The sequence below is a fragment of the Pithys albifrons genome, chromosome 12 (genome assembly GCF_047495875.1).
Source record: "Pithys albifrons albifrons isolate INPA30051 chromosome 12, PitAlb_v1, whole genome shotgun sequence".
Classification (NCBI taxonomy): Eukaryota; Metazoa; Chordata; class Aves; order Passeriformes; family Thamnophilidae; genus Pithys; species Pithys albifrons.
In genome coordinates, this window is record NC_092469.1 from 17,192,275 (window position 1) to 17,329,728 (window position 137,454).

At 42.6% G+C, this 137,454-nt stretch overlaps 4 protein-coding genes across 6 annotated transcripts; 2 read left to right on the top strand and 2 right to left on the bottom strand.

The window, feature by feature from the left end:
* Nucleotides 1-1,118: 1,118 nt before the first annotated feature.
* Nucleotides 1,119-7,982, bottom strand: GCSH (glycine cleavage system protein H). Its single transcript, XM_071567794.1, has 5 exons — nt 7,799-7,982; nt 4,615-4,694; nt 3,446-3,509; nt 1,825-1,956; nt 1,119-1,251 (listed from the first exon to the last, which is right to left on the bottom strand). The coding sequence occupies exons 1-5, from the start codon at nt 7,932-7,934 to the stop codon at nt 1,154-1,156; spliced, it is 510 nt and encodes a 169-aa protein (XP_071423895.1). The 5' UTR covers nt 7,935-7,982; the 3' UTR covers nt 1,119-1,153.
* Nucleotides 7,983-8,626: 644 nt separating this feature from the next.
* On the bottom strand, nt 8,627-47,335 carry LOC139677323 (polycystin-1-like protein 2). The gene is given in 43 exon segments (XM_071567175.1): nt 8,627-9,025; nt 9,796-9,927; nt 11,036-11,137; nt 12,473-12,683; nt 13,968-14,128; nt 14,467-14,594; nt 15,499-15,632; nt 15,712-16,039; nt 16,873-17,058; nt 17,748-17,888; nt 19,288-19,384; nt 19,812-20,043; nt 20,810-21,038; nt 21,997-22,210; nt 22,708-22,977; nt 22,979-23,291; nt 23,790-23,936; nt 24,264-24,442; nt 24,654-24,755; nt 24,970-25,200; nt 25,633-25,826; nt 26,110-26,335; nt 27,017-27,151; nt 28,064-28,187; nt 29,017-29,141; nt 30,065-30,247; nt 31,605-31,730; nt 32,547-32,741; nt 33,196-33,341; nt 33,512-33,712; nt 34,049-34,190; nt 34,451-34,571; nt 35,168-35,375; nt 35,981-36,098; nt 37,177-37,226; nt 37,947-38,045; nt 39,114-39,518; nt 40,134-40,363; nt 41,822-41,969; nt 42,368-42,478; nt 43,197-43,382; nt 46,581-46,745; nt 47,305-47,335. Coding segments are annotated over 42 exon segments (7,290 nt in total). The 5' UTR covers nt 46,741-46,745; nt 47,305-47,335; the 3' UTR covers nt 8,627-8,905.
* On the top strand, nt 11,673-73,014 carry BCO1 (beta-carotene oxygenase 1). Of its 3 annotated transcripts, none has more exons than XM_071567174.1 (11): nt 11,673-11,760; nt 60,766-60,894; nt 62,178-62,307; nt 63,611-63,758; nt 64,587-64,734; nt 65,706-65,926; nt 67,028-67,285; nt 68,399-68,501; nt 69,317-69,411; nt 71,032-71,143; nt 71,783-73,014. In XM_071567174.1, the coding sequence occupies exons 2-11, from the start codon at nt 60,816-60,818 to the stop codon at nt 71,953-71,955; spliced, it is 1,467 nt and encodes a 488-aa protein (XP_071423275.1). In that variant the 5' UTR covers nt 11,673-11,760; nt 60,766-60,815; the 3' UTR covers nt 71,956-73,014. The 3 variants fall into 3 exon arrangements, with proteins under 3 accessions (XP_071423275.1, XP_071423273.1, XP_071423274.1); XM_071567172.1 differs by lacking the exon at nt 11,673-11,760 and adding an exon at nt 57,283-57,447; XM_071567173.1 differs by lacking the exon at nt 11,673-11,760 and adding an exon at nt 57,364-57,440.
* A 4,216-nt stretch (nt 73,015-77,230) lies between these two features.
* Nucleotides 77,231-118,225, top strand: GAN (gigaxonin). Its single transcript, XM_071567850.1, has 11 exons — nt 77,231-77,519; nt 91,080-91,194; nt 92,040-92,390; nt 92,862-93,079; nt 93,955-94,076; nt 94,548-94,660; nt 95,733-95,882; nt 96,201-96,337; nt 96,814-96,942; nt 103,342-103,451; nt 104,368-118,225. The coding sequence occupies exons 1-11, from the start codon at nt 77,353-77,355 to the stop codon at nt 104,547-104,549; spliced, it is 1,794 nt and encodes a 597-aa protein (XP_071423951.1). The 5' UTR covers nt 77,231-77,352; the 3' UTR covers nt 104,550-118,225.
* The last annotated feature ends 19,229 nt before the right edge of the window (nt 118,226-137,454 follow it).

Genomic DNA, 137,454 nt, shown 5'->3' on the forward strand with positions numbered 1-137,454 from the left:
AGCCTTTTGTTAATCAACCACTGCAGAGTCAGAGTTCCCATGGAACAGCCAAACCCCCTTTCCCCTCAGTCACTTTGCAGTTTGGCTCCTGTGGAGAAGATGAAACTGCATTAAACACATGGTGGATTCTCTTGGCAAGGCTTTGATCTGTGACTTCTGTAGGGAAAATTTGCTCCTAGGATTTAAGCCAAAAAACCCACCAAACCAATTACTTTGACATGCCTTCAGATCATAAAAGAAAACCTCTTTTTATACACTAGGTGTCTGCATGACCAGCAGTGTAGTGCTGCCTTTTAAAAGGGCTGTAATTCATATCCTTTTAGAAAGAACTTCCAAAGGAAGATGGATTTTGCCTTAGTCATCTGATATGAACTAAGCATTCCCCTGTATCTGCTCTTCTGACATCACCACACTTGCCAACCCCAAGATGTAGAATTAATTCCTTAATTATTTGTGTCTTAGGTAGTGTTTGCTAGGCAAAATTACAACCTAAATAACCCACTTTAGAAGCTTGAAAAACTATCATTGCATGAGCTTTGCATAGTAAGAAAGCACAGAAATGGGAAGAGAGGGCCCAAAGCTGCTGCCTCACAGGGAGGATTGTTGGATTATGCAGTAAAAGTGAAAACAAAGGATTAAGAAATTCTGCAAAGAAGTAAAAATCATGCAGAGAGGTAGTTGATAGGGCTTCTCCTTTTTCTGGCATCATCTTTGTGACCATAAGTAGGAAGAACAGAGGGAGGTGAAGGAGACACTGCTTTTCAACACCTTGGGAACAATAAAAAAGTGTTTCAGGGAACGCTGTAGTCCAGGTTACAAGAAAAGTCATGTGCCTACAACAAAATTACCCTATTAAGGCTGTTGTTACCAAATTTGATGTCAAATGAATCTTGGGGAGTATATATTTTAGCAAATTTTGTCACCCCAAACATTATAGAGAACATTCTGACATTATATGAATCAGACAACAGAATAAAACCCCCTCCCAGGCACAGAGATGTGGAACATTTTTATCACTGCAGTTATTTATGGTCTTGTATATGTGATCATAGGTGGTATTATTCAGGTTGCCAAAACTGGATAGTCTGTATTTCCTTGACTGATCACAAACTACACTGAAAGGTTTTATATGAATTTATTTCATTATTCCAGCTCAGTCCTCAATGGATTTTATGTATTTCTCATAGGCATCTTCGGTCATCAGTTCATCAAGTTCAGCAGGGTTTGCCACAGTCATCTTGATAAGCCAACCTGGAGTTAGGAAGTTAAAAAGAAAGAGTTGCTGAGATCCTGCAAGGAGGATTCATCCATGTTACTGCTCAGGAAAGTGCTCCCAGCAGGAACATCAGCCCTGGCTCACTGGGGAATCAGGGGGATTTTTGTGCAGGCAAAACAACATTTCAGTACTTTTAAAAATGAGCAAACAGCCAACCTGTCATAAAAAATGGTGTTTTGAGTCAGAGCTGTTGTTTAGTTTAGTGCTGGCTCTGACAGTGGCACAAAGGAGATGCTGTTTAGAAAGAACAGCCTGACCTCTCAGCATCAGGAGATGCTACAAGATCCAAGAAACAGAAATGCAACCAAGGGAAATACATTTAAATTCGACTACAGTGTATGTCTGAAAACAACACATTGTAAAATAGCTGTCAAATACAAGACTGTGATAATGCTTTCATGTTAAATTTAATTGGGCTTGAACTATACTCAATATATTCCATTTAAGTCTCCATGCCATTAAACTGGAAGAACAGGAATTGCAGAGGCATTTGTGACAGCAATAATCTGGGCAGGATTTGTTATTGGAAGATAAAAATGACATCTTACCATCTTGATAACAAGATTTATTGACAAGCCCTGGATTATCTGCAAGGGCACCATTAGTCTCAGTTACTTCTCCTGAGAGAGGAGAGTAGAGTTCACTAGCAGCTTTCACACTTTCCAAAGCCCCAAACTCATCTGAAACAGAGAACGGGAGTGAATGATTTTAAGGGGAAAACAAAGTTCTTCAGTTCTTTTAGCCAGACATTGTGATGATGATCCAACCAGTGAAATGTCTTGATCTTGAGCAAGAAAATCTGTCTCACAGATTGAAGTTACCCACTTTATGACAACTATCAGCAGTACTAAATTTGATGGTTATGCCCCTGAATTATTCTGGGGAACTTGCCTATCACTGACTACCTGGCTGTTACAGAAGGGACAGAAATTCCTTACATTTGGTTAATCCTTTGGCTAAAGCCTCTCAGCACATGATATATCAGGTTAGAAGGAACAACAAGAGGCCTAAACATGCCTTTTATCTACAATTTAAGCCTTTTTGGTCAGAAAATAGACACAGCCACGATTTCAGGAATCCCACTTTTTCTTCAGAAACACCATCAAGTGGAAAACACACATTAGTATTCAGCAGCCCCACACTGGGAGCACCCAGCAGCTCTTCCCTGGTTTGTAGGAGTTATGGAAATGGGGCCTGGAGCAATGTCAGTGCAGAGCAGCTCTAAGCCACAAGCAAACAAGACAGAGGCTTTAGGAGCTGTCAAGAGTAGATAGGCAACAGCACAAGGGATTTGAGAACAACTTGTTCTGGGAAAGCTTGGAATCAGACTAAGGCCAGAATGAGGAGAAAAGAGAACTTAAAAGGAAATGAAATTCCCTCAGATAAAGCAAAACTTCAAGTTGGTTAATTAAAATCCGAAACAGAAGGAGTTTTTGTCTTACCAGTCACCATTCAATGTGGTGCAATGGATTTGGCCAAAGCAGTTTGATACAGACCTATCCCACAGGAGGGGCGGCAAAAGAAAGGCCTCCTACCTTAGCTCATAAATCTACATTCCTTTTTTGTCAGTATGAAGCTACTGACAATCCTCCCTTCGTGCACAGGCGAGAGCTCTCTGTGCTAACACAGGAAAGGGCTTTTCCTCTCTACCTGGTCATGTTGACCCTTCTTTAACATGGAAAATTATGTAACTCAATTATAAAGAATACAACAGTTTATACATTGCTAATGAGCAAACCCCTGTGGTTACATTTGACACCCCAAAATTACTGAGTCTGTTTATTTGTAGAAAAATCAGAGCTCGATATCAATTTCACATTGTGCAAACCACAGTGTGTGAACTGGAGAAATACAAATAAACACTTGCAAGTCCAAATCAAAGCATAACTATTTTAAAAATGAGTTATTGATAAAATTATTAAAAGAAATATTTCAAATATTTTATTGTTGAATAAATTTCTCCACAGTTTCAGCAGCACAAGCACAGTGTGATGGTGAGAATTTGAAATTAAAGCTGTATCTTGTAGAAATACCTGTATTTATGTTGCATCCAGAAGCTTTATAATGGTATTAATGACCATAAATATTACTTCAGAAAATTCAGCTTGGCAAAAGAAGAGTGGCATGACTAGAATAATCATTTCATTAGCAACTAGAGCTGAAACTTACCGTGTTTACTCAATTTTGTCCCAATTTCTGGAAGACTACAGTAAACAACATCTCCTAATGCTTCCTGAAAAGAAAAACACAAGCAAAAACAGTATTAAGGAAAGTAACTCTGAAATTTGTATACAAGTACTCTCTACATTTAGTTCTCACTCTTTAAGGACTACATGGTTTTCATTTTTTCTTTTTAAACAATTAACGTGAAAAAGCTGGATTCTTTATCCTGCCCCAAATGCCACATTGTTCTCTATTACAGTGCTAATAACCCTCAGGCTCAGTTTACATGTAGATTTCTTCCGGCAGAATAAGGAGTAACATCTGTTGATCCTCTCAGCATCAGCTACAGTAACAACAGTTTTGAAAGAGAGTTTCCAATGTTTTGAGGGCATTATCTTTTTGTTACAAAGCACAGAGGATTTACTTCCAGTGCAATCGGAGAGAAAATTCAGTGATTGCTTCCCAGAGACACGGACCACTGGAGAGCTGTTAGCACACGGTTTGTCCTTAATGGCTTAATTGTGGCCCTTATCACCATCAGAACTGGCTCAGCTCTTCCCTGACACGTGTAACCACTCTCACCAAAGGCAGGGATCTCACTTAGTGTCCCTGTTATCCACACAGAACTGACATCACACGAGATGCTGCTTGTCCTAACAAACATTCATTCTATTTACTGATAGCTTGTACATTAGTTTTTCCTAAGTTTCACATCCAGTGAATCTCTGTCCTGAATTTACCTGTGACTATTCCAAAAAACAAAACAAAAATTCCAAAGGAATTTGTATCCTGGAGATAAGAACCACATGCCAAGTTGTACATCTATTCCCAACTGTTCTTCAGCCAGAGGGATTTCACCGTATTTGTGCCCAAGGGAAGTCTGATGTTCTCTTCACCCAGCCCCAAACTGCCCAGGCCTAGAACTGAAGCAATAAACCCTCTCATCGAGTTCAGCTCTGCATAGGCTCAATCTCAAGCAATCAAGAACTTATCAGAACGCTGAGGCAGCACAATTAGCACAAATAACATGGCAGATCCAAGTCCAAAAATCATGCTCGGTGTGTCACATATGCAGTTAAAACAAGGAAAAAATCACAAGTGTCCAAAGAGCAAGGACAAGAGCAGGTGTGCATGAACAAACACTGCAGGTTGGGTGAGGGAGAAGGGATCAATACCTGTGCAAAGTTGCTGATTCCTACTGTTCCAATGCCGTTTTCCACAGATACCCACTCATGCTTGTCTGTGTATTTGCGGGCTGAAAGGAAACAAACTCGGTATTTCAGAAACAAGCAACATGTTGCTCACTTAAATACAGTAACACCTTTGCAGGCCCAGACTGGGGGGATTTTTACTACAGTTTTGTTCATTTCTCTTGGAAAATATTTTAAGCAGCACATCAATTTAACAGAAGCATCTTGTTCTGCTCAGGACACGCTCAGTGATGGGGCAGAAGCTCCCTGGGTGTTTCCTGAGAGTATTATCAGTTCTGTGCAACCATCTGGAGGCAGGGCAGGAGCAAAAGGAGCAGCTCTACTTCAAACAAAAGTGTAAATCTAAAGCACGTGTGTGTATTTTACTCATGCATTTCTACAATAGCATAGTGGCTTTTCAAAGGTATTTAGTGTTTCTTTCTGACAGTCACTTCTTTACTCCTGGAAAGGCCACTCGAGGAACAGTGTGAGTGTTTCATTCAGTGTCAGCATCTCACTCAAAGTTGTCACAGATCTGTGTAAAATTAAGCAAATTAATACTGGGCAAATTAATAAGGCAAGTCATGCAGACAACTGTTACTAAAGAGAATTTGTCTCTGTTAATCCTGGTACTGTGAGAGGAACACACTAGTTATTCTGTATCATTTTAAAATAAGCCATTTAAGACCTTGTTAAATCATTTCACAGGAATGTTACAACTCTCCATACATTTTAAACCTGCAAGATTCAAGAAAGCTTTATCAGAGGCAGTTTTTATAAAGTCATATGGAGAAACTATAAAAGAGGTTTAAAATCACGCAACATTTTTCTTGCTAACATTTTATCTAGAACTTCTTTTATTTGGCATTTTTAGTTGCCTTTCCGTTTCCTCACTTCCATATAGTTTCTCCATAAATTCCTCCTTACTTATTTCTAGTTTTACTAGAATTTATTTTTAATTGTCACTTGCAGAAATGATCCACCCAGGAAAAGGATGCTGCAGAAGTCAGATAAAATAACTCCTGAAACAGAGCTCCCTGTGTGACCAGTGCCAGGGCAGTACAGCTGGACATTCCTTTTGAGCTCAAAATTCTCTTCTCAGTCTCTTCCTCTGGGCCAGACTCTTTACAGCAATCACCAGAGAAACTGCACTTATGCAAATCCTAATTGCACTTTTGCAATCCTTTTTTATTTTCTAAAATTGTACATGAAGGAAAACAGAAGTTCTCACTGCAGACTTCTAAAATCCTTCCACTGTAAGTCTGTCATATTTTAAGCTGTTTCAATTGTAGGCATCCTTTTGCTGAACACAATCAAGCTCAGATAAAATGAACAGGGCCTAAATTTTAGAGCCCTCAGTAGAGCAATACATGTTTTTCCAAGTGGAGTACACAAAAAATTAAGTAAAGTGTGAATACGAAGTATTTTCCCATGAATTATCACTCAAAAAACCCAGAGAATTTCAGATAGTATTATTTATACCTACAAAAAAAATCTCATGACACACTCTAATGAGCAGAATGAATCAAATGTCTTAAATCATTTTAGGTCAAGATGTTAAAGCCACAGGAATTCCATTAGAAATGAGTAATGAACCTGAACCACAACAGTGGAGAATGACACAGTCTCAAACCCAAGCGGATCATTTGTGATGTTACAAATGTTACACAGAACCCAAGCAATACATTTTATTTAATAATATTATCTACTATCTGTTTAAAAAGCAAGGCTAATAAGAAACCAGAACACTTCCACATCAGTGGAATACTGCTGTAAAATGTTCTGTACAGTCAGAAGAGAATGTAAATTTTTTGAGAGACCAAAAAAAGTGAAAAAATTTCAAAGCATGCAACAAAATCCACTGCAAATAAAGTCAAGGTCAAATTAAAAACAGTTAATAAGTAACCTCAACATTTGAACTTTGAGCTTATGTGATCACCCAATTAAATAAATCAATTTTAATGAATATGAACTATCAGAGCCTACCAAATCTCTCTGTGCATTCTTTTTCAGAAGAGCAGCTGAGTTTACTCCAGCTTTATTCATTTCAACAGGACTTTGGTTGCAGCTTAACTAACACATTCTGAACTCAGCCCTGCATTTAGAGTAACTAAATGAACTCTGTCCTAATTTAACTCTGTTAAATATTTCATAAATATATACTTGAAGAGTGGACTCACACCTCCACAAAGAGGCATACAAAACTTTTCCTCTCTGCCTAAAACAAAAGCACGACTTATCTTATTCCTTCAAATGATATGTATAGAAAAACAACGGGTACATCAGAATAGTGGAAAAGCTTCGATTTGACTGAACTTGCAAATAATGAAGAGCAAACGTTATTTCTTTCACCTGCAGCAGAAGGTGGTAAACAGGTAGATTTAAGACTACCTGGAAGAAAATTGATGAGATTGTCTTAGTGGCTGTATTACTTTTATAGCATGTTCTCCTCCTCACCTGCTTCTGCAACATTCCTGTTTGCCAGAGCGCCACAGACTGTTTTTCAGACTCCCGTGGGTCACTTCCACTCAAAGGGAGCATCAGAGCAGATGCTCTCAGAATTAAGCACCAAATCCCACCAAGCGCTGATGTGTGAGTGCCCCTCCTGCCCTGCCACCTCTGCCCAGAGCCAAACTCCTCCATCCCAAACAGGCTCAGAGCCCCCCAAAACCCGGCAGGGGCTCCCTGGCCCTGCTCTCCCCTCCACGCACCCCCTGCTGCCCTTCCTGCGCTGATGCTGCTCCCTGGAGCTGTTGGGTACCACAGTCCCAGGAAAACACACACTTTTTGGGGCAGGTTGGTGCTCTCTGCGCTCGGCCCTGGCTGGGGGTCACCGAGCCGCTTAAAAACTCCAGCGTGGAGCGGAGGTGAAAAGTTTCTTGGCAACGACCGGGGGTGAACCTGCTCCTGGTGGAAGCGGGAGAGGGGCAGGGGCGGGACAAGGGGAAGACTCCGCCGTGTTGGGGGCTCTGGGCGACCCACGGGGGCTGCGGGGGGCCGGCAGGAGCGAGGGAATGAGGGAGAAAAACGGGGAGAGATGGAGGGAGGGATGGAGGGAGGCAAACGGGAAGAGATGGAGGGAGGCAGGGATGGAGGGAGCCGCGCTCCGGCTGCCCCGCGCACGCAGCACCGGGGGCGAGTCCCGCAGCCCCCCTGCCCCGCCACTCACCGGACAGCAGCCGCGGGCCGGAGCGCACCCCGCGGGCAGGGGCCGCCCGGGGCAGGGCCACTGCTGGGGCCGCTGTGGGGCACGGGCAGCGCGGCAGCAGCACCGGCCCGACCCGCCGCAGCGCTCGCCACGCCATCTTTGCCGCGGGCAGCAGCGGGGGCGGGAGGCGGCGATGGCGGCGGGGCGGGGACGGACCCGGGGCGGCCCTCGGCGGGGCGGGGCGGGGCGGGATCTGCCGGCCGGGAGGAGCCGACTGGGGGTCTGCGGGCCGAGGCGAGCAGCCTCGGCCTGGGTTTGAGCCCTGCCTGGGCAGTGGGGACTGGGCGGACCTGGACGGGGATCTACGGGCCGGGAGGAGCTGCCTGGGCCCGGCTCCGAGTCTCTGAGTCCCGGCTCTGAGCCCCGGCCTGGGCCCAGCTCCGAGTCTCCGCCTGAGCCCTTCCTGGGCCCAACTCCGAGTCCGGCTCCGAGCCCCCTCCTAAATCTCAGCCCTGAGTCCCCTCCTAAGCCCCGGCCCTTTACCCCCCGCCGAGCCGCCCTGAGGGCGCCTCCACGTTCCCGCGCACCGCCCCAAGGGAGACCCAGAGGTTTTTCAGCCAAACTGCAGCATTCGCTCTGTGTTTATTAAATAAAGGTGCCAAGGCTACAGCAAGTGCGAGCGGGACGTTTCGCCTCTAGGTTTAGCGTTGTTTAGTAGCTGTTAAATCCACATTAACGCGCCCGGAACGGCTTGGTGTGAGCGCCGCGCGGTGTTCACAGAACTGGAGCACTCTGAGTTGGGAAGGGCGCACATGGGTGGGCAAAGTGCAGCTCCGGGCCCTGCACATCCACCGGGATCCCACCGTGTGTGCCTCACAGCTCTGTCCAAACTGTGCCAGGCTCGGTGCTCTGCCCTGAGCATCCTGTTCAGTGCCCGACCTCCCTCTGGGGGCAGAGCTTTTCCCTGATGCCCAGCCTGGTCCTCCCTGACACAGCCTAAGCCCGTTTTAGTGAGAAGCTGCAATAACCTACACCTAAACCCTAATCTAACACTAACAACTGCAGCTTGACAGAGAACAGGTAAATGTTCTGCCCACAAGCAAAGTGACATTTCGGTGTGTTCATTGTTCACTTGCTGACAGGTTGTTCCAGTTGCCCATCTGGCTTCTCTTCCTTCTTGCACTTAATCCCAAAGAAACTGAAGAGTTTCATCAGCATTAGATCAACAATCTCTTCTTCTTCTGAAGCCTGAAATGACAGCAGAGTTACTGGGGAGCACAGACCACAAGTGGGTTCAGTCTCTGCTGAAGAACAAGTCACCACACAAAGTCTCTGCTTGAGATGGAATAAGCCAACTCCCCTCCTTGGCAAAGCACAGGGGGCTGCCAAAGCAAAACACTCTGCCAATATTTTTATCCAGACAAAAGCCCCAGATGGGCATGGGCACTATAGAAATTCTGGCTCTGTGAAAGCCCATGGAAATCTTTCTACAGGAGCCTGGAGTTCCCTTGCCAGCTCCCATAGAGCCAGTGGTATGAACAATGAGCCACCCACCAATGCTCGATGAAGTAAAGGAGAAAGACTGAATATATTTTGTCTTTATTCTCCCTTGACTTTATTTAAAACACAGAGGAATTCTGGGCAGTAGTGGAGTCCTAAGCTGGATTTCACAGCATGTTATCAATAGCTTGAATGGGTAAGGCACTCAGAGTGAGAATTTTAAAAGGAGCTGTAAAGCCCTCATGCACTTCAGTAGCAGTTTTGGCACTGATTTCAAAATATCCCAACACAAGCCTAAGACTTTTCTCTGGATTTAGTATGTGAACAGAAGGCTACAAATCAGATACTGTACTGAATCTGAACAGAGACTCATCTGAACAGGAAAAGGCAGTGTAAATCTGGGAAACCTGAAGTGTGGTTTCTGAGCAAATGTTGATTTCTTAAGAGTTGGACCGAATTAAATCATGAGTAAGCACTGAATAATAAATGTTAAAACAGGAGAATTTAGATGAACACACCTGGTAGTGCTTCTGCTCCTCAGTAAAAGCAACCAGAATCACCGAAATGAACAGATTGAGTACCACAAATGTCATAAAAATGATGCAGGATCCAATTAAGAAGGAGCCTAAAATTGGATTGTAGTCCAAGACCTGTATAATTCATAAGGTAAGACATCATGTTGTGATTGTAACAACAAACAGACAGACATTCATACAAGCAGTTAAGACCCAGTTAAAAGTTCGTCTCTCTGAAAATCTTGTCTAATCAATTATACCATATGAACTATACATATATATTAACTTTCACCTTTAGCCACTGTATTGTGTTGATGTGATATAGTACTAACATGACAGAATTTAATGTATATATGTGTATATATATACATGAGATGAGCAATCTTTGGGGTTTTTTTAAGTATTTGCATTTGATTCTGCTGGGATGAAAGTTTCACATGAATGTTGACAAGTCTGGACATCTGTTTATCCACAGAACAACTGAAGCTCCTCACACCTGAGCTCTCACAGTACATAAGAAAACCCTGTATGCATTCTATTGTGTGCTTCACAGAGAAGCTCAGTCAGACTGTCTCAGACACTGACAAACCAAGGGTTGTGAAAAACCCAAACTCTAATTTTCATGTAAGCTACAACATAGGAGTATATATTCATGGTTACATGTGGGGGATATAGAGATTAAAAACTTTGAGCCCAATTACTGATCAAAGCCACATATATCCTATTGGATCCATGGTCTAAAAACATCCACCAAGGAGGAATTCATAGTCAGAGATGTCCAAGAACTAGCTTACTCCACAAACAAGTGTTCAAAGGATATTGCAATATTTAAAAGAATTTCATGAAAAAGTCAAGACCAATAAAAACAAATGTAACATGAACTTCCCTTTGCCTTTCTCGGGAAGCTGGAGGGTATGTTCATAACAAACACAGGGCATCACTCACATTTCTGTCTTTAGTTTTCTAAGAAAATTGCTCAAAACTTCCTTTAATCAATTAGTAACATCTCTAGTTGAAATATGAGCAGGTTTCTCAATGAAAGGTTCATTGTGAGTCTCCTCATGGTCAAAATGGTGACTTTTTCTTGATGAGAAAAGGAAGCTTTAGGAAAGCTGTGGGGCTTGCAAAATTATGTTAATGTTTAACACTAATTGGAAGTATTTCTATTTGCTGGGTCAAAGTATATTTGGTAGCTGAGATGCAAATTAAATGGTGATAAACTTTGGAAAACTAGAAGTGGTACCTCCTCATAGTTGAAGATTCCCAGCTGAAGACTGACCATGGTCTCTGCTGAATCAAAGAGAGTTTTGTAGGAGTAGAGCTTCCAGCCAAATATCAGATTTGCCTGCAGAGGACAGAAGTCACATCTTGTGTCATGACCAAAGTTCTTGGTGGAAAATCAACTAATTACTGCTGTATTCAGAGAAAACCTTCCCAGCTCATTGTCAGAGCCATGAAGCTTTTAGTGGTTTGGGCAAACAGTGGAGACACTAGACAAGGTCACAGAAGAAGCCTAACCTAGTGCTAGAACTGGATTCACACTTTCTGAGAGTGTTTAGCTCTAAGTCCTTTTATCACAGATATAAGAATGTCTCATATCTGCTCAGCTTGCCCCTAGATATGTAAAAAAATCTGCAAATACATGACAAAATCATGAAAGTAATGTAGCCCATCTTCAAGGAGCAGATTTATCCTTGCATATTTGTCCAAATTATTCACAGACACAAACACTTCCCTTTCAGGGCACAGATCCTTCCAAGTAGGCAAGCTCTTTGTTTGGCCTCAGTAACCAAGATGCTGAGTTGTTAATTTATAACTTGTGGGCCTACTGTGTCTGATTTAAATGGGGGCTGCTGCAGTCTCACCTCTTTCTTCACCCCTCTGCCTCTTTGTTTCACAGCTCCATCCCTGGCAATGATGTGACAGCAGGCTGGGTCAGGGGACTGATCTGATCCCTTATTTCACCTGGTAAGTTTGTCCCACACCAGTGTCTGAATGTCAGTGCTGGAGGGAGGGATGAGGAGCATGAAATCAGTCAGGGTGAGACTGCAGCAGGTCCTGTTGGCCACAGGACTGTCCTTCCTTTATGGAACAGCTTGGATTTGGTTCAGATGGCTTCCACTTTTTCAGTGATTTTACAATTAAGATGTGCTGAATTTCCCACATCATTTGCACAAAACATTTCAGTCAAAAAGTAAATGTACATAAATAGTTGCAGTCCAAGAATTCTTTAACTTCATTAGAATGAAAATATAATTGTACTTGCATAATAAGTATCCTACAATAGGCAGAAAAATAATTATTTCCCACTTAAAAACTAGCTAAACAGAAAATGGCGCTTGCTGCACTCTCCATGATTTAAACTTTATCCAGAAAATTACTTGTAATGTACTTTGTTCTTTGTCATATCTATTACACATAGAGAATGCTTTTTTTATCTCAGTATTTGATTTTTTTACTAGATTTCAATGTACAAAGAGCAGACAAGTGGATATTTTAACTTCTCTTTCACTCATACAGTAGACTTGAGCTCTAAGCTGCTAACCTAAGATTTAGGCAGACAGCTTTATTCCATTTTACATGGCAAAGCTGTGTTGCTTTCAGCATTCAGAAACAATTCACTTAAGGTGACACCACCTGGGTGCAGACTGCAGGTAACAGAAAGCACAGGGGTACTCACTGCAATGGAATAGGCAAGGAACATGATTGCAATAACAGTGATGAATCCAGAGATGTCACCCCATGCCCTCCTTAGTGTTGAGGTGATCAGGTTTAGTTTAGGGTTGAGCCTGAGCAGATGCCACAGTTTCACTGTGGAGAGGAGCACCAGGAACGCCATCAGGTACCCAAGAACTGCATCAGCTCTCGCCGTTTCAGTGAAGCTCACAGAGCTGTGGGAGAAAAAGGAAATGTGTAACAGACCATGCACACAGAGTCCTCTGAAGTGCATAAATGGGTATGCTGGAAAAGCCAGTCACTCTGTCCTGGTTTCAGTGGAAACCTAATGAGTTCCTGCTGGAGTATTCCCACCTGTACTTCTTGCTGTGTGCACACAAAAAGCTCAGTTGTGCATAGCAGAGATGTTTTTAATGAGAAAAGGTCTAGGCTGTAGCCCAAATGCTGCTTATTTTTAGCAAGTCATAGTTTAAAGGCAGCTAATGCAGCTTTTATAAATTGTGTGCACAAATAGAGTACATGATATATTCTTGTGTGATATATGAGTGCTGTGTTAGCAGGAATGTCACTGTCAGGTTCAAGGAAGTTTTTATTCTTTCTGCTCAGTCAGCACATGTGAGGCTGCATTTGGAATTCCGAGTCCTGTTTTGGGCTCCCCTACAAGGAGTCATTGAGTCCAGTGAAGGGCCACTGAGAGAAGAGTGTGGGAGGTGGGTTTGTTCAGTTTGGAGAAAAGAAAGCTAAGGAGGCCTCTAACTGCTGTCTCCAGCTACATAGTCATTGGTTATAGAGAGGATGTGCACAATGAAATGACAAGAGACAACAGCCACAGCAAGAGGAATTCCAGCAGTAACAGGAAATGCAGCTGGACATGGAAAGGCAGTGGTTTTTTCCCCCACAATGAGAGTGGTTCAGCACTGGAACCCCTGTTTACTCCAGGGAGGTTTTCGAACCTGTCCTTGGAAATGCTCAAAATTCAACCAAGCAAAACCCTGAGCAACCTGCTCTAACACCAAGGAAGGGGTTGGAACAGGGGCCTCCAGAGGCCCTTTGCTTCCTAAATGATCCTGTGATTCTATCACCTCTTTTCTGTGTGACCATATGTTGACAGATGTTATAATTTTCAATTCTGTACTAAATAAGCCATTATTGTTCTCTAACCCATGGCTTTTTATAACAAAGAACAAGGCAGAGTATGTGTTTTCTGGGTGGGTGTCCTTAGCAGAAAGGCTTGTTGGTTCACAAGAGGGTGATGCAGACAGACAATTAGCAACTAGAAAGGGAACTTAGTGCTCAGGTCTGCTGGATTTCATTAGAGTAGGATCAGAAGAAATTCCTATTGCTGACACAAATCTAAACCCTGAAACACTTACAGGGTTCATGAATATACCCATATAGGATAGCAATATCTGGCACAGACAAGCTGCTGTGTGGGAAGGGGAAAAATAGATTTATTTCTGCATAATTAGCAACAACAAAGCAACAGCCTTAGTACATACTCCTCTTTGTGTTCCTGGTAGTAACTGATGTCTCGGGTTCCAAGGATTGTCCTTTTCACAAACACTGACAGAGCACTCCAGCTAATCAATATAATGGCCATCTCCAGGAGATTCCACTTGCTGTGGAAATATCTCCATCTCAGACTCTTCATCAGTTTTCCCTGTGAAAAGAAGAGTTTTACTGTCTCAGTCTCATGACTCCATATCATACAATACACCTCTAAAGATTAGGGCAATCCCCTCTGCAAAAAAGCAGACTACTGTGCATCAATAAAACTACAGCTGGCACTTATTTCTCACTATCTTTCTCAAAAGAAGCATTCCAGCCAAATAAAATGTTGCCTTCCTATTATTTTATATTGATACTGTATCTGATTCAATCTTCCATCGGTGTAGCAGCAGCACTGCAGGAATCAAGTACAGTCCTAAAGTTTTTGGAAGTGAAATCCACACCAGACACAAGGTGATGCTGTCAGCCAAACTTTCCACTGGGCCTCACCTGGACTATCATGTAGTACACAATAAAGAGGAAATAAATGACTTCTGCTGCAACCACGAAGATGTGGAGGCTGTTGGTGTATGGGTAAAGCCGGACACTTTGCAGCTCTGCACTTGTGAAGAAGGCCCCTGAAAAACAGAGTTCACCTCAGGGCTCTGATAGTCACAGCTTTCTGTTTTCATTCAAACAGCTCAGTTCACCACTAAGACTTCTCTACTTGCTTTCACATCAATGTGAGGCTGAATCCAACTATCAAACTAAGATTTAGACTTGATTATGTGAGTAACCTTGTAAGTATTCTTTGAAAATTTCCTCAAACAGGAATTTCAGAGGGCTTTCAGATTGCTGGTGCTGTCTTGTGTGATAGCCCAGCACTAATCCCAGCAGGGCTGAGTTTGGATTGGCCCACAAATGCAGAACTGTAGCAGAAGGACTTGGAGATGTAAAGCTGAATCACATTCTAAAGCAAAAATGAGCTCAGTTTTGCAGTCAGTTTGGGCATTTTCCAATACCAGGCCAGACTGGAGGGAGGCTGCTGATCAGACCAAATGTTTTGCTATGACCTTTCAACCAGAATCTGGTTTCACTGTTTTCTTTGTTGTATCCAAACTGTGTGTTATATGATTACACAGCTATATATTGGGAGTCACCTGGAATGAAAAAGACAGACTGTTATTTGTATTTCTGCCTTAATATTGCATTGATTAGCTAAAGAGATTAGGAAACATAATTTTTCTTGTTCTCATTGTGTAACTTCTGGCAATTAAGTTTCAGTGCCATGTTTTCTTCATCAGCAGATGACCACAGCATAAGCAAATGTAAGATATTCCATTTTTGTCAGTATTACTGCAATGCTGCATTCTTCCTAAATGATTTATAAAATGTGCATTAATTCTGTCATGATTAGATTTATTCAAACCCTTCTGTTTACTGAATAAAGAACTAGGAAAACATTGACAGCATGTAAATCTCCCTTCTGTAGGTGCATTGCTTGCTGTCTTCAGAAATGTGTAACTTAGGAGAGGTTCTCACCTAAAGCATTGCTCTCAAACATCAGGCTTATAATGCAGAACAGGTTCACATTGGCATTGTAGACTGTAAATTCAACAAACACTGCTCTTGTGAAGGTGTCCAGCCAGACATTGTTGAAAAGGTACTGGAGAATTCTGCCAAAAGAATGTACAGTCAGTGATCTAACTCCTACAGGCCAGAGATACACATAATTCACAGGCATACAGGTGGTACCTGGAGGCATTCTTAGGATCAGTTCCCAGGTGAATCACGTATCCCCCTCCACTGTAGATGGCAAGTTTGCCCCAGCTGGGGTGCCCTCTCAGTCTGGACTGACTCTGATACTGCCATGCTGAGCTCAAGTCAGAGGAGTTATCAAAGGCTGAAGTATTCCAGTGTTCTCCATAAACTGATGTATCCTCTGTTTGTAGGGAGTATGGAGCATGGCATTCATCAGCTACATGCTGGAGTTTGGGAGGAATAGGGCAGGTGTCTCCTTTCACTCTTACTTGGCGAATTCGAGCACTACCCACCAGCTTGGAATTGCCATCTGTAATGAATCCTAAACAGGAGATGAAAAAGAGCAGCACTGGCAATGCAACAGAAATAATAATATTTCTGCATTTCATTTATGAGTCATTGATGCATTAATATTTTGCTATATATTCTTTTCTTGGAAACACTGTAAGCAAAGTAGTCATGAAAATTAACCCCTCACATTGATTTGAACTGAGTTCTTAAGTAACACTCAAACCAACAGAATTCATTATCACTCCCCATCTGTGTTTTATACAGAAGGAAAGTGAGGCCTGAGGGAGAAAAGTGACTCACTTTGACTCCCACAGCAGAGTAGCTTTATGCAGTGTTCATGTGCCCTGTCATGCCCAAAGAACAACTCTGCTAATGTATTTCAATATTTGCCCTTAAATGCAAGCTGGAAAATGGGTCAGATTTTAGTGGATGTGGCTATATAGAAACCTGGTGATATTGCATAATTTGCCTTCACACTGACCCAAGTCCTGATGCAAACCACTCTCCTCAGAAAAGCTTTATGGTGCCACCTGTCTGCCATTCTCTTTTTCAGATTATGGAAAGAATCTTGGGTAAAACTGAGGCATGTATCTCAGTGTCTCGAGTACCTAATGTAAAATTTGAAAAGCGTAGCATTACATGCAGAACTTTTGGTTTATATTAAATAGAAGGAAAACATCAGAACACATTTGACTTTGGGTCAAACTGTGAGGGCTTTGTTATCCACTAGTATTGATATTATAAGAATCCATGTACACTCACAGTCTTTCCTCCATTCAAATATGCATGTTCAAGTTAGGGACATGTATAAAAGATTATGTTTCAGAATCTGGCAAGCTGAAGAGATACAATGTGACTCTGCACCTTTGTATGATCCATAAAGATTTTTGAGTAAGGTGGTGTTTGCCCATGTGAAAAAATCCTTGTAACTGCAGACATCGTGGAATCCGTCCGTAAAGCTGTCCTCAATATGTTTGTTTAAATAGTAGGAATTGGGATCTCTCTGCCCATAGGCAACCAGTAACAGCATCCATAAAAACCCAGTATAGGCTGGAAAAAAACAGGAAGAGACAGCACATGTGAGATCTGAATTAACAATGCTGTTCAAAATAGATTGCATGACTAATTACTGCTGTCAGCACCTATTAGGCCAAGGAGGTGCTTTGTAGACTCTGAGTGACCAGTGCTAATGAATGAGCACAAGCTGCTTCACTGGGCTGCAGTTTAAGTGGTTCACATGGGGAATATGAGTAGCAGTCAAGAAAATAAGTGGGAAGACTGAACAGCAGCAGTCATGGCAGCTCTAAACAAAATGAATAGTCTAACTTTGTTCCTAGTGAAGCTGTAATTTTTGCCATTGATCTTACAGGAAACAAAACAGAGGTGTAAGTAATTATCTATAGATACTATCTGTTTTTAGAAAGATGTCCTCCATCTGCTCTTTGACTTCACCTTCATTTAACTGCTAACCTCCTTATTCTATCCTTTCTAGTTTTTCTTTATCCTCTGATAAGTCTGTGATGTGTTTCTTTACCATGAAATCAAGACTCAGACACATCTCCAGCTGACATTCCCACCTCCTTGAAGCTCCAGCTGCCACAGAACAGACTGTCTCTACATCAGATGGCTGGCAGAAAGCTGAAGATATGCCAAAACTTTGTCACCCAAGAGAACAATATTATCACTGCTGTAAAAGTACAGATGAGTACTACTGAATAAAATCTACATATGGATAATACCCAGGATTTCTCGGATGAGGGCAAATGCTTTCTGCTCCTTCATGCAGCTGATTTTCATTTTTTCCACATCAGCTGCAGGAGGTGGCCGGTAAATGTTGCTTCTGCTGTCCCTCCGGGCTCCAAAGAGAGGGTGTGAATCACCTGTGAGGGAGACAAATAAACCCTGGGATCAGCGAACAGATCACCATGTCCTGCTTTGTGTTTCTTTGGACATTCAAAGGCAACGTTTCTATTTAATGCTTTCCCTTAGGAAGACAGAGGATGTGATTTAAACAATGAGTATAGTAAGGTGAACTGTGGGGAGGGAAGGAGCTCACAAACACTGTGTCGGGTCTAGCACCACGTGTAGTCCAGGTGTCTGTCTCTAGGCTGAGCATCTCAGAAGGTGAAGTATTCAGAACCTGAGGCTGATCAGGGAGGAACCTGTAGATCAGATAACTCTGCTGTGCCCTAGTTCTCCTGTCTGCTGGGGAAGGATTTTTTTTAGACGTGGTTATGATTGCAGAAACCACTGTTCAGTTTACAGGAATCAAACAAATAATTGTGGTTGTGGAAAAGTATGTAACCTGAGAACTTTCTTATAGGACTTAAAGAGGTGGGAAATTTCCTTGAGAGATTTTAGATGTGCTTGTCAGATAAAGATTTACCCATCTACATGAAGAGAGCATTTTGCAGTGGGTCACATATTTATTTTCACTAGGTTGTGGAATAGTTACAGGTTTTGTTGCAAGCCTTGCCATGAATACTGAGGTGTCTGCACAGAGCTGAAACAACTCTCCTTGCATATCTGATTTCCTTATGTGTGACCTGATAAAATATGCCTGATGTAGCTAAAGTATTTAAGCATGGTTATTGCATAATAATAGCACTGACTCATTAATTTTTATTATAATGGTTTCAGTGACTTTGCCACATGTTATTTTCTTTTCTAGATATTCCTTGAATGTTGACAGACAGAAAAGTAATTAACTCTCTATTTGTACAGTTCTTGATCTTGTACAAATCAACATAGTAGAATACTTCTTTTATCCTGACATGGGCAAGCTGGGGAATGAGGGAAGGAAGAAGTCACCATCAGCATCCTGGCAGTAAGCAGGTTCTCCAGTAACAGGGACAATTGCACATCAGAGCTAGGGGAGATGGTGCTTGTAAAAAGATAAATAAGGAGATATTATTCTTTTGACCTAGAACTTCTCTTATATCTTTTTGACTGTGTGGTCTCTTTCATTAACTATTCTGCAGGATTTATCCAACCTACACATACAATGGTCTTTATGTTTTTTCTGCAATTGACACAAAATCAGTTATTTAGGTTTGTTTTCACTTCCCCTTGATCTTGGAAATGCTCATGGGTAGGCATGTAGTCACAGGACCTGTGAATTTAGTGATTTCTGCTAACATTGTCAGCTAAGGTTTGGGTATATAAAGATAATTGATGAAATTCTCAGCTGAGGTGAGTCACACATTTACACATAAAGCACTCCAAAATCTTGAGAATACAGCACTTTCTTTAGTCATGTCTCACTTTACTGGCACTTACCTGGTGCAGATAAAGGCCCATCAATAGCTGTGTTTTCTACATCTTCATGTTCCACCTTCTTCAGAACCAGAGCAAAAAAAGCAGCAAATCCCAGCACCTGAAAGAATCAGCTATAGATTCACCATATTTCCATTTCAGATGAAGAAGTTCAGGCTTTGACTTGGATCCCTTTGGATTCAGGCAGTGCAGGAGAATGACTATTATTTGGCTTGGTTGAACCCATGCAGCTGAAGCCCTTGAACAAGAGAAGAGTGCACAGTGCTCTGCTAGTTTGCCATGTGACACATCTGCCCTGGTCAGGAACCTCATCACCTAATAAACCCTGACAAAGCAAGGGAGATTAAACTAATGGAGTTAAAGACAGCAGAACTCTGTAAACCACCTGATAGCTCTTGTGTTAAGGGCAAAGACTTCTCATTTTATATCTTAAGTCCTGTGGCTCTTTAGAACATGTTACATTGTCTTCCTGCAATGGTAGTAGATGAGTTTATCTTGCCCAGTGGCTGCATTTCTGAGGATCTCACCTTTAAGGGCTGTGTGATGAAGAGACTTTCCAGGAAGGAGATGACCATGGAGATCAGCCACTTGATGGAGTTGTCCTTGCCATAGTGCAGCCCGTAGAGCATAGTAAAGAACCCAGACACACCACTGGTGGCTGCCACCAGGAACCAACCAATGAACACAAACCACCAGGGCAGTCCTTTGGAAGATACTCTTTTCTTGTCATCACTGCACAAGTTTGGAGTAAGGGACCACCTTGAGAGTCAACCAGAAGAGAAAACATCAGGCTGTGGTGGAACAGGAACCAAAATCTCACAGCCATCAAGTTCACTGGGAGCAGGCAATATCTTATGATTTAAAATCTCTATCAAAACATTCTAAATTCTTTTAACTAATGCAGTTATATAGGATATATGGATAGCAAAATGTACAGTGAGCAAAAATATGATGAAATGCAGAGATCAGCTGAAATAAAAATAAATATGATGGGTTTATTTACTCCTCAGTTTGTACATAATTGAACCTCCAGTAGAATTACTGACAAAGAAAACCATGAGTGCATTTAAACTGCTGGATACATCTCTTGTGATCACTATAAAGGCCAGAGAGATAATTAGTGGAATTGTTTCCAATACTTCCAACTTAATTATCATATTTTACTGAACTATTTTTGTCTACTTATTATTTTTTCTTTATCCATACATTTTAAGAGACTTCTGTGACTTTGGAGCTTGGTGATTATCCCAGCCCTTTACTATCACGTGGCATTGTGTTGTAACTTTCCTTTTTGGAGGCAAAAATGACAGTGTTGGTAACTGTCATTATTGCCTTTGTGTGCAGTTCACAGTGCATGGAAATTTCTTTTCTACAATGGTATAATAATAAGACTTATTTTTACAGATATAATAATAGTCATCTAGCACATATTAAGCAGTAATTATTAGGGCTCTGTCATCCTGACCAATTTTGAATTCATGACCTGAATTTACTTATACTGAGTGTGAGATGAGAGCTGAGTTACCCCTCACTGGTGGATGCTGATGAGCGGATTCGGTTCTCCAGGAGGTTCTTCATGTGCTGAACCTGATGAACAGCTTGTGTGTAACTCTGAGGCACCTGGAATTTATGGGGCCCCAATAATTCCAGCTCCATCTCCACGTGCTGGAGTTGCGTGTACAAGCACCGATTGTAATCACTGTATTTCAGTCGCTCACAAATTCTCTTGTCTGGAGTTGGGCTTCTTGTTTTTTCTGCAGGCAATGAATTATTTATTTATTGAGAAAATAGACATTCCTGGATTAAAATACTGTTCAGTACAAAAGGTAGTAGAACTGGAGCTAAAGATTAGGAATGTGACAAAGTGAAGAGTAACATTTGAAGGGACATGTAAAACCAGCTTTAGTACTAAAGCTTAATACTTTTCTGCTGGAATGGGCTGGAATTGTTGTCTAAAGGCAAGTTCATTAAACAGTGGTCCTGAAACCTTAATGGAGAAGTCAGATCAGATCAACAGTTAATTTGTTCATAGTTTCCCTGTGCAATCAGTAGCTTGGTAGACTCATTGGAAAAACTAAATGTGAGTCTAAATGAAATCAGTGAGATTGTTTACTCATATATTCTTGTTTAATTGAAGATAAATGAATGCCTGAGTTGAGAGTCAAGCTGAAAAGAACAACAGCACAAGGCCAAGAAGGAAAAAAAAGACAGATAAAAAATCCTGAGAAACAACTGACATTTGTGAGTCTTTGTGCTTGTAGATACTGATCCTGCTCCCAAGGCAAATATTGAATTCTACAGTGTAAAAAATAGAGATTTCACAGTTGTCTTTACTCAATTGGGTGCTCAGTGGTGCACAGTGGAAGGACAAGAGGCAACAGACACAACGTAAAGCATGGGAAACTCTTCCTAAACATAAGAGTATTGTGAAGATTATTGGACATTGGAGTAGGTTGATAGGAGAACTTTTTGTATCTCCATCCTTGGAGACGTTCAAAATCTGTCTAGAATTGATCTTGGGCAATCCTGCTCCGGCTGACCCTGCTCTGAGCAGAGTGGTGGGATCCAGAGATCCCTTCTAACCTTGGCTATTTTGCAGTTCTGTAATTGCCCCTGAGTCAGAATGTAAGAAGGGCTTGGGCCATCACATCCAGAGCTATCATCATTTTCACTGCAAAGGCTTCAGAGGGCATTTCACAGTGTGTTGTTTACCTTGTATATCCGTAGAACCTAATGTGACAATTATAGGACCATCCTTCTTGCTCTCATCATAAAATCCTTGCCCAGCTCTGCTCTGCTGGCAGATGATGTCCTCAACCAATGACAAAAGTGTGTTGATGTTCGTTGCTTTTCCAGGATCTGATGCTGAGGTGAGAGATGGAGTCTTCAGGGCTTTAAAGAGTGAGTTGGCAATTCTTCTGATGTCCTAGGAAAGACAGCAGCAACACAGCAATGACTCTGGCTGCAGTGCCTTAAGCTGATGTGATCTGACAGCACCACTGGCTGGAGCTGCACCAATTGCTAAAATCTCCAGAATGGATAAGAATAGCACATCCTACAGTGCTGGATGTGACAAGGAGATTTCAGTGAGTTCAGTAAGACAGCTTTCAGGGTTCAAAAGGACAGCTTACCTGCCTGAGGCCCTAAGCTGAGAAAGACGGGGTCTATGATACCTTTTACCTTTCCTGTCTTGCTTAGTGTTTGCTTAAACCTCTAAACGCAGTGGTTTGGTCGCACACAATAATTGTGGAAGGGCTGACATGTAAAAAGGCAGCTCTTAACGAAGTTGGGGATTGCATTTAGATGGACACATGAGTGCTCTGCACCAGTGGCAACTGCCGTGTCACTTCAGCCGGGCTGAAGGGCATCTGGCAGGGAACACTTGTGGCACCAGAGGGCAGTGCAGGACTCGCAGGGACTTGCCTTTGTCACAGCCTCTGGAGTGAGAGAGGCAGCCGGGGTGGCCTGGGGGGTGGAAGATAGGCTTGGGGACCCTCGACCATTCTTCCCAGACTTCTTCTCTCTCCCCTGCTTGGCTGGCCGGGGTCGTGTATTCCTGAAGATCTGCACAATGAGCAGGTTGATGGGGAACATGAGGAGGGAGCTCTCAAATCCAATCATCACTTCCTGCCATGTGAACTCGATCTTACCTGTCAAGGTCAAACAGAGGGGAGGAGGAAAAATAACCCCAGGAAAAATAAACCATCAGGGCTCTCTCTTGTGAAAAAGCCCATTTGTTCTACTCTCCTGATTGCACATTCTGCTGTCTCTCTATTTCCCTGCCCAAGCAATGGTGAGGATTGTTACCCAGATCCATTTTCTGCTCAGCTGGATCCTTTGGCACGCCCCAGAACATGATGCTGGTCAGCATGGTGCACAGCAGCAGCGAGAAGCAGCAGGACACGCGCTGGGCACGTGTGAAGGAGCTCCGTGGGGAGCGGCTGAAAACCGAGTACCAGATGTGCCCATCCTGGAAACCCTTGGAGGTCTTCATGAAAAACAGGTTGCTGGGAGGGAGGAGAGGGAAATCAAATGGATACTTAAAAAGGAGAGGAAAGAATAAAGCTGTAGTTCAATGTCCTGACCTGGTCATGCTTCTAGGAACTGTCAAAAGAAATAATAACTATGAGAAATTACCAAATATTGTGGTTTGATTTGCATGGAATGGTCATAGCTAATTGTGTCCTTTCCTTTTGGCTGCACTGTGGAGGGAAAGTGAATCATGAGCAGTTTCTATTTAAATTGTTAAGGAAATTATATATAAGAGAAGAAGCTTGGGTTTCTGTAGGTCTTGTTAGGCTGTCCTTCTTTAACACCAGTATTTCCAATGTGGTGTTACCGTATCCTTCCTCTTTTCCTTGTTCAGAGCCCTTAGCACTGTTCAGTGCTCTCAGCACTGGAAAGACCTTCCTTGTTTTCATTTTTGCCAACGGGTTTCTTTTTCATGCTTGCTTTACTAAACTGATTGCTATCAAGACTAAAAAAGTCCATGAAATAGAAGGTACCTGAACTGCTTCATGTCCTGTTCTGTAGCTACTGGGAACACTTTATCTAGGATGCATTCTCCAATATCAACAGCTAGCCAGGAGTTACAGAGGAAGTACCATTTCTGATCCCATGCCAGATCGTGGACTAACACTCGATTCACGTACCTGTTGGAAGAACATACAGGGCACAATCACATGTAACTGAGTGATGTGAAATTCAGAACTGGACAGGACTATGGAGGACAAACTCTGGTCTTTGGCATCTTAGGGTGTGTCTAAACTGTGAGGCACAGAACACATCCCATGCTGTACTGGACATGGGATATGGGAAGCACTCCTGGTCCTGCAGTTTGGATTATCATTTTATCTATTCATCTGCAAAAATGAGAAACTAACACTTCTTTCTAGAACTTTAGGAAGGATAATTTTCAAGTGCTAGAAAACTGTTGTCATTATAAAGAAAAATTTATGGATCTTCAGATGTCTACTTACCAGGATGGACTGTCCCCTGAGTTATCATGCCACAATCTAATACTCTGCAGTTCCCCAAGAGGGAAGAAGGTACAGAGGAGGAAAACATCCACTCCTCCACGTTCAAAGACACGTGTATCAGGATCAGTTAGATGGTGGGGCTCACTCTCTCCTTCCATTCCATAGAGAGTTAGAGTCACCTGGAAAATAAGATGGCGAAATGAAGATTTCCACATCCCCATCCTGCGTACGATTATTCCTCTGGCATACTCTTCCAGCTTTCATCAAATCTAACGACCTTCTCACTTAGTGCATTTGAGCTGTCCTGTTCTATAGCCTCGGGCAGTCCATTATTCATCCAGTTCCCTAAACAGATGTACAAACTCTCTTCCCACACAGTGCCACGGATACCTTGGAGGTTGTGGCTGCGCCACGTCGGTGTCCTGTAAAAACTGTCACAAGATACCGATACTGAGCAAAGGGGTCATTGTCTTCCAGGACTGTGATTTTTACCTGCAGAGCAACACAACACAAACAGTGTGTTAGCTGTTCTGTAAGTGTGGATTCCTGAAAGCTGTGAGCAGGAAATTGTCATTTTGGGAACGTTTACTTTCCAGTAAACAGTTACAGGGAAGGGAGTAGGATGGCTGAAAGACTCCCTATTTAAACAGCTTAGGCATAGTGGGAATTGGCCTAAATACATTGTCTTTATTAGCTGAAGACTTACTTTGGCATCATCCTGGATGTCTTTCCTTCGAGCCCAAATAACTACAAGCACATATATCAGAAAGATGCATCCTACAGTTGTCACCACCACAGGATTGTCCACGAATGTACTGAACAGCTGTGTGGTTTTGCTGACATCTATGGCATTGGGGATGACAAAGAAGGAGCTCCCAAAGAAGGTCAGATGGTTGCATAGGCACTGTGTGCTTCTAGGATTTGTTTTTGGTCCCACCTGAAACCCACAAAAAAATCCTGATAAAATATTTGGCTTTGGAGTATTAGATTAATTGCCAAGCAAATGAAAAGACAGTGCTGAGATTGGTGAGTTAGTGCAGAGAACTGCTATACACACAAGAATAGTTCAGATTCCAATAAGGAATATTAACTCTAACATGTACCCAGGAACAGGCATTATTATATAATATGACCTTGTCAGAACTTTGCATTTCTTCTTACATAGAAGTTCATCCCAAGAACTAGAAATGGAAATGTCATTTGAAGCTTAGCTCAGTATTGGCTAAATTTCTTCAGTTTATTAAAAAATCTCAGAATGATCTTGTTTTATGGAATGAGTTCAGCGTTATCATTTTACTACAGGATGGTGGTCATACGGGCTGGCTTTGAAGTGTGTAACAGAAACATTGTTTTGTTTGGCTCTACTTACATGACATCCATAGCTGTTCCAGCTCCCCTGGAGCTCATCCCAAAATACACAGCGGGATGCAAAGCAAGTGACACCTACAGTTAGCCCGGCATAGACTGTGGAATCCACTGCCATATCTTGTGAAACCATGAAATAGTAGGTTCCTTCTCCCAAAATTAGTTCTTCTGGGCTAAGAACCCAGGTGTTTGTCTCACCTTGAAGATAAACATTTTCATTTCAATGCATAGAGAAATGTTAATTCACAAGTGTGCAGCTGTATTATATATAATAAGTAAACAAAACAAACAGGTGTGAAATAATTCTTAGCAACTCATTGTTCAAAGCATCCCACTCTTTGTGAACACTGTACATTAGAGATTGGAGCCCTGAAGCATGACAGACTGAAACTCCTGGGAGAGGTTTCTTTCCAGCTCCATGTTTGAACTCATGGTCAAGGCACATTCTGCAAGTCCATGGGTCACTAATCAGTTATCTTACCTCCAGCAGTTTTTCTGGAGAACAGATGACTTTTCATATCATAGTTGGTTTCATTTGGGTGATAACCATACCCCAGGTAGAGTACTAGTGGAATGTCATGTTCACATTCCAGGTGGATCACTAAAGATGTGTTTTCTGAGGTAATATTGACTTGGAAAGTGCTATAATTGCCCAGACTCAACAGAATCTTATCTTCCTGAGTTGCTGAAAGCCTTGGTAACATGATCTGGTTTTGAACAGAAAGACATAGGTTTAAATACAGCAAAGCACTTTGCTTTTCACATGCAGCCACATGCTAGAGTACCTTTTTTCATAATACCAGGAAAGCACAGCCAGCAAAAATATCAGCTTCAAAGGATTTTTTTTTGATAATGTCAGCTAACCTCTGAAAAATTTATTTGAAGCCTATGTAGACTTATCAAAAAGTCTGTGTGGTGAGTCTTTGGTGCATTTCTGAACTAAGAGCTGCCATTGGGACTGAGATACTGGCTACAAGAAGTGCATGTATGAATGACTTAGATGTCAGGTTACACATCAGCCAAGAAGCCAAAGGGTAGTACAATGAACATCCAGTTTCTGGATGATGGAATCAGATATTACATTGTGTTTTGGGATGACTGTAATCTGGAGTCTTTTTCCACAACCATTAGCATTGTCACATCCATTTAAATGAAGAGTAAGATACCTCTTTTTTAAGAAAAGACTTAGAAATATTTGTTATTTCATTCATCACATCACACAAATCCCCTCATCACAAATGCAGAAAGCATCATCCCATTATTAATGTAATCAACACTACCAGCATTTGTGTTCACCTCACGGAAGGTGATAACACAAGTGACAGTTTGTTACTGGAGAAAGGAAAAAATGGGAAAAGAGGGAGAGGGATAGAAAATAGTGGATTTACCTCAATATTCTCTTTGAGGTTGCTGACTGGTATGATCAAGCCATCCAGACTAGTAAGACTTAGACCTCCCACTGTTCCACTGATGTCAAAACTGGTGTCGCTGGAGAAAAAGGGATTCATGGCAAAGCTCACCATCTGTTAGCAGGACATTAACAATCAGACAACTGAGATATTGTTGATATTTCATTATATTTCTACTCTAAATTGCTGAATAGTGAAAGCTTGAGCTGAGATCCAAACAGGGCTCAACTTTCAAGAAGCCTGTATCCAGATTTAAAGAAGAATCTATCTTATCTCTAAGGTGGGTCAACACAAACCTTGAAAGTGATTTTGACTGTCAAATGTGACATGTGTACAACAACCTTTATTATGTCCATACACTACAATCCTTTTTTAGCAGTGCTGGAAAAGACTCAATTTAAACAAGAAATTTGCAGGTATTGTAGGGGTCTCCTGAGAGGGCCAAATCAACAAGAGAGGCCTTCAGAAAAATTATTATAATGATATTATGGCAATTATATTCAATCTGTTGTTCTGAGGGGAAAAATCGCCATGTCCTCATTCAGATGAGGGATGTGTTATTGTCAGGACATTCGTCTCCTGCAGGATCTGAGTGCCTCACACTCATGTGTTTCTAGCTGGGGTGAAGGAGGGCTGCTGCAGATTAGTTTGAACGTGACATGGACTCTGAGCTGTTGCATCCTCCTCAGAGCATAAAGTGTAACCAAATGGCAAACAGATTTATAGGTATTGATTAATTGATTCCATTGCCTCCTCCAGCCATGTAAGTAGGAATCAGTGTACGTGAGGGGATGATGGGATGGAGAATTTAAGCTTTCTGTGCTCCTTAGCTTGCTGAACCAACCTCGTGCAGTTAAGATAAATGAAGACTTCTTTGACCAAAAATATTTCAAATTATTGTCATGAGAGGAGGGATGACTTGTGTGCTTGTGTGTTCATTGTAATAGGGGAAAAGGTTCTAAAACCATTAGGTCAAAAGTATGAGCTGAATATCAGATTGAGTCAGATAAAAAACTGTTTACTTGCCCTTATATCCACTGTCTCATCAAGTCCTGAAACACTGAGAGAGGAAGCAGGTGGCAGAGTAAAGCTGGCAGAGCTGGAATTGGAGATGTTAATGGATGTGCCATCCATATTTTGTGTTTGTAATCTGTCCAGTTAAGGTTGGACACAAGCAAAGCAGAAGAAAGAAGAAATAGGAAAAAATAAATAGAAAACAAAGAGGGAAAAAAACAGCACCAGAAAAAGACAATCAATAACATGGACTTCACAACTAGAGAAAAAGCTTTCTCTCTTCACAAGTATAACTAAGTTGCAAAATTATTTCTAACTCTGCCAGTAAATATGTTGTACAATAATCTGTCCCTGACGTAGTACTCCACATAGCACTACCATGGAATCATGAAAAAAGGGTGGAATTGGCATACCTGGATAGGAAGTTGTACCCAAGGTGTACTTATGTGAAAGACATACCTGGTTTCTGTGTGAACATGCTCTTGATTTGAATGCCCAGTGTAATGTGGATGAAAACCAGGCTCTCAGGGAACAATTTAGGGATGATTATAGGGAATGGAGAATGCTTGTCAGGCTCCTCAGGACTATATTTGCTTCTGCCAAGCTGGTTACAGTTCTGTATAATATGTCATTATTGGCAACTTGGAAAAGAAAAGAAACCTTTAACTGGCATGACATGAGTTTTCTACATAATTTCAAAGGTAAGTGATTATTGGCTCTCCCAGGAAAGAGTAGTAAATTCTCCACTGGTTAAAGACAACACAGCATGAGAATTTCTAAGGCGATGTTACCAGAATCTGAGCTGTTCTTGCTATCAGGTAGTAATGAAGCCTCATTGCACTGTTGGAGTTGTCATTATGCTACAGTGTTTAGTTGGGTGGTTCTGTTTAAGCACAGTGGAATTAATAACTGGAGCAATTTGATGAAGTCTCAGGAGCCTCGGTGGGACACACTGTGATTGTTACCTGTGCATATACATTGTGGCAGAAGGAGTGGTCAGGACTGTAGGTTCATCATCTGGTGCTTTCCCAAACAGAAGAGCACTCTGGAGATTTTCTACTGTACTCAGGAGCTGCTGTGACACCGAAATCTGGAAGAGGGTTAGAGGAGGAAACTTGCAACAAAGGTACTCAGAATCATCAAGCTGCACATTATTTGTCTTTGCTTCCCTTTAATCTCAGTGTCTTCCAAAGCTGACAAACTTGGTGATGTGCTTCTTAATCTCAGAAAAAGTTATTCTATCAGCAATTCAATTTCTGTAATTCTCATTGAAACATTGCAATGTCTTACACATTTTACTTTTATATTCTATTATTTATAACTTCCATGCATTGAAGTTTGCAGCACTGATAAGTTGACATCAATCAATATATTTGTGCTCTTCTGTGCACTAATGCCCTTTAGCTGCACACTTTAGTGTTTAGTGCCTTGGAAAAGCAAGACCTAATTACATACAAATTGTGTGTTATTAGTGTGTTATCTTGGGGGAGCTTGACCAGTTCATAACCCTTTCTCTCAAGTTAAGTTTATTTCATGCCCTACTCCCTTGCAGCAATGAAATTAAAGTATATTTGGCCCAGGAAGCACTTTTTTTTCTGAAAAAGGGAAAGCAGCAACCAGAACTGATTCCAGTGGTGGCAATTATGAGTATTGAATACCTGTAGCTTCCTTGAGTTAAGGAGCAAAAGGAGGAAATGGAACCAAATCTAACAAAAATCTTCACATGCTTGTCATCCATTAGAGGTCACACACTGATATTCTGTTCTCCAGTGACCTGTCCTTCCTGCCTTAAATGTAACAAATCTTAAGAGGCTTCTATCATCTTCATTAGCAAACGTTCACTCTAACAGGTCTCACTGGGGAGAAGTTTCCTCCAATATTCGACTCCATGCTGGTGTCACAATGAACCCTTCCTGGTGCCAATTTAAAAATACAAAAAGCAGCAGAACTCCTCTCAAAAGTAAACAAATGTTTGTACACAGTCCAGTACAAACTGGGCCAGACTAAAATTACCTGTTCTGCCTCTGGCACTGAAGAGTTCACAGCTCTGATTTCTACAGAAGATTTAAAGACATTGCTCACTGCATTGAATAGATAGTTGGCTGCTTCCTTTAAGTGCTGATCATCTCTGCTGTCCTCTGTGTTTATAGCGAGCAAGGAAGCACTGACATCTTTCAGAGTGTTGCTGGCTTCCACCTGCAGGAGAAACACAGGGAGCAGTTCATGTGTGCTGGTACCACAGCTGAGAGGATTGACACTTGTGTCATTCACTGAATATTGCAACATCAGTAATCTCATGGGACTATTAGTGGCTAATTCTGTTTTACTATGATAATTTGTGCTGGGATAATACCTCAAAAGCTAATAAAGATGATATATTAGATGCTTTACTAAAATGGAATACAGACCTGAAAAATGCAGTGTGCTTCTACAGATTTCATCTATAAAAAAGATCTGAAGGAAGCTTGTCTGTCAAACACTGGGGATGGACGCTGTTTAGATGCACAGTAATGCAGTAAATTACATTTTTGTGTAGTCTGTCTAAAAAATGCCACCATATTGTCAGGCACAGGTATGTTTCAATCTGAGTTCTCACAAACCCTCTTGGGTTGCCAGCAAGTTATACCCTTGGCCTTGTGCTGAGTGCCAAAGGAGAAGGAGTTTAACAGCTTTTATTTTGTGCCCAAATGCAGCCAGTGGTTGCTTTGTGATTGTGAAAGCTCTGGCCAGCTTTTAGCCCAGGATGGTGAGGGAGCCAAGCACATTCACTGCAAGCTTGGACACATCCATTCCCACAGCCTGCAAACGCTGAGCAGCCTCACTGAGGGGGAGGGCTGAATGGGAGCTATGCTCTTGTCTTGCCAAAGTTAACCACACACTGCTGAAACGCTCCCAAGCCATAGTCTGGCTCCAACCACATTAGAAATCAGGAGAGCTCTTTTTATTGCCTGCATAGTTGGGAAGCTTCCCCAGTGACAGTTTGTTCTGTCCGCCCATGCGCTCACACCTTAAGCATAAATAGCATCATTACTAATAATGTCATGTTGCCAGATAAGATTCAAGAGATACTTTTGTGAGACCAATCTGCACATTTGTGCCCAGCTCCTCTGGGTGCTGCCGTGTTCCTGCCTCGCTGACAGCTTCCTATGTGCATTTTGTGCAGTCCTGGATCAGGGACAAATGAGTGGGGGAAATTCTAGAAAAACCCTCCTGGACAGTTTTCCTTCAGGGTTCTAAAAGTGCTTTACAAGATGAAGTGCACATCCTAACATATTTAGGACTAAAAGTTAAGGTTTCTATCTTAAAAATTTATGATAAATGCAATGACCATAGCCTGGATTGTTGAGCTTGCTGAGACAGTATCTGAGAGCTGAATTTACTTACTCTAACCAGAAAAATGTATTCCCTCCTGGTCAAAATACACATGCTGGCAAGAGTTGAAAAATGGGCAAGAACAGATAACTGTAAGGCACCGAAACTCCTCCAAGGTGAGCGGGATGCAGTAGAGTCTCCACTGTTAAGAGTGAGGAGACAAAAAAGAATTGGGTCTTACCTGTGCTGAGACAGACAGCTCTTCACTCCTGTAAGTGATTTCTTTCAATACCTCTGACATCTTGAGAGCAGCCTGCATTGATGTTACATTAACAGCAGAGAGAGTTGTCAGCATCAGCCCTCGGAGCTTGGGATGAAAAGGGATAATTAGGCAAAGCAACAAGATGCTAATTAGGACTGGACAAGTAGGGCTGTATATTGACAGCCAGGCTTGCTGTAAATTATGCAGTAGAGTAAGACTCCACAACAAGGATTATTTGCACTGATATTAGGCCTGGTGACAAGATGCCACTTGCCTTAGTAACTGTATAATCATGAGTTTTATGTTACCTCCCAGCACAGAGAATTTATACACTCCACATCCATTAAGAGCACGGAGAGTTACTTGTGAAAGTTTGTACTAATGCATGTGAATTACTGTGTAAATGCCACTTCCAGAGAAAGCAGAGCCATGTGTGATTGAAGTTATTCAAATAATGCATCATAATTGAAGGATACATTGCATTTCTCTAGATCTTTTCATCTAAGGCACTCAAAACACAGTACAAATATCAGCCAAAACATCAAATGGTAGATCAAATGGACAAGCAAAAATTACCTGTAATTTAGTGCTTTTGGGGAAAATTAGATAGGGTATTTATCCCACAAGAGAGGCCATTTGATTGATATTTAAATTGTTTGTGGAAAATTTGGTTTAAATTAATGAGTTTAAGTTAAGGCAATAACAGTTGAGAATTAATTGTTTTAGTGATGGGTGATAAGACAAATTATTTATGTAGGCAAACCGTGAAAAAAGCTGAAACTGTGCCAAACTCTGAGACAGATGCTAGAAACCTGAAACCTCCATTGATTTCTGGGGGTGATATGTGAGCTTTTTATTACTTAAGAGCTGCCAAAGAATATCTATAACATTGTACTGTAGGAAAACAAGTGTCTGGCTGACCTCTTTTCGTGTGTTTGTGAGTAAAGACATGTTAAAGCTTTCCTCTTGGGTCTGCTGGTTAAGGACAGATGTCACTGACTTGTACAGTTGGAAGAGACTCATGCTGTTGTTCCCATCTTTCAGGATGGTGTTTGCTTTCTCAGATACCATACCCTGCAGGGTCACGTTCCCATCCATCGTTTCTGCAGGTCCAACCTGAGAAGAAATCAGATATGCTCTCAACATTGTTATAATTACCTTTGAACAGCTTCCATGATCATCTTAATGACTGCCTAGGTAGAGTGGGACATAAAACCTCATGTTCCCAGTTTTAAATGTTTTATTTTTAATGGCCTGGTAAGGATCTCCTTACTGGGTCACTGAGGAAGAAGCAGGAGTTTTTTGGGGCCTAACTAACTCCAGACTCATCTTATGCTGCCCAATGTTCAAACAGATCATCTTTTAAACTTCTGTCCTAGAAAAAGGACAGTGGAAGATACTTTTGACTACCTTGAGCACACAGACAATAGTCTTTGTTAGATAGGAAAATGGTGATTATGGCACACTCAGAGGGATGTGATATATCTAAAATAGGAAGAAGCTCCAAAAATGAATCGTGGTTTAGGTATCAGCTCAAGAGTTCTTGAAATACAGTAATTCTACTGTGTACCTTCACTGAAGCATCTGTTTGAACTGTATCACCAAAGTTGTTGCTAACAGTAATTGTCACATGTAAAATAAAGTTATTTTCCTCTTCTCCAAGTGGAAGATAGACTGGGAAGAGTTCAGGATCTGGGCTACAGTCCAGGAGAGAATCTGCAATAGGAAAGAGAGAGTCACCTCCCAGACACCACACAGGCACCTCCTGCTCTCTGCAAACAGGGCACTTGCAGGCCTGGTTGACTTGTGGTCACTCTCCCTGCAGATAGAGCAGGGACTGCCTTTGCTGTGTTAGGAGAAGCCAAACCGTTCAGCTTGGGACTCACTTGGTTTCAGATAGAAGCAGTAGGTGAGCTGCCTGTCGGGACCGGGTTGGGATGACTCGGCCAAGCCCGGAGTGCTGCAGGAGACTCTGAAGGTGGTGAGCACCGATCCCTGCTCGGGAGACACGGCACAGCGGGGCACGGCGGGCGCGGGCACCGTGCTGAGCAGGTACATTCCCTGCCCGTAGCCACGCTGAGTCACTGCTGGGAGCGGTGGAGAGAGTGGAATGTCAGCAACAATCATGCCCCGGCAGCACCGACCTCAGGCACCCAGTGTGCCTACTGAGCATGAGCCTCAACAAAGTTATTAACAGCTTGGAGGAAGAGAACTGAGTTTGTCCTGCTGTGCAACAGCCCAGAACAAACTTATCTCTCCATTATTTTAAAGGGCCCACATATAAAGTAACAGCTTTCAACTTGTGGATTAATTTACCTTCATATTTGTCAGCAAGGCTATGCATGTGTAACGTCAGGGTGATGTCATGATGGCAGAGATTATCGTAAAGCAGTCTGAAAATCCTAAACCCTGCTTGCCCCTACCTGTTACTTTAATCTGGAAAGCTTCTCCCTGTGTCTGCAAGAAGGAGCTGTTCATTCTCAGCATGGATGTGTTGCTTTGAAGCAAATTCAAAGAGTTCTGCCGGAAACCAGTCAGGCCACAGGCTAGAGGGAGGGTTGTAGACTGGAAAATCAGACAGAAAAGAAAACATGGCAAAAAGAGGCTCCTTGCTGTCGTTTCTGTTGTGATTTATCAGGGGCAGAGTGGCAGTTTGGTTCCTGTCATTATAACCCCTCCCAAACCAAGCACCCCCGTGTCTCAGTCTTCACTAGTATTTTCAAAGTCCACTTGCCAAAGTATTCCTGTGATGCCACCTGGCTTTCCCTCAGAGGGGATGTTCACCTTTGTGTGTGCAACATTTCTGACAAGTCTGGTGCTCTCACCTTGGTTTGGAATGTGTTATCTAAATACCAATTATAATTTATGGCCTGGGAGTCCTTTGGTCCAGAGACACTCAAAACAACTTCATCACTGACATTCACTGGTTTGCAGTTTGCCTCACACCTGTAAGGAAGCAAGATGACAATTACATTAGTGACTGTATGGGATGTGTAGTAGCAACCTCAGACATATCTTATGGCATTTATTCCCACAGTTTCAATGAGGTTTGCATATGGAAATCTCCAACGCTGCTAGGATGTAGTTGGGTCTAAGTGTTTTGGGAAGAATATTACTCAGTTAATAAAAAGATTATGTTCAGATATGTGAACAGGAAAATGCAGTAAGACCCATTTGGTCAGCAGTTTTTATAATGATAAGGTGTAAGCGGATTTACAACAATAAGTTTTCTTTACTATGAGGGTGGGCAGGCCCTGGCACAGGTACCCAGAGAAGCTGTGGCTGCCCCATCCCTGGAAGTGTCCAAGGCCAGGTTGGACAGGGCTTGGAGCAACCTGCTGTAGTGGAAGGTGTCCCTGCCCATGGCAAAGGGGTGGAACAAGATGATCTTTAAAGTCCCTTCCAAACCCAACCATTCTGTGATTCTGTGATTCTGTAAGTACATTATCACCTTATTATCATTGTTATTGGTAACTGTGGCCTTGCACTATGTTTGTGCAGTAATAATATTACCCAGTGAATACTGGGATTTAAAACCAAACCTGATTTCCAGTTGCAGTTCCTGCTTTGCAGTCACATAGAGACACTGCTCGTCCTGCCTCTCTTCGTTGCCGTGGTTTCGGACTCTGATCCTCACAGTCACAGCCGATTTTGGAGGAGGAAGGCAGGAAGGTGGGATTTGCACCTCAGATTGGTTGGTGAGGATTATCTGTTGCAGCACACATTCATTCCATGCAGGCCAGCAAGCTCCTGCACAAACAATTCCTTTAGAATTAGAATGGTACCTTATAAAGGACTTTCCTGCCACAGGTTTTAAAGAGCTTTATAGACCAAATGGGTTTCCTGAAGCCAATTTAAAGAGTTGGTGACCTGGGTTCAGAGTACAGACTGACTTCTTCAAAGTAAGGTATGAGGTCAGGCATAATTATTGGGACAGAACACAGATATCCTGACTCTCAATCCAATTTTCAGCCAGAAATGTTTTTGCATCACATTTAATGGTAATTATTGCTGTTTTATTGAGACACTGCACCTTGCAAATGCCCAACTGTGTAAATCACTTGGGTCTAGTCCTTGACCACGAGGGTGAAAGCTTAGGACAGGCAGGTCTTGAAAAACTGAAACCCCTGGGAGAAGACAAAACTGAGCATTATGCCATATTATATACCATGATTAATTTGGTGTTAACACCAGGATGAGGTAGAAGGACTTTCTTCATGTACAGTGAGTGGCAAACATTAAAAGTCAGAAAATAGACCATCCTTTAGTCAGATTTCCACCATTTGACATGACAGTGAGTTTGTTACTCATCAAATAGAAGATCAGGTAGAAAAAAGTTCAGGGAATTCACATACCACAGGACCAGAGAAAGCTGGAATGGTTCTTGCTGTCTGGCCAGCCAAGTGTGACAGTTGTGAAAGGATCCACATGGCGACTTGGTTTAATATATATTTTTGTTTCTCTTTTGTGATTCTAAATAGTGATAAATGTATCAGTTAGGACAGGAGTGTGTACAGACACTTACATATCTTGCTTCTTTATAATGAAAAAGATCTGAAAGTTTAGACCCCAGATGGCTGGATGCAGATCTGTAGTTTAAATGGTCTTTGCCTGATCAGAGGAAGTGTGGAATTTGGAGCTGTGGGAATAGAAGCAGATGGCACAGACAAACTGTGGCTTAGGAGTGCAGTTCCTGTTTGCAAAACTAGTGCAGGTACTTAGGAAACTAATTCCTATTAATTCTTTGCATCTGAAGCAAGACTTCTAACCCTTGGACAAGCATTTGTCTTCTAGTGCACCTTCCAATACATCCCCCTTTCCTGAATTGGATACATTACAGCTATAGATAAAGATAAGAGATAGCTGAGTTTGTCTTTCTGTGCAACAAACTGTAATAAACTTGGTTATGAATTAGATGGATGTCCCTCTGATGCAATATATTCTGCCAGGCAATCTGTAAAGCATGAGGCCTCCTCATGAAGCAGCACATCTCCTGTAGCAGACATCTGCCTGCTACTGTTACAGTTAAAAACTAGACCTTTAAGATGATAAATTCTTCTATCTGGCATTTTTATTCTATAATTTGGACAGCTGCTAGCAATTGATGTATCCTTAACTTCTTAGTTTGCCATAAACTGGAATTTTTTTCATTGCAAAGTAATTTCTACATTCCAATACAGAACTAGAAAACACTTGGAAACAATATAAAAATATATTAAATTCTGCTTGAAGGATCACCCTTCAGAGAAGGCTTGCACAAGCCATGTAGATTAATTAAAAAGTCATCTAAACACATTTCAACTTCCAAAATTGAACTGCTGTGAAAAGTTCATTTTCTCTAATCTTTTTTAATGAAGTCCCCAAGACTTTTGGTGTAGATTTTGTGTTGAACCTTTTGGGGCACAGAACACCCAGTCCATAGTTTAGTCATGTCCCAGTCCTAGTCCAAGCCATGAATCCTTCTCTCTAATGTTTTACTCAGCACTTCCACTGGTAATAAAAAATTTCTATGCATTTCCATCTTAAAGAAAGAGCCTTAAATAATACTTACATTTGTCTTTTGGGTATTTGTTCTGTAGCTGTCTTCTTCCTTGGCAGAATCTGTTTAATGCAAACGAGAGCAGAATATTTTAGTGCTACCTGTAAAGCTTTCAGACATCCTCAGTGAATAGGACTTAAATCCACAGATTTGACTGCTGACAGTGTGAAAGACAGGGCTGTAAGAACCAGCCTCCAGAGCTGTGATAAACAGTCTAGTTAAACAGGCAAAATTGTAACAACAGGCTCTTCACAGACTGTAAAGAAGATGATCCTGTTTCTTCAAACATAATGGTGTAAATCAAAATATATTCACAGAAGGTGATGGAGTTTCATTGATGTACAAAGGAAAATCTGGCAAAAGCACTGGAAAAGTATCAATACAATTAGTACTGAGGTTACTTTATTTCTGGTATAATCTGCTTTTGTAAATGTAAGTATGAGCCATCTAGAAGCATTTACTGGCAGCAATTTATGAGACTGCTGTGATGCAAATATTTTCTGGTTTCAAAGCTATGTCCTGAGCCATAAACTTCACTAATTATTTCTAGGACAAATAGCAAATGTGCAATGTGTAACATACACAGAGTGATGCTAATTTATGGCTACTTCAAAGTCAGGGAATCCGCCTTCATCAGGAAGAAGCCTCCACAAAAGTTTGCAGTCCTGTTGCTGAAAGGAAAGCAATTACTGGATGCAAACCATAAACACTCCATGAAGTGCTCTGATTGCAAAAAGACACTTGTGTGGTCAAACCCAGCACTGTCAGAGTAATGCAATTACCTTTTTTATGGGGAGTGTTTGCCAACACAGTGATGAATCCAAGATCCAGACTCATGTTGGAGAAGGCATTCCTGGCCACCACTTTCACTAGGAAAATACCTAGAGAAGAAAAATGGCCAGTTAAGGGCAGCAGTGGGGCCAGTCCATCAGGTGTGGGGTACAACATCCAGTTTGTATAAAAAATCCTATTCTTTTCTGTCAAGATTTTTCAGGTGGGTTTCTGATGGATGTTCACTGCTGTTTCTCAAGAAATATTCTTCCCCTTTATCTCAACTTCTAATAACTCAGCTGCCTTTGTCCTACCCTTGCCATGCTGTTCCTTGCCAGCTGTTTGTGTTATCACAGAGTAAACTGGAGGTGTACAAACACTGGAGCCCAAATGAGTTTAGGCACCTTGAGAGAGCAACTGTCTTGTTTGAAAAGTTCTGCCTGAAAGAAAGGGATGTTCAAACGGGTATAGGAAGACCTAATAAAACTTTTAATACTGAATAATTTTAAAACATAAAATGAAATCATGATTAGCTTCTACTCTTCCAGCCTTGGCATGGGATTGGAATAGTTCATTAGAGGAGGAAATTTTTTTATCTTCTGCTACTGAATTAAATTCTGAGCACAACCTCCTTAACTGCACATTTTAAAGGCCATGATTACTTAAGAACAGCAAGAAAATATTACTTAAAAGCTTATTCATAATTAAGTCCAACAAAAATTATGTGTTGAAAGTGGACACACAGAAAAGCTCCCCTTCTCTACTGAGAACTCCTCAGATTAATAATTATTTCAGTTTAAAATGCAGAGGAGTCTAAACTTGAAATGTTAAGCATATGAAACAAACAGGAGGAAAACACTTTGTGATTCATGAAAATGTCTTCATTTGTACTTGAATCAGATTGTGTCATAAAAAAATAAACCCTCTGTCTTTTTCCTATGTCTTTTCCATTGCAAGAAGCAGGGCAGGCCTTGCTTTCAGTCTCCATGAGGAGACCCATTTGTCAGTTCAATTTGTCAGCTCACTCACAAGTCAGTCCAACTGTGCTGCTCTCACTGCTCTGCAGACCAAGTCTGAGCAGTCAGAGAAGCTCCCAAATTCAGCTGTACATTGCTGTCCCCCAGCCCAGGATGCTGTGACTCTCCTGGGAGCTCCCCTGAGCTGTGACAGTGCTGTACCTGCTGAGTGCATGGCCACGACGTACGTCCGAGGCTCCCCACCAGGGCCACCTTCTCTGTGGGAGTGTGTTTCGTTGGATCCAATCACCTCAAACATCACCTCCTCTGGGGCACCGTGAGACACTGACACATTCACCTTCAAATTCTCGCCCAGCTGCAGAGTGTGGGCAGCCAGTGCAGCCTGCAGACCAGAGACTGGCTCAACTAAGTGAACAGCAAAAGTCTCAGAGATCTCTGATGTCGTTGTGTTGCTGCAGGCTCGGATTTGCAGCTGGTGCATCCCTGGGCCAAGCAACTCTTGAGAGGCTCTGTCGAGTGTCAGGTTATGAGGGGCAATTCCTTCCTTTGCACTGGATTCAGTCAGTGTCATGTTGTCTGCTGACATAATGTAGGTCACTCCACTGCCTGCAAAGACACAGATCAAAATTTCTCACAGCTTGTGTAACAGACCAACCAATTCCAGCTGCTTTGTGCAGCATTCTGGTATTAATACAGGAGTCAGGAGAACTGCAGCAATTCAGTCTTTTCCAATAAAGTAATTTCAGGTGACTTTATGGAATTCTATCATGTGTTTCCTGCTGGTACTGTTTGGGCAGTCAAGAGAATTCACACACTATTGAATTTTATTTTTTCAGCATAATGTGGCTTCCAGGGACATGAAGTGAGAAGGAAATGGACACGAGCAAATATGGCCAGCTCAGTGTGGAATCCTCTTATTCCCAGTAAGAGAAGCATTTCTGTGAATTTCCAAACACAGAAACATTCTGACTGCCATCATGTGGATTTATATGACTAAAGTTAGAGTTCATGTGAATAGGAAAATAGTGCTTATATTTATGTTTTAGGTGGTCAGTTCTCTGAGAAAGAAACCCTCCAATGCAGTTGAGAGCATTCACCTGCAGGAATGCAACAATTAGAGGACAAGCATTCACTAAAAAGAAGGATTACTTTGCATAATGAAAGTCCTGCTTCTATAATATTTATCCTGCCCTTTAAATTATGCAGAGAACTTCCCCTCACCTCCATTGAGTTCAACCTGAATCCACAACACCTCCCCATAGAGTGTTCGGCAGCGAGAGCTGTTCCCAGTTTCATACTGGCTGTAGCACCCAGTTATGCTGAGCTGATCCATCTTATCTTGAACAGTCACCTGTCTTTGTGCCAACACGTGCCATTCGCTGGTGGTGCATTCCACAAAAACAGTGAACTCTCCAGGAGAGGAGTATCTGTACGTGATGTTGCTGACCAGTCTAGAATGGAAAGAGACCAGCTGCTTGTTGTGGAAGACTGTCCTGGGAAGTCCTTAACCCTACACGGTAACATTGGTCACATCCCCAAATTTCTGACCTGACTTAGCACTCCGGCAATCACTGTAATCCCTTGTTTGTTCACATGGAATTTTTAGGGTTGTCCCTGTCTTCCATCTATGGTGTTACTGAAGTTGTAGATCAGGGTGCTCATTCTCAAAGCATATCTAAGAGGGGGGACACATTCTGCTGCCAAGTGAGTAGATTACAGGGTTTAGGTTCTCCTGCTTCTATCCTTGCCTGGACCAGCAAGAATGTCTCTTCACTCCGGGCTCTGGTGTAGCTCCAATCACAAATGCAATGGGAGGTAAATGGATATAGAGAAGTTCATGGAAGTTGCTATTATCATAACACACACAGGGAGATGGTGCAAAGAACCTAAGGATAATCCTTCCTGAATTACAAACACCATGGAAGACAAATAAGGAATATTCCTGACACTCTTCTCTCAGATTCTTATCATGGCATCACCCAGCAAATGCAATGATCAGGACACATCATCCTTGATAATATGTATTTTTCATTAGCTGTTTTAATGAAGAAACAGCCTTCACTCTCACTGGACTTCCAAAACACGCCAAAGACAAGATCAGACCAGAAACAGCAATTCCTGTAAGAGTGGGTATCAAACTGGACACAAAAAACAGGTGAGCAAGGCTGTGAGATGTTCAGTAGTTGAAGTAAAACGTTTCCCATAAAACCAGCAAACCTCTGCTTACAGCTAGAAAATACAGTTTATATAAAGGCTCACTATTAAATAATTTTTTTCACATTCTTTACAGCTACAGACCTGTGTCTGTAGCTCTGAAAGCAAGTTTACTCTTTCTAGAACATCATTACTTTTTGGGTTTAATTCTCACACTCTTGGTTTTCTAGTTGACTCAAGTAGGATTCCATCTGTAGATAAATAAATTTCTGGAGTCCTTCTCTGTCATTCCCAGCACGAGGAAAAGGTCAAATTTTTAAATTCAACAGAAAAATGTTTGATCTTTTAGAGACAGAATTGTTATGCAATGAAAATACAAGAAAAAGTCCAGAATGTTCTTGTTGTATTTAAAATGTTATCAAAAGTACTCTTTAAAGTTAAGAAAATAATGTTTGCCTGTTCCTTGGCAATTACTGGCATATTTTCAGTAATTTTGAGTCTTAGAATCTGGAATAAATTCTCTTAGAAATGGGAAACACTTGTTATAATAAACAGAAGAAAGATTGTGCTTGGCAGATTGACATAAAATTTTGTAGTAATTTCAAAAGAGGTTTTTACAGATCCAAGTGTCTTGTATTTATGGTTTACTGTTAATCTACTTAATTTTTAACACATCAGTTATGAGCCTTGGAACCTTCAACAAAGTGCAAGCAAAGAAATTTGCTGTTTGATGACACATGAAGGATGTCTCTTACGTTGGAGGGTAGTAAGGGTCAATGGTGTGACCATCTCCAGTGCTGATGGAACAGGAGAGGTTGCCAGAGTAGGGTGAGAGCAGCCACCTCAAACTGACCGTGATGTTTTCAAAGACAAAACATTCATCTGTCACAACCAGCTGCAGACCTGTAAAACACAATGACAGAATTCAATGCCAGTGTTTGCCAACATTTCTCACATAATTCAATTGATTTTAATTCACTGAGAGCCAGCCTGCTCCAAGCAGAGCTGATACTGCTGCTGATTTGTGTGCATTAGTGGTGTGACAGGGAGCTGATTCTTTTCCATACCTACTGGTCAAGGTTCTTGTTAGACATAATTTTATTCAAGTGTGTTTTATGTGTCTGGACTTTCAGGCTTTGTATTCTATCCAAACCCACCAGTTAGCACAGGGAATCTACATTTTTGTGCCTATTTTTAGTGGTCACTGCTTTTCCAGTTTCTTCCCTGAGGATGGGTGCAGTGATTTTTAGGATAAATATCAATGGTCACAGGACAGGTGTTGACAGTCCCCTCCCTCTCACCTTCCTTGCAGTGGTATTGAATAGACAAGTAGCTTCCCAAAGCTGGACAAGGATTTCCAAAGAAAGTGCCATCTGCTGTCACCTGGCAGGCCTGGAGACCATGACATTGGTCTGGAAAGAAGGAGAGCTTTATATTAATTAGTGGGTTCGTGCAGCTGCCATGACAGCTCAGATGAGAGGTGACTGAGAAACAAAAAGCAGAGGAGAAACAGTACCATGCCACTGATCTCTAGACAAACTTCCACATCACTTCAGCTTTAATGTGTTTCTTATTGCCTGGTATTTCTCAGCACCATTTCATTTTACTGGAATAAAGCCGAGTAAGAGTGGGTAAGAAAGCCCAAAGAATCTCCACAGGGACAGTCATAGGCACTGTATAGTCTGGGAAGCAGCAGAGCCCTTGACACACGACAGGCAGCAGCAGGTCCCTCCTGCCCTCGTGTCCCCATGGGTGTCATGGTTTGGAGTCAGGTTTGTCTGGATGTGTTCTCCTCCATCTCTGTCAAACCTGACATCTCCCACTGAGTCCGTCAGGGAGTCAGTGTGCCCACATATTTTCTTCACACAGCAAGAGGAGCCAGGTACACCCTTGTTCTCCATTTGCTCCTCCTCTCCTCCTCTGAATCTTCACTCCTCACAAAGTCCCTCCTTTCCATCCAGCCTTCCATAGGAACCTCCTCCCTGTCAGAAGTTCTCTGTGATTCCCTTCATTTTAGGAATAATCCACTTTCCCATCCACTCACTCTACTGAAATGCAAGATAAGGTGTTTTAGGGACCAGGAACTTTGGTATATACTCTGTGTTTCTGACAAGCAATGCCATCAGTTACCTGCTACTTCATCTTGGACACTGATCCAGCTGCATTCTTCGTCTGTACCATCCTGGAGAGCAGCCTCAGACACACAGTAATGAGGGGTCTTCCGTCCATAGAAGCTCTCTCCAATTTGAATAACTTCTCCTGATCCACACTGTGCAGTGGCATTGTGATTATCACAAGCAATGCTCTGGCCAGATTCTAGTAGGAGGGAAGAAAAAAAAATATTTTTTTTTGCATTTCTGACAAATCCTGCTGCAATTCTGCCCCATGTCCCTTTTTTGTTTCTCTTTCTTCCCTTTTCCCCTTTTGTGCTAAACATTAAGAAAATTTAAAAAATAACAAAATACTTTTAAAAGTCAAAATTAACAGATTTATGTTTTTTAGCAAAACATTGAGGCCATTTTCAATAAACAAAAATATTCCAGTCGAAAAAGTAAACCTTTTTTTGTGGAAAAGTCAACATTTGTTTGACGTGCACTACTGGAAAGTCTAAAGTTACTCTTTACTTCCGAAAGAGCCTCGTGGCAGTGTGTGATTTGCATAATATTCAGATAATTTCTTTGGAGAATAGTTTGCATATTAAGTTTGGGAGCTGATCCCATTTCTGCTACAGAGACACCTTTGTTCCTGGGTGATATTTGACTGATTTCATTCAGCAGGACCGCTCAGATGAGTAAGGTCATATCTCTAAAAGCACACACCTCATTCTTTGATTAATCTGGGACAGTTAATTATCTTTCAGAATTCTTAATATCCTGTAGTAATCAGGATACTTAATACCCTGAAGAGGAGGATGGGAAGGACTGCTCTCATATGGGAGTGTTGCAAAAGAATGTTTTTGTTTCAACATCCCAAGTTTAAATACATCGTCCTCCAGTTGCTGTTTGGATCATTCCCCTCAGGTCCTTGATTAACTGTGCCAGTGTGTGCACACTGCAATAATTGTGTGCTATTGTTATTTAAAGGCTAAGGCTAAGCCTGGCTGTAACTATAGCAACATGATCAGTTTACAGATTAGAGCTCTCCAAATAAGCTTGAAAAGTATCTTGCTGTTAAATTCTAGTACAGACTATTATCTTGTGTACTTCTTGTTTGTTCTTTATGTAAAGATTTCCCATAGTATTTGCTGTCTCAGCAACTTTTACATATAAAATGTACAAAACCTGGCTTGCATTCTGTGTAAAAACCCTGGCTCAATACATATATTTTTACAATAAATTGCTAACCTACAAAGCATCGGATGGTAGAATTGAAATAATAAGAAATAATAATAAGGAAATTTTGAACTTTTGTTGAGGAACACGAGTAATGCTCAGGTGGATGCCCAAAGAAAGGGTGAAGACAGAACACTTTCTGGTTGGTTGTTTGTACACATATTCCTGGCTCAGATGATCAAGTAGACAAGTTACTAGGAATCAGAGATATTAAATGCAAATATTGGTACTGTTTGGAGCTACCTATACTTTCAGGTGAAGTATCAAACTCAGTGTTCATGAGCACCAAGCTCACAGTATAGAATCACAGAATAGAATTATAGAATCGATTGGGTTGGAAAAGACCTCCGAGATCATCGAGTCCAACCCTTGGTCCAACTCTAGTCCATTTACTAGATCATGGCACTCAGCGCCACGTGTGAAGGTGTTAGGTACCACTACACCTGTTTTACAGACAAAATGAGGCACTGACAAGTGTGGGAATTTCCAAACATTTACCACCCTGAGAAGCCAATGAAAATATTTCCCATTACTTTGGGATATTGGATCTAATCCCTTGCATGCAAAGCTGGTAAAAGAGGAGTCTACTGTTGCTGTACTATGTATGTGTGTGAAGGCACATGGGCTGTAGATGCTGCAAACAGGACTATAATTGCCTCAGCAATCTGGTTTCCTGGGGAGTGGAATGATGGATGTAGTGTAGGATATTGTTGCTCAATAATGCAAACGCTCTTTGAATTTAATGGGCTCCAAGTCAGATCCTATGGTAACAGATGATAATTTCCTTACAAACAGACAGTTGTCTACTGTGGTTGTAATGGAAAAATAATTTTAGTCTGTTTTTGTGAGGAAAATAAGTTTAAGGGATTGTGCTGTCTGCCAATTTCCTCTCCCCCACTCCTTTTTAATGTCATCTTCAGTCAAATTCAATGTATGGATATAAACCTCAAAACAATCTCAAAAATTCACAAAAATCAATAGGTAGGGAGAAGAGAAAGAGCTGCATCAATGGCTCTCTTAGGAGCAGGGATTATAACCCTCTTCATCTGTTCCACGGTGCGGATTCACCTGGCCAGCACACCCAGCTGGAGCTCTGGAGCAGCTGCAGAGCTGCAGGGGAGGGATCTGACGGAGGAAAAGTGTTTGCAGAGGTGGGACTTGCTGGGTATGTGGGAGTGAACTGGAAGTGTCAAGGAGGAGGGTAGGGAGAGGATGTGGAACAGAGAACCAGGACAGGAAATAAAACATTATTAGCTTGCTTATTGCAGAACAACTTGTTATTTATGTCAGAAATAGAGTGCTGGACCAGGCAAGTGGCAGTTCTAGGGCTTGTGGAAATCTGTACTTGCATACTTGATTCAGTCTTTTAATATTATAGTGAGCCCACAGCCAGACTGTCCTTCCAGTGCTCATGACCTCAGTCCTAGGTACAGTTTGAAGTACTTAACTTATGTGCAAAGTGCAAGGAACACGAATTCCCCTCATATCTATTTGTTGCTGGCATTCCTTTCCAGGACTGTCTGTTCCAAGTCACAATTTAAGGGACACAATATCTGTAGATTTTCTGCCTGAGCACTAAAATTCCACCAGGATGTGCAGGTTCCTGCCTGCTCCCTTAACCCGGGAAAGCCCTTGAACTTCACCTGATGGAAGGATCTAGGAAGAAACAGGAAAAACTTGCTCTGGTTTTTGCTCACTCCAGGCTGCTAGGAGTGGTTTCTCTGGAAGCTTGGCTGTATTTTTGCTTCAGTTACAAATGGAAATTATTTTGGCACACATTTATGTTTTTACAGGGCTATCATACAGGTCCCACCTAGCTCAGGTGTTGTGGTGTTGTGGGGGTTTATTCTTGCAGAAAGGCTTTAAAATAGCCAGTTTATGTCCACTGTAGACATGAATTCACTCTCAGATCCATTTCTGCTTCACTAGCCCCCTGCCAGGACCCTGGACCTTAGTGCTGGGTTGCTGAGGACCCACATCTCCCAGGGATTCCTGGGTTCTTCCTCTTTGGATCAGGTCTTACATCAGCATGCTAGAAAAAGAGCAGCTGCTGGGGTTATATTTTGCTTGTTTGCATTTAATAATATTGATTAAGTTATTGCCCAGCTACTCTGAAAGCAACTTATGCCCCGTTGTGATCATGGCACACTCATTTTGCCATTCCAGCTCCTGTGTATCTTACCAAACTCGCAAATGAAGTTGAATTCCTGGCTGCAATCTTCAGTCACACCCCACTGATACTTGGCATTCTTCAGGATGTACCCACATGTGGATGAGATGGGAGATGGTGGGTCCTTGTACCAATTACTGTAGCTTATATTTGAAGTGTCCAGCCAAATCATGGACCCTGTGAACAAAGAAATTGTGTCCTGTTTATTTTCCACAGTAACACAATTAGAGTCAGAGCCTGCAGAGCAGGATCGTAGCCCTGCTCCTACTGAAGCAGAGGTGGTTTAGTCTGGGTAAGGACTAAATTACATTTTATATTGAACCTGATACAATCATTAAAAGAGACACTGCCACTTCCTCCTGTGCTGCCAGCCCCAAGATTCCACCATTTCCCCTGTATCAGATCTGGAAGCACTTCCTAGTGGGATGAATTGGCTCAGCCTGCTCTTCCACTGGAGACCTAACCCAGCAGATTTGTTTCACTGGGTCAGCAAGCTGATCTAATTCACCAGGTGTTCACACAACCACGAGGCCCCATGGAAAGGGGGATAATATGCAACTTGGAGGCACAGCAGGCAATTAAAAACATCTCATTATTAATCTGAAGACATAGCAACAAAAGACAGAGGCTTTTCAGCAGATATCTACAGTGGGACTAAATTGCATTTTCTACCATGTTAAGAAAGCATCATAGGCTGATACAGTTTTAAAGAAGAAATGACTCTAAAACCACCTACCGTCAGTAGTTTCATTCAGCAAGGAGTTTGAGATCAGTCCTATCCACCATTCTTGATCTTCAGCAACATGTTTTTGTAGAAACTCTTGAGTTTCCTCATTTTGAATGAAGACAAGGTGTCCTCCTCCTCTCTCACACCAGCTCTGGGCACTTGTGAAGGTTTGCTGGAGTCTAACAAACTCATAGCATGAATGGTTGAAAACTTGCTGGTACTTTGGGCAGGGGATCCCTTCATCACTGGTTGCTTCCTCCCCAGCCAAGCATCCAGCAAGAGAAATCAGAACTGCCACCCCCAGCCACATTCTCAGCTCAGTGCCTGGGTGGCACTTGCCTCGCTTACCACACCACCACTCTTTTAGCTGCCTTCTTCCAAAGCTGGAGATGTCATCCTTGTCATGTCATCAGCATTCTCCTCTTTGCTGCTTCTCACAACAGCAGCAACAGAGCTTGGAACAGGCTGTTTCCAATATATAATGGTGATTGTGTCTGAGGAGACACACAACAAGTCCTGATGCTACTCCACTGCAATGGCCCTTGTGAGGCCTATTGTGCAAATGTCACATCCCATGTGGGATCACTTTGAAGAGAAGACATTAAATTATTGCTTCCCTCATGAGCAGAGAAGATAAAGTTGATGTATGCTGCTGTTGGACACATGGGAAAGTGAGATAAAGCTCCTACATCAAAGGCATCATTGTGTAAACATTAGTGGGAATGAGAGGAGAATGAGGGAAGTGAGAAATGCAAGGAGTTATGAGATGAGAACATACACACTGCTCCTCTAGATACAATTTAAAAATTTAAAAACAATGTAATTGTTTTGGATTGCTTTATTTTTAACAGTTATTGTTTGAGGTGCTTCTTTTGGATGCTAATGCAAGGACTATAATAAGTGTATCATATTCATCCTGCCCACCTGTTTACACATATGCAGGTTAATCTCAGCTGTCCCAAGAAAGTTTCACTTTGAACTGCTGTGTCTGCTTAGAATTCCACATGCTGAGTGCAATGCTCCCATCAGCCCTTAAAAGCCAAGCTGCTCCGCTCTACAGAGCTACAGTACCTATACCTGCTGTGAGGGAGAGGGCCTGAAGATAAAATAGTGATTTAGAAAAGATGAAAATATTGCCTTAATCATCAGAACTACTTGGAAGCCCTATGGGCACATTCCAAAGGCTGCTGATGGACTTTGGGAAGCAAGCCCAGCAACATTTAGGAGCCGAAATCCCTAAGTGCATCTCAACTTCCTTATGAAAGATACCCATCAGGTTTGCAAAGCCACCAGCTCAGTAGAAACAGTACAAATAAGGATCTGCAGCTACTGTGATCCTTCTGTCCTTGGCATGAACTCCACTGAATTTGATGCCATTATTATTAATTTATACCACCATAACCTGAAAATGAAAGAACATGCGCTTATATTTAGCCATGGATCAGTGAGCCAGTGGCTGCATCACAGAGGTGCAGGGATCAGCGATGTGTGATGGATTCCTGCATTGCAGAAATGCCTCCTGCATTCTTGCACTGTGGAGCTGGAGGCAATGCCCACACCTGCAGTGCCAGCACAGCTCCAGCTGTCAGGCTTCCTGCCAAAGGCAAGTGTGTGCTCTGCATCCAGTCAACACTTAAGAGCAATCCTTAATCCCAAGAGTTTTCTGGACCTCCAGTTCAGAGCTGTCTTGCTCAGGGGGATAAAGCAGGACTATGACCAGGGTTTTCAGGGTTCCTAGGAAAGTGTTTAATGGATAGGACAACTGTGGGGGGTGAGAGGAAGGGGAAAAAGTGTGCACTGTGATGGAGGCAGAGACACTGTGCCGGACATTTTCTTTCTCACCACACCTGCAAATCAGGATGAGCTGTGGAACCCTTGGAGCAGATCCCACATGACCTTCTGACTGATTAATAGGGAGAGCTTATGGAGCAGCTGAGATGTGAATATTCGGACTGGGTTTTCCAGCTCAGGAGAAGGCCAATCCATATTCTCTAATTAGCTGATGGATCTGGTCCAAATACCCATCCCTTCCTGGAAGAGACCATGTAACTATGATGATGAGCTGGCTCTGTTGGGGATGTCTACAAACCAGGAGTCTCTCTTGGGCCTCATACAAAACCTCCCAGGCTTCAGTTTGGGAACCCTCCACCCAACTGCTTTATATTCAAGCTGCCGCAGCAGTCAGAGCTGAGGGGAGCTGCTCTTCAGGTAGTTGGCCACTGTGTGTTTGCATGACATTTTCTTCAGAGTCTTTGCTTCTTCTGGGGCCCTTTGCTGGAGCTGGCAGCCAGCCCCTCACTCTGTCCTTCCAGACATGAAAATGCAGCCTGTTTCTGCAAGCACAGGGGGCACAGAGGAGACTGTACTTAACTGTATCTGGCTCAGTGATACAGACTGTGAGTTTCCAGTAGGTGCCTTCAGCTCACTTTGCGATGAATGTGTTCTGTAGCATCATCCAGCTCTCTCTGCAACTGGAAATTTGACTCCATGAACATAGTGCTAAAAATGACAGAGCTGGGGGTGCCACAGGCTGTCCTCTGGGAATCTGCTCCACAGCCATGGAAATTAATGGAAGTCTTGTCTCTGGCTTTGAGGGATTTTGAAACAGGCCCTGAAAAAGAACAAACAATGTTGGAAATGTCTACAAATAAAGCCAAACTCTCCAAGTGAGTCTACTGTTGGCATTTTCTACAGCAATGTGCATTTTTTTCCTAAACTCTGGTTGCTATAAGTAACTCTTCAGCTGCCTGCAGCAGATGGAGAGTGGAAGAAAGGCAATTTCCCTCTTTTGCACTTTGTTGACTTCATATATTTTAGTGCCAGTAAAGCAGTCTGTCAGTTTATTCTGTTTAGCACAAGAAAAAGAAAAGCATTTACATGAAAAGAAAATACCACTTTTAAAGCAGCAAAATTAGGGTCTTCAGGAATAGAGAAAATTCTGAAAGCCTTAACTGGATGTCAAGTAAACAGTGCTCCTTCAACTTACCTTCTTGTGGGAAACCTGCCTTTTGCATTCTTCCCCAACAGAAAGATCTTTTTAAACAGTTTTCTTATGCCAAAAATGCACATGAAAGCTTCACAGTGCAATGGGATTTTGGGTTTGCTTGTGGGTTGCTGGGGGTTTTGTCTATTTGCCTTTTATAGCTTGCTGAATTTAAATAAATTAAATAGTTTAAGAATTTACTTAGTCTCATACACTGGGGTGCAAGTCATCTGGCTGTGCAATCTCATCCTGCAGTGATGGAAATGCTGAGTTAAAGCTCTCATTGTCTCAGGGGTGGCTGCCCAGGACAGCGAGTTGTCCCCTCCTGGCTGCCCATGGGGTGGAACTGACCCCTCACAGGTTTTGTAAAGCCACTGAAGGAAGCTCGGGGGAGTGTCCAGCACAATGTCAGCCACAGAGATTTCAGATACACCCAAACCATTCCTTACTGGATTTTTTGTTTGCCTTCTGCACAGTTCTGAAGAACTGGGGCAGACTCACAGCAGATGAGGCTGCACAAAGTGTTGTTTCTAAGGAGCTGCCAGCCCTTTGCATACCCAAGACTTGTTAATCCTTGCTCAGTTATAGCCTGAAAGGCTGATGTAGCAACCACCCTTCCGTCACGTGTTTTGTACAGTGACTTAAACTAAAACATACTCACTCACCAGCTAAAGTAAGACTCACAAAGCAAGGGTGTTTTGCAAGCTTTGACTTAGAAATTAATGACAAAGCTTTCTCAATATCTTCACACCCTCACTCCAAGCTGCGATAAAGCAATGAATGACTCCTTTGTTTGTGAGTCTGTTGGAATAAGATTTTCACTTTTCCTCAGAAGTGTTTTAGGGGACCCTGCAGGTCTCTTACAGAGTCCTAACTTGCCCTTAGAAGCTACACCAGATGGTGGCCATTGAGGGAAAGTTAATTCAGAAAATCATTGTGCTATATAAAACATCACAATAGACAATGATGAATGATTGTTCCTGCTTTTCAGGTGGATCATTCCAGGTTTATGAACTTTTTGCTGTTGTTTTAAGTAGAAGCTGTTGAGGTGAAAGAAATCTGAAGCATATTTTGTTGGCAATGCTGAAAAAGTTATTAGATGTTAAAAAAATAATGGTGGCCTGCACCGAGATCCTCTAAGGGAGCCTTCTAAGTGCTGTTCAACACTCCTGAAAGTGAACCCCTTCAAACCAGCTCAGTTTTGGTAGCCCAATCTCAAAGTATTCATAATCCCTAATTATTTTTTTACACCTAAGTTTATATATATAAATTATATGCCATTTGGAAAGCTTAGCTTTGTAAGCCAAAATTCTCACATCCCAGGAGATGAGCACACACAAGGCTTATCTAATATGTAGCTGCAGTAGACTTACCTTGACACCTCAAATCAGGTTTTCATGCCCCAAATTAGGCACCAAGTACTGAATGGCAATTTTTGAAAAGTACAAGACTGAATTGTTCAACAGAATCAACAGCTCCAGAGCTCAGGGCACCCTGAATCCAGCTGCAAATTTCTCCATGACCAATTGGTGCTGTTGGGACAACACGTCTTCTCCCTATGACTTTTCTGTTTCTGGACTTTGGTGTCCCAGACCTGAGAAAAATCAGTTCCAGAGTTGCACTGGGCTGTCAGAGAGCTGAGTGTGCAGACAAGGACAGGTGTGGTGCCCCCACTGGCTTTGGGATGGTCCTGTTTCATACCCCAGGGCAGATCACAGCCTGAGAACTTCCTGGGACTCCAAAGGGCACTGCAGCACTGCAGAAGAGCTTGATAACCCATAACAGAGGCCAGAAAGTACTAGATTTAAAAATTAAGGAAGTGATGAGCTGCCAATGGAAAGGAATAAATCACACCCCCATTCACTTTGGCTGTTGTTCATTTGCCTTGAGGATGAGCAAGTAAATTTACTCTCTATAGGTGGATATTACCATCTTTACATTCCTGAATATTACTGAATGTAATGTATAGATTTTATCAGGAATAGAAATATATCTCTGTTCTATTAAGTGAATAAACATAAGAATGGAAAACTGATTTATACTGTTTTGGCTTTAAGGCAGAAAAAGGACTGTTTTCAGGTGTCATTAAGCTGAGACAAGATCATGGGTAGCCCATTTCACTGTGTCCTGTAAAATTCTTCAGTGTGAAGACTGTTACTGCCTGCCCAGGTAGGAAGCATTGAGTCCTGAGCAAATTGTCCAGAAAGGGATGGAGAAAAGCCCCTGGGTGCACCTCCACCTTCTGTCTCTCAGCGGTCTTTAAAAATGCCCATCTGCCAATTAGTTTAAGAATTATCACACTTCCTTCCTTGCTGCTCTCCTGTGCTCCTTGTCCTGATGGTGAGACCCAGTTATTTGCTGACTGAAAAGGGTTTGGTCTTGTTGTTGCTTCTGCTGTTTAATTTTCCATGAGGCAACACACTGAACTCACCAGTGAGCCCTGCCAAGCTGCAATTTTGATGGTATCTTGTTTATAAAAACAGGGAAAACATTTCTTATCTTATACTGGCTGAAATAATTAAATTAGACACTCACGCCTGGCATGATGGGTTCAGGATAAAGATAAGCAGGACTACCTTCAGGAGCTGTTGGGTTGGACATAATTTCTGTTTATAGGATGTGTATGGTTACCTTCTGGCACAAATGTCACCTGGGTAAGTCCCTGTGGATCTTTTCCTAGGAACTGTCCCTTCGGAAGCAGTTAGTATGGCCTTTGGTCTGTAGCTGGACTTTCCTTACCTGCCATACAGTTGATGCCTCCATCCCAGCCATCTCCTATTTGTTAGTGCTTTCCACAGCAGAACTCTGCTAGAAGAGGGGGTTAATGTGCCCCATGAGAACATGGACTGAGCTGGAGTTACTGATGGCCAAGGTGAGCCTTGAGTTCAGCAGAAAGGAGCAGAACTATGCGAAGAACCTGATGGCACCTCATGTGTCCTTGTGACCATGTTTGACTAATTGGTGTAATTTAGATGTGCCAGTGCTGTAATATCTTAATTAGAGAATTGTTCAAACTATTAAAGGTGCCCTCTTTGGGTAAAACATTAACTGGTAGATACAAATGCACTGAACTTTGCCTACCACACACAGAGAGGCAAAAAGAACTCTGCTTGCATCTGAATCTACAGCCATCACAACTTTCACTGGTGTTTCTGCAGACTCTCCATATTTCCATAAAATTGGCCAGATTTTTAAGCCAATCCAGCTTCCCCCTCCTTGTTTTATTTAATTTTGTTACACATTTTTCTTCTGCTTGTTATGAGCTATTTCTGTTTCCTGAGGACATGAAAACAGGAAGAAAAAAACTGTATTTCAAGTAATCATTAATAATCATTAATAATTATCACTAGATATCCAACACCTTACAAAGGAGACAAGCTTCACAATCCCCATGATGAGAAGACTGGAGGCCCAGCAGTTTCTCCATTCAGGAGCACCATTTTTGTGCTAAGCCCTCAACACTCAGCTGCCACCTGACTAAAAGCAGAAAGCAGCTCTTCTCAGTTCCTCTCTGTGCTCCCCCAGAGCTGTGCAGGAGGCTGCAAGGTAGGACAGTGTAGCAACATCAACTTCTGTCACTGTGCACATCTGTGACTCCATTTCCACACCCTCAGTCATGGAGGTGAATGCCAGCCCTTATGTTGTCATTCTGCCCGCTTGGAAACACATGACTGAACTGTATAACATTGCATATTAAATCATGTAAATAGTCTTGGGATGTTGAAAGGTGCAGATAAGGTTATGGAAGTTTATGTGGGTACTGTGGCTGTTTATTTGGTTTACTGTCCAGTGTTTAAGTCTTTGGGCATTGTGATCACTGGGCAGGTTGAATACTGATATGAGCAGTACTGTGCCTGAGCACTTGAAGAGTTTTACATTATATTTTTATTTGAATGAACAAATCAGTATTTCTGGTGATATGTATTAAAACTATGACTGTATAAATGAAAATATTTTTATCAAAGAAATTGTGAAATCTCACAAAAATCTCCCCCCTCAAAAATTAAAAATCTCATCAAGGCAATGAAAAACTCAGAAAAACAGTTATTTTGGCCCAAACAATACTGATCAAGATGGTATATGATGAAAATTATTTTGATACAAATGAAATGTGGTCAGAATAATATATGAAAACTATTGTTATTTAAATTTGAACAAACTATATTAGTCATCTGTGTTTGCAATTATACTTGGACAGTGTCAGAGACATATTCCTAAACAGTCTGGTGGTAGTTCTGTGAAATGAGATCATGGCAATAAAACAGTATTTAACAAAGATAAGAGCTCGTTTCTCTAGCAGATGAGATGGCAATCAGTGTGATTTCAGCAAGAACAACTCCTCAGTTCATATCAGTTTTGCAGTTGGAATTTTGTTTGGTAGTTGTAGATAACAGTTGGTAGTTGAAAGTTCTCAGCGCCTCTTAAACTCACATTCGTCAAGTCAACCTGACCTTTGTTAATGAGCTTTAATTAGAACTTTATAAGCAAAAGATTGAGACTAAAATAAATTAGGTACTATAGAGATAAGGAATTATATTGGTCTGTGACTGATTTATATGGCAGTGATTTGCTTCTTGTTAAGTGAACCAGAAGTGCAAAGGTGGGTGCACAGCAATGACCTTATTGTTTTACTAGAAATGTGGTTAACCAGCTCTGCTGCCAGGGGAGGTACCACCACACTGATGCTGGGCAGGGTAATTCTGTGCTCCAAAATGTCTTTCTGGCCCTGCTAAAATTTGGGAGAGAAGCTCAAGGCACGCAGAGACTGGAGGGAAGTGAGAGTGAGAAAACACCCAAGAGGAACCAGATTGTAACCTTCACCACAGTTGTTTAGAGCAGAAAGAAGTGAGTGAGGCAAACATGCCCATGGTGGGGTGCTGGTAACTTCAAAAATGTCATAATGAGGGTGAATAGAGGGAGGAAACTGTGGAGAGAAAGGCTAGATTTGGTTGGGGGAAGATCTATAGTCAACAGGTTCTTCAACAAGAAGAGATATTGTAAAATAATAAAATTAGAAAATCATGCAATCCACATCTTCTACTGCTGATAATCACACATTATAGTGTAAATTAGTGCTTTGATATTTCTCCATTTCAGTGTAAAAAGGGCAAAATTACAGAGCTGGCAAGAAAATTCATCTCTTCATACCGTACTAAACTGTTTATTTGTCATTACTGTGATGAAAACAACAATAACAACAAAGAGTGGTAAATGAAGTACCTTTTACCAACAAGCAAGAAAGAGGAACTTTGCAAAGCTTCCTTATTTAAGTTGTATAAAACATGAGACAAAACTGTCAGGTACAGACATCTGAAATTAGCTACCAAACACATTTAGATTGATTTCAGAAGCTGTTGAATATCTACTGCTCCTTGTTCTTCCATTCAAACAACATTTAACAGGTTTCCAATTATCTCATCTTGGCTGAACCTTAAACTACATGAACAGTCATGGCAGGGAAGGCAAAAGAGGTTTGAATTAATCTTTTTATTGCTTGCTTGATCTGTGGAAATCTTAATACCACGACAGATTAGACAACTCACAGGTCAGATAATTCAGCCTGTGCACCATTAGGAGCTGCACAGGTAAAGGGAGGAGGATATGCTGAAAGGAACATATTAAAGCAGAGCAGAACATCATACACAGAGGAAATGTCCTCACAGATCAGTTGGGCAGATCCTTTTCAATCTCTAACATTGCTGAAAAGTCTCTTATTGGGCTTTGTGGATAAAGGAATTCAACATCTCAGTGGACACACACACACACACACACACACACACACACACACACACACACACACAGTCTCATATATATGCAAATATAAAGTGCGTATGTACATTTATGTGTATGTGTCTGCATAATATGGACTTTGACACCCTTTGTCTCCAACAGCCTTCTGGTTCAATCCTGCTGCTTATTAATATTACTAATGCCAACAAAGCCTTACTATTTTATTTTTTAATCTGGTTTCTTATTTTTTTATCACCTTGTTCTCTCAGTTCTTTCTGAAGAGAGACCAAGACATGCTGTGCTGATGATCCCCTGAAGAACAGCCATTGGATTTTCAGTGTTAGAAGAGAGCAATGTCTAATGAGTGTGTCAGAGCAGCCTGCAGCACAAATTGTGTTTTGAATAAAATAAATACGTATATTTCAAAGACATCAGCCAGCCTTAAGAAGTGATGTTAAAATATTTTGGGAACAATGCTGATTTAGCTGAAAAAAGCGGATTTTATGGTAACCCCATATGAAATTGCATAATATATAACTGTGCAAAGAATCTCTTTATTCTTCATGGTCAATAGGGCCTATGATTTACTCTGCAATCACATGCTTTATATTGAAATAATTCTCTTCCCAGGGGATTTTAAAATTAACAACATTGAACTCAGTTAAGTACCTTATCTAGAAACAAAGGCATGAAGTTAAAAATCTGCCTTAATTTTACTGAATCGTGCCATACTTTCAGAGTTGTTTCAGGTCACATATGGGTGAATATGTTAAGAGTGAGTAGTTGCAAAAAGATGCTTAATTCCAAGATGTGCTACTCAGTTGCCTCTGGAACATCCTGGATGTTAAGAAATACAGCACATGACTGTTCAATGATGATAATTTTTTAATTCATAGAATAGCCCAGTTTAAGTCCACTGAATGGAAAGAAAGGATGAGCCCCTGCTGTGAAGTGTTTGTCAATCCCAAAGAGCCAAACCCGGAACGGTGGGTAGAGATTTCTTCTCTGTTCTGTTCCTCTCCCTCCCAGCCACATGGTATGAGCATCCCGAGGCTGTGCCTCACCTTTACCTGGAAAGCTGCGGAGGATGTTGCAGCCACTCCGCCTCTCCCCGAGGACGTTTTTCTTTTTTCCCCTTTGAACCCGTGAAGGAGTTAATTCCAACGCGAACGTGCAAGAATTACAGTGTATGTGCGGGGGATTAAAGATCAGCTATTATAAATTGTCAATCTATAAGCCACTGGCCAGCGGCTGGCGCTGCACTTTGCCCTTATGTTCACACGTACCAGGAAAGGGCAGTTCCCAGCGCAGCCCCGGCGGGACCCCGCGGGTGCCGCAGCGCCGGGCACAGCAGGCACCGGCTGTTCGCGCAGGGATGGAGACGCTCTTTGGCAGGAATAAAGAAGAACATCCAGAGCCCCTAAAAGCCGAGGTGCGGGGTAAGTTACTGAAGGGAGATCTGCTCCAAAAAAGTGCCGTTATTTGGTGTTTTCCGACCTGTAACAACTGCGACACTTGCTCACCCGAGGCAGCGCTGCAAAGGGAAAGTGAAAGAGATACGCGAGGGAATTTTGTTTAAAGGACTGAGCTCAGACAATATTTGTGACCCTACCGGATGCGTTTTCTCACTTCATGGGCTGTTCTGTGTACTCTTCTGTTTGAACAGGGCTCACTAAAGTTGGTGGCGAGGGACGAGAGACCGATATTTAATCTCGGCCACCCCCTCCATGGCCCTGCTCAGGCTTTCGGGCTCTGCTCTGTAACCCTTCCCTCCCCTCCCCTTCCTGGCTCCTGGGGACGGTCCCTAAAACTGGGACTCTTCACTAACAGTGTTCCCAGGGAGCCAAGCAGCAGTACTGGTTGCCACAGGGTAGCGTCAAAAAAACGGTAGAGAAGTTAATCCAGGAAAAAGTGCAGAGTATCTGTCGGCGAGACAGTTTGAAGTGTCTCTAGGGATGAACACTTGACGAATCTTCTCTTTCCTGATTTCTTTTACTTTACAGAAGCCTTTTTTGCTACAGCTACAGAAAAGGTTTGTTGCTGAGAACCCCTGTTTAGTAAATCCCTGCTGTATTGTTTGTGAGACGGACTCCAAGAAATGATAGGAATCTCCACACTGATTGTAAAGTCACTTCCCAAGGACAGCACTTAAAAAGATGACCGTTAAAACTTGCAGGACTTTGTTGTTGTTCGGTTTGGTGGCTGAATTGGGAGATATTTTGTGTCAAGTCAGACAAAGCGCTTTGCTATAATGGCCTTTCAATTATTTTATGCCTTTATGGGTTTATGCCTTTCAATTATTTTTTCTTCTCAAGATAACAACTTATTGAAACATTAGAAGTTGTTTGCAAACAAACCATTTATCAGATCCGATCTCTATTATGCAACAGTTTATTTGAACAAAGACTGTATATATCAGAGTTATATATACAAAATATCCCTTCATGGCTAAAAAAAAATCTTAGAACATTGACCTCTTTAAATATTTTGCTACCCCTGAGCTCTTTTGGCTCTTTTGGCTCCTTGTTACTCAGTATTTACACTGTACATATCAACTCATGCTTGTAATGTCAGCTGCAATTTAACCCACATCCTGGACACTGTTCAGCTGTGGGAGCCACGTACAGCCCTGTCTGAGACTGTTGTTACAATACTTCATAAATTTTCAAATATTTGGGGGTTTCACTGTGTCACTGTTGTGTCATCACCTGGTACAGAAAAGAATAAAGTCCAGACTTTGAAAGCAATATAAGCACTTTAAGATGCTGATGGATTTCAAGTGTGATTTACAGAAATGAAGCATTTTCACCTGAAAACCTCACTAAAGGACCCTTAGCTCCATGTTTTCCATACTGAAAATATGCCAGAAAAATTGTACCAGCAGTTTCAGAAGCTGCATTAAGTCCACAGTGCCATAAAAAGAAGACCTTCTTTTTCCTCTGTTTATCTCTTCCAGCAAAATTACTTTATTGGCCTGTCCTGGAAAGTTTGTAGCATCATTTTTCTGATATACAGGAATTAAACTCTGAACAAAATTTGTAGCCCTAAGAGCTGCAAGATGTTCCCTGAATTGCAGAAATATCAGCTTTTCTGGAATGATGGGCCCCAAAGCAGTAAGAGAGTTTCACTGAGTCAAAATCCCCCAAGACCTCAAATGCAGCAGCAGGATCACATTTTCACCTCAGGGAAAGAGGGACTGGTTGCAGTCCCTTGTACTGTCAGCAAAGGTGTGTTGCAACACATGCTCATTGCACAGACTTTCAATCTGAAATATGTTTGTAGGAGAACAGGAGCACAGAAAACTACACTGTGTGTATGGGAGAAATAGCAGAGCTACAACCTGCTACTGCCAAACAACAGAGAGCTTTAGAAGGGGAAGGGGCAAGAAGAGGAACATTTGTATTTTAGGCACATAAAAAGACTGAACTTGTTCAGCAGTTAATGTTCAGTAGTCAACCAAACAAACATCGTGGATCTGTTTGGAATATATGAGTATCTTAAGGTCATAATCCTATTCCCTCTGAAAGATTTTTTTCTTTTGCTAACTTGTGAATTCTTCACTGTCTTGTCACCAGCTATTTTTAGTTACTCAAAGTTTTGTGCAATTACCTGTCTTAAAGGTTAAACTATGTTCAGTATACACAAAAAAGTACTAGAATTATTGTTTTAGAACTTCTAGTATTAGAAAGGGAAGTAAGTTTTGGTTTTCCAGGGTCTTCAATAATAATAATTATAATAACAACAACAATACCCATTGTGTCAACAATTTTTTATCTTCCTCATGTATTCCAGAACTGTAACCCTGATAACATTATGCCCTACTGATGGATGGTGGCTGCCCCATCCCTGGAAGCATTCAAGGCCAAGTTGGATGGGACTTTGAGCAGCCTGGTCTAGTGGAAGGTGCCCCTGGGTGGAATAAATAATCTTTAAGATCCCTTCCAACCCAAACCATTCTATGAGTCTATGATTCTAATTGCCTGGAGAAGTAGTATGTACTTTAAATGTTCCCACAGGGGGCAAACACAAAGAGAAACAAATGAGGCTTTTCATTTATTATCTGATGTGGTTTTGTTCATCTCTTTAACCCTCGTGACATTCTCTAATTATACTGTGGGTCAAATGGTAGGTTATGTATTTCTTGCAGGGATTTGATGAGGAACATTTCTGATTCAAACTCCAACAGTACTTATATATTTTCAGTATAATATTTCTACACTTTATTTGTGTAAAAAAGGCTGCATTATGACCAGTGTCACAAAAAAGCACTCCCAAAATGACACTACATTATGCTGTGCAATTTAATTAATGGGATTTTTACTGGAATTGATTTAGCCTGAAGTCTAAATTGATATACTGAAGGCCAATGCAAGCCATATAACCTATAAAATATGTTTGTTTCTGATAAGCTCTGGCTTTTCCTGGCATGAATAAAAGGGTTTAAATGCATCACTGAAAAATCTGAGTGCAGGGAGGAAAGATCCAACTTTATTTACTTTCTGATACTTAAAAAATTATATTCCAGCAATCTCATCTTTTATAGCAATCTCATACAGCAATAGTCATGCAGAATGTTACAAATGCTGTATTTTTGAGTCAACCCAGCTGTATAGTTAACCCAGCATAGTTGTGTGATACTGCAAATCTTGACACACCAAGAGTCTGTCTGTCCAGAAATCTGTGCCCTTAGGAAAACTGTCCTGGAACATGCCCCTCACCTAAATGAATGGATATTGGTATCTCCTTTCTGTCTCTAGGTCAGCTGCCCACCTGGTTGCAAGGGATCCTTCTCCGGAATGGCCCAGGGATGCACACCATAGGGGACACCAAGTACAACCACTGGTTTGATGGCTTGGCTCTGCTGCACACCTTTACATTTAAAAATGGTGAGTTGTTGCACACCAGACTAAAAAGAGCTCAACAACCCACATTTTGGTGCCTTATGTTGCTAATCCTGTTCTGGGTTGGATTGGAGTGTTGCAGGTTTTGTCTGCGGAGTGGGAACTGCTGCGGGGAAAGTCTCTGCAAACACCCTCCCAGCTCCCTCTCTGCAGCAGGACTGTCTGCAGGGCTGGGATCAGGGAGGTGTTACATTGGCCACTTTTCTCCAGTGCCAAAGTTCAGTGTTGACAGCACAAAACCAGCTCTGGGCAGGTCACTGCAGGGCAGCCTTTGCCTTCCAGCAGAGCAAGGAACCCTCTGTTGTTTTAGAAGAGATCAGCCCTGTCACATCTGGAGCTTTCTCTGTCGTGGATGAACAGCCTGGTGTCAGGGAAGACATTCCCCTCTTGGGATTTGGCTGCAGTTGTAACAGCTGCCAGCAGAGTAACTGGGCCACTGTGTCACTGCAGGTATCAAACCTCACTGAGGTGTATTTGACACCCTACAGCCCATCCTCCTGCCTGGCATCTTTGTGAGGAAAACAGGCAGTTCCTCTATCCTAAGCAATTGCATTTTATGTTTTCACTTAGTGCATTTTTCATTCATTCAGCTGTTTTACAGTGTGAGGCAGGGTGGTTTACACCTAGATTCCTGTGGCAAAAAGATGTATCTGTTAAAAAAATGGGATTTATTCCTGCCATCTTCCAGTCCTGCTGCTTATGTTTTATTTTCCATTTCTGTGATTGGAAGCATTTCATGCAACTGCAGGATCTCCTTGTCTGTCCAGATCTACATTCTTAATAAACTAACCTATAAAGAAATGGTCAGTGTTTTTAAAATTGCCTATATATTTTAATTTTCTAAAGCCAACAGAGCTCACTTATTTCATATATAGTGAAATTGTTTAGGGCAGACATTGGTTCCTTCAAGCAATTTGTTACTCTCTCATAACTAGATTTTGCCAATACAGGAGATTGATCGTCATCCATATATAATTGTATAATCAATCATTTTTGCACAGATTGCTTTATTTTACTGGAACAAATTATCCAAATCCCTCCTGTCCCCTCAGAAGTCCCCCAGTATTGCCTAAAGAGAATCTAGGCAAATTGTCACCAATCTCAGCAGCCACAAAGCCTTCCAAAACAGGGAGTTAGGGACATTGTTGCTTTAGTTCCAGACCACGGCTGGCTAAAGGACAGCTGCTTGTGGAACTTTGGCTTTCCCTTGCTAATTTTCAGAAGAACTAAGTATTAAATGTGATTGAAACCTGTTTGGTGTTTGTCAGGTGAAGTTTACTACAGAAGTAAATACCTCCGAAGCGACACATACAACTGCAACATAGAAGCAAACAGGATCGTGGTGTCTGAGTTTGGGACTATGGCTTATCCAGATCCATGTAAAAACATTTTTGCCAAGTAAGCAATGCTTTTTCCAACAAGCTCCTTCTCTCCACTTCTCTCTCCAGCACAGACATCTTTCTGTTTACCCTTGACATGTGTGTACAGATACAAAATGTGATTTGCAAATTTAAAGTTGCTTATATTGTGAACACCTCTATGGATTAGTTGAAAGCAAATATTTCAAAGTGATTTTGTCACCAATATTGGCTGTTTTATTCACTTAATGCAAACAGATTTTGTAAAAACCAAACATTGTCAAGTATTTGGCAAAAACTATGATAATCTGTAAGGGGAAAAGCAGAAAGAAAGGAAAAGATGACAGAATCATCATGCTGATCAAGATAATATATAGTATAATAATAATCAATATGCTGAGTTGGAAGGGGCCCACAAGGATCATTGAGTCCAAGCCTTAGCCCTGCACAGGAATAAGAGATGGGAAAGGAATTAATTCCAAGTCTATTCGACAAAAAGAAGAAAAGCATCAATAATTTCAAATAATCAGGAAAACTTTTTGATTAAAGATGATTTTACAGAGAGGCAAGGAGAAAGCCATCATGTTATCCCTGGTCTTGTAAGATTGGCTGTAGATATTCTCTAACAAATGCTAGTGGTTTATCCCTCTGTACTTCCTGGCTGAACTACCTCTAGTGACCTCGAATTTGACATTTGGTAAGAAAACATGCAGGAACAGTTCTTGCAAAATAGCTGATGTGTTGTAAGTTGTTCCCTTGAGATCAGATGATTTTCTTCCCTCTTCCAGCAGTAATAGAGGAACTCTGGCATTTTAAATTCAAGAAGGATATAAGCAACTTTGTCTTGGCTCCCAGTGTCTGTGATAAAATCCTGCACTAATAAGGAAAACTGTCGAGTCCATGTGTGAAGTTCAATCTTTGAAATCATAATTGTGATACAGGATAGCACTGGGAACAAAACTATTCCATCAGGGAGTATGTGACTCCCATCTCTTTTATGAAGGCATACACTGTAACACCTGCCAGCTTTTAGGCAGGAACTGCTAGGCCAGGCTTTGCCAGGACAGGCACAGCAGTGTGTAATTAGCCATCCTGATAAGCCAGGGCATGTGCCAGAGCTGCCAGCAGGAGTGGGCCTGGCTGCCCATCTGTGCATGGAAAACCTTGTCCTCAACCCTCACCCAGGCCAAGGGTGGGGGGGAAGAACTTCTTTGCCATTCCACCCTTTCCACCAAGGCAGTGTGGGAGCCCAGGTGTGTGGGTGGCACTGCCCAGGTGACGTGTGCTCGGTGCAGCTCCAGCTTCCAGCCCTAACAATCCCACTGGGAATTTCCTCTGCACAGGGCATTCTCCTATTTGTCTCACACCATTCCTGAGTTCACAGACAACTGCCTGATCAACATTATGAAAGCTGGGGATGATTATTATGCTACCAGTGAGACCAACTTCATCAGGAGAATTAACCCACAGACTCTGGAGACCTTGGAAAAGGTATCAACCTCTGCCTGTCATTTCAGTTCCTTCTCTACTAGTGAGTAAGGTTTCAGGCTGACTGATAAGGATCCTTTGACATGTGCAGGACACCAAATACTTTTGCTTTGCTTTTTAAATCATGGCAAAGTGAAATAGTGAAGGTACCAGATCTTTTAAGAACTTGTGAATTCAAATTTAAATCCCATGTGGTTTGGGAAAAGCTGGGCTTTGAGCAATGTCCCTTGTAGATAATCTAGCAAGGCTGCAGGAATAATACCACAATTACATGATTATTTTGGATGATTGCCATTATTATGTATCTTAGTTATAAAATTATTTACATAATTAACAATTCAGTAGGTCAGTTACATGACTCTTTTCAAGGACCTTATGCAAAATATTACATAATTATCAAAATGAAATCTTGATACATTGAAAGGTGCAGTGAGTTTTCTCTAGCATGCAGTACAGTTTGGATACAACTTCCAAACTTTAAAGCAAATACAAATCTTTTGCTCCAGCAGATTGCCAGATTCACAGCCCTGTTCCATAAACTGCTTCCAGGGTGAAATGGGCATTTGCAGAGGAGCCTCTTTAGCTGGTCCTTCCCTGGTGTGACGTGGCTGCACAGGAGGGGTGACTGCAATCCAGAGTCTGTAACTTGTTTTAGCCTTGAATTAGGAAATCATTTGAAGACCTACCTAAGCCATTTGCTTGAATTATTTAAATCTCGAGGTCTTTTGAAAAGTGCCAGTAAAAGGATGCCATTGCTAAAAAGCTGCTGGATTTGTGGTGTTGTCTGAGATCAATTTTAATTCTCCAATCTCTTCTATTACCATTTTCCAGGTTGACTACAGCAAATATGTAGCTGTAAACATGGCAACTTCTCACCCACACTGTGACAGTGCTGGAAATATTCTCAACATGGGCACTTCAATAGTTGATAAAGGGAAGACAAAATATGTTCTATTTAAGATTCCTTCCTCTGTGCCAGGTAAGATATGTCTTTTATTGGTATTTTCTAGAAACCTCTTACCAGTTCTTTTCTTCTGAGGGTAAGGGGGTGATACAGCTCTCCTGGAAACCAAAGGTAGTTCATTTTCTTAATTCCAGCTTATTGTGAACTTCATGTTAACTGCTTAGCCTGTCTAAGCATGTGCTGTTACAAAGGGTCATCTTAAGTACTGTCTAACCAGGGTATTCCAGTAGGAAGAACTTACTTTCAGATGAAGATTCTAAAAAGAATTTTCTCTATAGGGCAGTATATATAATTTGAAGTTATAAATTTTAATTTCTTCATACATGGAGACTCTCTTAAAATGCTGATGCCATGATTATAGGGAAGCCTGATACCAAATAACACCTAATATAGAGTAAATTCCTCTCTACCCTGGCCTACTCTAGGCCTTGCTGAAACACCATCCTCTGTTCATAGAGAAATCACTTGCTCCATTTCCTTCAAGATAATCTTTTTTGTGTGATGGTGTTTAAAATCAGCTGCTGATGTGATGCCTGTGCCTTGCTGAGCAATCCAGAGGCCTTGCACAGCTGAAAGATCAGTTGCTAATTTATTGCTGAGGCTCAAACAAAGTCAGTGTAGATCAAGCAGGAACATTTCCTTAGAAGTTAAGAAACATGGGGACATTTGAACTCCTTTTTAAAGCTGCCAATTTAATTGAACACCTTTCTCCTCCATGCTGCAACTTCTGAGGACAGAAACCAGTGGAATCAAAGCCCAGGACAAGGGGGCTCTGCCTGAATGGATCCAGCATTGGGATTTCACTGCAAGGCTTCACTCAGATGCAAACTTCTATGTTAATTATACAGCAATAAACAAACCCCTCTCTTAACAGGAAAATGCAAATAAAACTGAGAGGAACCTGTTCTTCCATGCATAGGAGAAATCCAAGCACAACTTTGGATTGGAGCTTGACTATAAATATAATTTTCTTTTTTCTCACTTAGAACAAGAGAAGAAGAAATCTTGTTTCAAGCACCTGGAAGTGGTGTGTTCCATCCCTTCTCGCTCCTTGCTCCAGCCCAGCTACTACCACAGCTTTGGCCTGACAGAGAATTACATCATCTTCATAGAGCAGCCCTTCAGGCTGGACATTGTCAAAATGGCCACTGCCTATATCCGAGGTGTCAGCTGGGCTTCCTGCCTTGCCTTTAACAAGGATGACAAGGTATTTCTCCCCATGCTGAGCAACGGAGTCAGGCAGGCCAGTGACCCCTTCCACGCTGCTCTGGTTGTCATCTGGTTCATTCATTTCAGTAGTCCCTCATTTTTTTCAACCCCAGGCTTTCTTCACGTTGCAAAGTTTTTTAGAAGTTGTACACTGTCTCCCATGGCCAGAAATTTCACAAAATAACTATGCTGAAGAGGGTAGTTTGGCACTGTCAGAAATACTATGTGCTGGCAGAGAAATTCCAGCCTGCACCAGCATCTGAGGCACATCCGGCTGCTCCTGGCCCAAACAAAATGCTGTCTGTTATGGATGAGATCCACTCTGGGGGCACTTCTCCCAGGCACTCAGCAATAGGACAAGGGGGCCTGGGCTTAAGCTCTGCCAGGGCAAATTGAAGTTGGAGAGCAGAAAAAAATTCTTTGCAGAGAGAGTGCTCAGGCATTGGAATGGGCTGCCCAGAGAGGGGGTGGATTCCCCATCCCTGGAGGTTTCTAAACTGAGATTGGCCGTGGCACTGAGTGCCATGATCTGGTAAAGGGACTGGAGTTGGACCAAGGGTTGGACTTGATGATCTCAGAGGTCTTTTCCAACCCAATCCATTCTCCGATTCTATGTGATAGAACCAGTTTGGTGGAACAACCTGCACTGAACCAAAGGAGAGTCTTTCACTGTGGCAACTTAGGGGAAAAAACCTGTTTTCTGAGGACTGTATTTCCCCATGCTCTGGCCATCAGTAAATGGGACTTGCTGGGGTACAGAGCAGCACAGAGACCCTCAGCCAAGGCAGATGCATTTAACTTATAAAGGCAGCAGGGTATTTTCCAGATTTTACTGGAAAACTTCAATTCTCAGCCTAGCCCAAAAGTAATTTGCAATAGTAAAAGGAGCTTAAAGCTCTTCCTCACTCACTTTACTCCTGAAGATTTTGGCCTTGAGGTAGAAACCCCTTGTCTCCTAGCAGCAAACCCTGAGTTCTTAATATGCTTCAGCAGAAACAGACAATGATTAGAATGTTGATGTTTACCATTAGGAAACAGTTTTATAAATAGCTGTTTGCTCACTAATGAACAGTTCTCAATAATGTTTTTTATCTTTCAGACTTGGTTTCACTTCATAGACAGGAAGACTAAAAAGGAAGTGTCCACCAAGTTTTATACTGATGCTGTGGTGTTTTTCCACCATATAAATGCTTATGAAGAGGATGGCCACATTATTTTTGATATTATTGGCTATAAAGACAATAGCTTATATGACATGTTCTATTTAAAGAATCTGAATAAAGACTTTGAAGAGAAAAACAAGCTCACCTCCTTCCCAACCTGCAAGCGCTACGTTGTTCCTCTGCAGTGTGACAAGGTAGTAAGAAATGGCTTTTTAATCTGGGCTGCAGTTTAAAATACATCAGTGTGAATAATGGGGGAATTATTATTTGCCAGCTGTTATGTGCAGATTCCTGATTTTGTGATACACAAAACATGCGGGAGGTTTGCTGTGTGTGTACTGTGGGAAATGGCAGTGAGCAGGAGCCAGGTTCCAACACCATCCGTTGTGGAGAGCAGGGCTATGGAGAGCATGTCACTCTCTTACCAGGGAGATTATTTATTAAATGCCATCACATACAAGCAGATTTATCAGCCTGGCTGCTGAATGCAAGGGCTTGCATGAGGTTTTTCACAATCTGTTTATTGCACTGTACTGGAAGCCTCCATTTAACACACACACACTCCCAGCTGTTGCAGTGCTTATATTAAAGTTAGAATGGTTCATTTAAGTGTGAGAGATACCGGGAAGAGAAAAGATTTTATCTTTCAATTTAATTTAAAAAATCATTTTACATCATTGTTTCCACAGAAGATTTTACACTGCCCAGCAACTTGGGCAAGTTTCTGCCTGATCCTTTTGGAATGGGTATTTTTCATTCGACATCCTGGAATCTTGCTGCTCTGTTCATGTCTCGAAACCAGCTCTGCAGCAGTGACAAAGGGTAGACTGGATCCCACCAGCTATTCCAACTACCCTGAAGTCTTAAGAATTCAGCAGTAGCATAGTAAAAGGTGTATTACACCTATTTTTGCACTTCATTCTTAGCAGGTGCAAAAACCTAACATTAATGACTTTGAATGGGAATTTGATACCTAATTCCTGGAAACCCATCTTCATTTAATTCACAAATTTGTTGTACTTCTGGAACATAGCTATGTGTGTCTAAACCTTTCTAAGGAGTTGGTGTGATTCAAAATGATTATTCTATATTACAATATAGTATAACAAGATTTCTAATGAAAACCTCAGAATGTTACAAGATAAACACCGTGAGAAGGATCTTCTTAAAGCTTTATTAGTTGCTTAATCCCCAAATTGTTTATATTAATATCAAACCTGATGAAAAATCTCAATTAGAAGCATATTCTTAGAGACACAAGATTTTTCAGTGTATGATTCTATTCTATGATTCTATATCTCTTTCAGGATGCTGAAATAGGTTCTAATTTAGTCACAGTTCCCTCTGCTGCAACTGCTGTAAAGGAGAAGGATGGGACCATCTACTGCCAACCTGAAATACTGTGTGAAGGTGAGACACAACCATCAGACAACTCTCAAATACGTTCTCCTACACACACAGAAGTACATTCTAATAATGCCTCAATGTTCATACATGTAAGATCTTTGTGACACTTTTAATGAACATGCTTAGTGCAGATATTGACAGTATCTTTCTCTTCTTTGCTTCCCTCCTCTGGGTCTATCCAGTCATACATGACCCTGAACCTCTCAGACATGTATTTATCAAGACTGAAATCCTTTAAGTGCCTGATGTTACATCAGTTTTGTGCTAATACAGGATCCCAAGTCTGATCTCACAACTATTATTATGGCTTCCAAATCCACCTGTTTACAAGAGTCATTTTAGCTAAATGGTTCTGTTATAAATAGTACCGTCAGTTTTTGCTGTATTTTATAAAGATTGTCTTTGAAAGTGGATTTTAACCCTTTTTTCAGGGGATAATAACAGGAATATGTAGAGTATATATTTATCTGAAGTGAAAGTTATGTCTTAGAATGATAGTCTCCAATTTTATCTCAGTTGTTCACATCATGTAGTTATGAAAAAAAAACCAAACAAAAAACCCTTTCATTAATTCCAGTATAATGAATCCCTAAGAACAAAAAATTGTCATTTTTTTGAACTAACAACCCTGGCTTAATTATATTAATATCCATCTTTGGCTTCTTAGAAATTCAGACATACAAAATCTATGCAACATCTTTATTGAATAGTATCCATGTTTTCCACAGGGCAAAACTTCCTGAACATTGGTATGTGTAAATGTACATCTGAGTTATTTTTCTCCACTTGTTGCTAAGTCTTGAACTTTATTTTACCAGGGATAGAACTGCCTCGCATCAACTATGACTACAATGGCAAAAAATACAAGTATGTCTATGCAACCAAAGTCCAGTGGAGTCCAATTCCTACAAAGGTATAGTTAACATTTCCCAAGTCAGTGTTTTACCATTGCTGGGTCATTCTTACACAAAGAAACACAAAAAGCCTAAATTCTTATAAGGGTAAGCTCATGTTGTACCATTTCCCTTATAAAGTATTAATAAATTCAGGCTTCTTTCTCCAGCTTTATATTCCCACAGAACAGGTACTGAGGCTCTCACTTTTCTGCTCTGTTGGGCTGAGCCTTCTGTAACATACCAAGAGCTGCAAAGGAGACAGTAGGAAGAAGTACTTGACAGATATAATTATTTAATACTTTTTTACATTTAGGAAACCTAACTAAAAAAATAAGATATTGCAACACTGTCTAATCAATTTTAAATACTGAAACAATATCTAGTTTTTCAGAAAGTTTTATATTTTACTGGCTAGTTCTTTATTAGAGGGTAGCAAATGCTTTGTTTACCTGTGCATGATGCAGCTCTTCAGGAGACAGCCTAGACTACAAACAGACTGAGATGAAAAGTATTAATATTTGAAGGTAAGAATAGTATACAGAAAAACTCACTCTTTACATTTCTTGTTCTGTGACTACAAGGCAGCACAAATTGAGGTCACTGTTGGTTCTTGTATATAATTACCACAACTGATTACAAAATAAAGCTGGATTTCTGCATGAGGCAAGAAAATTTATTGCAGCATATCTGACAGAAGCTCAAACAAATCTGCAAGTTTGTGATTTCCAGTGCAGATAGTCCCTGCTTGACTTAAATACAACAAAAGGTACTATTAGGAGATTTTTTTCACATCAGTTGCAGTTTAAAGAATGCAAGCACAACACCAGCAACCTGGTCTAATCCTTAGGTCAAGTCTGTCTGGGAAATTGCTGTCATCTTGGTTAGAAGAGGGAATTCTTCCAAATTCTTCCCCCAATAATTGGAATAATTTCACTTTTGTGTAAACGTATTTTTTGGCTAAAGATCAAGAGGGAAAAGAATAGAACTGCATCTGTATGGGTAGAGAAAAGGCCTTAATGGAATTGAACTGAAAATGCCAGGCATCCCTCTGGCAATTGGTTTGGCCACTCAGTGAGATAAAAATCTACACTCTGTTCCTTCAGTAAATACCAATATCTGCCCCATTGGTTTAATCTTTACCCCTCACTATGAACAGCCTTTGCTCTGGCATATGTGCCCTACTGCACAACAGAAGGCTTGGAGAAATACGGAAAATAATTCACAGCATTAGGAAATGGCAAGTTTAAATTCTGCTCCTGCTTTACCACAGAACCAGCGAACTGACACAAGTCACTCAAATGTTCTGTGCCTTGGACTCTCTGTAGTGAGGGCTTTATTTACACTGAAGATCTCCTGATCTCTTAGTGTTTGTAAACTACTAAAAGCCCATAAATGAAAGGTGCAATCATAATCTAATGAAATGAAATGAAAAGAACATTGTGTGATTATGCAGCCACTAAACGTGCCTCCAAAATCTAACATTTTCCAGGTGTTTCCTTCTTGTGGTGACATTTGCCTTGTTGCTCCTTAACTCTTGGCACTGGTGCCCCCTGCCAGCAGCCTGTTCATGTTGTGCCTTTGGAAAAAGCCACTGTTGGGGTCACTGACATTTTTCTTTTCTGGTCACAACAATTTAGATTGCAAAATTTAACACCCAGACAAAGGAAATGCTCCAGTGGGGAGAGGACCATTGCTGGCCATCTGAGCCCATTTTTGTTCCCAGCCCTGATGCAAGAGAAGAGGATGACGGTAAAATCATGCTGGGGTTACATGGGTTTTGTATTAACTCTCACAAGTTTCATTATTCTTAGTCAAAAAAGATGGGTTCATGCTTCCACTGTGAGAGTAAAATTAGCACCAGCCATTTTACTCCTGCAGACAAAAAATCCCCCTAAGACAGCAATAGACCAAAATCAGCTTGTGTGAAGTCTCAACCGAGCCATAAACAGTAAAAACAAAGGCTAGGAATTCTAGAGAACCACTCAGAGCTGGATTTATCCATAGTGGGAAGTCAGAGATGTTACTAATGAGAACATGAAGTGGCACTGCAAGTATCCCTGGATGGAGTAACAGAATCTCCATCCAGTTTTGTTCTTAGGTGGCCCCTTGCAAAGGCAAATGGCAAATAGCTGAAAGGATGAGCCCCAAAACTGCCAGGCACAGTTTGGTTTGCTTTTTTTCCTTCCCAGTGAACTACAGGCAGATCAGCAGAAGGCACAGACCAGAAGCATCCATTAATTCTTTGGCACTCTCAGTAGACTACTTGATCCAGTAAAGCACTTTCTGTCCTAAAATTCTCAGGAAATAAGAATTGTTTCCTAACAGAGTTACCTTTTCTGCTTGGTGTTAAGTATTACATGCTTCTGATTCTTCATTTGCATGTCACAGGTGTTGTTCTGACCTGTGTTGTGAGGACTGATCCAAAGGAGCCACCCTTCCTAGTTGTCTTGGATGCTAAAACATTCACAGAACTGGGACGAGCTTCAATAGATGTGGAAATGCATCTGGACCTGCATGGAATGTTTATACCAGAGCATGCTTTGAAGGCTGAGACTGAGTAAAATGCTCTTTGTCTTCTTGCACAGACTGAGACAACCTTCTACTGAATGTGGGATAACACCCTTCAGGAACAGCCTTCCCTTATGACAAGAAATTACTAATTAATTCAATATCTATACATAATCTCTTAAAAGAGAGCAATGACTTTTGTTACAAATTATTATATGCACAAGTGGTCTATCACTATTCCAAAGGAAGAATTCTAAGTGGAAAGTGCAATGTTGTGTACAATTCTTGGGGCAGGGAATAGGAGACAAAGGTAGCAAGAAATGTTTTATTTGAGCAGAGGAAAGCTTTGTGAGCCAGTGAAGTACAGTATTTGTAGGGTGATGCATGGCATGAGTCACTCGTGTCTGCAGGTCGTGGAGCTGCCAGGGACTGTTGCAAAACTGCAGCTGGCAATGAAAGTTGTCTCCTGCCAGAAGAACCTCATGTTAAACTATCTACTATGTTAATAATTCATGACAGTGTATTCTCTTGGTGCTTGATTTCTTAAATTCCACCATAACCAAAGTATTACGTTGAGGTGCTACATTTTTCTTATCCAGAATCTAAAGGACTCCACCTTTGCTCACAGTTTTGTGGTGTATTTCTCACTTCTGTGTTGACAAAGCCAAGTGACTTTATTGAAATAGAGTACATGGTTTTATGTAGCATTCAATTATACTTTAGTGATACTCAATCTTAAGCACTTTGTATTTAAATCAGTTTTTCTTGAGGAGAATATCTGACATTTCATGTAACTAGATGATTACATTGATAAAATAAAAAGAATTGCAGTATTTATTAATACTGCTACTAGTCTCTGTTAACAGCAGTATGTGTGTGAATGAGGGCAGTGTATTGCTAGCAGAATTCAGACACACATGTGCAACAACTTGGTTAGGGAAAGAGTGAAAGATCTAATTGAGGCCCCATCTGAACCACAAGTAGCTGGAAGTACAAGGTGGTGTTGCTAGAGCTGAGCCTTTGCTTTATGTCTGCTTAGGAGCATCCATGTTCTCATACGGGTTTATCACTGCCTGTACCAGATGCTTCCTAATAAAAGTGCACAACTTTCACTCAGAGTCACAATTAAAAAGTACATTTCATCATCAAGTTTGTAAAGTACCAAGTACAGCATGACTGGGTTTTGTTGCAGGAGTGGCATTTCCTAATCCCCTGAGTGTATTTCTGTTTCCCGATTTGGGGCATTGATTTTTCTTTAAATGAGAGGCTTTTTGCTTTGGGTTGTATTTTCCTCTTGTAGGTACCTTTCCTGTTGGAGGCATCTTTACTGATGGAGAAAACCAGCTGTACATCCATCCATGTCAGGGGTTCCTCTGGTCTGTCCATACTCCCACACTGCTCAGGTACCTCTCGCTTTTATATACACATTCTCCCAGTGTTTGTGCTGCTCACAGTGTTTCACAGACAGGAAACAGAATGAAATTATTGGCATTTATTTTCTCCCCATCCCGTGAGAATCTGGGCCTTGCTGACATTGTGATTGCCTAAGATGTTTACAGCAGAGCAGGAACTGAACCCACATCAGTCACAGTTCCTGTTTGCTCTGCGACAACCAGAGCTCAGTTTCTCTGCTTAAGTGTTTGCACTTCATAAGTGTAAAGAATACACAGGCTATTTTTAATGTAAAAAAAAAAAGTCATTGTGGTCAGGTTAGTCAAAATATGCAGTTTTGGGTATTCAGAGGTTTACTCATTCCAGAGAATGGAAATAAACACTTCAGTAAGGTGTGTCTGCAGAAACAGTCACCTTCAGTGTTCTCAAGGCTATTACCACTAGTATTTAATAGAATTCTATCTTCTAAAGATGAAATTGAAGTCCATTTTTGTAAGTAGTGTGGAACCAGTACTGGAAGGGAACACTGACTTGTGATATTGGCAAAAGACACCAGTTGTGGGTTTGTTTCTTTTAATCTGAAAAAGTCTGGATTTAACAAGTGTCCACAAATATATCTGGAATTACAAGGTGGCAATGTATCCAAACCATTACTATAGATCTTATTTGGACAATTTGTCTCTACATTTTCTTCTGTAGAACTCATAGGATTATGTTTTTGGATGACCATGAGTTAGGACACAGGAGTTAATTGACTTCTGAGGAACTGATTCTTGCAGGTAGACATGACATGATAAGGGAACACTCATCATAAAAACAACCTGGTCTAAGAAAGTAAATGTGTTTATTTACATTCAGATAGAAATAACGCAGAAAACAAATTGTAAGAACTTGTCTTGGGTATGACTTTTTAAACAAAATGTGCCATATTCCCTTGGTCAGTATTAAACAGGACTTGTTTAGCATCAAGTTTTTAATCAACCTGAACAGAAAACAGTGATGGAAATCTGGATTTGCCAATCTCAGTATCCTCCTGTGGCAGAGGCAAGAAGGATAAAACCATCCAGCTAATTACAAATTTGTCCAAGAATGTTTTTAGTGGCTGAAATACTGATGTGATGAAACATTTACCCTGAGTATGGTAACACACCATATCATTTCCAGGCTGACAGCAGCAAGGGGAATGCAGATACGCTCTGCCAAGTGGCTGCAAGGCTCATGGGTTTTTTTGATGTGGCAACTCTGCACGTGGGGATGAGTGTCATTTGGTTTGATGCTGACACCCTTCACTGTGGATGAAATCTCAAGGGCAGAAAGGTTTGATTCTTCTTTTGCACCAATTTAAGCCATAAATTAGCCCAGCAAAACTCATAGAGTTATTGTAATGGCTTAAAACAAGTCTAGATTGAGTGACTGCAAATAAAAATAGTAAGGATAGGTATCTCAGCTAAACCAAAAATATATAGTGGAGCAAGAGAATCAGGCCTTGGTATGCATCATATAATTACTTCAGAGGTGTTACAAATGGACCTTGGTGGAGTGGTTTGGTTTGTTGTTGTTTGGGTTTTTGATTTTTTTTAAAATCAAGACTTTCATTAACTGGAACAAATAAGCAGGTACAATAATTAATTTGGTGTCTAGAAGTGGATATTATCTGTTACACCTTGTTCAATTGCCCCACATACGCAGCAGGGGAAGCAGAAACACTGTTTACTAGGACAAGTTAAAAACCAGAAATGCAACAACGTTTTCCTGCATAACAGGAGGCACGAAACACAGCAGTGTCTTTCTTTTTAAATAACCAGGCCACTCAATGACAGCTTTTGCAATCATTTAAACCACTGTTCCCCTGGGTATGCGATTACCACAGTATTAATAACAAGCAGTCAAGGTGCAGTGTGCTCTCTACCTTCATTACCCTTAAAGAGGGTTGGGAATGTGTCCTCTGGATGTGTTGTGCTCTTCCTCATTCTACACTTGACATTCTGGGTAATTATACCCAAGCCAGAAGAAGTGGGCTTCTAATATTTGTAATGGGTATGTGTAACAATAAGTGTGTTGCAAAGTTGCTGGTGTTTCGTGCACATTGACATGGTTTGGGGCCTTCGGTCATAGCAGGACATGAAACATGCTCTGCTTCTAAAACTCTTGTTCAGAGCTCCACAACAAACCTGGAGTGTGGTGCTCCTCTCTGTGGCCCCTCTCCAGTCAGAGGGTTGCACTGCCAGCACTGGCTCAGAGGGGGCCGTGCACACTCCTCACCCAGGCACTGGGGGCTGGGTTGGGACTGCAGGGTGTCCATGTGTGGATGTCCCAGCTGCAATCTCCATCTGGAGAACAAACCAGCATTGTGTCTGGCTTGGAAAGAACAAGGCTGGCTTTGTGGCTGCCTTTGAGGGCACTTCCAGATACCTTAACTCATTTTCCTGTGGTAATCAAAAATGAATGGATGATAAAATTTTAAGTTGTCACATTTAAGAGATGCCAGTAATAAAAGCACATGACCCACCACAGCTTTACGAGATCGAGCCCTCTGAAAATGTTATTGTGCCAGTGGACCAACTGGACAGCAGTGGACAGTGTGACATCCCTTTGGGTGTCCCACAGCCTGAGAAATCCCAGTCCAGCTGTGCCTGGCAGTGCAGGGAATGCAGGAAGCGGCAGCGCTGGGGCCTGCCTGGCAGCACCAAGTGTCTGTTTTAGAGCAGATCACAGCTTTTGAAACACTTCCACTCAGTGCAAATAGTTTCACTGCCTAAATACTGTGTGCTGTTAAGAAAGCAGATGGAATCAAGGCATCTTAATGTGCAATTAAGTGTGTTAATGAACAGCCTAAAATTTTGCACGTGAACAGTCCTGAAGGAGATGTTTCCTTGCTGGGACAGGCTGTATTTCCAGCAGCAGCTGTGGAAGGGAGCACCACTGCAATGACTCTTGCTGTACTTCATTCTCATTCTGTTACTTTTCCTCATGCTAACACCACACATGTTCACTTCCAGTGTGCAAAAGGGAACAAATAAATAAATAAATAAATGCCCAGTTTTATAGACTCAATTAGGTTGGAAAAGGCCTCTGAAATCGAGTCCAACTGATGACCAAACACCACCATGTCAACTAGACCAGGGCTCTGATTGCCACATCCAGCCTTTCCTTAAACATCTGCAGGAACAGTGACTGCACCACCTCCCTGGGCAGCCCATCCAATGTCTCATCATCCTTTCTATGAAGAAATTCCTTCTGATGTCCAACCTGGACCTCCCCTGGCTCAGCTTGAAGGCGCATCATCCTCTTGTCCTCTCGCTGCTTGCCTGGGAACAGAGCCCGACCCCTGCCCCATGACAAACTCCTGCCAGGGAGCTGCGAAGTGACAAGGTGTCCTCTGAGCCTCCTTCTCTCCAGGCTGAGCCCCCGCAGCTCCCTCGGCTGCTCCCCGGGCTTGTGCTCCAGCCCCTTCCCAGCTCTGCTGCCTTCTCTTCTCTGCACCTTCCTGAGCCACATTCCAAAGGCGAGAGGGCACAACACGGACACTCTTGGGGGCAACACAGACACTCTCGGGGGCAACACAGACACCTTCGGGGAAAACATGGTCACTTTCGGGGACAACACAGACACTTTTGGGAAAACATGGTCACTTTCAGGGACAACACAGATACTTTAGGTGGCAACACGGACACTTTGGGGGACAACACGGACACTTTCGGGATAACACAGTCACTTTTGGGGACAACATGAACACTTTAGGGGATAAGTTTGGCGGCCCTACCGATCTCAGGGTGCCCTCTCCGGCCCGGCGCAGGGGCCGCGCTACCCGGGGGCTGCCGGGGCCGGGCCGCCCACGCTCCCATTCCCGCTCCCGCTCCCATTCCCATTCCCCCTCCCATTCCCGGTCCCGCCCCGGTCCCGCCCCGGCGCGCGGAGATGATGCCGTGGGTGATGTCAGTGCGGGCGGGCGCTCAGCCATGGTGTGAGTGCAGGGGCTGAGCCGGCCCGACCCGGCCCGGCTCGGCGGCAGCAGTGGCAGTCCCAGCAGCATCAGTTCCAGCAGCACCAGCAGTACCATGTCGGGGCCCAGCGCCGTGTCGGACCCGCAGCACCCGGCGCGGCTGCTGCGGGCGCTCAGCTCGTTCCGAGAGGAGACGCGGTTCTGCGACGCGCACCTGGTGCTGGAGGGCGAGGAGATCCCGGTGCAGAAGAACATCCTGGCGGCCGCCAGCCCGTACATCAGGTACGGCCGGGCCGGGTTACATAAGGAGCGGGACCCGCGGCTGTGGGGCCGGAGGGCTCGGGCAGGGCCGGACGGGGCTCTTCGGGGCCAGGGCAGGGCTCGTGGTCTCCCCCGTGGAGATGCCAACCCGTCGGGACGCTCCTGTGTCCGCTGCCCGCGGTGACCCTGCCTGGGATCTCCAGAGGGCCCTTCCAGCCCGAACAACTCTGTGTTTCTGTGGAAGCAGCAGCTCCTTCCCTCCTTCTTTTCCTTTCCCTTCTCTTCCCTTCCCTTCCCTTCCCTATCTCAGGCCGGGCTCCTCCGCAGGAGCCGCCGCGTTCTCGGCGTTCAGCCACTGCCTTTCTCTCGGGGGGAAAATTCCCCCCAACAACTCAGTTGTTGCCAAATTCCTGGAGTGAACCAGCGACCCGCGGGGCGGTCAAGGAGGTGTCCGAGGGGCCGCATCCCGAGGGGAGCCGCGCTGTGTCTCACCGAGTCAGCACTTCAGCATCATCTGCTTTCTCCTAAATGTCTTTTAGCAAGGCAGGGCTCCAGGTGCTGGTGATGCGTCGGGAGTACATAGGCTTTTAAATTAAAAAAAAAAATACAGTTTGACTCCCCAGCGCTCGTGCCTCCACAGGGTCCGAGGACATACCTCGGAAATTGCCAGAGGGACAGGCCGGGCCGTGCCAGGATCGCTGGCAGCTCCTGGCAGGGGGTGTCACCAGCATGTGCAGGCAGAACTGTGCCACTCGACAGCGATGCTGGGCAGGACGAGCTGCATTAGCACAGTCATGGTCTGTGATTCCCGAGGCAAACAGCCTCCCCTGGGCTGTGTGCTCGGCAAACCCAGGCCATGCAGTCCTGCCCTCTGACAGCGCCGTGAACCCGGCACAGGCAGTGCTTGGCCAAGCCCCACCACATCGGGTGAAACCTGCTCTGAGATGTTTATGATACACATCTGCATGTCACAGAGGGTAAACAACACGCACAAGTGGTTACTTTCAAAGGGTTTTATAAGTCCTTTCATTTGCAGGTAATAAAGACAATAATTTTGTCTTTGTGTGTGCAGTAGGAGCAGACCTTTGGTACCACTTAAACACAGAATTACCATAAATCTGTAGCAGACTTTTTGTAATGATTGGGCATTTCTTCCAGATGCTGCTTCCTGTGAAGTTGTCATAAAATCTGCATGTTTGCTGTAGGTGAAGATGGGGATTCTTTTTGCCACTCTCCAAAAAACTGCAACTTTCTGCAGTGTCACATTGTCATCTGCTTTTAGGCAATATGGTATTTTGGGTGACAGTACAACTTCAACATTCTCAAATACAGAAATAACTTAAAAATAAATAGAATATGAAGCTGGTAACTGATGCTGACCACAGACAGACTTAAAGAAATAGTTCTCTGCATCGATTGAACTGACAGAGCTGAAATATAAAATGAAATAAAGTTCTCAGAGGAGAAAGATCAGCAAGAATTTGCAAAAAAGCCAAGTGGAGCCTGTGTACTGACAATAAGGTTTTGTCCCTGCTTGTCTTAAGAAGCAAATCTAGAAGACTGTGGTAGAAGAGAAATCAAAGATGTGAAATTTAAATGATTGATTCAATACTCTTCAAAATGCCTGAATGCTTTGTAGGTCATTGGCCATCATATTTTAGATGACCATGTGCCTGACATTAAGTTTCAGAAGAGTTGCTGTAGGTGGTAAGAGGTCATGTCCTTGGGCAAATCTGCTGTTCTACTGTTACAGCAGGATGAGTTTACAGGAAATGTGCTTTATTTTTGTAGTGAAAAAATGCTTAATTAAAAGATATGTATTCTATGGAGAAGTACCTTTCCTCAGAATTTCATCTTCGAGTATTGCATTTTATCAGTCTCTGCAAAATGTACTGGGGAAACATGAGTTAACTGTGTGTGAGGAATAAGAGCACCAGACACAACTGCATCAGCAACAAACCGTGTGGATTTTTTAAACTCAGAATTGTTCAGGTTCAAATCCCATGAAGGAGCTCATTAACTATGTGTGAAAGTAGGTTACATGCATTAATATATAAATATGATTAAGTGTGGGGTTTTTTTTAAAGCTTACTCATGTTTTCTTCTCGGGCTTTAACGATGTAAAGAACGTACACCTAGTTCTTGTATGGCACATTAAGAAACACGTTTGTATTACCTGCCTTTGCAGAGCCCAGTTTTTACCTGCTGCCTGTCTCTCTTCTTTTTATCGCTCCAGGATCTCTCTCTTAGTCCAGCTGGTCTTCACATTGGGTAGGATTGGTCAGGTAGGTTGCCAATGTTGGAGCATTTTGTTTCCAGCCAAGGGTAATGTTTCAGTGGCTCTTTTTGGAGATTAATTTTATCTCCGCCTTGAACCAAGTCTGTACAAGTCACATTTATTTTGAGTGTTGGTTTTTCAAAGGGAATCTGTTTAGGTTTTAGATAAAGAGTTATTGCAGGAGACTCAAAAATTTCCTGCCCTTGTATTTTAAGGATAGCTGATTCCAAACCTTGCTCTGGTACTACAGACTGTTACAGTGTCCAAAGGCCAATTGATTCAGGTTGCTGTCATTTGAGAAATTCCAATATAAAGCTCAGAAAAAATCATTAACTAATTTCAGGAGTAAAACTGGGAAGAAAAATGAGTGGTTATATGAAACTTGCAAGTGAAGCAGTGGGAAGGATGAGTTGATGTTGTGTTTTCAGTGTCTGGCTGTGTCATTATGTGCTGTGGCTGTGGGCAAGTTGGTGGGTGAGTTCAGAAACTACAGGGTTTGCATGAATGCTTAGTTTAGGGTGTGAGTAGGAAAATAAGTAGGCATGGACCTTGTGAGGGGGTGGTTGGGTGTGAGCAGAGTCTGTGTGTGCTGAAGGATTTGTGCAGCCACAGAGAGAGGAGCGTTACCTGTTTTTTAGTTTTGCATGGAAGCTGTTTGGCTGACTGGTTATGAGTAGGACACTTGTAAATCTCAGTGATGTGTTTTCCCTCTAGTTATTTGGCAGCTGGGTTATCCATGCAGCTCAAAGATGGCAGCTCAGTGGGACAGGACAAAAGACCTGAGGGAGACACAGAAACACGTGGAATGTTGCTGGTGTTGTGGGTCCCATCTGCCTGTCTGGTCCTTGGGGTGGCTTCTGCTAGTACAGGTGCCCCCGTCTGTGGGACCAGTAAGACCTTGAATTTTTGTGGTGGTTTGATTCTTGAGGTCTTGCCTCAACTACCTAATGCCAAGTGGCTTGTAGCTTTCCAAGGGCAGTGAGGTCTGAGGTGGTTGTGTGAATTCCTACAGAACTGCCTTATGCACACAGGTTTATCTAATCCCTCTGCGTGCCCCTGGAGCAAATCCTGTCATTTACAAAACACAGAAGTCTTCCTGCATATCTTTAACATCTTGTGGTATGTTCCTGAGCCTGAGAAAACCAGGGTTCCTCAGGAGGAAACTGCCACAGGACAAAGCGTGGTTTGCTCAAAGTGATGTTGCTGTGCATCTCCCAGAGAGGTTAAACTGGAGCTAGATTAGCTCTTGGTTTTCTCTTCTGGAACAAGTCAGCCAGAAGCCTGCACTTTTTTATAGCAATCTTTGTCCTGGCAATTGCCCTAATGTAGATCCAGTTCTAGTGCCCTGGTTTAATTTATTTAGTTGGAAAGCCTGGTGTAAATTACAGTGGCGTAAGAGGGCTTGTACCAGAACAGACCACGCTGTAGGTTTGGCCTAAGCTGGAGCACATACCCGCCAACCTTTTATAGGATAGATTTGGTCCAAGTATTCCTGGTATCCTCAGCAGTAGCAGCAGATGTTCCCATCCCAACAGATCTGTCACTGTCTGGCATGACTCGTTCCTGGCCAGCTGAAACTTGCAGCTATTAATATATTACTGCTTACTGTCTGCTTGCCTGGATCACAGGGAGCATGTGGGAAATACCTAACAAAGAGGGTATTTAAGCTCATATTCTTAGACAAACTTACTGCTGTTACACAACGATTGTGCTGCTCTATTAGAAATTAAATTAAGGCATTTTTGTTACCTCAGCAAGTTTTGTCTTTGATTTTCACACATCTGCGTGAACAGATCACAGATGGGTATGTGTGTTCTGTACTGTTCCCCAAGGCTTTCTGTGCTCAGTAATGGACCAGTAATCACATTTTCATCTTTTTCCAGATGAGCATAATATAGCTAAACAAGAATGTTTAGTTCAAGGTTAAGTTCATATTATTTTCCTTGTACTTGCAAATAGATGTAAATTGTAAATGGATTATGGTCAGAAATAACCTGACAGCATTTGCATCTTCTCACTTGTCCTGTTCAACCTTCTGACATCCAAAAACATTGCAGTCCTTGTGAGACCCTGCACAGCCACAAAACTGTCAATGCCAAAAGGGATTTTCATGGAGATGTGGTGGGACGTGCCCCCATCAGTGAACTCCTGCCCTTTCCTCTGGGTGCTGGCACTTGGAGCATTTAGAGTTGTCCTGAAGGCATCCTGCCGAGCCACCAGCCCTGTGTGAGGGTCTGGGAGCATCCCTGGGTGCTGCTGTGAGAAGTGGGACGGGGCAGTTCTTGTTACACCTGTTGGACGATGAATATTGTAGAGCAAGGTCAAGTGGAAGCCAGTGCATGCCAATAGCTTCTGCTGCTTATTTCCTGGTGCCTGTTTGGATTTTATTGGCATCTGTAGAGACCTTTTTATAATGTTTTAGAAATTTTTTTCAATTTGGAACAACTGCTGAAGTCAGGAATACAAATAGCAGCTGGAGCTGGGAGGTGTTTGGTTGTCAGGACCTCGTGCTCCCAAGTGCTGGTTCATCTAAATTGCACTGTGCTTGTGCCAGGGTAGTGTTGTGGTAACTGCACCATAAAGGGGGGGCTCTAAAGCCATTTGTCTTCAAGGTTTCTTGTGAGAAGTTTGTTTCTGTCAGTCTCCTGGGAGCTTTACAGGCTGCCCTGGCAGTAGAAAGTCAGGAATAGATCAGGCCGGAATTTGCTTCCAGACTTTTAAAGCTGGTTTTTAAATTAGGCATGGTTTTGGTTTGGTTTTGATTTTTAAAAAAATAAACTGAAATGCTATCTATTATGTTTTAGTGATAACTGAGTTGTAAAATCTCTGTGACTTTGAAAGGCAGTAAATCAAAATAGTTGCCTTGGCCAGAAACTCTGCCTGGCACAAGTCAGAAGTGCCTACACACATGTTATGTTTTGATAAGCAATTGAGGGGCAACAGTGATAAAGGTGTGTTAAAAGTTTATGGTTTAAAAAGGGATTTAGAAGTCACTATACCAGGCTTGAATAGGGAGTTGTTAATTATATTCCTGCTCCAACAAGCCCCTAAAGATGGCCTGAAGGGAGGAAGCCATAAGGCTCTTACCCAGCCCCAAATATTAAAAAAATACAGTTGGGCTGCTGCTACATGTCAGGAAGAGGGAGAAGTGGGAATCAGAGCACCTTGTTTATCCAGGAGAACTAGAGATGGAATTTCCTTGTCCTTCCCTTGTATCTGAAGGTGCACAGTTTGTCTGTGTGAGAGTCGAGTTGGGATGGGAGGTGTGGCAGGATGGAGCTGCTTGGGATGTCTGGGTAATTGATGCTCTGTAGGTAGCCTTTACACCTGAAATAATTGCCTTGTTTGGCACGACTTTTATTATTAAAAGAACCTTTTTTATTAATATTTTTCCCTGCTTGATTTAAAATGTGTTTTATGGCTGGAACAGGCCGCTCTGAAGTTGCCGAAGTGTCTGGAGTTGATGAGTCTGAACTGCTTGACTTGAGTTTTGATTTTTTTGTGGGCCTTTTTACTTTGAACCTCTTCTGTTGTTTGTTTCTGTCTCAGCTGCAGTTACAAAAGGAACTGCTTCCTGGTGTGGACTGACAAACACAAAAAGTAACTAATGGTTTGAAAGGATTTGTTTCTTCACACTCTGTTCAGACTTTTCCCTCCTATATTGCCCAGAGCTTTCTCTCTGTCCTGGTGCTGAGTACCAGTGCAGTGTTACCTGTGCACAGAGGAGTCTCCAGTCCTATCTTTGTCTCCTGTATTTTATCTTTGCCACTGTTTTTTCCAAGAAAACAAAGTAAATCACTGTTATGGACAGCTCTGACATTGCTTGTTGCCTACCAAGGAAATATGTTCCTAATACCATGTAGTTAGTGACTGGTTTGTGTCCTCAGGCGTGTTGGTTCACATCCCCTGAATGGCATCCCCTGCCTGGAGCAGCTCTTGTTCATGGACACGGTTCACACTCTGCACTGGAGACTCCTGTGCTGGTGAAATCCATGTTCCTGGGTCTTTTTCCCCTTGGCTGTGTCATCACTTTCTGTGATAGTCTTGCAGATCTCCATTTTCCAGCTCTGGTTCAGGTGCCTCCCTCAGGTGGATTCCAGACATCTTCCAGCTGTCCCACAATGCTACTCATGCGCTTGTAATTTTGTCCATTTGACTTCATACTTATCAGCAATTATGGAAATCTTTCTCTGACTCTTGATGCTAATTTCTGCCATGTGCTGTAAGGATAAGTGAGGTATAAAAACCTTGTTAATCTGATTTTTATCAACAGGTTCATTGCTGTTCTTTCAAATAATGATATTATTAGGTCACAGGAATGTTTAGGTCATTAGAGACACACTACACAGCATTGCATTTCTTAAATATGATTAATTATAAGTTTAACAGTGTGAGTATGGTGCTGTATTTGTTTCCTCTGAAAAAGCATGTTTAACAAATTCAAAAGCAGAGTTAATCTGAAAGAAGATGTATGTTCAAGTAGGGCACTGTTCATTTCTTGTTTTAAAACTGTATTCCAGAAATGTCTTCCTTTGCTATTCCAAGGAAGTCATAGTTCCAAACTGCTACCCAACAGGTGTAACACTGCTGGAAATCATCAGTTTGGTGGATGGACTGGAGTGTCATGTGGAGCAGGAAAATGGCATCAGTGTGATAGAGATTTAGTTCAAGAATTGCTCTGATGAGTGATCCGTGTGAACCAGCTGCCTGTAGAGGGTTGAGGATTAGATATTTTCTTCTCATCTTTTGAAAACCAAGGAAAAAAACACCAAACCACCTTTTTAAATCCAGTTGCAGGTGTTTCTAACACAGGAAGGTACATCACAGATGAACTGCTGACTGCTGACCCAGGTGCTCAGGAGAGCCAGAGCTGTGCTTCGTGCTGTGCAGGAGGTGTGTGACAGAACCAGGGGTGCCCAGCAGCTCATCTGTGTTGCCTGGGTTTGACTTGTTTGTAAGCTCAGCTGGGGCAGTTGCTTGGTTGTTTTCCAAACTGACTAAGGAAACCCAAAGCTGAATGAAAAGGCAGGTCCTCAGTGGTGCTGAGAAGCTCCCAGGGTCCGTTCATGGGCACTGTTTGTGGGGTGTGTGTTCTGTCTACTTAGGGCTAACTGGCATGTTTAGGCAAGACATGCTGGTTGAGGGTAGATTTCCAATTTAGATTACAATCTAGCTCTGGATGAGCTCAGTGTAATCAGAGTAATTTCACATTTTCAGGGTAAACAAGCTCTTCATTGAGCAAGGCCCTTGAGCCCTGTCCCCTGAGCTGCTGCTGCTGAAGGAATTGCCTTATTCTCTTTCTTATGGAGAGATGGGGAAGCCACATGTTTGCCTGACCTCAACTTTCCAAGAGATGAAAAAATTGGGTTATTCCTAGTGTTTTTTTTCTCTTGAAGCAAACAAAGCACTTCTGGAGGTTTTTGTGCTGAGCTGTTAGAGGGACTGCTTTGCCTTGAGTTGTGGTGTTGCAGTTACAGATAATCTTAAGGAGAGAGACAGGGGAGAGACATAGAAGAGGCATAGCCAAAATCCTCTGAGAGCTGGCACCCGTTGCAGGGTGTGGTGGAGACTGGCTTTTATGTGTGGTGCTAAGGGCCAGGGTGCGACCTCAAAGGAAACCTTCTGATTTGGTTGTAAAATATCATTTTGGAGGGTGGCAAGTGGGTGGAGTGAACTGCTGCATCATGTTTTTATGTCTGACCTGTTTAATAATGTGATTATTAAGGAGGGTTTTTTCACATGTAGAAAGACCAGCTTTCGTGGGAGAAAATACTGCAAGGATAAAGGCAGACAAGTGAAAAACTTCACCATTAAAATGGTCAGTCCTGAGTAGGACTTAATTTGATTTAACATGGAAAGCTTGGACTTGAAAGACTTAAACCTACATAAGAAAGCCCAGACCAGGAGGATACTAAATTGACCTTCTGTTTGCATCAAAAGCAGATTTTTTTTTTAAGTTTTCTCCTTACTGATGCAAAATCTCCAAGTACTCACTTGCCATTTTAGGTTCTGAGTCATCCTGGTGAGCATGTTTTAGGTTTGGTGCATGTCTTTGCTGGAAACATTTGTTGGAGGTACAGCTTCGTTTTAAAATGTTAATGCTCTCTGGAGAAGGCCAGAACTCTGGTGCAGGTAAAGGATTTATATAACATCAAACCCCAGTTTTATTAGTCTTTGGTGTGGAAGGATGGCTTTGCTCCTTCAATAGTAAGGTTTATTGGTGTGGCAATAGTGGCCAGGCTTGTGTAGACTAGTCTTTATGGTTAATGTGGAACAAAATCATTAATTTGGGAAGGCAGCTCCTTTCCAAGAGGCAAGTGTCTCCCTTGGCTCCTGCAGTCTGGTCCCTGCCACCCTCTGAGGCTGCCTAAGTAGGTCAGGAAACTCTTTGCAGTGCCATGACGTGAGAGCAGGTAAAAGTTTTGTGTTGCAAAGCATCAAACCCAAAGGGTCTGTCTTGTTTCCCAGATGTTTCGATTCCTGTTCACTGTAAATATAAACCTGCTTGAGGTGGAAGTGGTCTGGGGCTTCTCACAGGCACAGGCTTTGCAGACAGGTGTTTTCTTTACCTGTTCAGGTACCAGCATACAGTGGTTGTAAGATTAAAGCATTCCAAGAGTTGTGTTCTTATTCTCTCTATAACTTATGCCACTACTGCAAAAACACATCAGTGTCCTTTTCTTAACAGTTTACAAATAAGGCAGAGATTTTAAAGGGAAAATTATTCCTAGAGAATTATGTCTGGCTCAGGAAGGCAAGTGTTATCAGTGGCAGCTGAGTTCCTTGTTTGAATTTTCATTTTGTTTGCTGTTATGTCTGGCTGGGTTTTTTAAAATTATTATTCCTCTCCTGTAAATTTTCAACTGTAAAATGTAAGAAAATCAGGTTTTCAGACACATGGACTCTTTCCATGTGCTTCTCATGCATGTCAACTGTCCCACAACTGTGCTTTCAGAAGGACTGAGTGTAAGGTTCAAAGGATGGTTGTGTTATTCTTTGTTTTGCTCTTTTAAAATGACACTGAGTTGGAAGATCCACCTGAATTTTAGCAAGAACTGTGGACAGTCTTAATTTACCTGTTGGTTTGCTTTTTGCTTGTGTAAAGGGGGAGTTTATTATTAGTTGAATTTGTTTTATGCCATTAGATGTGAATTGTCACTCTGGCAATATCAACATCTGTTCTTAAGCCCCTGTTTTTAAGATTCACCTTGCTTATGTTGCTTACACCTTCAGCAGGAGGTACTGGAATTTTTTTCCTCATTCTGCCTTATGTAGTGTCATTTGAGATGACTCATTAGGATTGTATTCCTTAAGTGATGTGGAACAGCAGATTCTAAATTTGTCACACAGACAACATCAAAACACAACATCAACCCAGTTGTTCTCATGCCACTTGCCCAAGGTGTTATGTGTGCCAAGCAGTTTTCCTGATGAGGTACAAGAGTTTGGGCTGGATGTTGAGCATTTATAGAACACTGTTTATGTTACTGGAAGCAATTTCAGCTTATGGTGATGATCTTAATTAAAAAATGGAAAATACTGTTTTTAAAATGTGCATGAAGTCAAGCTGCTCCAAATGAAATTACTTGAGAAAACAGGACAAAGTTGCCTTGCTTTGTTTCCCCCAGCTCTGTGTACATCTCAGCTGTATTTCCTTCTAAATCTTGATGTTCTGGTCTTTGATCTGAATTAAGGAAGACTGAGGCAGCCTTTTCTGCTTTGGTTTGGCAGCTTGGAGTGCTTTTAAAGTAATTGGAATGTTGTGCACAGTAGGAAGCTGTCACATGCAGGTATTGGAAGCTGCTGTGCTGCAGCTGGGCCAGCTCTGCCCCCTGCATTTCCACTTCCAGCTTTCAGCCACACAAATCACAGGCTGAGGAAATCACCCTGAGGAAGAGTGTGGTGGAAAGAAGCATCCTGCTCCTGGGATGCTGAGAGACTGGGAAGTCTCTGCTTAAGCATATCTAGGGACTTATTTTCTAAAGTCACATTTGACAGAGGTCCAGGGTAAAATCATAGAATCATCATAGAATCAGAGAATGTATTGGGTTGGAAAAGACCTCTGAGATCATCAAGTCCAACCCTTGGTCCAACTCCAGTCCCTTTACCAGATCATGGCACTCAGTGCCATGGCCAATCTCAGTTGAAAAACCTCCAGGGATGGGGAATCCACCCCCTCTCTGGGCAGCCCATTCCAATGCCTGATTACTGTCTCTGCAAAGAATTTTTTTCTGCTCTCCAACTTCAATTGCCCCTGGCAGAGCTTGAGCCCATCTTGCCCCCTTGTCCTATTGCTGATGCCTGGGAGAAGAGACCAACCCCCACCTGGGCCAGAACTTCCCTTCAGGTAGTTCTAGACAGTGCTGAGGTCACCTCTGAGCCTCCTCTTTTCCAGGCTGAACAACCCCAGTTCCCTCAGCCTCTCTCCATGTTTCTCCATGTGCTGCCCACTGTGTCTGTGTGAACTGGGAGCAAAGGTGTTTTGGAACTTTCTGTCTGTGTGTTATTCCCAGGCCCCAGTTTGCTGGCCAGGTGTGGGTGCAGGTCACAGCTGGTGCTTGGTGATGCAGGGGCACATGTGGCTCCTTGCCCTCTGCTTACACACCTCCTGCTTTTCTCTCCCCATTCAGCTCTCTTTCCATTAGACTCACAGTTTGCTTTCTCAGACTCCTCCAGCCCCAAACCTGCTTCTGACCTCTCCTTGCCTTGTGTTTTCCCTCCCCTCTCCCCAACAGCCAGTTGCTGTCCTGCAGTGCGTGACGTGAATGCCAAGGAGCACCTCCATCTGCCTTTGGGAATGGCTCTGTGTCATAGCTCAGACATGCTTGTACCAAAATAAATAACCTTGTAGTTTATTAACTAGCAAATTAAAGTCATGTGACAGATGGATAACTATTGCTTCCCATGACAGACAATAGGAGCAAAACTTAGTCTGAACTGGGATGCATTTGCATAAGGTGAATGTTTGCCTACATATGAGTGTCTGTAACTGAAATAATTTGATTTATTCTCAAGGTTATTTTTCTGCTTTGTGTTTTGGGCTTGCATCAGGGGCTGGGCCGTTTCTTTTCAGATTACCAACTGTTGATGCCTGAAAAGGTACACAGCAATTAGAACATCTAGCCTGATAAGACCCAAAAGCTCCAAACACTTTCTTGTTACCAGGAAGCGTCAGTGCAAAGTCCATGCAATGAGGTGATTTAGCTTGGGTGTGTGCAGGTGATGCTAAGATGAAAGTTAATGATAAATAGCACTAGTCCTTTCCCTAATCTCTCCATTAGTGCTGGCATCAACATGTTTATTACATGCCTTGGCCCTGTTTTAAGACCCACAGAGTGTTGGACTGTCCAGATCCTGTGTGTTTGACCGTCCCAGCTACTCACAGGGACCTGATACATGAGGTCCAGGTACCATCCAACTGCCTCTCTTTTCTGCTGAAGGAAGCCATGTGCTGCAAACCTTGATATGTTTTATGTTAAATTAAAAATAAAAACAGTTTCATCCCAGGAAACAAGATACAGCTCTCATTACAAACCAAGAAACCTAAAAATTGAGTGTAAATGGAGGTAGTAGTAGTAGTAAAATGGAAGTAGTTTGAATAGATTTGAAAATGTGTGTGAAGAAGCCTTTACTCTGTGTTGGAGTTGCAAAGGCCTGTTAGGCTGTGTGTATGTGCTCTCTGATTCCTTTGGAGTTTGTAGGCAGGATAAATGCACATTCTGCAGGCAGAGTTGGCTCCAGGTACATGTTCCTGTTGCTGGGGATGTACATTGGGGTTGGACATTTCCAGCTCACAGGTTGTCAATCCGTCTGCTGTTGCAGCACACACTTCAGTGGGAGTCGTGTAATTTTCCTAATCTTCTCCCAAGTGTTAGGAAATAAACAATTTCCTAATCCATACCATGTTGTTGTTGTTATTTGTATTGTAACCTGTGCGTACAAACACTGACAGAAACAGCCTCGTCCCTCCTGCAGCTGAGCGTGGCTGTCCCCAGATGTCCTGCAGTGTGGAAAAGGGATGTGAAGACAAGACCACAGATATGATTAACTAAAGGGCTAAAATTACCACCATCCTTATTCACACTTAAAAATAGCTCCTTACAGACTAAGGTTTTATTTGATGGGAGTTGCAGCTTATTTTGTGAGAGGCAAATTTGTTCTGATGTGAGTAAGTAAAGCAGAATCTGCCCTTAGCTAAGTCCTATTTATGTTTTAGTGAGTGTGGGTAGCAGAAGGCTGTGACAAACTGGACACTTGCAGCTTAGCAAAGCCACAGCTCTTCACATTCAGAAACTAATTCTATCTAAGAATACATTCAAATGAATGTAAAAATGCTTTTAGGGCTTTTATGTGCTGGGATGTAGATGTAGATATATAAATATACACAGAGGTAATGAAACCAGTTGTCTGGTCTTTATATAATGTATTCTTCATTGCCTGAAGTGTGGAAAAGAGATATTCAAAATGATCTTTTATTAGCTCTCATGGCTGTTTGTACCAGGCTGGTGGGCACTGCTTACTTTTGAACACCTGAAGTTCTTTCCTGGGAAAAGTGTTTGCACTTAGAGCTGATGGAAAGGAAAGTGTCTGCTGTGTTATTATTATTTCCCCATCTTTTCCCCCAATCCCCCTCTTTGCTGTTCAAGGGCACATCACAGTGCTCATGATATTTTTAAAGGAATTGCTCATAAGTGAAGTGTCCAGTGATGTAGATGAATATTTAAAGCTCTGCTGAGCAGCACATGGGCTGTTTCCTGCAACTTGGTTACAGTCAGGCATAGCATTAGGCTGATAACATCATAAACTACACAAATGGTAATGCAGTCCAAATATTTGTGCTGCCAGTGAATATTCTGATCACATCTGCTCACTCTAATTATTTCTTTCCTGGTAAAATGTTTTTTCTTTTTTTGTTTTGGGTTTGTTTCCACCTTTATCAAAGCAAATTCTTGTGTTTCATCTGTCAGCAGAGCTGCTGTTCTGTTGGAAGCTCTTCTGTGAGTGAAGTTTTTGAATGCTTGTGATGAATGAGCTGGGATAAAAAATACTTTGGCTCTTTGATGCCCTGGGTAGTTTGTGAGGCAAAGGTATTTGTGCAGTTTGGAAATGTGATGAGCAATATCAGAGACCACACGTACATCCTTTCCATGCTGACTCGAGGGACAGTTTTCACATCACATTGGAGGGTTTTAACATCCTTGTTGGAGCTCAAGTGACCCAGAGGTAGTGTTTGTTTCTTCAGAAAACTGAGAGCAAACAGTGCCCAGATTTTGAGCTTTTCTTTTTCTTTTCTCCTCTCTCAGGACAAAATTGAATTATAATCCTCCAAAGGATGATGGCTCAACATACAAGATTGAACTTGAAGGGATATCTGTTGATATCATGAAAGAGATACTGGATTACATCTTCAGTGGGCAGGTATGGTATTAAAGAGAACTAGGCCACAGTTGGACTATTGGGCAAAATAACTTGGGTTTTAACACTATTCTGAAAGATAAACCTGTTGAGGTTTAAAGCTTTGTGCTAAAACTGCCAAGCAGGGCTGTGCATGTGAAGTGGAGGCAGCTCTGCAATTGACTCTGCTCTTCTCGTGCAGCCAGGGAGGACTTTAAAACTTAGAGTCAATGTCAAATCCTTGTAATAAAATTGGTTCAGTAGCCTGCTTTGAAACATGCAGTCTTTGTCAGCTGTGAAAGAGAACTGGTTTGGTGGCTGTAGAGATTGAGACCCCACCACTGGGCATTACAGTACCTCAGGTATCCTCCCTTGTGCCCCTCGTGCCCACCTGTCTGGCCTCTTGTTGCTGACCCTGTGCCCCTCAGATGTCTGGGCCAGGAGCCTTAGCAGGAACTAAAGTTGGTGTGTCCAGTTTATGTGGAACCAAATTGAGACTGCTGAATGAGTTTAACTTTCAGCAGAAAAAGAAAATGCATATGTAGCTTGAAATTATTTTCTGGACATGCATTTTGAAAAAATTATTTGTGTATTGCAGCAAAATTTCATTTTAAGTTCCCAGATGAGATGAACAATTTTATGGTTGGTTTCTTCAGGAGCAAAATCCTACTGGACACCTTCTGTCAAGCAAATGCCTTTCCATCCCTGTGGTAATTTATAAAGGGGTAGCTGTCATATCAATTTCTCCTAATTTTTACACTGGCTTTAATACTCCATTTTCCAGCCACTGAAACTGAGTGTAATGAATGCGGGCATGTCATGGAACAAAAGAGTGATAGTAGCTATAACTTCTAAATTAATTCTTGCAGATCAGGCTAAATGAAGAAACTATCCAAGATGTGGTACAGGCAGCTGATCTCCTGCTGCTTACAGACTTAAAAACTCTCTGCTGTGAGTTTTTAGAAGGTTGCATAGCTGCTGAGAACTGTATTGGTATTCGGGACTTTGCACTGCACTATTGTTTGCACCATGTTCACTACCTTGCCTCAGAGTATCTGGAAACTCACTTTCGAGATGTCAGCAGCACAGAGGAATTCTTGGAACTGACTCCTCAAAAACTGAAAGAAGTGCTGTCCATGGAAAAGCTCAATGTTGGAAACGAAAAATACGTCTTTGAAGCGGTGATTAGGTGGATTTCTCATGATTCAGAATCCAGAAAGGTCAGGACATCCAAATGTTTGTATTTTGTATGTGGTGCAGATTGGAGTGTTTATTCTAATCAGTGGGAACTTGAAACAGACTCTGTTTCTTTCACGACTAATCTGGCACTTATAGAATCAATTGAATTTTGCCTGAAATGCATGCCATGGGATTGAAGTAAAAGGGTGAAAGTTGTGTTATGATACATCATCTGCTGCCTTTGTTATTTAATAGGCAATAAGAAAAAAGTACCATTTTGGCATTTGATGATACAATTTTGGTTTTGTGGAGAGAAAGCAAGTGGGGTGTGTGTAGAGAACCCTTGAGGACGTGATGCATTTTCTTAGTAACATTGTGTCGTGTTTGTTATTGACTCCAAATACCAAAAACTCTTTAAGTATTTGATAACTACAGAAGCACCTGTGTCTGTGGGTGCCTTGGTGCTGCTCTGCAGAATGTGGGTGATTTCCTGGCACCCCTCTCTTCCCCAGGTTCACATGAAGGATGTCATGTCAGCAGTGTGGGTGTCGGGGCTGGACGCGGCGTATTTACGGGAGCAGATGATGAGTGAGCCGCTGGTGCGGGAGATCGTCAAGGAGTGCAACAACATCCCCCTGACCCCTCCCCAGCAGGGAGAGGCCATGCTGGCCTCCTTCAAGCCCCGGGGCTACTCTGAGTGCATCGTCACTGTTGGGGGCGAGGAGCGAGTGTAAGTGCAGTGACACCCCAGTCCTCACAGCTGGCACCACGTCTGGAATTTGTGGCAATCTGAGAACAGTGTGGAGGGAATGTGTGCACCTATTACTCTGTCACTGAAGTTTGGTTTAGGTGGTCAGACAGACTGAAATACCTTTGGGAGTGATTCAGCAATTAATATTTTGTTTTTGACATGCAACCTGTAGTAAACTAAGAGTAGAATGTGTTGTTTGTTCAGTAAGTGTTGGCTGGTTGATTTTTTTATCAAACTGAATAGGCTTTGCTTAAGCACAGAACATTGGAGAAACACTTTTCTGATGCTTTGAAAGGCATCTATACCAAAACTTAGAAGTAGTGAACGTGCGCTTTAACTGTTTTGTTTATAATAGCTGTGATTAGAAAAGACGAGTCATTGTTGGCCCATCTGAGCTTCCACATCAAAATTCCTGTTCTACACAATAATCCCTTTCTTTTCTTGAGTACCCCCTGCAGCAGGGGGGGAGGTTTTGACCTGTTTAAATAAATGTAGCATTTAGATGTTAGCTCATTATAGGCGTGTAGTAAACCACTCAGATAACATTTTGCATGTCAGTCTATGAATCACTTTACTCAGACATTACTAATGCACTCTATCAGTTATTTTTAGCTGTTCAAAGTTCATTTAAAAAGTTACAGAAAGTTAGAGTAGGAATGAAGTGCAGCTGCTTTTTATGCCTCCAGTCTGTACAAACTCAATTTACATGTTTGGTTTCGGGGAAATGCCACAGGTGATGAATATATATGAAACCATGAACAAACAAATTTTGGTCACAAGGTGTTAACAGTGAACTTGTAAAACTCTGTCTTGTCTTTCTGTTTTTGTTTGTTCCCTTCCCACCCTGTGTTCAGATCACGGAAACCAACCTCAGTGATGCGGTGTATGTGTCCTCTTTATGATCCCAATAGACAGCTCTGGATTGAACTTGCTCCTATGAGTATTCCAAGGATCAATCATGGAGTATTGTCAGCAGGTAAAGGGGAGCTTTGTATTTTCAAAGTCAATATTACGAAAACTTACCAGTGCCTCAAAACTTGAGATACAGCTTATAATGATCTATTGTCTTTAAGATTGGCTGCACTGGGGTTATTTCATGCTTCCCCTTTGTCTGCCCAAAACTGTACTTGATTCTGTGAAAATCCCTGTCATCTGAGTGTCTTAAAATCACTATTCCTGCAACATTTTGTGGGAATCGGCACATCTGTCTCTCCAGGAGTATTTCATGTTTTAAGTAAATTCTAGTTGCTGCATCACTGAATATGTTGAACAGTATCTGCAGGGGTGGACTGGAGTCAGATAAAAGTATGTGCTTTGCCTTCTCCAGTCCTGCGACTGGTCTGAATCTCTTAGTGAGTTCCAGGACACAGCTCACCAGTCACGTTGTCTTGCTCAGTGTACAGGTGTGAGTCCTCTTCCTAAGATCATGTTACATTTTGTTTTACAGAAGGATTTTTATTTGTGCTTGGTGGTCAGGATGAAAACAAGGGAACGCTAAGCTCTGGAGAGAAATATGATCCAGACACCAATTCATGGAGTTCCTTACCACCAATGCATGAGGCAAGATCTCTATCTAACTGTTGGGATTTAAGTTTTTACTTTGGCAAAATGTTCTTTTTCTTCTGCAAAATTTTATTCTGAATCTTCAGTCACATCTTACACATTCGAAATCATGCTGCAGACTGACTTCCTTTCATATCCTGTTGTTGTTCTTGTGGTCTGATGCTGACTGCTGGATCTGGAAAAACTAAACAGTTGGTGAAGAGCTAACTGTAAGATGAACTGCAAAGTTTCAGGAATTTGATAATGCATCAGTCATTAGTGTACTTAATGTGCTGCGTTTACTGGCCTTCTAAAACAAGAGAACTCTGAGCTGGACAAAGGGATCGGACTGTGCAGAAAACATGGACAGAGGACTGGCCAACATACAGAACTTGGCTTGCACAGACATACTTAGGTTTGGTTTGAGTTAATGCTTCCTTCTTCATACTTACATTCCATCAAAAAGTAACAGTTTGTTGTTTGTAAACATATAGCCTTAATACACCTATGGTTTTATCTTTGTCAATCAGCAAAGGGTGTTTATTATGAAATTGTTTGCCACAGGATTTTCCTCTTTGCAATCTCTGGTTGGCAAAGCCTTGTAGCTTGGCTACATCTGTAGTTTCCTGTAAAGTTTCCTGCTTACCAAGAGTAAGACTATGCTATGTGATGTTTGCTGTGAGACTGAGGACAGTGTGCCCAAACATACAGAATAGAAGAGCTGCCTTTGCACAGATAATTGCTGAGTTTGGCTTCTGCAGAGACCTGAAAGCAACAGCTTCATCATGGAGACCATCCCTGTGCAAACTGAAATATGGCCAAGCTCTGTTCTTAGATTTCTGGGTGGTCTCTTTGGCTTCTGCTGCTTAGCTTTTTCTTTTTTTTTTTTAATACCCTTATTTAGTTTAGTTGATTAAATTAATAATCTTATGCTAGTGTTTAGGATTTCATCATTAAAAAACTCCAAAGCAAAACCTAGGCATAATACCAATAGCACTTTGCAGACAGATATGCTGAAAAATAAGATTATATTGATTTATTAACAGTGGCAGTTACATTTTACAATGTTGACTTTATTGGTATTCCTCAGGCACGACATAATTTTGGTGTGGTAGAGATTGATGGAATTCTGTATATTCTGGGAGGTGAGGATGGTGAAAGGGAGCTGATCTCTATGGAGAGCTATGATATTTATAGCCGGACCTGGACCAAGCAGCCAGACTTGACCATGGTTAGAAAGGTAAGAGCTCTATGGTATATTACTGCATTACTTACTGTTAAACAGGCAATGCAGATACCTGTATATATATAAAAATACATACACTAACCTTTTGCTTCAAGTAGAAGCTGTAACAAATAGTCTCATAATGAGGTGAGAACAAACAGCTTCTTTATTGATGTACCAAAAGAAAACCAGCTGAGAGTTTTTATACCTGGCATTGTTTGACATGTGCTACAGGCAACCCAAATGTCTTGTGTGTGTGTGTAGTTAGTTTTGAGCCCTCAATACTGTGCATTTGTGTGTCATTTTAGATATACTTTTTCTTTTTTCCATAAGATTGGCTGCTATGCAGCTATGAAGAAGAAAATCTATGCAATGGGTGGAGGCTCCTATGGAAAACTCTTTGAATCCGTGGAGTGTTATGACCCCAGGACTCAGCAGTGGACAGCAATCTGTCCTCTCAAAGAGAGGAGGTGGGTGAAAATGGAAGGGGAGAACTAGATTGCTGTGGACAACCTTTTCTAATTGTCCTTTCTCTGATGAATCCCTGAAGACAGACTATGAATTTCACCATATCTTCCTGAATCATGGTGGCCTGTAGGTAACATGGCTGAGGAAAAGAGAAGCATCCAAGCAATAAATGCAAATTTTATAGAAATACATTCCTGATGTTACAAGCAATACTTCCTTGGTGCAAAATGAAAACTCAAAATTGTAGTTTAGTTGGAACTTCAGAATTTTTTTTCAGATAAATACTATTTTTTTTTCCATGATCTGAATTAGGTGCTTACAATTCATATCCATGACTCATCTCATCTTGTTGGGTATATAAGGGGTCTGTGTGTGTGTATAAATAAAAAAAACCAGTAAAAATGGCAAAAGTTGAGAAGGATATGTGAACTGGTTTTGGTACGTTGCATTAATATTTTGTTGTCTTTTGGGTTTTCAGGTTTGGGGCAGTGGCCTGTGGAGTTGCCTCTGAGCTGTATGTCTTTGGTGGGGTCAGGAGTCGTGATGACAGTCAAGCCAGTGAGATGGTGACGTGCAAATCTGAATTCTACCACGATGAGTTTAAAAGGTAACTGCTGCAGCTCTGAACATGGCAAATAGATGCCCTGCAGTCATCTGCTTGTCCCCCCACTGGGACTCCAGCGTTTCACAGCTTATGAGGTCTGTGCTGTGTTATCTCTGGTGCTCCTTGTGTTTTTTATGACCCAGTCTGGCTCATACTGAAAGTCCATCTGCCTCAGTGGCTTTTCCCTCTGACATACCAAGCCTAAAGCCCTGGGCCACCACGCCAGCCTTGAGTGCCCCTGAACAGGAGAAGCACCTGGGTCACACAGGGAGTTTGTGGTTCTGCCCTTGCACTCTGCAGTGGCCCAGAGTGCTGGGTGCTGCTGCCCCTACCTGGACTCATGCCCAAGGCTCCTTGTGAGTGCTTATTTAAGGTGTTTTCCAGCCTAAAGGATTCCATGATTCTGCTCAGCAGTGTATGTTTGTACAGGGATGTTTCTTCATGATCCAATCCTGTCTCCAGGGATTTGCAGTTTAGGGAATTCCTATGCTAGAGATACAAAGATCTTGCATTTTTGGTCCAAGCATTTTTAGCTGATGTGGGATTTTGCCATAGGACAGACACTATTGGTGCTATACATTCCACAGTCACCTCTACACACTGTGAGGCTGATCTGCTTCTGTTTGTTTTGAATCTGCTTCCAATTAATATGTTATCTCTTGACTGTGGTAGTGGAATCCACCTTACTACACGTTGTAATTATTCAAAATATTTTTGTATAGTCATCTTATTCTCCAGGCATAAGACAAGCTTTGGTTCCTTCAGTAACTTTTTTCTTGCATGTAACTATAAACTGGATGACTCTCTTTTCTATAAATTAAATTGAAAAAAGGCTTTGTGGTCAGATGTTTCAGGCTTGTTGACAGTGGAGAAGATGAGCATGTCTTTATTAGAAGATCAAGACTAATTTATGGCAGTGACCTGCATAAAAGAACACAAAAATAGAATAGTAGATGTAAATTCATTATGTAATTTTCTTGCAAGATGTAGTTGTAAAGAGACTAATTTCTGTATGAAGAGGTCTTCTGTGTTGCTCAAAGTGAAGTCTAAACTAGCTATAATCAAATGAGGCTAGAGAAAAACATCCTTTCAAGTGGTTATAGGAAGCAGACAGATAAGAGAGGCTATTGCTGCTGATGCTCTCTAGTGTTTTCCAGCCCTGGGGGGGGAGGAAATGCTAAAAGTTTATTAATATTTTTCAAAGAAATCTTTAAAAAGAAAAGAATTCTGGAAAGAAGTGTTCCCCTCCCTCTTACTTGCTATTTTCAGCTGATTCACTTGAAGTATTTCCAGGCTTATTCTGTTCTTCAGAAGGTTATAGCTCATGATTCCTCACCAGTGACTGCAAACCTGTTTTGCTGGTTGAGAGAAGTTGAGCCTTCCTAAAGTGGGGTTTGGAAACCCTCGGAGGTTCCAGTCTTGGTGCTGCAGGTGAGCCCTTGGTGCCACCTGCTGCCTGTGGCACCCACACCTGCACAGCGAGTCTGGTGCACTGCTGGCTTTGCTGGGGCACCCCGAGGTGTTACAGGGGTCCTGTAAAGTGGGAATAAGAATGCAGTTGTTTGGGGTGTTGTTCTGCCCCCCATGTGCTGGGGGGAGCACACACAGGGGAGCAGCAGGGGGGCTCAGCTGTTGAGATCTGCCTTTCTGCTCTGCCACTGCACAGAACCTGAGCCTAGAAATGTAACTCAGCCTACGTGTGTGCAAGTGGGGCACGGACTGGGTGTGTTCCTTTGGAGACTGGGGAGCAGGGAGGGCTGGGATGGCTCTGCTGCCTGAGGATTGTGTTCCCAAAATTTGGAAGGGCCTGGTTCAGCCCCGGGAGGCTCAAGGGCAGCTGCAGCCAGAAGAGGGTGCAGTGTCCCTGCGTGATGTGCCAGAGCTCCAGCTCAAGGGGTCAGTCAGTTATCCCAGGCTTCAGTACCCTCAGAGACCTGTGCAGGTGGGTGCCTTTCAGGGGGGCTGTGGCAGTCACTGTGACACCTGAGGAGTTCTGGCTGTGTGGAAGAGAGAGAAAATAGTTATAAAGGGGCTTCTCTTCAAAATGCAGTTAGCAAATACTTCTGCCTGCTCAATACTGAGGTGAAGTATGTTGTTGTCCAGTATTCTTGTTTGAGGTGAGATTGAATCTGGGAAATTATCATGGTTTCATTATAATACTGTTTCACAAAAATCAAATGAATACCAAATGAAAGCAGATTGACTCTCTGGAAAATGTGAGGGTATTATTTCCTCAGCTTACTGAGAAGTAGCAGAAAACAAATCGAAATCACTTTATTTTGAGTGAAATATGGAAGCTTAAATAATATGCTCTTCTTAAGTCTGTGTGCTTATGCTAAGTACCAAAGTGTGTGTTTGATTGGTTTATCAGTTCCACTTGCCCTGAGTTTATATGCTCTGCTGTGCATCATTACTCAAAAGTAAAACACAACTGGTGCTACAGATGTTACCACAGGGGGCCAATCCTGCTCAGTTCCTCAGTGCACAGTTACTGTGATGGATATACAGACACAGATTCTTCATCTTAAACATTATGCAGTTGCTACAAGGTGATCGATTTATAATTGAAAGGTGCATTTATTTCCTCAGCAAATTTCTGAAACAAATAGAGGGTGATTAGTCCCCTTCCAATCAGCAGCTTCAAAAAGTCATCATGGAGGGTATGAGCCCTCAGACTCCACAGCACACACACTTTTTTAGTTACAGTGAAGGAGTAATACTGGAATTGTCAAAGCTGAAATATCACATCAACAATGTAAGTGTATATTATTTCCAGAAATCTAAAAGTGTTGGGTAGATTCGTGGAAAGGAGGAACATGATTGCAAGATAGTTTAGCAGCAGTGGCTCAGAATCACAGCACATCAATTCTACCAGTCTCCAACCAAAATTCACATGGTTTTTTTCATAGTTACATATCAGGTCTGTATTCTGCCACGAGCTGTGGCTTTTCCAGCTGTTTGTAAGTGCAGAACTTCATTGTGTTCCCTTTCCCTTTGAATGGAGGGAGCGCCTGGTGCTGTGGGCTGAGCCGTGGGGCACTGTTGGGTGTCAGGATGTGCAGGAGGGCACACCTGTGTCCCCTGCCTGCATTCCCTGGGTGCCTCAGGGCTGGCACCAGGCCCCCAGAGCCTGGGAGTGTCTCAGTGACAGCTTTTACTCCAGTGTGTATGTCTAAGTATGTACTTACAGCAGTATATAAACATATTAATTCATGTAAGCTGCCATAATTCTGGCTTGAATTGGATTAAAGGACTGAACTTATTTAATTTTGTTTACTTTGACAGTAACTTGCTCCAGAATAACTCACAGTGCACAGTCTTTCAAAATTGTTATTCTTAACTATGACACAGAGTTTTCTAAAGGCTGGAGATATGCTGAGGTCTTCACACTGGCAAAAAATAAACACTGAGACTCCTGTTAAGCTGTGCTGTATAAACAAGTAATAAAATAAATGAAGTGAGACAGAATAGTAGCATCCACATGAAATGGGGACAGGATAATGGAGAAAAAATTCTCATATTTGAAGTTCTGCTGTAACTGAGATTTTTCAGTTAATAAATGTTTTGTCAGCCTGTCTTTAGAGCCATGTGCATGACTGACTTTAAGTGAACCAAAGATAGAAAATACATCAGACTGCAGGGTTTTTTCAGGATGTAGATTTTTTTTTCAAAAGCTATAGATTGAGCTTTGTGTGCATTGTATCCTGTACATTAAAATATTGATCAAGCTATAAACAGATTTGATAAATGTGAAAGTGGAGGATGGAGATGTAAAGGTATCCTTCACTCAGTGGTACAGTCTTTTTACACCATAAAAAGCAGGAAATCTTAACTACATATTCAAGACCTCAGTGGGTCAGTCTTTCCTTCTGCCAGAAGTCATCATTTATAATACACCTTCTTGTAGGTGTATGAAGAATTGGATGATGTCTGTACACACTTGGGGTTTTTCTTTCCAATGTAGATGGTTGGACATAATTAACAGAGCCCAAATTGGCTTTAGGATTCTTTGTAAGAGCTGCTGGTGGAGCTCTGTCCTTAAGAACAGTCAGACTGCCATTTGCTGGTGGTCTGCAAGTGAGTCGGGATTTCTTCCTTCTTTTCATGATTCAGAAAAGAATTATGAAAATTTGCAGGTGTGAAGGGGGATAAAAGTGAGAGATGCCTTTTCAGAAGTAGTGTGGGTAGATTTTGTTTATATCACTTTAAGACTGAAAAAAATCAGGGTTCCTTCCCCTTTTTTTTCAGTTTGAGGGAAAGCACGTTTCAGTTTCAGAGCAATCCCTTCTGTCCATGGCTATGGTGGGACTTGCCTTCCCCCTGCTGCTCTTGGGCTGAGTTTGAGTGGAGCCATCCCAGGGAAGTACGCAAGAGTTCTGTTCCAAGGACTGTTTTCAGATTCCTGAAGATTGTGAATTTTTGGTCATGGTGTTTTTTCCATACTGTTCAAACGGCAGGCACAACCCACACTAAGCTGGAGCTTAGTCAAATTCTGATGAAACATGACCCCGTGCCCTTCCTGTCTTTGTTCCTTCCTACTTTTAACTGCTAAAGCTGCTGTGAGCATTCCTGAAAAGTGGTGCCTGTTTTTTAAAGTGTATGTGTTGAGAAACCTTGAGGATGAATTTTCACAAGCAACTGCAGACCCTTTAATGTTGTCCTTTGGTGATGTGCAGTAGGAAAATTCCTGGGTCTTGCAGTGCAGGTTTAGGTATTTTTATTTCAACTCCAAAACTCTGAGTATCTAGTGCAAACAAACACCTGAATTGGTTCTTTCCCTTTCCTTAATAGTCCTATTTAAAAAAAAAATAAAAAAGGAAAGAAATTCCAGGCTGCTTCCTGCATTTCTCTGCCACTTACTCAGTTTTCATAATTCTAGGTCACTTGCAGCTAAAAGGCAGTGAAAACACTGACTGTGCCCTCTTCCCACAGTAAGAAAAGGAAGCCAGTGAAATGTGGTGCAAGATGTTTTGCTCTGTAAGGGAGTTTCTGAATCAGTGCAGGGAACTTCTCCTTTTCTCTGCTCTTGGTTCATCTCTCGTCCTCTGTGACAGCTACAAACAATTGCCTGGCCTTCTGCAGAGCATTAATCCTTCAGGGTACAGCACAGACAAAATAATGGACAGCTAATCCTTTCATTTGCCCTTTAAAAATTGATTTCTGTCTGCAAGATAATTGATATGGAGCAGCACCTCCTTCAGTGCCAGAAGAGAAGTTCACTTCTGAATCAGAGGAGTTCAGAGGATACAGAATTTTCCATGGTCAGCAGTATCTGTGAGGGCATTTCCTAACTTTTTTCCTCAAATTAACCTGGTATGGCCATAAAATACATGGGGTGGTTTTCCAAGTTTCTCAGACTTTCCTGTTGTCTGTAAATTATTTAATAAGATGGAGGAGCAGTCACCCAAAATGGCTTTGATTTGGATGTCTCAGGGTCTGTACATAGAACTGTGGCAGCAGCTGTGGAATTGCAGCAGCAGTTTGTAGGGGTTTGTTTCAGAACCAAAGAGGATGTTGACAACTCCAGGCAAGTGGGACATCTTTGTAAGCCAACATCCCACGTGGGTGATGAGTACAAATTTCCCTGCTTTCCAAAGGCTTCAACACCCAAAGCTGCTGTGCACTTGGTGGAAAGGTCAGGCTGCTGTGGTGTTGAAATGAGACTGTGCTTAGAGTGAGCACAGGGGACTTGTGAGATGGCAGTAGGAGCTGGAAAGGGCTTGAAAAGAGCCTGATATGTGATTGGGAAGGTCTGTGGCAATTCCAGATAATGGACATTTTTCTTTTTCAATTCCCTTGCCATTTTGATCTCTGATGTTCTCTCCCTTGTTTGAGGTTGAGCATTGCCAAGTGCTGGATTCTTCCTGGCAGGAGGGGATTTCTTGTCCCTGATAAAGCACAGTTAAAGAGGTTAAGGAATTATATGGGAGAAGGCACTGCTTAGTAACAAGGTTCTGCCATAGCAATTTGTTATTTTCCCTAGTGTGGATCATTAAGACTTATATGTGTTTATGATTTTAGCACTTTTAAGACAAAACTGCCTAAACTTTTCTCTGTAGGGAAAATTGACTGGTGTAGCTGCTCTTGGTTCTCTATCATACCTTCTCTCTTCCAGAAAGTCCCTTTGGGTGGCTGCAAGAAGAATTTATTGTAGATGGATTACACAGATGAGTGGAGCAATTCTGAAATAAAGCAAATTCAGGATAGAGCAGTGCCAGTTGCTTTTCATGATTAGGAGAAACCAGGCCTGGCCCAAACTAGACAGTGTTCTCTTTACATGACAAATTACCATCTACACTCTGCTTTTGAGTCAAAGATTACAGGTGCAAAAAGAATCTGGATTTTTTTTTCTAATGTGCTCAACAAAAATCACATCCTGTTTTGTAATTATTATCTTTACAGGTGGATTTATCTAAATGACCAGAACCTCTGTATCCCAACTAGTTCTTCCTTCGTGTATGGAGCTGTGCCCATCGGAGCCAGCATATATGTGATTGGAGATCTGGATACAGGTCAGAACTAGAGCTGAAACCTCTTGGTGCTTATTTTCTTCCAATCTTTTAAATACTTGGCATTAATGAGACTGAGCAGTTTAAGAATAAGAGGCTGGGACTCTGTTGTACATTACTGTGGTTTGGGGGGTTTATGCTAGACATACAGAAACACGTAGGTTGGTTTTGGAGCTCCTCAGGAACAAAACAAGTTCATTACTATGAGCATTGGGTTGATTTGGTTGATTATTTGAAGATCAGAAGAGAAGACTAGGAGTGTGTTACTGCTTTTCTCTAAATGTGAGGAAAACTCTCACTGCCTGAGGCTCTGGTTCCTGTCTCTGTGGCAGTAACAGGCAGCTTTGCATTTTGAGGACATCATCCAGTGGTTCGTATGGGTGTGAGAGTGACTCTGGGCCCTAAATCCCAACTGAATAAAGTGTGTGCTGACAAACACAGCCCATCCTCAGCTTTCAGCATCTGGTCACATCCTGTGAGAGAGATCTGGAAGGCTCCATGCTTTTGTGGCCATGTGGACATAGAGGGGTGTTAACAGGGCTTTCTATAAAGCGTAAATGAGGAAAATTCCAAACATGGTGGGTTTAGGTAGACCAGAAATGCCATAATAGTTCCCTTTTCACAATAATCTCACCCACCCATCCAGGAACCGATTCATATCACAAAATCAGAATCACAGACTATTCTGAGTTGGAAGAAACCCACAAGGATTATCGAGTCCAACTCTTAAGTCAATGGCCCACACAGGGGATTGAACTCATGACCTTGGCATTATTACAACCAAGTTTTTAACCAACTGAGCTAATCTCAGTGTATATTCCTGTGCGTGCTCGTTCACATCCTTGCATTACCAGAGGTTGAAGGTGGTGGCACCCACAGTATATTTTAGGCATTTCATCCTGGTTTTTTGTGACCTTAGGCACAAACTATGACTATGTCCGAGAGTTCAAGAGGAGCACGGGCACGTGGCAGCGCACGAAGCCGCTGTTCCCGTCGGACCTGCGGCGCACCGGCTGCGCCGCCCTGCGCATCGCCAATTGCAAACTCTTCCGGCTGCAGCTCCAGCAGGGCCTGTTCCGCATCCGAGTCCCTTCCCCGTGAGCCGCCGCCGGCAGGGAGGAGCCTGGAACAGCTCTGCACAGTCCACCATAATCTAGCTCTATATAAAGGAAAAGCTGAGAAATTCCAGCTGAAACTTACACTGTATGCTGTGCTTTGGTATGGTAACTGTTTTTGTTTTAAATGCTTAAAAAGCTTGAGTCTCAGTTCTTGTTTGGGAACAAATAACTTAAGTATACATTAAAAAGAGGAGAGGGGGAAAATAAAAGGGGAGATCGAGGAAACACCTTCAGTCGTAACCATTTGGAGTTTAAACCATGTTATTGAAGAAGGGTTTTTTGTGTCTGGAACTGTGGGATTTGGTTTCCTTTGGTGAAGCTTATTGAAAAGCAAAACGGATTTCAGGTGCATTTCCCCTGAGGAGAACTGGTATGAATAAATGTGCTATCTGGAACTGGATAGCTGTACCACACAGAAGCTGTACAATAACCAACCTCCCTGGTGAGCTGCCAAGACTGCTGCTGGAGCCTGATGCCATAGGAGATGTTGGTCGGTGCACCTTTTATTTCTAGTCCTTCCTCAAAAAGACAAGGTCTGTGCCTAAAAGTGGTGGAGGTGTGTACATACGGTTTTTCATTCATTTGCAATGGTTTCATTCCTACAAATACTTTTAATATATTTAAAACGGACTAATCTGAAATGGATGCAGTACATTACAGAGAAGTAAACTGTTTTTTCTACACTGTCATTTGAATAGCCTGATGAACTGGTCTGCAGGTGGGTGGCCTGTGCTTCTGGGTGGGCTTTGGTGGCTGTTCCCTTGAAGTGAAAAGGGAAGAGGTGTTTGGGACGGTTAGAGGTGATTGCTGCTTTTGGTAAAAGCAAAAAAAACAAATAGGTTGTGTTCCTTTTTTACTTCAGATCAAACTAGCAATGGCTTTTAAGCCTGAGGATTGTAGAAAGGTGTGTTTTGACTCTCTTAGAACAAAGGTGAAATATGACAAGGATATATTTCTTTTGCAGAAAACCCGATTTTTGGACTAAGAGTTCAGGAACATTTGTACAGCGCCTTTAAATTGGGATCAAAAGTTTGTTTACTAATGATTTCCATGCTAAAGTACAGTCTGGTTTATTGCTGTCTGACTTTGCAGGCTGGGTTTATGGCATGGTTATAGTGGAGAACTTGGTATCTTGCAGTTTTTCCCTTCCCAAGCCTCGTTCACATCAGTAGCGATATTTAACTGACTTCTGCTCGTAGTCAAGGTCAGCTGGTAGAACACTTTTACCTCAGTTTTTGATTTCATTGTTGTTGTGATGGGTGGGACGTGACCTGTATTTATTTAAAAGGAATAAAATGCGAGAGATGGAAAGTAGAAATAAGACCTCCTGCCCTTCAGAAAAAGAGATTTTTGTACAACCAGTATTATAACTACATACAAGACTTTTCACTCTGCACCTTTATGGACCTCAGACAAGCCAACCTCTGCCCTCAGCTGTGTTAGGGTAAACCTCTGTCGTCTTTATTAGATGTGCTGAACTACAATCCCAAACTCCTACAAAATAGTGATCTTTCACTAAATAGTCCTTGAAGAGACATTCTGAAACTTCTGCTCGGTCCTTCCATAGCACTGATGTGTGGTTGGAATTATTCTGATTTCTGAGCAAAAGTGTGGGAGGGAAAAGAAAAGGGCAGCAGCCAATCCATTGACCATTATTTATTTTTTTTTTATTTTTTACAATGCTGAAGTGCTGCAAAACTTGAACTATATACATCAATTTTCTGACCTATATTGGTTGACATATTAAAAAGTTTATATATTTATGCATTGCAGTAAACTTGGTGTGTATATATATGTCTTTAGATTTTAAATTTATATATAATGCTCTACTAGAGAAATGTGAACCACTATTTCCATCCTTGGCTGTCTTGTGAAATAAATCAAGTGCTGTTAGTTCCCTTTTTTGAAAAATCTTTCATGGATCAATTTTTTTGTCTCAGACAAAGTGCCAAGATCCCAGATTCAAAAGTGATGAATGTTCCTAAGTATCTCTTTCACTTTTGAGCTCAGTTTTCTAAGTGGCTTGGAAAACTTTGGAAAATGCCATTCAGAATATTGCAGGCTGCTATCTCCCGAGTCCCTGTAGCTCCCCAGTACCCCTAAGGGCATTCAGCATCCAGAAAAGTAAGTGATAAATGCACATAATAAATCCCAATCTTCTGTCCTCAAGCAGTGTTTTGCAGTTAAAGTTACTGAACCGAATGTTTACACTTAAAGTAGGATTAACAGTAGGTGTCCTTACCTTTTTTTTTTAACATAAATCAAACAAATCTCTTGTGATTGGAGCGTGTTGCGAATGCACGTGGTGAGATTTGACCAAGAAGTTTAAGCCTCTTCACCTGAACCAGTTACAAACTGAATTTCTTAGCACACGTGCTGGTGTCACATTCTGCACAGCCAGGGGCCAAGTCTGCAGGGACCAAGTGCTCTGGAGTTTTGGGTTCATGCTCAGTCTGAACATTTAAGCACTCCTGAGATCTCAGAACTGTCTTCTTGGTCTTGCTTTAGTGAATGGGGATCACTCCCCATCTGTGTTGTCTGTGGGGCTGATCCAGGAGCTGTTGTAGGCCCTGTGTGTGTAGGAGGGAAGCGATGCATCTTTTGGGGTCTGACTTGTGTCTGTCTGTCCTGCGGGTGCATCTCTTGGGATGTGCAATAACCAGGTTTGATATCCCTTTACATCTGGAGCAAGGCTTTGAAGCCAGGGCTCCCCTTTCCCCAGGGATTGTCCTGGGGATGGTGCAGGAGACAAGAAACAGAGCTGACCTCTGACTTTCCTTTCTCTTTCCAGAAGAGATGGTTGACTTCAGTAGGGGAGGGAGGCTATGATTCCAGAGGTGCTGAGTAGAGGGAGGTCACCAGTTTCCTGAGTGTGTTGAGTGTGCGAACAGGCACAGATTGAAGTGGGTTCCCTGGTAAATGCCATCCCCCAGCTGTCCCTGCACCCCTGGTGCTGTGTACCCCTACATATAATGGCTGAACCACACAGGAAACAACTCAGGAATTTTCTGAGGTGCAGTCAGGGGGGTTAAGGTGGTTTGGCAGTTTAGAAACTTGTTTAAGTTTGGCACAGTGGCCTTAATTCCTTCCAGCTCATGAATCAGCTCTCACGTCCAGCCAAGTCCTCCACAGGTGACTTTGTGAATGTTTTTGCTGGCCTACTATCCCTGCAGTCTGACTGGCTTCACCACCAGGCTTTAAGCACCTTCCCTGGGGCTGAGAGTTCATCACAGCATTGAAATGCTGATGTTTTTAGACCAACACTTGTGTTTCTGAAAAGTGCCACTGACTCAGTGCCCAGCACACCTTGGACCAGAGCTGGGTCCTTGGGTGCATCTTGTGTCCAGCTCAGCACAATCCCAAAGGAGGACTGGCTGGGCCACCTGGAGCTTGAGGAACTTGGGCTGGGCCTGTGTGTCCTTTTTCCTTCCCCTGCTGAGGAACTGGACAAGCCCCAGCCGCTGTCATCAGAAGATCACCAAATACAGGGTAGGAGTTGTGAAAGGTGGGAAGAGAGGTGGCTTTTTCTTCCCTCACTCCATCTCTTACCACAATTTCCCCCCAAAAAAATTCCCCTTCTATTTTTTCATGTACCACAGGTAATTTTTGGAAAAACTTTGGAATTGCTTATTTTAGGGTAAAATCAAAAACAGTTTTGAGTGTACAAGTTGGGGGGGAAAAAAGATACACTACTGTAAGCACACAACAGTGTCAGCTGTGCTTGTTTTACATCTGTGATCTCATGGCTGCTCTGTACAGCAGAGGGTTGCAGAAGGAAAGGTGTCAGTGCTGGTGCTCTCAGAAAGTAAATCCCTGGGGTTTCTGAGGGAGGCACACACCTGGCCTTGTGAGATGTTCATATTCCTAAAGAGCCAGGACTGGGTTTCAAATTCTTTCTGCTTTTTACAGCCTGAAGAAGAGGCATCCTGAAGAGCCTTCTCTTTTGCTGTACCACAGCAAGGTCTGCCTGTCCTCAAATATTTTATCAGCTTGTCCTTAAGTCTTAGTTATTGTGAAAATGCTGGATCAACCCAGCTGCTCCTGGTCGAGGGACTGTCCACAGCTTTGGGGGTACCTCATTGTAAACTGCAGGCGAGTTAGTGTGAGATTACACAGCAGGATGGTGGTGAATCTGAAAACAGCAAATGTACAAACTCAGCTCCGTGATAGCTGTGGGCAGGCTGTGTCCCTGGTGCTGTGACTGCACAGCACGTGCCTGGCACTCAGCCTGCCCTCTGAGCAGAGCTCGGGATGAAAATAAGAGAGTTTTATCAAATCTGCTGAACCGCCTGGTTTACAAACTCCCCTTCCAGAACACACCAGGCAGCTTCATTTCTTTGCAATATTTCTTGTGCCTGCATGACTCAATAAATGCACAAGTACAGACAGGAGGGGGTTAGGGATGTTTTCCCGTGTTTTCACAGCAGTTCCTCTGATTGTTCCGTAAATACTGTGGCTGTACAGCCTGCATGGGCTCTGCCAATGTGCATGTGCCATGCAAAGTGGAGGATGCAATAACAAATGCAAGCTGATACAAGTGCCAAACTTTTGAGTTCCTCTGTGAATAACAATAATTTAGCTGTTCTACTAAAATACAGAGATGCTGAAAATTCACTGTGTTCCAAAAAAGAGCAGTGGTTCTTTTTTTTTTTAATCCTATTGAAAACACTGTAAATTTTTACTTTTTTTTTTTTACTGTTCTGCAGGTTTGTGTTACTCTTCACAGCTGCCTTGAATATCACTCCATGTGATGGACATGCACACTTTGCTCTTTATTAGAGCACTGGTGCCATGCAAGTATATTAAAAATGGCAGCTGACAAGTTTTAGTATTTAAAGTTATAACTAGTTAAATGAAATGCAGTTTGTTTGCATTACTCAACCTGCAGTGTCTTGGGACATGTGACTGTGCCTGGGGACACAGACAGACTGAGGACTGTGACCGAGGTCTGGTTTGGTGCCACTCACAGCGATGCTTTCAAAGGAGTGATATTCATTTAGAGTATAGATCCCTCCTGCCTCTAATTTAGCATTGAGGATTTGGGGGTTGTGTTCTCTGAGCTCTCTGGAGTACTTAAACAGCTCCTTCAGGTGGGTGGGAGGGGTGTTAGTGACATCCGTGTTTGTAGAAGCTGCTATTTCCATCTGCCTGGGAGTGCTTCCTTTTCCCATTCAGGAACAAGTGCAGGTCTGCGTTTCGCTCGTCACTGCTGCAGCCCTTTGACATTTGCCATTTTCTGTTGCTCTTCCTGGTTTTTTCTCGGAGCTGGGAGCTGTGTGTGCAGGTTCTGTGTTTCTGTGGCACACCACTTGAGAAGGGACAGCACAGAGGTCAGTCTGATCCCTTGGGATTGGGAAGGTGACTCAGGAAAAGGTGAAGGCAGTGAGGTTTGGGGGAAGCTCCTCTCGTTTCTGTAGGGGTCACATCCACATGCTCATTGCTAAGTAGGGCACCTGCTCTCCATCATCCCTGTGGGTTTTGGGGTGGGGTTTTTTCCTGTGAAATTCCTTGCTGCAGGAAGGATTGCAGCCAGGGTTTAAGATGACATCTCTGATCAGCCATGCCCAGCATGGCTCTGCAGTCTGACTGCTGTTGTAGTCCAGCAATCAATTCTCTCAAAATTTTGATTAACAGGTAATCTAAAAACATAGACTAAAGCCATGCAAAGTGCCCAACTTCATGAACACTTGCTAAAAAGGATTAAAGGTAATAGGAGGATTAAACTATGAACTTCTACCAACAGGTGATGATGTAAATTTGTTGGTGATACAAAATCTTAGATATTTTTTAAAATAACTTATTGTAGGTACCTCCTTCTTAGTTATAAAAACATTTGAAATACATAAAGGATTTGTTTAGAAGAATATGTGAAGGTTATTTGAAACAATCCATTGAAATATATTGAAAAGTGAGCTGGAAGATGGCAAAGGCTACATCCTGTTGCATACCCAGTGCTTTTGCAGGGCTTGCTGTGAGCAGAGAACACCTGCCAGGGCACACCAGCACACAAAGCTGCTCAATGCCACTGCCTACCTGTGCCCTTGAATTTGCATAATGAAATGAGGCTGTTCTGAACCCTGGTAAAAGCTGATGGATCTGATTACAATAATAGGATAGAAAGGAGGATCGCCAATGTAATTATTTTTATTGATAAAACAAGAAAATGCAGGTTTTTTAAAACACGGGGTGCTTTTGAATCACCAACTAATGCCCTTGATTTAGTTTTTATATTTGCCTTTCCTCCTTTTCAGTTAATGCTAAAATAGCCTCAGTTTTTGTCAAGGGCAGGTTTGTTTCATCTGTAGGTCCAGCCCCAGTGGGAGCCTGACAGACCCTCTGTCACAGGTTGGGCAATGGGCTGCTTCACCAGAGCAATTTCTGTGCATTCTCTCGGTGTGCTGCCACCTCTGACAACTTCAGAACAGAAAAAACAAACCCTGTAGAACAATTTTGCCCGTGATGAAAGCAAGAGTCACTTTGGAAAGTCTGACTTTCAGTCTGCAATAGTCAGTGCTTTGAAAACCAGATCCCTGGCTGGGCTTGAGGTTCACTCCTGAATGACCTCACATGCTAAAGCTTCAGGGTTTGTTACTCTGCTTTATCAATTTACATGTGACATCAGGAAAGTATTATCATCCTTGTCACTTGTTTCTCTGGTTTTAACTCTTAAATTAAAAGTAAAGTCTGTTTATTTATTAGAGTGCATAGAGCAGCACACTGGGGTATCTGCCAAGGTGGTCAAGTTGAACAGAGCTGACATTCTGTAAAGCTCTTTTTAAAGTTTTTTTCTGAAGGGAAGCCAGAGAGTGCCCTCTTAAGAAATACTTTCAGACTCTTTCAGCACTGGTCTTAAACTAGTCCAAAGGACCCTTCTGGATTGCTCAGAGTACACAGGATCTGTTCTAGCTTTTGTTTGCTTCGGGAAACAGCTGCTAAGTCACTTCTAAGCACTTTTTTTTCTCCCTGACTTCTAAAACCTAAATAAGTAAATGAAAATTCCTTTTTGTAATTGAAACAGTTTTGTATTTGAGGGTCTGAAGACTGCATTTTGCAGTGTATGGTGAGTGTTCTGTTGTGTCTTAGTTTAGTGGCTGTAAACAGCGATGTGTGTCCTGGGGGCCTCCTGGAAGGTGCTTTGCAGTGCTCGGGTCGGGAGGAGAGGTGTCAGTAAAACAAGATTCTCCTTATATTGCCCCTGCCTTGCTGTGAGGATCACAGCAGGAAGCTGCTTGTGGCCCACAACTCTTGTAATTGCCCCCACTTACTGCCCTCGGTGTTTGGGAGCAGCTGCAGAGGGGCAGGGCTGGCTGAGGAGGGACCCAGAGCCCTGTCATCCTGCCAGCTCCTGGGCACTCCTGGGCACTGCCCTGCCCGGTGCTGCCTCAGGTTTCTGTCTCCGCTCTCACTGACAGGTCTTTGCTTTCACTCCCACCCCAAATCCCCTCCTGAGTGCACAGCTCGTGCCAATGGTCACTGCGGTCGCACCTCCTGTGGCCACACAAACCTGCTCCCTTTTTGCACATCCCTGCACCCTTTAACTGCTCTGGGGGTGGGCACAGTGCTTGGCACACGCTGAAACCACTTTCCATGGGGCTTGTAATGCTGGTCCCAGCAGGTGCGAGCTCACCTGAACACCTGTAAGCAAACCTGCTGGCAGAGCAGGTGTAGCCCAGTCCTGTGTGTGTCACTGTGGCTGGAATTCTGCCACCTTTCCAGGGGGAAAAGCCCCTATTCCCAGCTACCTCATTTTTTTTCTTTGCACTTTGTCAAATCTTTGTTTTGTTTAGTTTTGTTGCATTTTGTCCTTCAATAAAAAAAAACTAAAAGCAGACAAGAAGTAGGACAGAATGGTGCCATTGCCCAAGGACAGTTTACTTTAATTTCATTTTAAATTAATGTTTCTGTACAAAAAGACCAAGGTTGACCTGCAGCTGCTGTAAAAAGTAAATAAAAATTTACATTACTTGAAAGTGACTATTATACTTTGAAATGAGAGTAGCAATTGAAAGACTGTCCTGATGATTTCTAAATAGGAAAAAATCTGTTTAAAAAATCGAAGTCTCTGCTCTTTAAGGACAGATCAGATAGTTTTCTCTCTGCCTCTACTCTGCACTGTCTTGCCTGTCATTCATTGTCTCAGTAGAGAGATTCACTGATTCTTCTGTAATGTCTAATTGGCTGTTTTTCTGTGCAGTTCCCCATTTACTCACAGAGGAAAAGCTGTCAAAAATCAATACCCACCTTCTGTACCTGAACTTACCTAATTGCCCATTTCTCTGGGATCTCCAAGTGTGTGGGATTTTGCTTAGTTTGAAGAAGTGTATTTTCTTCTGCTTTTAAAGGTGCTATTTTGACATAGTTTTGAATTCCTTGCACTGTGCTTGACTTCTTAAAGTACCGATATAAGCTGATAATCAGCTCGTGTTTATTCTCTGGGGTTTTTATTTTGAGTGTTCAGTCTGGTTTTTAAAAAACATCCCTTTTCATAAAGATGGCTCCTGAACTGTCAGAGGCCTTAATAATACAAAATGTAATGGGAAAATGCTGCCTTTTTGCTTTCTCTGTAGAGGCAAAACCAAGAAATGCTTCACGGGGAATGTTTTCCTCTAAAATTCTAAAGAGCAGCTCATACTGACTTTGAATTCAATGTAGCAAACATTCTACTGGCCATGCACAAATAGGGACAAAACAAGGAGCTATTCATGCCTCTGCAGACTGTACCAATTAGCTGCTAATTCCAGAGCCTTCCATTGGCATCATGGTGGCTATTCTGTAAATATTAATGTTCCTGGGCTCAGTCCCAGGACCTGGCGCTGTGTCTGGGACACGCTGACCAGGGTGGCTGTCACAGCACTGGGACATTGATCCAGGTGTTTGGTTTGACTCAGACCTCACCTGCTCAGCCCCCCGTGGGTTTGGGTTGCTGTGACATCAGCTTAGTAGGTTTGAGGCTCTTGTAGACACAAGCCATGCAGTAGAGAGCTGAATTTTAGTCCTATGTAGGAACTTTTTTGTTGTCTTTATTGTGCTGTCTTTATTTAATCTGTGTCATCAGTTTGGTTTAGGGATTTGGTACCTGCTACAAGTTTCTCATTCTGTGGAGAATGTAAGTCCTACTGCTGCCCTTTCTGAACCAGCAGAAGGGATCAAGAGTTGATGTTTGAACCTGTCCCACCTCCAGACAGCAGGTTATTGCCTTCGTAGGCTTCGCAGTCACAGCACTGTAGCATTTCTCAGTCTTGTTAATCTGAGAGTCCTTTAGCCTTTGAGAAGAGTCCAGAGACTGCCTTCTCCTCCTCCTCCTCCTCCTTCAGGAGATGGGTGCTGCCCTCTGGACCATCCAAACTCATCCAGGCTGTCCAGGAGCCACAGGCTGGTGGCCTCATGAGCAGTACCTGTGCTATCTGCAGTGCTGTCTGAAAAACAACTGGTGAATGAGGGCCCAAGGAGAGCCCAGATGAGCTTGCAAATCTTTGATTCTCTCATTTTAGGGAAGGCCGAAGAGCAACATCATTCTTTGCCAGGCTTGTGCAGAGTCTGAGCTTTGCAGCTGCACTCTGACAACACAGATAAGGATGAATCCACCCTGTCCCATACACAGGGGTGAGATACAAAGGTTTATGGGCTGAGTGTTATAGGAGATTCAATATTTTGCATTGCTTGTATTTAAATCTGAAAATATTGGGGTCTCTGGAACTATGTCTGCAGGCTGGGACCACAGGTGTTGGCCTGAATAACTGGGGAGCTCCCAGCTCCCTGGTTTTCCTCTCCACTTTTTTTTTTCCTGAGAAACCACAGGTGTGGAACTGCATCCCAGTTTGTATGGGCACTACTTCATAATCTGAAGTGGAGCCTGACAAGCTGATCTTGTTCTCATTTTGCTTTCAAAGGGAAAAAGCAAAATTTGTTCAAGTTAGATGCTCTACCTTCAGAGTTTTCCCTCTGTAAACCATGTTTATTGAGTACCATGAATCTTGTAGGATTGGGCTAAAGAATATAAATACATATTATCTGAATGATGACTAATAAACTTAATCTGACTTTGAATGGTACAAATACTTTGTCTTAGCATAAGAGAATGAAATACCTACATTGACTAATCCAATTATGATACCTGTATTCCATGAACCAAGTATAGGAGGGTGTTGCAATGTGGTGCCACATTGCTGCCACTCTCACAGAGGTTCACCATTCTGTCAAATGTAAGATCTTGATAAGTACAAGGATATTGTCAGAATATATTGACGCTTTTCCTACAAAAATACGTCGGTGTGGTGTGGTGAAAACACTCACCTGGTCTTGTTCACCATTGCTGGCGTGCAGCTTGACAGCAAGGGTTATTCCCATCATCCTGCTGTCATGCTTGGACTTCTGTGTTACAGATGTCTTTACTCTTACAGGCTCTTCGTGTGTGTCCATGTTCCGTGGGTCTTTCTGTGCTTTGTGTGGGAATGAAGTTTTTGCCTTTATTTATGTGTCCACCCCAAAATCTTCATGTGTTGCTTTAGAAGTGAATTGATGAATCACTCGGGGCCAGGGTTTGGAATGCTCTGATCTGAGTGTGTTGAGTTACTTCTGTTACAAACAGGGAAAAATAAGACGTAAATGCTCTTTGGCCCAATGAAACTATGCAATATAGCACACCAGAGAGCTGAATTCCTTGTGATACAGAAGATGTGCAGCTCCCGTGTCCTTCCAAATCCAGTCCTTGGTCCAAGGTTAGGAGAACTTGTACTCAATGGCTGCCCAAAAATCTTGTATCCAAACCCATCTGGATCACTGGTGTTCCTCCTGCCCCCTCACCTCGCCCAGCAGTTTATCTGGGTCTGTTTGGTGGGTGTTTGACCTGGAATGATGTGCTGTCCAAGTGTGTCCCTCCTGTCGTCTCGTGTTGTCCTTTGGAGCTTGTCCTGTGAACCCACCAGTGCAGCTTTACCCGCTGGAGTGAGTTGGGGCCACTTCACAACACTTGCCTGTCTCAGCTCTGGAGCATTCAGGCATTTGGGGTTTCTTGTGCCCCTCTGGGTTGGTGTTGTCTTGTTTTTATGTTCCTGTGTCGTTGTGGGTCTGGTCCTTTCAGCAAAGAATCCCTGTGACGTTTCAACTACATTTTCATTTCCACCACGTCTCTGTGTGTGGCTTTGATTTTGCTGCTTCCGTGGCAATTCAGGGATAAATGCCCATGTGGTCAGCACTGCTGGTAAAGGTTTTTTGTTCTCCCATTGCTTTGTTTTTCCAGTGAAATTTGTTCCTTGTGTTCCTCTTCTCCTGCCTGTTCAGTGCTAGTAAAATGGGAACGCTGTTTTCCCCGATCCTGAGTCCCCTGAGGAGCTTTGATCTGCCAGGTGATTGTGTCTTCTCACCTTCACATCATCCTCCATCACTTAACCCACCCATCACTGCACCTCATACTGCTGCTCCCTCCTAACTCCCTTTACTGTTTTGCCTTGCTTTAGTTCAGATTAACCCTGATTTCTTTTCCTGATCCCAAAAAGGGATTTCGGTGCATAACCTGGGAGGCAAACAGGAAAGCTCTCCCTGCAGATGTCTGTGTCCATTCCCTCCCCAGCACACACAGTGTGAGGGGTTCAGCCTGTCCATTCCTCCTCCCAGGTTTTTCCTAGTGCTGGGCAGAACACAGGCTGAAGCCATTTCTTATTTCTTTTGGTAATTGAAAATATTTGGAGATTTTCCTCTTTGGGAATAGCTGCTGCAGATGAGCAGCTGGCAGGAAAGAGGGTTGCTATGCTTCCATATTTCAGTATTTTTAATTGAGGAACAAATAATTTATTTTGGGGAAAAATGTAAATTTTTTTGTATTTGTATGTCAAAGTGGCCTTTATAGGAAAAGCACATAAAATATTTAGATTAAAATTGCTTAGTTGTGTAATTTTAGTGGGGATTTTTGTATTGACAGGGTTTCTATGCATTTTTCAAAATATACTTGCTGTTTTGTGTTAGACTTATTGGAAATCTTTTTAAAAACATGAATTAACACATTTTCATGGTTGATCCCTTTACTATCATTCCTTTTGAATACTACAGAGATTTTAATTAACCCTGTAAATTAATTTTCCCCCACAAATGTTTGCATTAAGTCAATACAATGAGTTATAGCATGGGTATGTAGCTTTAAGGGGCTAAGCCTCGTAGTGCAGCCTAATTGTGGAGAGATCTGCTCAGAGAAGGGTGGAATGTGGGGTTTCAATTGCACTTAAAATACTAAATTAGGAAATTAAGGTTTTGCTGTACCTCACTAGGATTGTTTCCATCCTGTATTGTTTACACTTGAGCATTATTTAACTATGTGCTGTTTGTGCAGTTTGCAGTTCTCCTTCTTTCTGTTGGGATTATATGAACGTTAACAGGTGTGGGAAAGTTTTGGAGTGTATCCTCATGGGTTTGACAAGAGTTTGGGGAGGGAGGAGAGGAAAGTTAGAACCATTAATGTGTTTTTCCATTTAGTTACATACAAATTTTCACATTAGCTGAGATTAAATAATCGAAATTACAGGTGAATTATAAGTAAAATCAGTGGTTTGAGGGTGGGGGGAAGTGAAGGGGTTGCAGAACTGCAGGCAAAGAGACCCTTTAGTTGCTCTGTGGTTGGTGCAGCTGCCCTGGCTGCCTGTGCAAAGCATGACCCGAGGGGGTACATCAGACCCTGCTGTCATTGCTCTGGTTTTACTTTCTCTTCTCGAGGTGTTGCTGCAAGGTTTGCTAAGCAGAACCTTCCCGGGAATGTCTGTCAACTGACACTTCAGGTTTACCATTTGATGTTAGTATTTTCAGCTTCTGTTTCTGTTTCACATTGTTCCTAGGTTAGTGTAAGTGCAGGCTTTCAGGTGTAGCACCAAACAATCCCTGCATGCTACAGCATAGAAAAATGTGCAATTCTAATGGCACTTTGACCCATTGCTGAAACACTGGGCTTTGCAATTGAACAAACTCAACAATTGAAAACACTCTGTGTCTACATTAGATGTCTTGAAGGTGAAGCAAAAGGCAGTTACTCCAGTTGTACCCACAGATAATTTGGCATTGGTTTTTTTAATAGTTTCATGATCTGTTTTTAGAAAAACACACATTTTCTTGGTTTACTTTAGTTGCCATAAATCGCCCAATGCAGAGTCTGGTCCACCTCCATCCATTTATTTTCATGGAGTAGTTGCACAAAAAATGGGAACAGCAAGGCAGGAAAGCTGTTGGGTTACTCCCCAGTAACCTCCCTTGCAGAATTGCTTTGTGGCTCACACAGTACGAAAAGGGACACAGGAATTTTCCTGGATTTAGTAGCACTCGCTTTGTTTACGTGTTCAGTTGGGTGACTAAAGGGAGGTTTCCTTTCTAAAGTATTTGACTTGTGCTTTGAGGACTTAGTTGCCACTGTGCAAATTGTGCTGTAATATTGTACCAAGGATCAGTGAAAGTGTTTTATCTTTTTTAATGTTGTTTGTATTTGATCGGGTTTTATAAATGTAAGAAAACAGAGTGTTGTATTTTGATCTGAAATTTGCGTATGGTAAAAGTAACTTTGCTTTATGTATTGGAGGTTTGCTCAGAACTTGAATAATTTTATAGAAGGGTACAGACCAAAATTAATTGTCTTAAAGGTGTTTAATAAATTAACCAAATAAAACATTGATTGTTTGAAAACTTGTTAACTGCTCCTTCTGCCTTTTCTTTGTATTTTAAAAGGAAGAATGTAGTTCAAGATTTTGTCTCAAGGTCTTAGGAAAAGTGAAGAGAGAAAAAAAAGAGCAGTAGACTTTATAAATATCATCTCCCATGAGTTATCTGTTTTATTATTAAACATTCCTACATGCCAGAAGTTTAATCAAAGGGGAAAACCCAAAGGAAATAAATGAGGAGGAAGGGCTAAGGAAATGAGCAGTCCCTGCCCAGCTCTGTCCAGGCAGTGAGTGCTGGGCTGGGGATGCTGGTGGTGGCCTCTCTGGGAGAGATGCCAGTGGGAAGGAGCTTCTGCTCACCTGGAAAAGCTCTCATGGTTGTCTCAAGCTCTCCATTCTCCCCAGCAGTCACCTTCACTCGTCCCCTTCACAAATGCTGCTGTTTCCATGTGACCTTTCAAAGCAGAGGAGAAAAATAGGTGGGGTGTAACTGCTCCCAAGGGCGGGTACAAACAGCTCCTTCCAGGGCTGCCTGGTATTCCAACCCTCTGTTGGTCCATGGTGTGCAGATGTAACCCCTGCAAATTCAGGGACCTGCATGATTTTAAGTTGCCAAGCAGCTGCAATCCAGTGGAGCAATATTCTTTGTGGCTGCTCCCTTCTGTGATGTGCCAGCCCTGCCCCTGCTGGGGCTGCCTCCACTGGGATCAAGGAGCTGAAGCACAGGTTTGATCTTCAGGAAAGTACCTCAAGCTCTGACTACCTTTCCTTAAACAAAAGGACATTGAGGCAAGGCCAAATGTGAGGTGGGAGTCAAGGAAAAGCTGAGATTTGGGTAAGGGGAGTGAAGGGGGAAGACAACAGCACAGCTTCAAAGCTGAATCAGGTGCTGTAAATGTGTTCTAAAAGAGATAGTGGATACTAGGACAGAAAAATGAGTATTTGCTCCAAAACCCCTTTTCTTTCTTACTTTCACAGCCATACCAAGTTCTGAAGTGCCAGGCAGGTTGGTGCAGGGAGCCCGAGGCCTCCAGAGTAAACACAGACTGATGATAGGGAATCTTGTGTTGATTTACCCTTGTTGCTGGTGTTCCCATGGTTATGGCTGTGCAGACGGGCTCTGCCATATCTCCCCTGTCTTACTGACTCTTGGAAATAAAGACAGAAGGAGGAACTTGGATTTATCTTTATTCCACAGCCTGGAATCCCAACAGAAAGGGAAGAGGGCTGCTGCCTGCTTTCCTTTACCTTTTATCCACAGAGGAGATAAAACTTTTGAACCAGTTTCCATTTCTGCCTCTTTTTACCCCCTTGATTTTTTTCTAAAGCATTGCTGGAAAAATCCACGAATGGTTCCTTAAACAGGATTTTCAGTTGAGGCTTTCAATGCTTGGCAGCAAGGCCTCCCTGTGCCTCCTTAAATGCAAGGTACTTGCCAAGAAGGCAAGTTTGAGTTTACACGACCAGACTTGTGACTCTGGTGATGCCTGTGCCACAGGGAGTCACATCCTGAGAGAAGAGCATCCCACAGCTTTCTCCTGGCAGGAATGTGCTAGGAGAGGCATGCAGTTGGCACAAAGGCTCTCTGCAGGTTGGAGCTGCTGTGGAGGCATCTGGGTGTGTGAGCAGCCTCAGCTTTGCTGAGCCAGGCTCTTCCCAGGGCTGGTGCCTCCTTGGTAAGAGGTGGCATCTGTATCCTTTGCACAGCCCAAGTCTTGGAACCAGATTTCAGCAGGCTGTGTTTTCCAGGTGAAGAAGACAGAGAAGGTGATGTGAAAAGGATGAGAAGCTTTGCAGAGCAGGTAATTGGCTCCTGGCCAAATTAATCTCAAATTAAGCCTTGCTGTTCACTAAGCTCCATGTTATTAAGTCAGCCTTTTGCACAGTGATCACTGGAAACAGCCAAAATACCTGAAGAATAAATTGCTGTTCAGAATTCAATGCAACCCATTGCTTTTTGTCTGGGAGCAGCTGTAAAGTCAGAGACAAAAACTAACGAGGAGTCCATGGGGTCTTGATAAAGGTGTAAGTATTTGAGCTGCCACTCCCCAGGCTGTGCTGCTCCAGGTGAAGCCAATGGCAGCAGGATCAGAGCTGTTGCTTTTGCTTCTTCTCCAGCGCATTTGGACACGCACGGGCCAAGCTGTCACATGTGGCCTCTGAGGAATCTTGAACCCCAACACTGTGGGCTGGGCTGAAGGAGTTGGCTAATGGGGAATTTACGGTAAGAGCAAAATGTATTTTTAACCACCAGGATACGCTTATCATCAGGAAAGGGCAAGCAGCCCTCCTATCTCTCCAGGGAAGGGGAAATGTTGAGCGTGACTTTATTTTTTTCCAATTCCTTTTCAAACTTTCAAAGGTTTTTTTATTTCTTGCTGAGACATGTCATTGGATTAAATCAGGGAGTTACACAGACATCAATCCTGGGTCACAGGTGAAAAATATTAAATGCCAGGCATGCAGTGTTTTTCCATTGCATGTGATGTACGTTCAGGAAAGACCTTTGGAAAGAGTGCTTTGAAACGAGTCTGTTTTGCTTTTTACAATACACCAAGAGCCTGTCCAGAAGCTTTTAATTTTTCAGGAGAACTTTGATGTTTTCTGTGTTGAAGAGGAAAGCAGATTCCCCTCGTGGTACCCCACCCTACTGGCTCTGGAACAAGCAGCAGATCAGGTGCCTGTGATTGTGAGCTGCTTTTTGGCTTGGGGGCTCTTCTCGAGAGGAGTCTGGATACATCCCCTTGTTTGTCACTGTGCCTGTTTGAGCTCTGCCACGCCGGGAGAGCACCCAGAGACACCTGCCCTGCGCTCCCGAAGCAAGTCCAGAGTTCACCTTGCTGGCAGCAGCGGGGCCCTGACATTTTCCACAGCCTGTGCTGTTCTCCCATTCCTTAATCCTGCCCGAGGACCAGAAAAGCCTTTGAATGAGACACGGTGATTTGCTCGCAGGACACAGTAAGGATGCCTTTCAGGCCACCTGGGCAGGAGGGGGTTGGCTGATCCCGTAAATACCTGCTTGCCTGTTTTAGTCAGTAGTTGGAATCACAAAGGGAAGAAACGCTTTGAAATGCTAAAAGCTGCCTGACCAAAGAGACAGGCTGAGGGTGTTGCCGCCCTGCCTCCTTCCATTCCCACGTGCACTGCCCACCTCCCCAAAACCTGTCCCGCCTGTCCTCCCTCTGGTTCCTCCCCAGCTGCAAAGCCTCCCTTTCCCCTTCTCCAGGCTCCCTCCTGCCCTCCCCCAGTGCCCCCTTCTCTGAGATGTCAGAGCCCTTAGTGCTCCTGCTCTTCTCTGTAGTCTCAGCTTTAAAAGCTTGTAGCCCCTGCACTGAAACAATCCCACAGCGCTGGAGTCTCCGTGCCAGCAGTGCCCAGTTCCAGTTCTCTTGGGTTTTCCTTCAGCGCTGGATGCAGTGACCTGGCAGGGATGGGAGGGCAGTGCTGTGCTGTGCTGTGCTGCTCCTCCCCACGGAGGGGCTGGGTGGGTTTGTCCCAGATTTCTTCTCCTCCATATGCCTGTGTCTAAGGGTGAGTCACTCCAGCCTGGGCAGAGGGAGATGCTCCCCCGGGAACTGCTCCTGCTGAGGTCTGAATGTCTCCTTGGGAAGGGCCTATCTCTCCCCATCAGCTGTCCATGTTGCTGAGGGCAATGCTCTCCTCTGGGAAGGGCTTGGACATCAGGTGGGGTCATTCTTTGCTTCTTGCTATCTGTGCCTCAGCAGGTTTCGCTGATTTGCAATTAAATCCCCTTTCATGTTGGTTTTAATTGCCTTCTCATTCCCTATACTACAGGGTAATGCTGAAGAATCCATTTTCAGCCTTTCAATTCATCTCGTTCTCATTTCAGCTGTGTCTGTGCTTTTCTCCTGGCTGTTCTAGTGTGAAATATTCAGGGAGAAATGTGAAGTTCCCTCATCTGAAAGTCATGTACCACATCTTACAGCTTGCCATGAGGCACGGGAATGTTCCTGGCCCTACCTGCTTTGAAGAGCAAACAAAGGAAAGCTGCAAGCACCACAGTGTCTGGTCTTGGCAGATGCTTTGGAGACCAGCCCATTTTCATGGAAATGAGGTTGTTGCTATTAGTTTATTTTTTTGTCGACCTGAGCGATTCCTCAATCACTTTTCCATTTTCATAAAGGAGTCTGTGAATCACATACACGTAAAATGAAGGAGTTAGCAAATGCTGCTTCCCTTTGATGTTCAGTAATCTGGCCTTCTCATTTTCAACTGGAATTTTCCATCTCACTCTGAATATTTCAAGGAAAGGTAGCAAAGAAACCCCCCACTACCTTGTGCTTATTTAAAGAAGGTTGTGCAAGCAAAAATGAAAACAAAACTGTTTTGCAGCTGAATGATTGTGTAACCTACACGTTAAGAAATGGGAGAAGGAAAGGGGTGAGGAAGAACATTCAGAGACAAACCCTTCAGCTGTGGGGCAGTGGGGAAGGTTCAACAGTTCCCGCTCAGAGAGATGTGCTGGGCTCACTAATTGGTACAGGAGTAACATTGTGACATCATGTATTTTCCTGTGTTGACTGTGTTCCCTTTTGTGGCCTTAAACATAGGGGTGTTCCATTTGCCTCCATTTGGAAATGTAGTTTCAGCATCAAAACTAAGTGCACCGCTACTCTGTCCAGTGTTTACAGCTTTCCCCATCTTTTTTCTTCATGCTGAATGGCATTTTATATCCTTGAGATATTAGTCAGGTGGTTGGCATAACCTAATATCTAACAATTTCCTGCTACCTGCTATTAACTGCTCCTGCTTTTAGGGCTCCTTTTTTTCCATAACCTAAACTGTTCCTTGGAACTGATATAATTCAAATGGCATCACCCTGTTCTGAGATGAGAGATGCTCCTTGGATTTGCTTTTCCTTGTACAAACACACTGTTAAAGTTCCTAAAGATTAACTTTTTCTTGCCTAAATAGATGCTGGGAATAATTTAGGGGTAGCACAGCTGTTGCCTACTTTATCCTTGAGTTCGAAGAGGATTTATTCATATCTGGAGAAGTGAATTTGAACTAGAAGTCTTCTCTGTCTCCACTGTTTCACTGTCATTGTGGTGTAGTGAGAGAACATCTTCCTACAGGATTTCCCTGGCACATTCAGTTCTGTGGATGTACTTCAGATTTGTGATTAGAGAGATATCCTCTCTTTCTTTTCGATTCCATTTAACTATTGGGAAAAGACAGTTATCTGAGTTGCAGAACATTCGAAGGAGGTAGTTTACTAGAGAAAACAGCCATCATCACAGCCACAGGCATCTCTACCCCTGTGTTGTTTTTAGAGGAGTCTGGAAGGAAGGAATGTTCCACAACATTTCTTGGGCTGAATCAACACCCTGTTTCCAACATGTGATGCCAGCGTTGCTCTTGGGGTTGACCCTGGGTTATGAGCAGCATTAAGATTGCAAAGTAAGGCCCCAATCCAACAAATACTTGGAGCTCTGCTGAGGGTTTTATTTGCAAAATCGTTGGTCTGACATTGCAAGGCACCTGTGAATGTTGCAGACTGCTAGACAGGGAAGTGTTTCTTGGACCTGGAATGGTGTGTGGCTGAAAGCAGAACAGATTGGGAAATCTGAAAATCTGGAGGACCAAATGAGCATGTTCTCAGCAGAGTTTCTCACAGAATCTTCCACCACTCCCCCACGGTACCAAGTTTATTAAAGAGACCTGAAAAAAACCCCAGTCCTTGCCACCCTGGGTGACTCCTATCACAGCTATGACAGGTTTATTCCAGTTGCAAGTCAAAACAAGTTTCTCCTCTCTCTTGAAGGTACATAATTATCAAGATCATCCTCATTGCTACACCCGTTACCATTGCCTATAATCTTTGGGTATTTGCACTTTCCTGGCACAATCTTGATTGGCAAAACAAAGCTTGCATGTGTGATAAGTTTAGGGTAAGAGACTCTTCTCATTAGCACTGGATGCCATGAATCAAAATGACTAAATGATTTGTCCAAAGCATAAAGTGGATTTAGTGCTTCTGCACTGCAGTCCTACGAAATCAGGAATGTTACCAAATTCACAAATATTATCTAAAAATACTAAACCCTAATCTTGTAAATGTGATCCATTTCTATTTATAGTTTGGGCCTCAAACCTTAATAATTTATTTTTTCCTGTTAAAAAAGCTCCTAGAAACTTCAAATTATGGTAATTTAAATTTACTTCATGCCAAAAATGTGTTGTTTGGCACGAAAAAAGCATCTAAAATTTTATCTGCTTCCCTCAGTTAATTGTCCCTGCTTTGGCCAACTGGGGGTAATATACCTGCTGATCATCAGTGAGTGAGCTGCAGGTATCTGTCAGGAGAGAGGATGCTGGTGAACAATTACAAGAAACCAAGCAGAGATGAGGACAAATGGTCCAGCAATGAGGATGGAGAATTGGTCCCTGGTGGCCTCAGTTCTGGTCCTTGGCCTTTCCACCATCCGTGTGACTGGCAGGCCAGAGAGAGGCAGGTCTTTGAACATGCCAGAAAATCACTCAAGATCATACTCTGATCTCTTGAATTCAAAGTCAGTTCATACCTTGGATGAGATGCTCCTGCTAGGGGACAACAGAACTGGTCTGTGACACTAATTCATGATGCCTGAGAGGCTCCCACCCCTCCTGAACAGGGACTGTTCATGTACCTGCTGTAGCTCCAGATTATTTGGGGAGTGGAGCCATCTCTACAGGGTGCAGACAAGGGAAAGGGGGAGGAAAGGCTCCCCACACAGTTGGCTGAATCCCTCAGGATCGAAAGGACTTTGCTTAGAGCTTCTGACACACACAAGATCCTGCTGTCAGATGACTGAAAGTGAGACAAGTGTAATTTTTTTGCACTGCTCCTGCTCAGAAACTCTCGCAGCTGTAGGGACAGGCTGGTATCACCTTTTGCCACAGGGCCCAGTAAGATGCAAAGAGATCTTGCCTTTAATGCTTCAGTGCACAGCAATGCTGCTGGAAGGAGGAAGTATGAACAAGATGAAACTGCTCCAGCACCTTTTGGCCTCCCTGCTCACCCTCTTTGCTTTTCAGGTCATCTTAATCCTCTTCTACCACTCAGCAGAAATATTCTCCAGGGAAATGAACCTGATGTGAATGCCCCTGAGCTTCTGATGACTGAGGAGTGCTGAGTCCCTTCCCTTTCCAAACAAGCCTGTCCAGTAAGTTCACACATTTCAATTTGCTTTCACAAGGCTACTTGGTGACAAGTAGTACCATAACATTTTCTGAGGCTTCTCACCCAAAGCCTTATGCAAATTGCATGTAAACTTGCTCTCACCATGTGAGATAAGGGCCAGAATGCCATTTTGGTTGATGGATGTCCTGGGGCTCAGAGTGCCATGTCCTAGCAGGGGTCCTCTGAGGCATCCACCAAACCTGGAGCATCCCCAAGGAGTAAGGGACTTAGGAGTGATGGTGACTCCTTAAACTTTCTGGGCCCAAGCTTACACTCTGAAAGCCTCCCTGCTGCAGCATCCAGGCCTCCCATGTGGCACTGAGGTTGTTCTGCCACATCGGCATCATCGTGGCTTTGTTCAGAAAGGAAGTGCTCTCACCCAGGCCACAAGGAAACCCACAGCAGCCCCTCAGGGGGAACACTCTGTATGTGGCTGCTGTCTCAGGCAGAGGTGGCCTCACTTCCAAAGCACAGTTGCCTGGGTGGGCAGTGCAGGAGAGCCCCACACATCCTTTCCCTCTGGTGCTGGCAGGTGGTGCTGGCCCAGCCCCAGCCTACACCTGAGAGTTGACACAGCCATGGGCACAGTTCCCTGGGGGTGCCATGGTGTTGCAAACAAAATGGACTTGGTTATGTACCATGGCCCAAGCACATCCGGCTCCCCACTGCTTGCACATGGTGCCAAATCCCACTTCCTCTGATGCTCTTTCAGTATTAGCAAGTCAGGTCATATGTCTGATGGGTGCAGGGACAGGGAAGTCTGTTCAGAGCCTTGAGCTCTGTGTACATTTGGCTGAAGTCTACTCTCTTTCTGTGACTCCTCCTGGGCCCTATTCTAGTCTTCCTTCTTTTCATTGTTTTGTTATCCTTTAAAAGGGAGCTGTACCTACAAGTCACCACTAGTAAGCAGCCCCTAGGACTGACTCTGCTTTCACCAAGCTCATCTCTGTTTGTGTTGCCATGCTGGAGGAGACTGAGGTGTCACCCAGACCCAGGACTTTTGGCAATGAAGAGTAGTTCATTGTGATTTATAGCCTGAGCCCTAAATAATACGACCTGGATACACGCTTCATTTGTTCCTGGTGGCTTACACTGAGAGATCTGCGCAGGCTACTCTTGCCTTGCTTTTTCATCCCAGCTTTGGTGTAGCTTTCATGTCACTCCATGCCAGCAGAGAAAGGCTGGGGGCCTTGAAGAGCTAGAGAAGATTGGCCTCTCCAGTTCCTGTTGCAGAGCCAGTAACTTCTGCAAAGGGTGAGGGAACAGAACATAGTCACTGCTCAAAGCCAGGGTTTCAGGCCATGGGCAGAAGGAGGAAGTGGCTGTGTCAGCTCCTCAGGTATTGGGAACCTCTACTCTGGTACCACCAGAAAAGCCACAGGCAGTTCTCATTCACTACCCTGAAAGCAACTGGACTGTTTCCACCACCTTTGTCTGGGATGGGTTTTCATGCCATGCATTCAAGACTTATTTGCTTTGTCCCAACCTCCCTGTGCAGGCAATCCCTAAGTAACCATGTTGCCCCAAATCACTTGCCCACTTCAGTTTGGGTAAGTGTATGCTTTCCCAGCTGGCTCATTGTTCTGCTGCTAAATATTTCTCAGATATCCCAGCCATGCCAAGCCTGATTTTTATCTGTGGATTCTGCAAGACAAGCTGTGGAATGCAAATTATTCCAGCGTATTTGCAGGTCTGTGCCGAGGAGGAGATCCCTGGAGCTTGATCCTTCTGTTTCTCAGTGAGTCATTATTGCCATGTAGGTTGTATTGCCCCACCACTTTGAGATATGAAATGCTGGGGTTTTGCAGGCCACTTGTCTTTTGTAAGAGAACACAGGGTCACAAAATCTCTGTGTGTGTCTAGCAGGAAACCAGCATTCCAGCGGTGATCACACTGTTACCTATGCAAACCTTTCTTCCAAAATCTCACCCAAAATCTGTCTCTAGGCAAAGGCGGTGGCCCCTCAAGGCTTCACAGTGCTCAAGTGCTTCGGGAAGGACTGCAGACAGCAACTGTTAGCATAGCAAAGTCTATCAAAAGGCAGGCAGCTTTCTGTAGCCTCTTTTGTCTCAGGTGAGTAGTATAAACCTTTGCTTTCACTTAATAACCCCAACAACCAAGAAGAGATGGGGGAATCATTTGATAATTATATGTTCATTTGATACAGTGCACATAAATATCCACAAATTTTACTAACTCTTGAAGTTATATTCCAGTTGCTCTGGTTATGTCTCCTTTCTGCTCTTCTTCTCAACAAAGGAAGCAACTTTATCAGCCCCCTCTATGAGAGATTTTGTGGCTTCCCTATACAGAACAAGGCTAAAGGTTAAAAAACCTTCCCCACACGGTGCTCCTTCCCAAACAGCCAAGCTATCTCTGTGCAGGCAGGCTGGGTGCATCAGCTGCTGTGCCAGGAAAGAATGATGATCCTCCTGCACCCACTCACCCCGTGGGGAGGGCTGACCCAGAAAGGAGTTGGGAGAGGGCAGGGAGTGCTGGGTGAGAGGAGGCACTTCTGCCTTGTGAGCAAATTAAAACGTGTTTGATCACTGGATAGATCCAGGGCATCCCCACAAAGCTCAGCCCTGCATGTGAAGTCTTATGGATTAAATGACTGTCTGGATCCAGGGATGTGACTGTTTATGGCTGTCTCATCCTTGCTTTGAGTTTACTCCTGAGTGTCACCATACTGAAGTCTAGGTCTGTTTTGTCATAGACTTGGGTTTTTGGAAGGAAAAGTCCACATTTCCTCTGCTTGCTTCATCTAACCTGCCCTATCCAGAGCTGCTGCAGCAGGGAATGATGCAAATACTTGTCCCTGGTAAGGCACATAAGGATGTGTGTGGTGCTACAGACAATGGACACAGGGTTTGTGTTTGCCACTGATAATCCCATGCATAGCGAGTGAGGGTTGCTCAGACTGTTCTAGAGATCCAAACCAGGCAGTTTAGGTGATTTTAGCAGAATGAGGGCCAGGATTTAACTTTAGGTAGCTTTCCTTGCATTCACAACTAGTATTCAAAATGCTGGCAATAAACAGCCAAATGTTGCTCACTTTAGCAAATGCAAGACCTGTCCTGAATACAGACTCTTCTATTTTCTCTATTTTTGTGCTCTGTTTGACAGTGGCTTCTGACTGTCTTCCAGCAAGGCAATAGTCAACCTAACTATTATTTGTCACCTCCTATGAGCTAAATATAATTTGGATTTTATTTACCTCATAGTATTTCTTTAGCAAGATGGGCAACTCACTCTCTGATGAGAGTTTTTTCTGGAAAAAAAGAACTCTCCACATTGCTGTCTTTACACAAATAAATAAAATCTTTCTGTCTTCTTGCCACATTTAGATCTATATATATCCCTGGTACACAGAGGAGATATCAGCTTGGGAATTGGCACTCTGAGGGTAAATAAATGAATTTACAGTAAAGCCTGGTTATTGTTTTTAAAGACCTATTGAAAGGAGAAGACTGTTCTTAATTTTCCCTCATAATCTCATTTCAAGATGTTTAGCTCATAATGGTCTGTCAGAACATGGGGCCTGGACTTTTATCTTTGCTCTCCAGTTGAAAACCCGGAGGACACTCTGGTTTTTCACTCCTGGCTGTGGTCACGAGGAGAAGCCACAGCCAATACGGGACAGGATCCCATGGGCCATCGCCACAGATCCCTTGTCCAGAAGTGAAAAGGGCTGTTAATCCTGCCCTGTTTGCTCTGCACACCACACCCCTGCTTATTGCCTACAATCTAAATTACAGAGGCGGCCAAACTTGCTTCCTGTTAAAAACAATAGCCCTGGCTGACACATCCCCTGGTAATGCACGGAGCAAAGTGCGGTGGGTTTGATGGGCCCCTTGGCTCGGGCTGTGGGCACTGGTAGTCCCCGCAGGAGGGTCACCACCTGCACACCAGACAGGCTGGAGAAAAATGTAAGGGGCTGGGGAAGGATGTAGGGGCTGTTGAGAGTGTGCTGTGGAAAGAAATTACTTTATGGAGGATGTTAATTAAGGAAAGTGTGTCTGGAAATATGGGGAAAACTTCCTGAAAAGAACAAGCGGGGACAGGATCATCAAAGGCTTATGAATTTAGTAGGAATTTCTATAGGGAAGCTGATTTGTAAGTGTCCCACTGTCTCAAAGTCTGAGTCATTCTTTTCTCTGTAAGAAAGAAGGTGTTACTTCATTGCAGAAAATGGTTTCATTAGGTAGTTTTCATTTGAAGGATTGTACATGGGGATATAAACTCTAATTTCCTCAGTTTGTTTTACCTTTACTAGGAAATGTGTGCAACAATCAGAGCTGATGTTATTTGTGCTTAATAGCACTTACGGGGAAGGGCTGTGCTGAACAGGAGCATCCCTCTGCAAACAGAGGACATATAGAAAACGGCCCAGGGATTTCCCAGGAACTTATGCTGGACCACAGCCAAAATGTCATGGAGGATGGAGGTACCATACCCAGCACTGCCACAAACAGACACTGTTGTGTTCACAGCATCTGGCTAACAAAGGGCAGGACAAGCTGGTGTGGGCACATTTGCTGTTCTCTGAATACCTGGCTACCAGTGGCAAAACCTTCTGATTCTGGGCTATTCCGACATGTCCAGTGACGGTGTCTGTGATCTTGGGATGTGTAACAGCTTCTGAAATAGGAATCACCTTCCTCTTGCTTGAAGCAGAGCATGTCACAGTGTGACAGGGCCACTGCTGCTTGCCGTGTTTACCCTGTGAGGTGCTGCTGGGCTCAGTTGTTTACGCTGCAGCTGAACTGGCTGAGGAGTGCACAGAAGGGGTGGTGAGTCAGGCCCACGATTGTTCAAGTGCAGGAAAACAAGCTGTGTGTGCAAAGTGATCTGGGCACTGAAGCTGGAAAATCCCTCCAACCCCTTGTGCAGTTGGTTTGAGGAGACTCGTGTTATGAAAGTGTTCCTGGGCCATTATTAAGGCTTATTTTCCAAGGGATGTTGGCATTGGGAAACTTCGCATTTACTTCGATTTTAATGTTCTTTTGTTCTGCATTCTGACTCAGAATAATGCCTTTCCCTGTGAGCTGGAACAAGGTTACAGGTTCCAAATTAATCTGGTATGCTAGAGACCTACCTCATGGACAGCAGTTAGAAATCATTTTCTCTATCTCTGCCCACAGTTTCTCAGGCAATCCTGGGCATACCTTGTAAAGGCTCTCTCTCTCTCTGTTTTTATCTTTGCTTTGGGATCAGATGACATCTGGCTCCATGCTTTGTGAGCCTTTGGATAATTCACTGTTCCCATTTCTCTTCCAGCATGATCTATATGATCCTCCCTTGAGATGTTTCAATGTCTGGAATGAACTCCCCCATTTCCTCCAGGGAAGACTGAGACAGATGATTAACAGTTGCCAAATCTACTCTTTTTCTCTCTAAACTATTCCTTACTGTCTCCTCCTTCCTTCCCTTGGTTTTAACTAACAACCTCATGAAACATCTGACTTCTTGGTTTTTCTAGGGGAAAATTTTAAACAAAACCACATTCAGACCCACAGACATACACACACGAGGCAGACAATGAATGCTCACAGACAACCAGCAGCATGCTCACAGAGGCAGACTTATATACAGATACAATGACGTAAAGCAACACCCAGAAGCATTTATTAAATTACCCAGATATATACACAGAGGGACAGGCAGATGGGTTAAGGCTGCATTTTTACTGGTGGATAAATGAAAACATCACTTTAATGCCCACAGGAGAGTATTTTGGAAAAGCAGTGGCAGCAGCAGCAATACCAGATATTAGAGGTGATAATATCTCTTTATTCACTCATGCAAACTAATTGCCTTGTCCTAGGAAAGGGCAACTACTGCTGCATAGCAAGTGCAGACACATAAGCATTCATAATCAAAATCAGTGCAAAGGCAGCAGTCATTCCCAAAATCATCCCCTGTTCCCAGGCAAGGAATGGTTTCTGGAACTTGCATCCTTAGACTCCCACTTTTGATTGCTCTGGGCAGCCCTCTCTTCCTTTTCTCTTGCTTAAAGATGAAAGCAAGTTGAATTCCCTATGTACAGTCACAGGAAGAAGTATTCCCAGAACTCAGCCATGCAGCTCTTAATGTATTAAATAGACTTTGTCTTGAATGTCCATCCTCCTCAGAATATGGAACATCAGGAAATACTGCAGTTCATTAACACCTGGTGCTTGGTTACCCCCACACCCACCCAGGGCATTTTAGCCATAGACAAAATTAACTGAAACAACTGCATGAATTAAACTGGCCAAATGTCTGTCTTTTCTGGACCACGTGCAGTTTGTCTCATTAAAAACTACTCTAAGCTAACTGCAATCTCCTTAGATGACCCTGAACCATGAGATTCACTTGTATCTTCAATATGCTTCCAGTGATGTGTAAGTTACGTAGTATAAGACTTCTAAACATGCAAACTCAGCCCCCTCTTTACACCTTCCCACCCAGTGCCCCAGCCCTGCTAACTTCTCCCAACATTTTCTTCATTTCTTGTTTCACTGTCAGAATTTCGATGGTGTTTAGGACTGTAATGATCTTCTTTGCTCTTGACTGCAGAACAAAGAAGAGGCCAACCCCTGGCTGCCTGTACTCACAAACAGGATCTGGGACACACAATGCCTTTGTTCTCTTGCTGTTGATAATGATAACCCAGCCCCTCACTGCCCACAGTTGCATCCACTCCCTTTCCTCCCATCACCTGTTGTGGCTGTGGTAAACAAATGTAAATTGATATCTGCCTTGGTCCAATTTGCTGATGGAGTTACCCAGCTCACAAGATGGTTTGCAGTAACAGCTGTACCATCCCTAATGCTCTCAAGGTCTTACTAAAGGCTCAAGATCTGGTGCTGGATACCTGGTGTTTTCCTATAATGTCTTGTTCTGTGTTTGTATCTTAAAGCTTTCCATGGCATTAGTGAAGAGCTTAACCCAAATGTACTCTTTTCAGCTTATGTTTTTCATGTTCTGAAAAAACAGCCTTGTGTACTGGAAGCCAAATTTATATCTCATAGGAAATGCCTCCATTTTGTAATATTGTAGTAGTTCAGAAACCCTGATTTCGATGGTCAGCTGCAGCCTTGGGCACTATCAAAGTTATAGGCATGATTTTTTTCCTTTTTATGCTTTTCTTCCCCCCTGGTTATGATGTGTGATGCATTTCTTCTAGGAATATGGTACAGCTTGTCCACTACTGACCATCTGTTCTTTTCAGAGAATTCTCTGAATTTGTCATCTTCTTGCTCAGTTGCATGTCACCTGGGGACTGTCCTAAGCAAATCACTGTCATTTCTCTATTTTCTGTTTCCACTTGGATTGTAAAGCCCCCAAGGATATTATACTTTCAAGAAATGATCTATGCTCAGGTGATGGACAGGTAAAAGTTGCAAGGTATATAATTACTAAAGTGTCCCTTTAGTTGTATCTGTGAATCTATAAATAGTGAAAGATAACCATGTTAAATTGATGCTCGTCTCTGCCCTTTGTATTTATTTGCTTTGAATTCTTAGGGTAAGGTCTGTGTCAGATGTGTTTCCAAGGTTCTTAGCACAACAAAACCTCCAGCACTGGATGCTGTGCATTATCAGCAGATGGGAATTTATACTTCACTTTATAACCCAGCTCATATTATGGTAATGAAAGGACTGAAGACAAGTGGGAGAGTTTCAGCTGCCTTTTGTGTAACATTGTTTTGAAATGATTGTAACACAGGAATTTCATAATAAAAACAATAATTAAGGATGTTTTATCTTCTCTTTCTATGACACCTCTTCACCAGAGAACCTGTGGATACTAATCCTGCTAATACTTTACACTGTCCCATTCTGCTTTTTCCCCCTCCTCCTGGTCTTTCAAAAAATAATCCAGGTCTTTCAGCATTTCATCCACTTCTAATTTCACTTCCCCATTGTGTTGGTTCAGTGGGCAGAGATATACTTCCCTAATGTGGGAGCTACTTTTTTCTTTCTTAGTTGTTCTTCCTCTGTCTTGGGGAAACTTTGCCCTTTTGTGACAAGCCCAGAGCTCTGCCTCACATCCCCTTTCCCTCTGACTTTCAGTGCTTGGTTGTATTACAGTCATGTTCTATATGTGTTAAGAGCGAGCCGAGCATTTCAGACTGAGAAGCACTCACAGCTTGGAATGACTGGTAGGATGTGAACTATTGATGAAATAGGAAGAATTAGCTGGGGATGGGAACAATAATGCAGACAGTGTAACAGAAATGGTGACTGTTCACTGCCACCTGCCAAATGACATTTTTTTACATACATCTTGATGGCAGTAAGCACTGAAGGAAACAGAGGCAGCAGCCTGATGAGAACTTTTCCTTTTCTAGGGTTTTTTCCATGGCTAGGCACGTGGGTGCCCCTGGAAGAAAGTAGATGGTTGTATGAAAGAAGTTGACTGCTTAGGACTCCTGTCACTTAGAAGGGTTGAATGTGGGGGATAGTGCAGACAAGGTATCTGGTTGGGTGCAGCAAAGCAGAAAAGAAATTTCAGGCTCTTACCCCACTTCTTTGTATCTTCTGCTACTTCCTTCCTATTGACTTGTTGGTTCATTTTAGTTGCCTCTTAGTTTCTGTTTGTCCAGTTCAGATTTAGACCTGAGATCATGAGAGTTGAGACTTCCTCTTTCCACTTTAATAAATTGCTTCACCACAGCAACTCTATTAATGCTACTTCTGTTCCGAAACATTTCACCTACTTTGCTCCATCCTACTCTACCAGATCTGGGAAAAGTCAGATTGGAGTGCTGCTCAGATCAGCAGATGGCAGGCTCCTTCTAGCAATTGATACCTCCAGCTTCATCCTACATCCCCCTACATCAGAGCATTTGATGATGACAGGCAGGAAAAAAAAGTATTTCTGCATCATGCACTCAAGTGTGTGCATTATGTCAGAGAGGAATCAAAGATATATTTGTCCCCGAGGTCTGCACAGCTCACAGTTAGCCCTGGACTGTGATGTGCATCAGCAGGGAGAACAAGAACCCAGTGCCTGAGTAAACCAGAGAAACAGTAGAAATCTGAATGTCGGAGATGGCAGAGAATTATGAGTTCATATCAAAGTCTGATTTCCCACTTACTGCTCCACCTAAGAGGTCTTCCAAAAGTACTTTTAGGCTCAGGAGTGAGTGATAAGACATTCAGGGAAAAGAGATGCTTGCAACCCAATCCTTATTTTATGTGCCTATGATCAGTGGTGCCCTAATCCAGCCATTCCTTCCCTTAGGGCAACTACTCCTTCCAGGGTGAGTTTCTTTCATCTAGGTAGTTTTTAAATATCCATCACCCCTTTTGGGAAACAATTCAATTTTCTGTAGTTTTATGACTTACTGAATCCTCTTAACACCATCATGCTGATTAATTTAAACACACTTCAAATGCAGGACTTTTAGCATTACTGATACAGCATCTCTTTTATGTTTTAGGTGTTTGCTTGAATATGTTGTATTCCCCAGTTTGAGAAAAGAACGGTTTAAAAGTATTTTTTTAACAATACAGCATTGTTACGAAAATGAGCTGACTAGCGAGTCTGATAGCAGGAATTTGCTCTGAGTCAACAGTGGCAATTTGCAAGCATTGACTAATGAATTCCATAATCCAGGCAGCACCTCTGTGAATAAGGGAAGAAAGCTCCATTATCTCTAATACGCATTGAGGATTCAAACATGAGAGGAACAGCTGCTGGGTAAGAGTCTAAACAGATATTGAAGACAAGTTGGAAATTCCTGGTCCTTGCTGCTCTGCTTGGAAAAACCGTATCTCCCATCTCTGAACAGACAACTCCCAGGAATGTGTTAAGCAGACAAGGACAGCAGGGGTTTTTTGTTACAGAAAGCATTAATGTGGTAGGCCCTTACAGCCTTTGACAGAAAATTTCAGTGACAGTAAAAGGAGATTTGTTTTTTTGTTCCTTCTTTGATTGACTAGAGAAACACTTAGTCAAGTCATGTGTTAATGTCTTAACACTGTAAAATGAATTAGGGATAATTAAAAGATGTAGTAAGCAGTTATTATTCCTCTTTCTTGTTTTCTCTTTTCAAGTATACTACAAATGCTGCAAAGCCCCTTTGGGGACAGTGGTCAGCATAACCCCTGCTGAGGCATCTCATTGTGTGTATCTGGCCCTTGCCACAGCTGCTCCTTTAGTTCCCTCACAGCTTTTCAGGTATCCACTTGCATGGATTTACTCTCAGACAAGGTGACTTTAGGCAAATTTTTTTCCTGCATAGGTTTTGGCACCTCAAGTGTTCTCTCATGGGTTTGCCAAGTCCCCCACTGCTATGAAACCAGTGTTAGTGGCACTGAGCACTATACACAATTTCCATCTTCTTTTCCTTCAGAATATCACATTGGTTTTGTTTTAACACATGATTATAGGTGGGTGTTACTAAGCTGAAGAAGATATGCTGGAACATTGCACCCAGGAATGACCACTGCACAACACCTGATAGAACTGAGCACAGACAGGCAAGAGAGCAAATTCTGGGAATGCATAAAAAGTGGGTTTTTTCCCCCTTTAGAATGGAATCCCAGGTATTTGTGAATGATTGTGTTAATGGGCTTTTCTGGTTTTACAGACATACAGCTGAACAGATGAATATTCTGAATAGCCCATGTCACAATAGAATTGGGTTTGAAAAAGGAAACAAAACGTCTGTTTCTGACCCAGAAGCCTATCTGCCCTAAACTGCATGGTGAGTATAACCCAGGTTTCCAGGGAACAGTTTCTTTCAGGAAGTGATGCTTCTGTTTACAAAGCCTATTATGAAATGATGGTGAATAATAAAAAGAGAACAAGATACAAAGAACTGCAAATGAAAGGGCAGAGTTCAGGAGTAAGACAGAGCTTGGGAGTGAGCAGAGCTCAAGAGTAGGGTACAGGACTGGCAGTGGGGTCTGAATTGCCCTTCTGCCACTGAACTCTCTTCTGGAGAAAACATCTTTACCTCCGGTGCTTCCCTGCCAGCCCCACTCTTGTTTTGGTTCAGTTGCACTGATATTTCTGCAGAGTAGAACAAGTCTCTCTTGGACTATCTCCTTCCCCCTTCAAATCTGACTGTACCTAGAGACTCTGAATTAAGAGCTTCAACTCAGCAGTAATATCAACAGCAATAAATAAACTATTCAATTTCCATTTCCAAAGCGTGTGCTTCTCTTCTAGAACAGAAATGAAGTATTTCACAGAAAACCTTGCAAATTCTTGAATTATTCAAAACTGATAGCATGCCCAGAAGCACCTTGTGAGTAGCTAGAGGTATGTGCTTTTTATTGTGAATTATTTGCTCAGTGTTTATTATATGAATGATTATGACTCACATTCACGAAGAATTTCTGGTTGGATTTGCTCATAAAGATTAAATTGTTGGGGAGAAAAACAAAACTTACAGCAATTCCCAAAAGCCACCTTGAAATACTGCCAAGCATGTATACCTGAGATGTCTATTGTGCTGCATGGAGCCAGAAGAGGAAGTCTGGAAGAACAAAAAAGCCAGGATTGCAACTGATCCAACTTCTGATTGCTATAATAGATAAGAGGAAGGGTGTTAGTTTTAATGTGCTCAGCCTTGGGTCACATACCAGCTCTTTATTGCAGGTTGGATGCTAACGTGTGTTCCAGCAGGCTGTGCAGCAGCAGCGTGTTTCAATTTCACTTGTCTAGACAGGGTTTTCAGTTGCCCTGTTCTGGCAGGCAATGTGAGATTTCATACCTTGATCTTATCGTGCTATGCCGAGTTTGCTTCACAGAGAACACCTGCAGCCTGAGAACAGAGATCCAGGGGAGCTCCAAATACACAGCACCTCTGAGGATTTGGACCTCTGTCCTTGACAGGGGTTGCAATATCTCAGTGGATTTCAACACTTTGGAATGGTGGATTTCCAGGCTTGGATCCTTTCCGGTAACTTGGGGACCATTATAGACCAGCCTTGATTTTTTTGCTGCCTTCCATGGAACACAAATGGAAAATATCTGCTCTAATTGCCAGGAAATTCACTTGAGAGCACCAGACTCTTAAATAACATCTTCCCGTTGGTGAGCAGCTCTCAGAGATAACAACTATGGTAGAT

Excerpts from the sequence above, each read along its gene's own strand:
- GCSH (XM_071567794.1), bottom strand. The coding sequence starts at position 7,934 with ATGGCGTGGCGAGCGCTGCGGCGGGTCGGGCCGGTGCTGCTGCCGCGC. Across the intron at positions 4,695-7,798 it reads CGGCCCGCGGCTGCTGTCCG|CCCGCAAATACACAGACAAG; the intron begins GTGAGTGGCGGG and ends GTTTCCTTTCAG. Across the intron at positions 3,510-4,614 it reads GAATCAGCAACTTTGCACAG|GAAGCATTAGGAGATGTTGT; the intron begins GTATTGATCCCT and ends TTTTCTTTTCAG.
- BCO1 (XM_071567172.1), top strand. The coding sequence starts at position 57,384 with ATGGAGACGCTCTTTGGCAGGAATAAAGAAGAACATCCAGAGCCCCTA. Across the intron at positions 68,502-69,316 it reads ACCTGAAATACTGTGTGAAG|GGATAGAACTGCCTCGCATC; the intron begins GTGAGACACAAC and ends TTATTTTACCAG. Across the intron at positions 71,144-71,782 it reads TGCAAGAGAAGAGGATGACG|GTGTTGTTCTGACCTGTGTT; the intron begins GTAAAATCATGC and ends TGCATGTCACAG.
- GAN (XM_071567850.1), top strand. The coding sequence starts at position 77,353 with ATGTCGGGGCCCAGCGCCGTGTCGGACCCGCAGCACCCGGCGCGGCTG. Across the intron at positions 95,883-96,200 it reads ACTTGACCATGGTTAGAAAG|ATTGGCTGCTATGCAGCTAT; the intron begins GTAAGAGCTCTA and ends TTTTTCCATAAG. Across the intron at positions 103,452-104,367 it reads GATTGGAGATCTGGATACAG|GCACAAACTATGACTATGTC; the intron begins GTCAGAACTAGA and ends TTGTGACCTTAG.